The 144,003-nt window shown below is 35.6% G+C and overlaps 5 protein-coding genes, 1 long non-coding RNA gene and 1 pseudogene across 6 annotated transcripts; 5 read left to right on the forward strand and 2 right to left on the reverse strand.

Moving 5' to 3' along the window:
- Nucleotides 1-739: 739 nt before the first annotated feature.
- Nucleotides 740-3,392, forward strand: LOC100367476 (uncharacterized). The gene is made up of 3 exons (XM_085500487.1): nt 740-1,114; nt 1,395-1,551; nt 1,980-3,392. The coding sequence occupies exons 1-3, from the start codon at nt 839-841 to the stop codon at nt 3,104-3,106; spliced, it is 1,560 nt and encodes a 519-aa protein (XP_085356613.1). The 5' UTR covers nt 740-838; the 3' UTR covers nt 3,107-3,392.
- Nucleotides 3,393-30,864: 27,472 nt separating this feature from the next.
- LOC144359970 (coadhesin-like) lies at nt 30,865-63,479 on the forward strand (annotated as a pseudogene).
- Nucleotides 63,480-67,156: 3,677 nt separating this feature from the next.
- Nucleotides 67,157-88,394, forward strand: LOC100378834 (lysosomal phospholipase A and acyltransferase-like). Its single transcript, XM_002738978.4, has 8 exons — nt 67,157-67,289; nt 68,489-68,645; nt 76,041-76,159; nt 80,426-80,524; nt 83,284-83,511; nt 83,636-83,881; nt 85,306-85,459; nt 86,233-88,394. The coding sequence occupies exons 1-8, from the start codon at nt 67,172-67,174 to the stop codon at nt 86,363-86,365; spliced, it is 1,254 nt and encodes a 417-aa protein (XP_002739024.1). The 5' UTR covers nt 67,157-67,171; the 3' UTR covers nt 86,366-88,394.
- A 2,788-nt stretch (nt 88,395-91,182) lies between these two features.
- On the reverse strand, nt 91,183-111,609 carry LOC102802636 (F-box only protein 15-like). Its single transcript, XM_085500488.1, has 15 exons — nt 111,256-111,609; nt 109,931-110,083; nt 105,520-105,624; nt 104,696-104,830; nt 103,333-103,425; nt 102,278-102,487; nt 99,789-99,915; nt 99,567-99,649; nt 99,189-99,244; nt 98,547-98,645; nt 98,037-98,152; nt 97,754-97,815; nt 96,804-96,841; nt 93,881-93,960; nt 91,183-93,472 (listed from the first exon to the last, which is right to left on the reverse strand). The coding sequence occupies exons 1-15, from the start codon at nt 111,387-111,389 to the stop codon at nt 93,383-93,385; spliced, it is 1,581 nt and encodes a 526-aa protein (XP_085356614.1). The 5' UTR covers nt 111,390-111,609; the 3' UTR covers nt 91,183-93,382.
- Nucleotides 111,596-115,239, forward strand: LOC102801797 (uncharacterized). The gene is made up of 3 exons (XM_006821784.3): nt 111,596-111,795; nt 113,327-113,393; nt 114,525-115,239. Exons 1-3 carry the CDS (start codon nt 111,724-111,726, stop codon nt 114,614-114,616), a joined length of 231 nt encoding a protein of 76 aa, XP_006821847.1. The 5' UTR covers nt 111,596-111,723; the 3' UTR covers nt 114,617-115,239.
- A 1,932-nt stretch (nt 115,240-117,171) lies between these two features.
- LOC100378684 (uncharacterized) lies at nt 117,172-122,117 on the forward strand. The gene is made up of 5 exons (XM_002738977.4): nt 117,172-117,368; nt 119,265-119,452; nt 121,198-121,287; nt 121,420-121,522; nt 122,090-122,117. The coding sequence occupies exons 1-4, from the start codon at nt 117,186-117,188 to the stop codon at nt 121,514-121,516; spliced, it is 558 nt and encodes a 185-aa protein (XP_002739023.2). The 5' UTR covers nt 117,172-117,185; the 3' UTR covers nt 121,517-121,522; nt 122,090-122,117.
- Nucleotides 122,118-129,423: 7,306 nt separating this feature from the next.
- Nucleotides 129,424-131,967, reverse strand: LOC144359972 (uncharacterized). The gene is made up of 4 exons (XR_013422112.2): nt 131,878-131,967; nt 131,524-131,588; nt 129,977-130,114; nt 129,424-129,538 (listed from the first exon to the last, which is right to left on the reverse strand). It is a non-coding gene; the product is annotated as an uncharacterized LOC144359972 (long non-coding RNA).
- Between the last annotated feature and the right edge of the window lie 12,036 nt (nt 131,968-144,003).

Below are 144,003 nucleotides of genomic sequence, written 5' to 3' on the forward strand. Positions count from 1 at the left end.
ATTTGTTTGAAAGGAACGATATTTGCCCCATGACTCTGCCCACGTGACTGTTTTTTGTCAATCCTTTACTTGAAAGTACAAAAATGGCGGTCCCTGTGAAATTGTCTTGACCTTGTTACTGTGAGTAAACACAAGATAACTATGATCGCGTAAATGTTGTCACAATAATCGGTCGATTGCATTGTGGCGGACACACATCGTTATTGTGTTCCCTATGCGCAGGGCAAACTTATAGAATAGAATAGAATAGAATAGAATAGAAAAGAATCTTTCGTGCCACATGTTTGAGATGTTGATGAAAACCATTACTTCATGTTACAACCCGATGGCACATGCGTTCGTTCGGTATTTTTCGGGTTTGGCGTGAAACTGTGACAAATCTGCGAATAATATTCTTGGATGTACTCAGACTGGCTGGTTTCTAGGCTAGGATTTGACTAAACAACGTGTAAATTGTACATGGCTTGTGCTTGCAGACGGAGATCGATTTTTTGTACATGGCAGGGCTTGATAAAATTAATTAAACTAGTGGGGTGCCAATTTTAGGAGTTGGTAGTCACATCAAGTTTAGTAGGGACTTAAAGCCATGCAAAAAAGTGTGAACACAAATAAATTAATGTCACATTGCTCAATTTGTGTTGGACACTAATAGCACACACTGATTACAATAGCGTTGGTTGCAATTGCGTCAATTTGCTAAAAATAACTAATGACGTAATTGGCTACCACGCACGCGCGGCAAATTGAAACACATTCGGACAAACAAACCAAAGCTGTGCGCCTGTTACTGTGGATATTTTTAATCGCTTTTCTTCCACAATATCAATATAATTTTACTATGGTGGCTACTCGACATTGTTGTTATGGATTGTGCCGTTCTGATTCACGGTATGGATATAGAGAATCGATGAAAGGAGTGTATTTTATCCCGTTTCCAAAACCACACCTTGGAATGGAAAAGTCCCTAAGATGGGTAAGGGCATGTCGTCGCGAAAATTTTACGGTCAGCAACATAACCAAGGACACGTATATTTGTTCGCTGCATTTTATTGGTGGAAAGGGGCCTACAGCTGAACATCCAGATCCCATTCCAGCCACAGCCACTTCGACGCAGGTAAATACACATATGTTTCCCCACCGCTAGTTTCGTCCGCCATCTTGTTTTCGCTAGCAGCGTTTCAGGTTCCGTACGCCAGATCGACTGGTATATTTGCAGACCAATAAAATATAAATATACTGACCGACCTGAAAAAGACGCACGGATCCTTAAACGCACCGCGAAACCACGATTATGTTTTGCAGATATTGCGTGTATGAAAAATCCTCTAAAATGTTATTTAATATCCGTTACGGTTTTTCGTTGTGCTTATACATTTTTCCATATATTGGCATAGGTCCAACAAATGAAGAAGAGAAAGGCACCCACGGATCGTCAGGCTGCACCACCACGGAAAAGAAAGACTGTTGTTGAAGATGGAATTGACAACGAGATGGCTGATACACTTCTTGATCTTGCTCAAAATGAGATTGTGTTTTCGGATACTTCAGCATGTAGGTATTTTTATGTCATCACTTAAAAGTTTACTTGGCAAACAATATTTTGTTTGTTGTACAAAGAAAAATTGATGGGGTCAGAATACTGAAAATTAAGATGTGGAAATTAAAATCTGAGATTTTTTGAATGAAATATGTTTTTCATATTTAATTAAATAAATGATCAGACATATTTTAACACAGTATTGAGTTAATGGCATGTTTAGTTAATCTCCCAGCTATCTCCCCATTACCCTTACACAAATTAATTATGCCCCTAGAATGTCTGATATTTTGTTTCCCATAATTAGTGATAATAGTTGATGTTTTTTCGAGCAAGAGTTTCAATAATATGTTCCTGATTTGTAAATTATTTTTCTATTATAATACATTTTAAACAGAAAATTTTCATAAAATAATTCATTTCATTTATGTATTTATTATAGCTTGTGACGTGCGATGGCAGCATTCTGTTCCAACTAACTCAATAGGCATTCAATCAATACCAGAAATGAACGATGCATCAACACAGACAGATCGCAGTCAAGATGCTGATATTGTTGCTCTCAAAATTGAGAATCTGTGCTTAAAAAATGAACTTATGGACTTGAAAAGTAAGAAAAACAATTCCAGTAAAAAGAAACATTTCTCTGTAGAAGATGTCAGTGATGATGATGTGAAATGTAAATTTTATACTGGGCTTACTTGGTTGCAGTTACTTTGTTTGTGGGATTTTTTGGGTCGAGCAACAAACAAATTGTCTTTATGGAGCAGACCAATGAAACATGATGAGGAATCACCGTCAAAACGACCTGGTCCAAAACGGAAATTAGAACCAATGAACGAGTTGTTTTTAACCTTAGTTAGACTTCGTTTAGGATTGCTACATTCAGATTTGGCTTATCGTTTTGGAATTAGTAAAGGCAAAGTCTCTAGTACTGTGATAACTTGGGTACAGTGCATGTTTCTTCAATTCAGCACACTGAAAGATTCTATGTTCCCTTCACGAGATATTTTGAAGAAGTCTTTGCCAAAGTGTTTCAAAAAGTATAAAAATGTCAGGTCAATCATAGATTGTACAGAGATTTTTGTCCAAACAGCAACCAACTTTCAGCAACAAGGCAATTTGTATAGTACTTATAAATCTCACCCAACGTTTAAAGCTTTAGTTGGGATAGCTCCAAATGGGGCAGTCACTTACCTGTCAGATTTATTTGAAGGTGCTGCGTCAGATAGAAACATAGTAATTGAGTCAGGGTTTTTAGACAAATTAGAACCAGGTGATCTTATTCTAGCTGACCGTGGCTTTACAATTAGGGATGTACTGTTTGATAAGAAGGCTGACTTGAATATACCTCCTTTTCTTCATGGGCGTGACAGGTTTACTGTGCAGGAGGAGGCAGAAACAAAACAGATTGCCAAAGTCAGAATTCATGTCGAGAGGGCAATTGAGAGATTGAAGAAATACAGATTATTTCAGAGGACAATTCCATTGTCGCTTGCTCCAGTAGTTTCTCAAATGTTTTTTGTTGTTGGCTGTCTTGTGAATTTTCAAGAGCCACTGGTTAGCTAATTTACCTTCCATGGAAACGAGTGTGGCTACCCCCCAATTTTTTTTTAGATTTGAAATTCACTTTGTATGATCTGTAAACTACCAAGAAATAAACAAAAACTAGGAATGGATATGATTTTGTGATCAAGATTATTTGTGTGTAAACTTGCATCTGTCGTGTGTTTATGAAAACACTACAAAGGTCAAGGGAAATGCATTTTATTTATCAGTACCTTTATTTTCAGTGAATAAATAAGTTTTCTTTGTCATGACAGAATTAGTAAATAAAAAATGACACAATATTGAATTGAAGTATTTGTTGTTTTTACTGTTGGTGCAATGTAAATGTAATGTTGCATATTTACAACAAAATAATTTAGCAGTAATAGCTGAGCAATATTGCAAAACTGTCCTTGCCATAATAAATACTCCCAACTCATTCAAATTTAATTGACCCATCCCTTAATTATCAAATACTGTAAATAATTTTTTTTTTAAATATTTATAATAAAACTGTAAATAAAAAATGGTGAAAACATTGAATCTTGTAAATATTTATAAAAATTAGTCCAGACCTTTCAGAAACAACAAATTTCATTGCCGCAACGAACAATCAATCCAGAATCTACAGATTCAGTCCATACATAAAGTTTACTCTAAATGTACTGGTTCCAGGTCTCGTGGAATTCTCATTTCAAAATATTCTGGACAGATGAAACTGTGATGAAATTGTAGTAACCTGGGCTTTAGTTTCCCCCATAGCTCATGATCAAAAGTCACTCGCTGATAGAAAATGCCCCTCTTAGACCATACAACAAAGTAAGCGAAAGACAATCCGGTCACACCCATCTGCATCTGTATTTGAAAGTAGTACTGGTGCGAGGTTTTCAGGGATAGCACCCCATCATCATGTTCTCTTAAGCATAATGAAGACCACTTTTCTTTAGAGAGCTTTGACTTTGCTTTATTGGGGTCAATATCTTCCAGCACCTTTGGACATTTTATTTCCAGTACACCATATTTATTGCTAGGTTGAGATGGCTGATATATTAATCCATCTGGATCACATCCAAGTTCTGGAAAAAGTGGATTTACCCACATACCAGTCGGTATGACTTTCATATTTGATTCAGTATCTTCCATCAGCTTGATGAAGTCTGTTCTGGCCTGATCTTCATTTCCAATTCCATACTGCATGGCAAATGTTGTTGGGGATTTTTCCCATAGCTTTCTTCTGAGGACATCCATTATTCTTTTATCAGAATTGGCCATGTAAATCTCTCTGCAATTTGACGCAGTAATATGAAACAATCTCTGGGAGAACCATTCATCAGTACCTTGCTGCTTTACCAACATGTATGGCTGATGAGATGGTACTGACAAGTTTTCCAGTATCTGTGTCCTCTTTTTCCTTAATATGTCCATACGTGTATCATCAAGTTCATAGTTCTCATATGTAATAAATAATAGAGTCTGCCACATGGAAACTGACTGTGTCTTTTGGTTTGCAGATTGCAGTAATGTTACAAATTTGTTAATGTCCTGAGAGTTTAGTCTAGAATTCTGCATTGATGGTGGGCGAGGGTCAAAATTTGAAACATCACTAACATTTCTCTTTGCTTTGGATGGGTAGTTAGCTTCAGTTACACGTTTTGGATTTCTTTTTTTCTGTCTGCCTTTGTTCCAGTTGCAAGTCTGGCTTGTGCTGGATGGAGGAGCATAGCCATGGTTGTTGGTATAATCAAGCAAAGCATACAACAGGGCTGATACATGGCTACAGCGACCCATAGCTGATGCTTTGCAATTACAGCTGGCATCCTGCACAAAACCAGATTCGCTAGAAATAGTGATGGTGACGGCATACATGACAGATGTCATTGACGCTAGGACTTTTGCCTTTATATGGTAATTACCATCTCTCTTACAGTCCTTCATATCCTGGACATTACCACTTCTGAAAAACTGTTGACCTCGTCGCATTGGCTTGGATGTCTGGCAGTCATATTCAATAGCTGATGTCATACCATTCTCCACAAATTGTGCTGACTCCACTAAGTGATAATAGATGTGTCCTTTGTTAAAACATCCTGGGATGTGCTGACTAGGAAATGGCTTCCATCCATTGATGGGCAAAAGTGGTGGCCCTTTGTCCCTTGCTGGTATCGATTGCATTGTCTCCCTGCATTTGATTTCATACCATTTCCCGTTATCCACTGTTATACTAATTTCACTGCCTTTTTTTGCTTCGATACATTTGTTTATTCTGTTAAAAGTACATAAATTCAGAAATAAATTAGAATACATGTATATTTACTGTGCTCAAGACTGGTAAAAATAATATGCAAATTATTGTGTGTAATAATCATTTTCTGTAACATTCATCGTACAAATTATTAAATGTTGACAATTCAAATTATTTTTTTGAGTTAATAGTTGCTTAAATTCAGGGAATTTTGACTGGAATATAGAGCAATCAGAATTAAAAATAAAATATACAATTTTACACACACCCTCTCCCAAACAAACAAATCACAGCACAGCATCCCCGAATACTTAAGCTTATTTTTAAAATTGAGACTTTCCAGAACTTCATAATAATCTTTTAATAAGGGACAGACACTATAAACACCATAAAGACACGAAACAATGACGCATTTAATAGGACATTTCACACTTGTCAGCCGTCGTAAAAGGCCACATTAGCACCCTGACAGGAAGTTCGAAATCTGCAACGATCTAACCATGGTCACTTCGCCTCTGCAAGTAAAACTGGGGGAAACACAAACTTTGACGAATATGTGAATCATAGAGGCCTCAATATTAATTTCCGATCAGTCATTCGTGCAATATTATCATGCAAGTCAGTGAAAGTGTTCCGACCGTCGTGATCGTACGATATTTTTTTTCGCAACTCGCGGTAGCAGTTTCATTTCGCTCACATACAATTTTTCAATATAAACGAAGCATCATTCGACAGACGACTAAACGACAAATGATTCTAATTAAAAACTTTCAAATATGAATTACGTCGATCGCTGACAGTGCGACACCACTTCATGCACGTCAAAGTAATATTTACGTTATGAGGCACGGTTGCCAGTGGTAACGTCAGACGCTCACGAAAATTTTTACTTACCGATTAACCAGATCCTGTTTTTTGCCGGAAATCTTCAATCCACGACATTCCAACCATCGTCTCAACCTGTACACGGAATTTTCAAGTATGTCGGAATGCAAAAGTTTTGCTCCTGGTACATCGTCTTCAGTTAAGGCAATACGTATAAACGCTTGCGAAGCCGCCATATTTTTGGTTTGTTTGTCCGAGTGACATCCGGGTAAATAGCCTCATGAATATTATGCAATGACATCATTGATTGTGACGTCATTTGTAACTTACGCTATTGGTAATTTTTTAGTTGTCCTAGGACAAAAAATTGGTAGGTTGTGCATCTTGGGCTACTGTTAATTTCGAGCCCTGCATGGCTGCATCATGCAGTTAAAAACAACCCAGAGTTGTTCATTGACAACAAGTTTGATAGCTCCCATACCTAGTAATAAATATGTGAGTATTTTGAATGGAATCACATACCAGTCACCATCATTGTGACCAAAACCAAAATCCAAAACTTTAAAAATTTGCCACTAAAGACTCAATTCATAGCCTTGCTAAACAACAGTGGCCTAACACTCCCCGTAGCAAGGTACACTGTAACCTCAGTATAATGAACACTGTTATAATGAACTTCCTGATATAATGAACACATAGCGTGTCTCCTGCTCACAACAAACCCAATGTATTATGTACTTCATTATAGTGAACATTTCACTATAACAAACTAATTCTATGTCCCCCCAATGAGTTCGTTATAGTGAGGCTACAGTGTACCTAAAGAAGTGTTTTGAAATAAGACAGCAACCCCAGTGACAACCTTCTCTCACTATTTGAGTTTTGCATTTTGTTTTCTATCTATCGTAGTATCATAATTTTATACTAGCTATTATCTGTAATGTATTAGCTTAGATTGTTTTTTTTGTTTTTTTTTATTATCTATTTTCTGTTTTGTAACCTTTTATTCCTTTTTAAACTTTTGTAACCATTGCCAATCCCTCCGGGGAATGTGTAAGTGTTAATAAAATTATTATTATTGTGTCGTCTGACCTACAATGCACTACTACTAGCTGATTTCTGGCTAAAATATCACTACACTGCCTGTTTACGCCAGTATTTTTACATAGAATTTTATATTTTCTTCTTACAAATAAGTTACTTTTCAATCCCACACAGTTTGGGGTTTGCTTATACCGTAATTCTCCGAGTATAAGCCCCTCCCTGAGTATAAGCCCCTCCCCGAGTATAAGCCCCTCCCCGAGTATAAGCCCCTCCCCGAGTATAAGCCCCTCCCTGAGTATAAGCCCCTCTCCGAGTATAAGCCCCTCCCCGAGTATAAGCCCACCCTCTGTTTTTAGACATTTAACAAGTTAAGGGCATCCCCGCATACCCCCAGGGTGTTTTTACCGGGCGTTGACGACATTTATTAAAATATGCATGTAAAAAGTGTATTTCATTGCATAAAAATCATGATTGGTACGGTAGTTTGGTTCAAACTTTCACAAGAAAACTTGCATAAGCCATTAATTTCAGAGTGCATGGCGGGTGAACGCACATAGCATAGTTCACACCTTTTCTATTCTATTATTTACTTGGGATGAACCCCGATGTTGCAATACTGAAATAATTTATATTTCTTTTGAGTAGTATTTTTTCTAAACGGCAAAAATGTGATTGTCAAATCGTGAAACCTGGTCATTGAACATCGTTTTACTTTTCCGAATAATTGTGTTCATTGAGTCTATCATGAATGGGATGTGAACGAGCAAACTATTCTTCGACATGACTTATTGGCAGCCGTGAAAGGTTTAGATACTTCCCCGACCCTCAGTTTACCTTTTGAAAATTGTAAATCAACAGCTTTTAGGGAAAAAAATAACTGTTTTTTGTCGAAATCAGTGTTAACAGATCACATTTCGTAGTAATTCACTACCGCATTGTGTTGAAAAAATTACTTCGTCAATAATTCGAAAACTTCGTCTGTACGACACAGCATTTTCATTGGGTAACGAAAGACATGAGATGTCAAAGGAAGTTGTTCAGGTCAAATCATGATGAAATACACCATGGCGGAAATAGCTTTGTATCGAAAGTTTGCATACGATCAAAAACATTTCACAACAAAGATAATGATAAAGATCTTGCCTTCGACCATTTCCCACAAATCCTACCCATTTTTGCACCATAAATTCAGACAGTATGTAAACCGTATTGTAATAAAATGTGTGTATTTTTATGAAGACCGAGAAGAAATCAACCAAGAGAACCAAGAGAATTTCCTGCATCCAGAGAATATAGTCACTCCAATCATACTCACCAACAAAAAAGTGATCCTCTAGACACCACAAATGAGTACAGTGATACAAGAAGACAAAGAAGATATGTACTGCCCTTAGAAAGAAATACTCCCAGAGGATATGATCGATACAACAAAGGGCATAGCATTGAAACACAATTTGAAATAACCTGTTAATGACAGTACAACAAAAAAGAAATAAAAAGTACAATGATACTATGACACCAAATTACATTACAATTGGTCATTGGAACACTGCTGGTCTAAGATATAACTACAAACCAAGAGAAGGAACTATAGACATTAAAACAGAAGGTTCACTAGATATAGAACCACACATTAAAGATTATCACATATATGGAATGACAGAAACATGGCTGAATACTGAAAGTAAAGAACTAATACCACAACCTAAGGGATATTATACTTATCACAACATTAGGACAAAAAATAAAAAAGCATGGAGGTCATCAGGAGGAATCAGTATTTTCATCAGAAATAGTATCAAAAGTGGAGTCAAGATCATGTCAAAGTCTAGCAACTTCTCTATTTGGTGTCAAATGTCGAAAGACTTCTTCAACCTTGAAATGGACATCTACATAGGTACTATATATATTCCACCAAAAAATTCCACTTTCTACAATGACAATGACTGCAATCCATATGACAAAATCAACAAAGAAATCCAACAGTATAGCCTCATTGGACATGTCATTATACAAGGAGACTTTAATGCTAGAACAAAAGACCTTGAAGATACAATTCAAGATGAACAGGACAACCTTCACATAAACATGCCATTACCAGATACATATACATATGATAAAATAGTCAAAAAAAGGAGAAACACGGATACATGGAAGAATGAATTTGGAGAGGAACTAACACAACTATGTAAAGAAAATCGTCTACGGATATTAAATGGGCGGACTTCAGGAGATTGGTCAGGTCAACTGACATGCTACGGTTATCATGGTGCCAGCACAGTGGACTATGCAATCACAAGTGAAACACTACTACAGAATATCCTTCATTTTAAAGTTGAACAACTACAACAGGCAAGTGACCACTGTCCTATCAAAACTATCTTGAAAATACCAAAATACAAGCAATTCACTGATATGAATGAAGTCCTTAAACCAGTACATCAATGCTATCAATGGAATGCAATGAATAAAGGCATGTACAAGCTATATATGAAGACAAAGGAGAGTGAAGATATTGTGTCCACATTCATAGTAAACAATAATAACAACACAAGTCATGATATGGCAATACAATTCCAAGAGATGATACACAAAATAGCAAACAAATGCTCCATAAAATTAAAAACAAAGAAGAAGACCATGCGTAGGAAAGTTAAGTACACAGACAGGCAATGTAACATGAAGAAAAAAGAACTACAAACTCTTGCAAATATATTACAAAAAAACCCTTCAGATGGGACTCTCAGAATGCTTTACTACACTAAGAAAAAAGACTTCAGGAAGTATGTAAAAAGCATGCAAAAAGACAAGAAACAAAAAATATTATCTCTCATTGAATCAGCAAATGAAAATGAACATGCACAAGAATTCTGGAAGAAAATAAACTCAATCACGAAAACCAAAGTAAATTACGAACTGAAAGAAATCCCACACTCAGTGTGGACTGAACACTTTCAACGAATTGGAAACAATAACTCTGCCACATTAGATAGAATAAAACAAATGAAAACACAACTAGAACAGTTAGAGAATAAAACAGAAGACAACCATATGCTGAATAAACCAATATCATTAACAGAAGTTGTGCAGGCAACAGGAGCATTAAAAAATAACAAAGCAAGTGGACCAGACGGTATTCCAGGAGAGATGTTAAAATACAGCAACATACAAATTAAACAAGCATTGAAACATATGTACAATCGTGTGCTAGAAACAGGAATTTACCCAGAAATATGGAGCACTAGTGTTATTACTCCAATACACAAGAAAGGAGACAAGATGGACACAAACAACTATCGCGGCATATCAGTTGGTAATGTCATAGCTAAAGTATTTAGTATAATCATAAACAACAGAATCACAAATCATACAGAAAATAATAAGATTATTCATCCGAACCAAGCAGGATTCCGACGAAAAAAACGAACAGTTGATCACATTCTGACTCTCCACACAATTATAAAGAAACAACAAGAAAAAAAGAAAAAAATGTACTGTTGTTTTGTGGACCTCAAAAAGTGTTTTGACACAATTTGGAGGAAAGCATTGTACTATAAACTACTACGTAACAACATCAACGGAAAAGTATACAACATAATTAAGAACATGTACACTAATATGGATTTAGTAGTCAAATTAGGTGATGTAATAACAGAACAATTTAAAACTAAAAATGGAGTTAAGCAAGGTTGCCCTCTGAGTCCAACCCTGTTCAACATCTTTATAAATGACTTTATCACAGGACTCACAGAAATTGAAACAAATGCACCAGAACTGGATAATAAAACTATCAATAGCCTATTGTATGCTGATGACATTGCACTACTATCAAAATCATATGAAGGATTACAAACTGCAATAGACTTTCTCCATAAATACACTTCAGACTGGGGGCTACAAGTAAACACAAACAAAACGCAAGTGATTATATTCAGGAATTCGGGATGCAAACCAGATACAAGGCGATTTACATGTGGCAATGAAGAAATAAAAACTACAGGATTATACACATATCTTGGAGTAACATTTAAGGCCAATGGATCAATAACCTCTACTGCAGACAGACTGGCAGACAAGACCTACAAAGCTGCAAGGATCCAGTCACACATATATCCAACAAACATGAACAGTATAAGGATAAAGGAAAAACTCCTGAATGTGACACAACTACCCATATTAACATATGCAGGTGAGATATGGGGCATTTTCCAAAATCAGACTAATTGGGACAAAACAGCAACAGAAAAATATCATCTACGCTTTTGTCGTCAAATTCTTAACATTGGCAACAGAGCGAGCAAAATTGGATGCAGAATGGAACTGGGAAGAGAGCCACTGATAAGCAGAATATACTGCTCAGCAATTAACTATTACAAACACCTCAAAGCGATAGACAATGACAATTTAGCTTTTTATGCTATAAAAGACATGGAAAACAATACTTACACAGGAGCATGGTTGACTACCTTAGAACGAAACTTGAAACTTTACAACAAAAACAATGTCACAGATTTCACAAAACAAAAACTAAATAATTCAATTAGACAATATTACATTAACAAATGGAATATAGACAACAAAAGGGAAAGTGCCAAATTACGCACATACAGGACATTCAAAGACTCCTTGGAACAAGAAGAATACATAAAAGTGATGAACAACCCACAACATGTCAAAACAATAGCTCAATTTAGATTAAGTTGCCATAAACTTGCCATCGAAAAAGGTCGTTATACAAAACCAAAAACACCAGTGGAAGACAGGTTATGCTCCCATTGTAACAAAGTTGAAAATGAGGAACATCATTTAATACATTGTAAATTGTACACAAAACAAAGAGACGCAATGTTTCACACTATCAACAGTGTAAATGCAAATTTCCTGAATTTGGATAAAGAAAAACAATTTAAACATATTTTACAATCAAAAGATAAAAATACTATTATAGCCCTCTATGTGTACTTGAGTAACAGTAAATGAACAAACAAAAGAATACACTCAGTCACACTTATTTAACTTTTTATTTACTCAACTTTCACCTACTTACTTTTTTAGTTATTCATTATTAACTTTATTACATTTTAAACACCAAATTAGAAATGTAAAATTTTCTACACGGTTGTAATAAAGCTGTTATCTATCTATCTATCTATTTGTTTCTTCATTGTGAAAAGTGTCGTTGAAATCAATAATGACTTGTTTCGCATTTTTTTTCCTCAAAAACACGTAATATTTCTCCGAGACCGAGCGCTGTGAACGAAAAATGTAATTTTGATATTTTTTCGAGGTTGGGAAGATGGTTAAAATTTTTTCTTAGGTGGTCCTCGAGTATAAGCCCACCCCTTAATTTTCCCGATTTTACATATTCAGGCCCCTGGGCTTATACTCTTGGGAAGTATGTTAATACTGATCATCCGCTTCCATTTATGTCTTTATGTGACATTTATTTCCCATAATTTGCATTATTCTTTTCGTCAAATATTTCACATGATAGTCCCATAACCTCAAATACAAAATGCTCCCAGAATGCAATGTTGACAGTTAAGAATGCAAGAATTTTAAAATTGTTTATAAAATATGATGCTACAATATTTGCTCTATTTGTTTTTATCAAAACAGAGTGTAGTGTTACATATTACCTTAGTTGCTACGTAAACTGGAAATGGTCGCGAGTAAGAAGTTGCTGTATTTAGTTTCTTTGATCATATTCATCCAACATGAAGGAGGTAAGTAATAAAATGTGTGACGTTCTGATGATATATTTCAAACAAATTTTGAGATATTCAAACGTTTGCAATCATGAATTGCATGGACTGTATAAAGAATTTTGGCTGGTATCTAGTGTAAGAATATTAGTTGCTCTTTCAAATTTCGCCAAAGCCTATATTTTACCTATATCTGCAGAATAAATCAAGAAAACAAATTGACTTCATTTACGAATAATTAACAGTTTGCTCGAACGCACTGCACAGTTGGAGGCGTGGCCTGTTCAGCATTTGCGAAGAACCAATCACGAATTCAACTCGTATTTCAGTATTTCAGAATCTTTCCAATCTGTTCATTCTTTTTTTGTGCTTAGTTTTTGAACATATGCACATGCAGTGGTTTAGTAATTAAATCCAAGATTGCTGACTGGCAGCCATTTTGTTTTGTTTTTAAATCTTTGACATGTTTGACTCCGTGTGCGAAGCACAAAAAGGGAGTCTTTGCAGTTAGTGTGTCTGTATGTGTGTGTGTGTGTGTATGTCTGTATGTATGTATGTATGTATGTATGTATGTATGTGTGTATGTGTGTCCGACTGTTCCACTGCTATCTCAAGAACCATACATCGGTTTTTGATGAAACTTGGTGCATAGATACTCTGGGCCAATGCGCAGATTTGATTAGGTTTTGGTAAAAATCCATGCATATTAATTACCTAATTTGCATGATAATTAGCTGATTTTTAGCTGTTCCATGACTGTTCCACTGATATCTAAAGAACCACTCATTGGATTTTGATGAAACTTGGCACACAGATGCTCCAAACTAATGCACAGATTTGATTAGTTTCGGGTAAAAATCTGTGCAATATTAATTACCTAATTTGCATAATGATTAATCAATTTTCGGCTTTTCCACTGATATCTCAAGTACTAATCATCACATTTCAATAAAACTTGGTACATAGATGTCATAGGACACTGCACAAACCTGATAGTTTTTAGGGTAATATGAGTACATATTAATTACCTAATTTGCATAATTAATTAATTTTCAGCTTTTGATATTTCAAGTAGTAATCATCACATTTCAATGAAATTTGATACATAGATGTCATAGGACACTGCACAAATCTGATAGTTTTTAGGGTAATATGAGTACATATTAATTACCTAATTTGCATAATTAATTAATTTTCAGCTTTTGATATTTCAAGTAGTAATCATCACATTTCAATGAAATTTGATACATAGATGTCATAGGACACTGCACAAATCTGATAGTTTTTAGGGTAATATCAGTAGATATTAATTACCTAATTTGCATAATTAATTCATTTTCAGCTTTTGATATTTCAAATAGTAATTGTCACATTTCAATGAAATTTGGTACATAAATGTCATAGGACACTGCACAGATCTGATAGTTTTTTGGGTAATATGAGTACAAATTAATTACCTAATTTGCATAATTAATTAATTTTCAGCTTTTGATATTTCAAGTAGTAATCATCACATTTCAATGAAATTTGGTACATAGATGTCATAGGACACTGCACAGACCTGATAGTTTTTAGGGTAATATGAGTACATATTAATTACCTAATTAGCATAATTAATTTTTTTCAGCTTTTGATATTTCAAGTAGTAATTGTCACATTTCAATGAAATTTGGTACATAGATGTCATAGGACACTGCACAGACCTGATAGTTTTTAGGGTAATATGAGTACATATTAATTACCTAATTAGCATAATTAATTATTTTTTAGCTTTTGATATTTCAAGTAGTAATCATCACATTTCAATGAAATTTGGTACATAGACATCATAGGACACTGCACAGACCTGATAGTTTTTAGGCTAATATCAGTATATATTAATTAGCTAATTTGCATAATTAATTAATTTCAGCTTTTGATATTTCAAGTAGTAATCATCACATTTCAATGACACTTCGTACATAGATGGCATAGGACACTGCACATACCTGATAGTTTTTAGGGTAATATCAGTATATATTAATTTAGCTAATTTGCATAATTAATTAATTTTCAGCTTTTGATATTTCAAGTAGTAATCATCACATTTCAATGACACTTGGTACATAGATGTCATAGGACACTGCACATAACTGATAGTTTTTAGGGTAATATGAGTACATATTAATTATCTAATTTGCATAATTAATTAATTTTCAGCTTTTGATATATCAAGTAGTAATCATATTTCACTGAGGCTTGCTACATAGATCTTCTAGGATTATGCAGAGACCTGATTAGTTTTAATTGGATATTAATTACCTAATTTGCATAATGTTCCACTGATATATAAAGAACCACAAATTGGATTTTAATGAAACTTTTAAAGAGAACTGTGCAGAAACCCAATTAGTTTTTGGTAAATATTTATGCTTATTAATCACCTAATTAACATAATTAATTAACACTGATATCTCAATTACTGATCATCACATTTGAATAAATTTTGGTACATAAATGCTCTAGGACAATAGACAGGCCTGATTAATTTTGGGTTAAAATTTGTTCATATTAATTCTCTAATCAGCATAATAATTCATAATTTTTTTGTTCTGTTCTGTTCATATTAGTTACCTGATTTACATAATTAGTTTTCAGCTTTTTCATCAATATCTTATGTACAAGTAATTTTGAATTAATTTTTAATGTGTCTTCAATACTCTCAGCACACGGGAGTTCTTTCTAAGCTTTCTTTGATTTGTTATTTGTATTCAAATTTAGTGCATGCATTATATATGTTAGGATACATGCCCATGTCATTTTGTTTCATAATCAGATCAAAGACGGCCAACTGGCCTTTTTTGGTCATACTACTATATCTCTTTCGCTGGCACACACTTACAATACTGGAGACAGTGGGTATCGCCATAACAAATAAGCTGGCACATGCGTGAGATTCGAGACATGTACTTTACTTAAAGACCGACATGGTAGTAAATAATTATTGTTCAAATGAAGTCGCCCTCACCCACATTAACAACGGTGATTAAAAGCTCCACAAAAACACAAGAAACAGTGATTCATTGCATTATATCTTCTATTTTTTCAAACGTGAGTGGCGTCATGAATGTTCAGGGAAGCCATAAATAAAAATAGTAAAGAATTTGGCAGCTAGAACATTTACCGTACTTTTGCCGAAAAAATGGGTTTCAAAAGCATTGAGTTTCGAATTTGCCGGCACTGTAAGCTCCACCCACATCGTTTGTCAAAATGCCTACTATGCATATGAGGTGAAATAAACGCCACAAGTGCATTGTTTATGTACAATGGAATGAAATACAGGAACGCAAACATAGACGAGCTTCTTTGCAACTTGGGGCATTATGTTGTCAAAACCAGACAGAATATAAGGTGTCTGTCTGAAAACACAGATGGTGGTTGAAATCAACTTATCAATGATAAACGGCATTCATAAGCCGTTATGATATATATACTCGATGTACCTTTTTATATATTCAACAACCTGCGCTCACCAGGAAAAGTACACACGCTGGTGTGTGGTTGATCGCCAATCTCGTTCCAATCACAGTTACTCGTAACCATGTTCAATGTAGAATTGTTTGGAATGAAATGCGATGCGCATGTCATGAAAACATTCAGAGAATTGGTATCGAGGGCGTGGACGTAGTATTCTAAATAACATAATTCGGAATAAATGAGCAAAAGACATTCGCTGCCGCCATGCTGGTTGGTAATATGACAGTCCCTATGACTGTGGTAATATGTTTTATTTCTGGCTCGTAGCGAGGATGATTATTTTTATAGTGATCCAAGATTTAATTTGGCACGAGGCACCACAACTTGACGTTCACGTACAATATCGTATGCAAAATAAGTACGGACAGAGTACATTTTGTCGTGATATTGCTAGACCAAGTTTTGCCGTGACTGTGTTACGGCCAAATTGATATATATCCGATAATAATTCACATTTACGCATTCTTGTGTTTGACTAGACCAGCATAGTTTGGAATTCTTTTTAGTTGGTCAAGAAAAATAGACGGTAACCTGTGGCAGCGAAAGAAATCTTGAGCAGTTTCACAATTCTTATTTTCTCTGCCCGATGTCTGTGAACGACCTCAATCCAAATTCAAAATTGCTTGGGAACCTAGTTGATACTTTGTAGCAAGTTCCACAATAAATGTCAACAATGTCCCCACTGATGTTCTTTCGTCTTTGCGCAGCCTAGCCAAAATAAGAAGAAAAAAAGCATGATCACTGGCAATGGCACGAACACGTGACGTGAAACTAACCATTTCCCGTATGATAAAAAAAATATTACGACCCGGTAATCGACCCAAGCCGCTCTTGCCTGTGAGGTTATGGAAGACAATACAAGTAGGTCAAATCCGTGAACGAATGCGTTTTGTTTCACCTGGGTCTGAGATGATACAAGGACAATCAACATAAATATTATTTGAATATACAGTTCTCTTAGTTGTCTGAGATAAAAAGTGATCGCTCAGAGAACAGAGATTTACTCTACGCAACGTAATTTATGTCTGTGAATATATTTATTTGCACATTGCAGCATAGACCGTGTCACTTTAGAATGAACTGTGCATACTAGTATACCCGACTTGAATTCGAATTCCAACAAGCTGCCTCGTCACCAGAAATGAATTGTTTATTTCACTTTACACATCTCAAATCAGTAACTATACACATAAACAAAAGATTAGGACTATACAACAATTTGCAACAGACTAGGAGCCATCTTGCTTTTTTGCCATTTATCTTAGGTATGAATAACATTTCTCCTAATTGCAACAAAGTTTGAATTGTTTCCTCCATTTAGATGGTTTCTGGATTGTAGTCAAATATTGTCGGGATAAAGTGGCACCAGAGTGGGAAGGAAGATACCTGGTTAGCCGTGTTGACTCTGAGTGGCACCAGAGTGGGAAGGAAGATACCTGGTTAGCCGTGCTGACTCTGAGTGGCACCAGAGTGGGAAGGAAGATACCTGGTTAGCCGTGTTGACTCTGAGTGGCACCAGAGTGGGAAGGAAGATACCTGGTTAGCCGTGCTGACTCTGAGTGGCACCAGAGTGGGAAGGAAGATACCTGGTTAGCCGTGCTGACTCTGAGTGGCACCAGAGTGGGAAGGAAGATACCTGGTTAGCCGTGTTGACTCTGAGTGGCACCAGAGTGGGAAGGAAGATACCTGGTTAGCCGTGCTGACTCTGAGTGGCACCAGAGTGGGAAGGAAGATACCTGGTTAGCCGTGTTGACTCTGAGTGGCACCAGAGTGGGAAGGAAGATACCTGGTTAGCCGTGTTGACTCTGAGTGGCACCAGAGTGGGAAGGAAGATACCTGGTTAGCCGTGCTGACTCTGAGTGGCACCAGAGTGGGAAGGAAGATACCTGGTTAGCCGTGTTGACTCTGAGTGGCACCAGAGTGGGAAGGAAGATACCTGGTTAGCCGTGCTGACTCTGAGTTGTACCAGAGTGGGAAGGAAGATACCTGGTTAGCCGTGCTGACTCTGAGTGGCACCAGAGTGGGAAGGAAGATACCTGGTTAGCCGTGCTGACTCTGAGTGGCACCAGAGTGGGAAGGAAGATACCTGGTTAGCCGTGCTGACTCTGATGACCCAAATGAGTCAACGTTAGTCTTCAGCTACTGTATTGGATATCACTTCGAAGATGAATATGATAGCGGCTGGTCTCTGCAAGATCAAGGTCTCCATATGTGTGAGCATACGGTCACATGCAAAAATCATTTCTGGAACTATCAACAAATTAACAAACCATGTGTAAAAGGAAGGCAAGTCAAAACAAACACAGTTGTCATGGCGTATTGTGTTTGATATGGGTCCCATGTGACATAACGCCACAGTTGTCATGCCTTAAATGTAACATCTACATCTAATCCTAATTCTAAATTGTCTCCAACCTTCTATTGCCCCCTCAAATTAATTGCATATGCCCCTCTTGAGGACACCTATAGTTATTGAGAGGGGCATATACAACTGAATTGAGGCTGGAGGATTAGGTTTAATCTTTCCGTACATGCACTACTCAATTAAAACATTAAAATCAATTCAAATAACTAAAATCAATATTAACAGTTTCTATGGCAGATGATTCACTGCAATGAATAACAATTTGTTTTTTATATTTTGCTGAAGCTGCAAATATATTTAGTCCCGTTGGATGAAGTCTGAAACAGGGACTTATGTTTTGGATTCAGTCCATCCATTCGTTTGTCCACCCGCGTGATTCTGATTTTCTTCAAAGCTAGTACAAAGACAAGTCATAATGGGAGACATAGATTTATTTTTGATTTGTTTGACCTTTGACTGACTGGCAGCCATTTTTGTCCTTAAAAACACCAAAAAAATTAAATATTTGAACAGGCTTAGTCTTTTCCACGAAACGAAATGAAACAAAATAAAACGAAACGAAACGAAACGAAACCCTAACCCTAACCTTAGATTTTGAACGACCTCAAACATCGTCAAGTCCGTATTTCACAGTGTGAAATTTTCTCAGATATTATTGGGCCAATGAAAACAAAAAATGCGATTTAGGGTTAGCGTTTTGTTTCGTGGAAAAGACTAAGCCATTTGAACATGTTATCATCTGTTTTTCAGACATGCCTTGACCGATATCATTCAAACTTGGCATTGACATTAGTCATTGTAGGGTACTGATGCACGACATGGTGGACATTTTGTTTTTTACGAGTGTTCTGCTCATTTTACAGAGATGATTGTACAGATTTGGGTTAAATTTTGTACAAGATATAATAGGTTAAAAGTTTTTTTCAGTTATTACATAATCTGACTGTTTTTCAAACGAGTACAAACTACCACCCTTTAATATTAAAATGAGTGCATATGTTTAGGAACAAAGAAATTAATCAAGTCTGTTAGTATTATTGACTTGCGCTTTCCGGCAATTATCATTTCAGCTAATCCCTCAGACGGTATGTACCTCTACACATATAATAACAGCAGACATTTCACTGTGAATGAAGGGGAAGTTTTCATCTTGGATTTCTTTGCGGTAAGTATACAAACTATACATTACTGTGTCCTTCATTGTTATCATAAAATGAGTGAACTTTGTAAATTTTATTTCAGTTTCAGTAAGTTAATTTCGTATTGTATGCATCACGATAGCCTTTAAAATTTATGAAATGTTGTTGAAAACAGCAAGTCTGATTGCTTTGATACTATACATATTGTTCATTTTCTAATGATATCTTCTGTTCTTTAATTGCAATGTGCATTGCTAACAGCGTAGCTATCTCAACCGACAGGCTGCTTGTTTATTTGTATATTAATTGAAAATGCATAACTATTATATCTGCAATACTTTTACAGTTAGAGACATTCAACCAGTTTTTATTGAATACATTTCTATACAAATGACTGATTTGTTACATGTAATAGAAGTAAAACAACCTGAAAAATTGGTTAATTATCGTATTTTTATTGACTTGTAAACCATTATAATTTACAAATGATTTATTTATTTACATGTTTAATACAAACTAATTACCAAATTATAAATCGCCATTATCAGAATTAGAGATTTTTATGATGTCATAACTGTACATGATCACTCGATAATGTAAACCTCTATTCACAAGTAAATTTATTTCAAGAAAATTTAAATTTAACTAGATTTATTTAATTCCGATGATAGTGATTTATAACAATAATAAACTCCTTAGATCATGTCTAGGTGCATTAATTATCTTATTATCTCCTTATCCTATATGGCACGGGTGGATGGGTGTGTGGGTGGCGGGGTTGGGTTATTGTTATTGCTTAAATACTATGTATTATATTGACACAACAACCCATTCATTTTTATAAATATTTTAATGGCAGTTGATTCCTAACAGCAAATTAGCAAACGCAGAGCATAATATCTACATTCATTTGAAAAAGTTCAATCGTCCAACAGAAGTTTTGATTATCAAATTTATAAATATTTATAAAAATGAAAAGAATGGGTTTGTTATATTACCGTACTTCTCTGATCATAAGCCCAGGGGCCTGAACATGTAAAATCAGGAAAATTAGGGGGCTTATACTCGAGGACCACCTCAGAAAAGATAATTGGGGGGGGGGGGGGTAGTTAAAATTGTAATCATCTTCCCACCCACGAAAAATTATCCAAATTACATTATTAAATTTTTATCCACAGCGCCGGTCTCAGAGAAATATGTCTTTTTGAGGGAAAAAATGCGAAACGAGCCATCATTGATTTCCACAACACTTTTTACAATGAAAAAACAAAAATGTTCATAAAAATACACACATTTTATTACAATATGGTTTACATACCGTTTGAATTTACGGTGAAAAATTTGGGTAGGGTCTGTGGGAAAACAGTCGAAGACATGATCTTTATTATTATCTTCATTGTGGAATGTTTTTGATCGTAGGTAAACTCCAGATACAAAGTTTTTCATTATGATTTGACCTGAACAACTTCGTTTGACTTAACAGGTCATGTCTTTCGTCAACCAATCAAAATGCTGTGTTGTATAGACGAAGTTTTTTAGTGACGAAGTAATTTTTTCAATGCAATACGGAAGTGAAGTACCGTGATATAAGAATGTGATCTGTTAACATAGATTGCGACAACAAAACAGTGATTTTTCCCGTAAAAGCTGTTGATTCGCACTTTCGAATAGTTAGCTCGTTCACACCCCATTCATGATAGTCTCAATGGACAGCACAATTATTCGGTAAAACTATGTTCAATGACCATGTCTCACGACTTGACGATCACATTTTTGGCATTTCAAAAACTACTACATGTACTTAAAAGAATTATGGATTACTTCAGTAATCGGGGTTCATCCTGAGTTAATGCTTCAATAAATGACACAAGACACAAGGTTTTGGCAAAAGTGGAAGGGGGAGCGAATTGCAGACGCAGGCGTCGCAGCGAACAGCTCCATGATGCGACTCGCCTGTGAATTGCATCATGACGCCGAGCACGTGGTACCTGGTTGCAACCTTCCACCAGCAGAGACTGTACAGGCGGGCGTCATGGCTGGCGTCCCCCTGGCGGGAGCCTGCAGATAGACTCACAACCCCAGGGGGATGGACAGCGTGGGTACCCGTGTAAAGTCTGCTTGGTCTGTGGTGGAAACCCCCTTTCCTGTTTATTGCTAAGGTTGTTCATGAGCAGATAAACATGAGTTACACTTGAAGTTGAGTGAGATCGGTAATGGTATAGAAATTGGTATATAGAGACCTTTGCATGAATGGGTTTATTTATTTATTTATTTATTAACACACAACATCCCCCGGAGGGGATGAAAAGGGTTACAAATCAGATATTAGTAAAAGAAAAATAACCACATAAAGAGTAAGGGAACAAAAAGGCATAAAAAAAAAAAAAAAGATAATAAGTTGAATACAAGGAATGTATTACTGGCTTAGTTTATGTAGGTGCTGCTGTCTTGTATTAAAACAGTTTTTTAAATATTGCGCTAAAGGAATTGACATTTTCTCGTCACTTAGTAATGATATGAATTTATTTTCATTACTAAATTTGTCAAAATTTGGTATACGTTTATTAGCTACAATGTAAAGTTTTGATCTTATTTCATTGTAATGAGGACAATTTGTGACAAAATGTTGTTCATCTTCAACATGGTCATTGTCGCACATATTGCAGACTCTGTCTTTAAAATCCAATCCTGTATGCCGGCCTGTTTCAATTTTCAGACAGTGGTTGCCAAGTCTAAATTTTGTTAAGGATTTGCGAAGTTCACTGTTTTTCATAATTGTTAAGTAGTTTTCTTGTTCTATTTTGGTTTTAAAAAGTTTGTAGGTTCTTAGTTTATTTTTAGAATTTGATTTTTTCCTATTGTCATTATTTATTTCATTTTTCCACTCAGTTGTAAACTCTTCTTTTAATTTCTCATCAATTGTTTTTAATTTTGATAATGAGATAATATTTGTTTCATTTAAAAGATAAGAATGGTTAATATTATTTAATATCAGATCAAGTTTTTTAAACCATTTACTTTTAATAATTTTATTGACATAGTATGCTTCTTGAAGTAGAGTATTTGTGGAATTTGCAATACGATTGGCATATTTTATCATTTGTTTCTTAATAAAAGAGTCAAGAGGTAATTTTCCCAATTCACTATATATTGCCATGATTGGTGTATTTTTTGAGATACCAAGAATGTACCGATAGTAATGGGTGGGTGGGAGGTCTGCTGAGACGATGTGTATCGTACGGTGCGGCAAAATGAACTGATGCTTGAAGAGGATGCGAGCACGGATAAGCGAATGAACAGTCTGGTGTTAATTAATGTAAATCCGACTGAAGGACGAAATGTGAGCAAATATTGCATGAAGTACAATGTGGCATGGGAGGTGTCAAAATATGAAAGGGGGATGTCAGCTTGGTCAATGCATGTCATAATTGAGCTATAACACAGATTATAAATTATATTCATAATCATACTATTAATGCTTCAATAAATGACACAAGACACCAGGTTTTGGCAAAAGTGGAAGGGGGAGCGAATTGCAGACGCAGGCGTCGCAGCGAACAGCTCCATGATGCGACTCGCCTGTGAATTGCATCATGACGCCGAGCGCGTGGTACCTGGTTGCAACCTTCCACCAGCAGAGACTGTACAGGCGGGCGTCATGGCTGACGTCCCCCTGGCGGGAGCCTGCAGATAGACTCACAACCCCAGGGGGATGGACAGCGTGGGTACCCGTGTAAAGTCTGCTTGGTCTGTGGTGGAAACCCCCAAATTTAAAGGCAGGATGATGTGTTACAAAGTCTATCGCGATAGGATAAAACAAAGCATGGTTAGACCGATAAAACATTAAACTAAATACACTGCAAATACATGTAACGAAAACGAAATGAAATCTCAAGACAAATGTCGAAATTACAGTTAAGGAAGAGCAAGTGACAAGTGACCCGGAACTGAGCGGATGATGCTGGGGGGTGTGCGAATGTACGTCTGGTAGGCGTCGCTGCGCCACCTGCCCAGTGCCTTGATCAACCAGTCCGGAAGATTTGCGTCGGCAGCTGTCGTGGCTGCACCACTGCGGAAACTGTGAGTAGTGTAACGGTTAACATCTGGTACAGATGCGCGAGTGAGAAGGTCTCGAATGTGGTTGCTAACAGCTTGCCGCGTGAGGAAATTACTGTTGGCGAATTGGAATGCGGGTAGGTGAGCGACGGAACTATGTAGTGCTTTGTACGCCTGGTATGCCTGCACAGCGCAGACCGATGACTGTGAGGGTGCGATGATGATGTTACATCCCCGGCGGAATGGGTCTGTCTTAGACGCCTTGAGCGCAATGACGAGGTCTGTGTTGCACGTGATGTCTGCCGTCAGTAAAGTGCGTTGTGGATCGAAGGTCATTGACGTGGGTGCGACAAATTCGCTGACTCTCAAGAAGCCGAAGAACGCCAGTGTAAAGGCAGACCACAACATAGCTTTGTCATGGTCGCAAATAGTGGGATGGTTTGCGACGGTGTTCTTAAGCATTCGCATTAGTGCAATGGTGATTGGGAGTTTTACACGATTTGGCACGCCGTGATGTCTTTTAATGCCTTGCATAGTGAAGTGAAGCAGGAGGTCGTCGCGTATTAATGAGGTGAAGCCAGCTTCGATGTGTGCACGGATGATAGCTGCGAGGTAAACTTTTAGCGTGCCATAGGTAAGTGACGATGTTGCGAGATGTGTCATAAACAGAATCGTTGAGCGTTGCGTTAGTGGATAAGGATTCATTCCTCACATGCGACAGAAGAGAAGATAGCGAGTTTGTCCCGCATGATATGTCCGTCGTGTACCTGGTGCAATGCTCAGGTTGATGTAGTGGCAGGCTTGTTGTGTGAGGTTGACGGGACTACGTCGCACATCGGAGCCGTTAAGAGGGTGCACAGGTCCGGAGTTTTGGTTGGGACCCTGTCTGCCTGAGGTGCCAGTCGTTGAAACCGCAATATCTGTTGGCGAGAGAGAGAGTCAGCGATATCGTTATTAAACCCTGAGATATGTGAGATCATGACGTGAAAGTTATTAGATGCTGCAGTGAAGAACAGCAGTCGGACAAGTTGCATGATCCGTGGACATGATGAGGAGCCTTTTTTCCATATTTGGACAACTGATATGTTATCGCAGTGAAACCGTATTCGAAGACCATACCACAAGTGGCCCCAAATTAAGGAAGATAGTAGAATTGGTAGAAGTTCCTTCCAGGCAATAGAGTATGTTGCGTATGTTCGCCTGACATGCACTCTGAACCAAACTACCGTACCAATCACGATTATTATGCAATGAAATACACTTTTTACATGCATATTTTAATAAATGTCATCGACGCCTTTAAATTTAACTAGATTTATTTAATTCCGATGATAGTGATTTATAACAATAATAAACTCCTTAGATCATGTCTAGGTGCATTAATTATCTTATTATCTCCTTATCCTATATGGCACGGGTGGATGGGTGTGTGGGTGGCGGGGTTGGGTTATTGTTATTGCTTAAATACTATGTATTATATTGACACAACAACCCATTCATTTTTATAAATATTTTAATGGCAGTTGATTCCTAACAGCAAATTAGCAAACGCAGAGCATAATATCTACATTCATTTGAAAAAGTTCAATCGTCCAACAGAAGTTTTGATTATCAAATTTATAAATATTTATAAAAATGAAAAGAATGGGTTTGTTATATTACCGTACTTCTCTGATCATAAGCCCAGGGGCCTGAACATGTAAAATCAGGAAAATTAGGGGGCTTATACTCGAGGACCACCTCAGAAAAGATAATTGGGGGGGAGGGGGGGGGGTTAGTTAAAATTGTAATCATCTTCCCACCCACGAAAAATTATCCAAATTACATTATTAAATTTTTATCCACAGCGCCGGTCTCAGAGAAATATGTCTTTTTGAGGGAAAAAATGTGAAACGAGCCATCATTGATTTCCACAACACTTTTTACAATGAAAAAACAAAAATGTTCATAAAAATACACACATTTTATTACAATATGGTTTACATACCGTTTGAATTTACGGTGAAAAATTTGGGTAGGGTCTGTGGGAAAACAGTCGAAGACAAGATCTTTATTATTATCTTCATTGTGGAATGTTTTTGATCGTAGGTAAACTCCAGATACAAAGTTTTTCATTATGATTTGACCTGAACAACTTCGTTTGACTTAACAGGTCATGTCTTTCGTCAACCAATCAAAATGCTGTGTTGTATAGACGAAGTTTTTTAGTGACGAAGTAATTTTTTCAATGCAATACGGAAGTGAAGTACCGTGATATAAGAATGTGATCTGTTAACATAGATTGCGACAAAAAAACAGTGATTTTTCCCGTAAAAGCTGTTGATTCGCACTTTCGAATAGTTAGCTCGTTCACACCCCATTCATGATAGTCTCAATGGACAGCACAATTATTCGGTAAAACTATGTTCAATGACCATGTCTCACGACTTGACGATCACATTTTTGGCATTTCAAAAACTACTACATGTACTTAAAAGAATTATGGATTACTTCAGTAATCGGGGTTCATCCTGAGTAATAACAAAATAGAAAAAAGTGCGCAAACCATGTTGCGTATGTTCGCCTGACATGCACTCTGAACCAAACTACCGTACCAATCACGATTATTATGCAATGAAATACACTTTTTACATGCATATTTTAATAAATGTCATCGACGCCCGGTAAAACACCCTGGGCCTATACTCGGGGATGCCCTCAGTATTATGGTTCGTTTACACAGTATAACTGTTTTTTTCTCACATACAGACCAGTAATGTGATTACACCCAATCTAGTGGTGCCAACTCCAGTTTCTGGACAGATTATGGGAAAGGCATATTTTGAAACCCAGTTTCCTGGATGGAAACGTATTAATTACTTAACTTATAAAGATGGACATTATAACACGTAAGTACTCTCTTGTATCTAGAAGACAATTAAATAAGTCAATCACTTTTTGTCAGTTAAAAATGCATTTACTGAACAAATTCTGACATGGCTGAGTTTGCTATTGGTATTAAGTAAGAATGAATGTAGCTTAAGGTAGAGATGCAGTTTATTTGTGAATTTCAATCAAAAATAGTTTTTTCGTTTTTTATATAGATTTTTATCTAAAGAACATTCTGTGAAAATTTGACCAATGAATTCTTATTGGAACACCGTTAAAATTGCTGTTTATTTTCTGGTTAAAAATAAAAAACACTCACACGTGGCAATGTTTATGTCCAATTGCCTAATTTGCATGAGTAACCAAATAACAGGACCTTTGATTGACAATATGCAAATCGAGATTGTACGGGTCATAGTTCATTCAATTCACGCGCATGTGCAATTATTCTCAAATCAGTTCTCGCTCGCTAGCAAACCAAACATTATATTTCCTCAGTGTTTTTTCCTAATTTTTATCATTACATTATGCATGGTGAGAAAAGAAAGAGAGGTAGAAAGAAGATTCAGATGATTTCTATGTCGGAAGAGGCAAAAGCTACACTGAAGGCATCAATCAGCTCACCGAACGAAAAACAAAATTGATGTGAGCGTCCAAACATGACTTTCCCTGAAGGCATGAATCCGAGTTTCTGATTGACTGAGAGATTTTATTTTAAATAATTGTTCTCAAAAAATAAACTGAGCATGTGAAGAATAATTTAACATTGTTTACAGTGATAACTGCTCATTGTCGAAACGAAGCTTACCCATTCACGCTAGTCACAATAAACATCATACTCTTGAATCGGCGTCAATGACTACGGTAAAACTTAGACTATTTTAGGCATCAGGAATGATTGAAATATCCGAAAATGACGCCAAAATACACCTTAAAAGTCCCATTTTATTTTATTTTCTAAATCCCATCCCGAATTTACGGCAGAATCTGGTCCCTCAAATAAGGGACACGTGAGCTTTGATTCTAACCGGATATATTGCACTGGGTCGGGGAGATACAAACTTTTGTGTACGTTTTGGCCAATGGATACCTCTACTACGATCATTCGCAAGTTTTGACAATGCTAAAATAAATTGCAGAGGTACGCTGAAATTAATTGAAAACAACCAAATAATTTCAATGAAAAAAAAATCACAGAGAGAGGTAATTTGATACATTACGGTAACAACTCTTTTGACGCGCTGACCGCTTCTCCGCGTCTGATGTTTTGTTTTCCTTGTCATATTACTTACTGATTGATGATTTTATTTTGATTTTTGAGTTTTTTAGCCTGCAACTCGGCCACGACCTTTGCTTTTTCCGTGAAAAATGGGGAAGTTTACGTCAATTTGACGAACATTCCATTTTTTTAAACTATCGAAGCACACTGTTTAGCACTCCTATTTTTTTCATTTGCCGATTTCTATTCAGAAAAATTCGACCGCTCGAAAACTTGAATGCACCTTAATTTTGCACTCTTAAAACATGTCAGATTTCCAATACAAATTATTTAAAACCGGTCGAAATTTTAAAACTTTTACGTTAGGAGCTGGAGCTCTCTTCTTGCAGGCGACCGTCGCCGGTAGTACAACAGCATGTTTTGTACGTACATCCGTGCACTGATTGTCTGCGACTGTCTTAGAAAATCCCTGAATAAGGCGTTGCCAAAATCGGAAAAATAAAAAAATGCCTCCTTAAAAAACGAACATAATTCAAATATTTCTTTTAACAAATATGTTGCAGTGGGAAAAATGGGATTGGAAACGATGAAAAAAAAACTTCTGTGCCTCGCGTTTCGATTCTAGGATTACGCGATTATTCATTATTGTGCGTTCGCTTCCTGGAGTTGGTTCTCAATACTACATAAAATCATCAAGGATAAATAATTTAATATCCCACTTTGTACTCTTCACGGTAAACCATAGGCTCTGAAATACTCGTAGATTTTTTATTGAAAATACATCGAAGAGAAGCCATGATGTTTTGATCGTGATAAAAGGTCACCTTCCTAGGACCTCCCCCTGTTTAATAATTCATGTGATGACGTCATATTTACTGGGCATTGCCACGTGTTTTTACCGACCCCATCAAAACACTGGTATGAATGACGTGTTTCTGATTTATATATTCAAGAGCAGTTGTTCTGGTCCAACGATTTTACATAAAATGTCTATGTCTATACGTCAACTTTCAATTTCAGTAGTCTAGAAAGTATGACAAAGTATGACAAGGCAGTTATTCCCGGTTTAACGCGCAAATATGCAAATTAGCCTTTTTCTCGTCTTCTATTTTTGGTGAATTCTTGGGTTTTAAATTAAAATAGCTGATAGACGCTTTGGCCATTTGCCTCGAAATTTTCACATATTATTGACAAGGTGTTCCCCCTTCAAAATGCGTCCGGACAGTTTATTACGGCAAGTGGAACAAAAATAACAAGTCCGCAATTAACATGGATATATAAATTATGCAAAAATAGAAAAGAGTGAACTTTGAGGTCATGCTGTGCGACTTTGAAAGTCGTTAGAGAGATGAGTGGACGCATTTGAATTAGTAGTATACCAAGGTATCCAGTGATGTAATTTTACCCACAAACGGACTTGAAGTTTTTAAGCTAATTTTTTTTAAACCACTTTTGTCCAAAAAAGCATATTTTTGACCCAAAATCAAAAACGCATTCTGGATATTTAAAATAAAGACAAATTTTACAAACTTTGTATAATAAGCTTTCAGAAAATATATAACATGTTGGATATATAATACCATCTTCATTGTCTAATTACTCAATTAAAAAGCAAGCCAAATAAACTGCATCTCTACCTTAAGACAGAGGCTGTAATTACTGGCATTGTGTTAATATATGAATATATGGTAGAAACAGCAGAGCTGTAGTCTACAAAACAATAGTGTTGGTGAAAATGAGTGAATAAATCTTGAGGGCTGGGGCGAGTTTTGTAGCTTGTTGCTACAAAGTAAACTTAATTACATGAATGTTCACGTATCAGAATAAAGAGGGGAGACACACAGACAAGTTATCAGGTTGTAGGTTAGCGGTGAAGTGTCACTTTTTATTGCGTAACGTTAATTGTGGTCTGTTATCACTCACACGTTGGAGTGGTAATCCATATCTGACAAATAGAGATCGCAGTACATTGATTGTTGCAGTTCAAGTGGTACTACTCATGGGAAATGATTCTAGCCATTTGGAATTACTGTCTACCACCAGTAGAAATAATTGACCATTTATTTCAGCAAAATCAATATGAATTCTTTGCCAAGGTTTCGTAGCCGAAGGCCACAATATAAGGGGAACCTTTTTAGGAATATTATGATTTTCAATACATTTATTACAACATTTTCTTACAACATTTTCAATATCCTGGTCGATACCAGGCCAGCACACGAACGACCGTGCCAGCGCTTTCATACAAGACATACCTGGAAGTTCACCTACCCCGGTAACATGTGTGTGCGCTGTGCATCTTCGAGAGTGAGTTCATGTCGCCTCATGAATTATGATTTGATGGCCTCGTTATCTGTATGGTTCGGCCATCTAGACAATGTATAATCTAATACTTTTGACAATATGGTATCTTTCCGCGTTTGTTCAGCGATTTGTTTGGCAGTGACAGGTAACTCATCTACTGTCACTTGATGTACACTCTTCTCATCTAGGTCTGCAGTAACTGTAGACAACGGTAATCTACTAAGTAAATCAGCATTAGCATTTTATTCTAATGATCTATTGACTATTTTGTATTGATAACTTAACAAAAGCAAATTCCACCTCTGCATTCCCGCAACAGCGAGAGGGGGTATTCCAGCTTTCTGTCCAAAAATATGTGTCAACGGTTGATGGTCGGTAATGAGTGTGAATTCTCTACCATAAAGAAACGGTACGATGAAATTTCTTTACTCCAAACTCCAAACCTTCTTTGTCAATTTGAGCATAGTTTTTTTATCAGCCGCTGCCAATGTTCGCGATGCATAGCAATAGGTTTATTTATGACTCAGAACGGCACCCAACCCATGTGAGTTGGCATCTACACTTAATATTAGCAGTTTTGAAGGGTTGTAATGCACTAATACATGGCCACTAACCAGCATGTTTTTGGCATATGTGAATGCTTCTTCACATTTTACATTCCAATCTCATTCCATGGAGTGGTGTAACAGTGAATAGAGCGGATGTAATTTTGAGCTAAGATTTTGTACAAATTTTCCATAGTAGTTCATTAATCCTAAGAATGATTTCAACTCAGACACATTGGTTTGATACAATCTGCGGTGAGTATATGTTTCAAATATTTGATTGATGGCTTCAAAAATTTCTCACGATTGAGTCGTACATTAAACTTGTCTAAACGTTTAAAAACCTCAATAAGCTTACGCGTATGCTGCTCATGCATGTCCGTCGCTATCAAAATATCATCAATGTAACAAAACACTTTTTGTATACTGGATAAAATCTTGTCCATAGTTGCTTGACATATTACTGGAGCAGTTTTCACCCCAAAACACAATCATTGAGGTGCAAGTAGACTTTTATTTGTGTTCATAACCAGAAGCGCAGCTGATTTGTCGTCCAAAAACAGCTGATTGAATGCCCCCGATAAATCAAGAACAGAATACACTTTAGGTCCAATGCCATTCTGTGCAAGTTTAGCAAATAAATCTTGAGAATTCGGTAACTTGTAGTCATCATCCTCAATTAAATTATTGATGCGTTTATAGTCGCTGCACACACAAATTTTCCCTTGCACTATTGGCACATGGACAGTAGGAACACTGGAACACTGACTGGAACTTTGTTAACCCCCCAAAATGGGAACCTCCTCTCCACTATAACTACGAAGTACAACATTGCTTTTCAACAAAGGATACATACTCAATTTGGCTCGACAAACTACGTCACTAACCGTAGACCTAGAAGCCCCAGTATCGATTTCCGTATCAATACTTGTATTCCCCACATTTACTTGAACTAAATATAGTGAAAAAGTACGCTTGCACTCATTCTGTACCTGAATGTTATACATTGTATTAGACACTGTCTCAAAATCATCATTATTAGAGCTCACGCAGTTCTGATTTAATTTCACTGATGATCGGCAAACAGATTTGATATGTCCTTTCTTCCAGTTGTAACATTTAGTGTCTACATTTCTGAGCAGAATGTTCGTCTCCACAGCATTTACACTTAATGAACAAATATAATGGAGATATATAATAACAACATATTGCTTTTGGGGGCTGCACACAGCCATACTCTAGTATTTTCCTTCTTCGCCATCATTACATGTGATGTAAACATCCCGTATTTGTTCTATTTGACGTGCATGTCCAATTGGCTGTTAACTCTCACCTATTTTATCTTAGAAATATGTGAGCACATGTGCTACTATTAAAGCAAATATTGTACTCCCCAAAACCTGTGCATGATTCTACTGAGAGCTCACATATTTGAACTCTGTCAATACAAGGATCTCATTTGACGCTCATTGAAAATATTTATCCAACAGCTGCTGTTCAAAATGAAGAGAATGTCAAATTGCCGTAGAGGGCGCACTTTAAATAATAATAATACTTTATTGACATCATTCTGTTTGAAGAGAACATACAGTCAAGTGCTAAACTAATAATTAAAATTAAAAAAAAAAAATTTAAAAACAAAGGAAGAAATAAATATGTAGTTTAAATAAATACATATTTAAAATTATGAAATATTGATATATATATTTAAAATGCACCACATTCTCTAATATAGTTCGCAAGTTCCTTATCTACATTGCTCATAATGTATATCAACTTGTCATCTGGTTTCATCAAGTTAAAATATGGATGTATATATAAGCAATTTTTCCAAACAGCTTACATCTTGCATTTTTATGACAATCAATCAGGAAATGGAATTCATCTTCCACTGCATCCGTATCACACTTTTTGCATACCCTTTCTTCAAACTTTATTTTTGGTCTAACATGCCTACCCTTCTCTATCATTAGACCATGGTCACTTATCCTGAATTTACAGATACTTTTTCTATAGTGGGGGGTCTTTAATTTGTGTTAACTGCTGTTCTATTTTGAATTCATTTTTGAACGAATGTTGTTGCTGAACAAATTCAGGATTAGCACAAGTTTTCCAAGCAGGAACAAATTTTGTTGCAATCCAAACGCAGTCCAAAAACTAGGACTTATGGATTGACCTCATTGCGCGTGTCCGTGCATCTATGTGTGTGTGCATCTGTCAGAACCTATATCTTAAGTTTGATAACTAACGGGGACTGTGCCATTCATGGCCTGTTTTTTTATGAATAAAAGCCTGCTTCCAATCATACTCCTGATAATGATTAATGTCAATAATCTGACATATATTACACAGCATACATTTGTCATCATTACTGAACAGTCTGGGAAACATTCTGTTTTTCTGTTGATAAGTACTATGTTTCTTGCTGCTGACTATACAGTTGATATCACTATAATGCATTACAAAATGTGAAAACAAAAATTGAAGTCGTGTGGAGATCCGTGTTCCTTTGATGGACGGTGGTCGGAATGGACGCAGCGGACAGAGTGGTGACCAGTCTAGGAGTCGTACATGTGAGTGTAACAATCCGGCACCACAGCTCGGTGGAGAAGATTGCATAGGTGGTAGCAGTGATCTGGTTTCCTGTGGTCTGGATCCCTGTTCGGTAGATGGTAACTGGTCCCCTTGGGCTGAATGGAGTGAATGCACCATGGAGTGTGGAGGTGGTAGCTGGACACGTATGAGAACCTGTACCAATCCAGCTCCAGCATTTGGTGGTGCCGACTGTCCAGATATATCAGACCAAACTGGTAGTTGTAATTCTTTACCTTGTTCAAGTAAGTAAATGATCATTAATATTAGATGAATAAGTGTTTTTTTTGAAAAGATGCTTTGTATGGAAAGTTTTGTTGGCTCTCATTGAAGCAGCTGTACTTTTTTTTCAGTAAATGGTGGCTGGGCTGAATGGAGTGTTCCAGAACATGTGGTGGTGGAACCCGAACCAGAAATCGAATGTGTTTTAATCCGTCCCCAGCATTTGGAGGTCTTGATTGTCCTGGTAACAGTACAGATGTTGACACAACGTGTGGGAATACATGGTGTCGGAGTAAGTACTGCCCGCCAATTGTCAGTAAATTGCTAAATTTACCCAAATTATTGAAGTACAATATTATTAGTCACCATACTTTCATTTTAACCTGTTGATTGCGATTCCCGGTATCGCTTTCATGACTGTGATGAAAAATGTATGTATATGTATTATACAAATAGTCACTATTATGATTTATACCACTCTAGGTTACATGTACCATTGTTCTCAGCGTTCATTTATTACTGTAACACCTATTGTTCTTATGCAGATTAGTAAACCTTCACGGTTACATTGATATTCAAATTAGTAAAACTTACAGTTTTATGAATAGATTTAATTAACATGAATAAAACTGTAAGGTTTACTAATTTGAATATCAATGTAACCGTGAAGGTTTACTAATTTACATATGATACGTAACACCACGTCACTCAATGAAATATTTGGCCTCGTGAAGTTTACAACATTCTACCCACAACAGTGAAGTTTAGAATTGTAAACCTACTCGAACCCGTACAATTATCTATACATATCTTTAATTTTAATCTCGTACCACAACTGCTATTAAACTGCATGATGGTGAAAAAACACTTGTTTATTTTTATTCCCCATTTGGAAACGTCTGAAAACAAAATTAATTTATGTCATTTCTGTCCAATCGTCTGTCAGTCTGTCATATCTCGGACACTCATTAACCATGTCATTCAAAAGATACAGCAGCACTTATGTTTCTTTTGCATTTCAATTCAATTCGCTTGACTGATGGTCAGAAGTGATTTAAAAATGCTAAATCACCATTATTCAACTCCGTCAACGTGGTAGAACTCTTCGTTCAAGTAATACATCTACACTTACAGTGCCCAGAACCAGATTCAAGACATATGGCGATCGCTCATTCTCACATGCTTCTCCGTCATTATGGAATCAGTTACCAACAGACATTCGTTCTGCACCATTTCCACCATTACCATTTTTCAGACATTACTTGATGGACATAATTTTGTGTCAGCCAAACACAAATGGAGACTATGTAATTGACAATGACTTGTTCTTTATGACATATCTATAGCTTACTGATCTATTAACTATTAATGCTGTAACAAATTTTGCAGTTGACTCCCCTCCTGTGTAACAAAACATGAAATATTGATATGTTTGAAGTATGAAACTAATAGCAGTGAAAAAATTACCTACGTTTGATTGTTTTTACATCCATACTTCATAACAACCAATTTGCATATTATATTCATTTTGTTTGAAATAAACAAAAAAGTTATTAATTTGTAAGTGTTTTAATTGTTATATCATGTCTTTTTACAGTTGATGGACAATGGGCTGAGTGGACACAATGGACTGATTGCTCTGTAACTTGTGAGTTTGGCACACAGAGACGCAACCGTGATTGTAGCAATCCAGCTCCTGAATATGGTGGAAATAATTGTCCAGGATTCCACATTCCAGAAAACCTAAATCAAGCAGAAACATGCATGGGTGAACTTGAACACTGCCCAGGTTGGTAACATTAAACAATGTCAAGGTTGGTAACATTGAACACTGTCAAGGTTGATATCATTGAACACTGTCTAGGTTGATAACATTGAACACTCTCAAGGTTGATAACATTGAACACTGTCAAGGTTGATAACATTGAACACTGTCAAGGTTGATAACATTGAACACTGTCCAGGTTGATAACATTGAACACTGTCAAGGTTGGTAACATTGAACACTGTTCAGGTTGGTAGCATTGAACACTGTCAAGGTTGGTAACATTGAACACTTCCAGGTTGGTAACATTGAACACTGTCAAGGTTGGTAACGTTGAACACTATCAAAGTTGATATCATTGAACACTGTTCAGGTTGGTAACATTGAACACTGTCAAGGTTGATAACGTTGAACACTATCAAAGTTGATATCATTGAACACTGTTCAGGTTGGTAACATTGAACACTGTCAAGGTTGATAACATTGAACACTGTCAAGGTTGATAACATTGAACACTTCAGGTTGGTAACATTGAACACTTCAGGTTGGTAACATTGAACACTGTTCAGGTTAATAACATTGAACACTGTCAAGGTTGATAACATTGAACACTGTCAAGGTTGATAACATTGGACACTGTGCAGGTTGGTAACATTGAACACTGTTCAGGTTGGTAACATTAAACACTGTTCAGGTTGGTAACATTGAACACTGTTCAGGTTGATAACATTGAACACTGTTCAGGTTGATAACATTGAACACTGTCCAGGTTGCTAACATTAAACACTGTCCAGGTTGGTAACATTGGACACTGTCCAGGTTGCTAACATTAAACACTGTCCAGGTTGGTAACATTGGACACTGTCCAGGTTGGTAACATTTGACACTGTCAAGGTTGGTAACATTGGACACTGTCAAGGTTGGTATCATTGAACACTTCCAGGTTGGTAACATTGGACACTGTCAAGGTTGGTATCATTGGACACTGTCAAGGTTGATATCATTGAACACTGTCAAGGTTGATAACATTAGACACTGTTCAGGTTGGTAACATTGGACACTGTCAAGGTTGGTATCATTGAACACTTCCAGGTTGGTAACATTGGACACTTCCAGGTTGGTAACATTGGACACTGTCAAGGTTGGTAACATTGAACACTGCCAAGGTTGATAACATTGAACACTGTTCAGGTTGATAACATTGAACACTGTCAAGGTTGATAACATTGAACACTTCAGGTTGGTAACATTGAACACTTCAGGTTGGTAACATTGAACACTGTTCAGGTTGATAACATTGAACACTCTCAAGGTTGATAACATTGAACACTCAAGGTTGATAACATTGGACACTGTTCAGGTTGGTAAAATTGAACACTGTTCAGGTTGGTAACATTAAACACTGTTCAGGTTAGTAACATTGAACACTGTTCAGGTTGATAACATTGAACACTGTTCAGGATGGTAACATTGAACACTGTTCAGGTTGCTAACATTAAACACTGTCCAGGTTGGTATCATTGGACACTGTCAAGGTTGATATCATTGAACACTGTCCAGGTTGTTAACATTGAACACTTCAGGTTGGTAACATTGAACACTTCAGGTTGGTAACATTGAACACTGTTCAGGTTGATAACATTGAACACTCTCAAGGTTGATAACATTGAACACTCAAGGTTGGTAACATTGGACACTGTCAAGGTTGGTAACATTGGACACTGTCAAGGCTGGTAACATTGGACACTGTCAAGGTTGATATCATTGGACACTGTCAAGGTTGATATCATTGAACACTGTTCAGGTTGATAACATTGAACATTGTCAAGGTTGATAACATTGACCACTGTTCAGGTTGATAACATTAAACACTGTCAAGGTTGATAACATTGAACACTGTTCAGGTTGGTAACATTGAACTCTGTCAAGGTTGATATCATTGAACACTGTTCAGGTTGGTAACATTGAACACTGTTCAGGTTGGTAACATTGAACACTGTCAAGGTTAGTATCATTGAACACTGTCAAGGTTGATAACATTGAACACTGCCAAGGTTGATAACATTGAACACTGCCAAGGTTGATAACATTGAACACTGTCAAGGTTGATAACATTGAACACTGTCAAGGTTGATAACATTGAACACTGTCAAGGTTGATAACATTGAACACTGACAAGGTTGGTAACATTGAACACTGTTCAGGTTGGTAATATTGAACACTTCCAGGTTGATAACATTGAACACTGTCAAGGTTGGTAACATTGAACACTGTTCAGGTTGGTAACATTGAACACTGTTCAGGTTGCTAACATTAAACACTGTCCAGGTTGGTATCATTGGACACTGTCAAGGTTGATATCATTGAACACTGTCCAGGTTGTTAACATTGAACACTGTCAAGGTTGGTAACATTGGACACTGTCAAGGTTGGTAACATTGGACACTGTCAAGGTTGGTAACATTGGACACTGTCAAGGCTGGTAACATTGGACACTGTCAAGGTTGATATCATTGGACACTGTCAAGGTTGATATCATTGAACACTGTCCAGGTTGATAACATTGAACACTGTCAAGGTTGATATCATTGAACACTGTCCGGGTTGATAACATTTAACACTGTCAAGGTTGATATCATTGAGCACTGTCAAGGTTGATATCATTGAACACTGTCAAGGTTGATATCATTGAACACTGTCAAGGTTGGTAACATTGAACACTGTTCAGGTTGATAACATTGAACACTGTCAAGGTTGATATCATTGAACACTGTCAAGGTTGATATCATTGAACACTGTCAAGGTTGATATCATTGAACACTGTCAAGGTTGATATCATTGAACACTGTCAAGGTTGATAACAGTGAACACTGTCAAGGTTGATAACATTGAACACTGTTCAGGTTGATAACATTGAACACTGTCAAGGTTGATATCATTGAACACTGTTCAGGTTGATAACATTGAACACTGTTCAGGTTGATAACATTGAACACTGTCAAGGTTGATAACATTGAACACTGTTCAGGTTGGTAACATTGAACACTGTCAAGGTTGATATCATTGAACACTGTTCAGGTTGGTAACATTGAACACTGTTCAGGTTGGTAACATTGAACACTGTCAAGGTTGGTATCATTGAACACTGTTTTTTTTTTCAATAACTTTTTTCGAGATGCAGAGCCAATGGGAAATTATGTCCAAAACTATTCAAACATAACTTGACTGTAGTTGTGTTTGACCCAATTTGGAGGTGCTCTGACAATATCCACATTTCATTTGTTAATTTGCAAGTTTTTTGTGATTTTGTTAAATTTGTTTGTGTTAGGTGTCATTTCATTCAGATTTAGTCACTTAGTTCCAATGTCTACTATTTTTTGGTGATTATTTTTACTTGAAGTAATCACTTGTTCAAAAAACATGAACCCGATTACATTTAAATTTATAGTTAATAATTATAGAGGGTAACTCTTAGAGCTTTTCATCCTGTTATGTTTTTTGTGTGTGATATTGTGAACCTGATCCAGATGACTTTGTTGTTCATGCGTTTATTTATTTAATTTATATTTTTAGTTGATGGTAATTGGACTGCTTTTACTTATTGGACTGAATGTGCTGTCCTGTGTGGAGGAGACTTTATAAATCGTACACGTAGCTGCACGAACCCAGCGCCATTGCACGGTGGCAAAGATTGTGTCGGCAATGCAAATGAAATCTTACCATGTAACACAATGCCGTGTGGAGGTGAATAAATATTTTGTGACATCAGAGTTGACTGCAATCTACATTTGTCATTATTTACAAATATAGTATGCATGTCACTTATATTATCTAGCTGGTACATTTCTATTTTGTCCATTCTTATACTACATTGTTTTAATTATTCTTTTGAATGCCAAAATAAATTTTTGCTGTTATTCATAACTTATAACTCACATATTTCTTTACGTAATTTAAGACCTGTAGCTATTAAAAATTATGTTCATATTGTTCAAAATTTTTTGGAAAAATATAGAAAAATAGGCACAATATGACAGCAAAAATCATGCTGCTCAGAGTTAATATACATATTTCTGTACATACATGTTTAATAATTAACTATCCTTTCTCAACTCATTTTGTATTTTACATTGTTGATTGCTACATCAGTACGCTGATCACTGGTTGAGTCGATAATTAAGTCATGTCTGGCACAGCTTGATATAGGCTTTTATAGTTTCATACTTAATAAGTCATTCTATTTTCTTATGAGTGTGTCTCCAGTAACCAGGCATGTGCATTGCAACCAGGCAAGTTCATAGCAACCACACAGAAAATAGCATTTCCACAGAATGTGGTTGATGGTTAATCGTGTTTATAAAGATCTTTTTGGGTGCCTTGTAAACATGACCGTATCCATAGCAACACACCATATATTTTCATCTGCATATCAAATTTGTCAGAGATAAATTAGCTTTGACTCTTCATGATGTTTGAACTGATGATCTACAGCAGGAATTATTTAATAATGTATCACAGTTATTGTATCATGTGACTTTGATTCTAAAATGCAGCCACACAAGCTATGCAGTGATCATTGTTACCGGAAACACTTGTTTCACTTCTCTTTTTTTTTGCAGTTAATGGCGGTTGGAGTGATTGGTTTGAGTTCTTACCATGTACCAAGACTTGTGGCGGAGGAACCAAGACTTGTGGCGGAGGAACCAAGACTTGTGGCGGAGGAACCAAGACTTGTGGCGGAGGAACCAAGACTTGTGGCGGAGGAACCAAGACTTGTGGCGGAGGAACCAAAACTCGGTACAGATCTTGTACTGATCCGGAGCCCACATACGGTGGCAAACCGTGTCCTGGTAGAAATGTACAAATAAAGAAATGAAACACACAAGCTTGTTCAGGTGAGGTTTTTCTGAATTAGCATGCCATGTTGAGTAGCTCATAATTCAGCCACAGTCAGCCAGTTTAAAAGTGATAAAATAAATGCGATGGTATACTTTTCCTTTTCTGTACAATGTCATGTATTTATCTTCTAAGAAATAAATAAGTATTTGTAATAATAATCATAAAAAAAAAAAATAAGTGCGATTAATTTATCGGTGTTTATTGTATAGGCATTGCCATCTTGCATATGGCTAACATTTTTAGAAATAGATTTTTTGGAATGCCGTTTAACTATAAGACTGTTGATTGGCTCCTGAATTTGATGATGATTTTAAAATGTGGTTTTTGTTTAATGAGGCGTTGGTATGCAAGGGATTTTTCTATGAATAAATGTTAGCGATTAATGGCTTCATGATACCCAAACATATTATACCGTACTTCCCTGAGTATAAACCCATGGGCCTGAACATCAAAAATCGAAAAAAATAAGGGTGGGCTTATACTCGAGGACCCCCTCAGAAAAATAATTGTTTGGTGCGTTTAAAACTGTAGCCATCTTTCCAGTCTAAAACATTATCCAAATTACATTTTTTGTTCACAGCGCCGGTCTCGGGGGGAATGTTACGTCTTTTTGAGAAAACAAAAATGCGAAATGAGCCATCATTAATTTTAACAACGCTTTTTACAATGAAGAAACAAATATGAACAATAAACAAACATTTTATTACAATACAGTTCACATACCGTCTGAATTTACGGTGCAAAAATGGGTTGGGTCTGTGGGAAACGGTCGAAGGCAAGATCGTACGCAAACTCTCGATACAAAGCTATTCATAATTTGACCTGAACAACTTCCTTTGATCTAACAGGTCACGTCTTTTGTTAACCAATGAAAATGCTCTGTCATACAGTCGTAGTTTTCCGATTATTGAATATTTTTTATCAACGCAATGCGGAAGTGTATTACCACGATGTCAAAATGCGATCTGTTAACACTGATTTTGACAAAAAACGGTGACTTTTTTCCCTACAAGCTGCTGATTCGCAATTTTCGAAAGGTGAGTATTTAAACCTTTCACGGCCGCCAACAAGTCTTGTCGAAAAATATTTTGCTCGTTCACACCCCATTCCCGATAATTTCAATGGACAAGATTATTCGGAAAAGTAAAACAATGATAGTGGCCAAGTTTCACAACTTGACGATCACATTTTTGCCGTTTGGAAAACTACTACTCAAAAAAAATGTGGATTATTTCAGTATTGCAACATCGGAGTTGATCCCGAGTAAATAACAGAATAGAAAACGTGCAAACTATGTATGTTCGCCTGCCGTGCACTTTGAAATTAATGCGAGTTTTCTCGTAAAAGCTGGAGCCAAACTATCGTACCAATCATGATTTTTATGCAATGAAATACACTTTTTACATGCATGTTTTAATAAATGTCGTCGACGCCCGATAAAAACACCCTGGGCCTATACTCGGGGAGGGGCTTATACTCGGGGAAGTACGGTATGTGAAAGTTTGGTATTTTGGCTCAATGTTGACCTTGTACGAGTAATGCTACAGACACAATGTTAAGCCCAAAGCCACTATACCCTGTACGAGTATTCCACAGACTCAATATTAAGGCTAGGCCACTGTACCCTGTACGAGTAATCACACAAACTCAGTATTAAAGCAAAATCCTTTTTTTCAGCTTATATTTATGGATGTTTTGTAACAAAATAAAAATGCTGCCTGTTCAATCAAATTTTGTATCTGTGGAATGCCTGTCTAAAATGTGGAATGCTTGTCTAAAATTTGGAATGTTTGTCTAAAATGTAGAATGCTTGTGTAAAATGTAGAATGCCTGTCTAAAATGTAGAATGCTTGTGTAAAATGTGGAATGTTTGCCTAAAATGTGGAATGTTTGTCTAAAATGTGGAATGTTTGTCTAAAATATGGAATGTTTGTCTAAAATGTGGAATGCCTATCTAAAATGCAGAATGCTTGTGTAAAATGTGGAATGTTTGCCTAAAATGTGGAATGCCTGTCTAAAATGTGGAATGCCTGTCTAAAATGTGGAATGCTTGTCTAAAATGTGGAATGATTGTCTAAAATGTGAAATGTCTGTCTAAAATGTAGAATGCTTATGTAAAATGTGGAATGTTTGTCTAAAATGTGGAATGTTTGTCTAAAATGTGGAATGCCTATCTAAAATGTGGAATGCTTGTCTAAAATGTGGAATGCTTGTCTAAAATGTGGAATGTTTGTCTAAAATGTGGAATGTCTGTCTAAAATGTAGAATGCTTGTGTAAAATGTGGAATGCTTGTCTAAAATGTGGAATGCTTGTCTAAAATGTGGAATGCTTGTCTAAAATGTGGAATGCTTGTCTAAAATGTGGAATGTTTGTCTAAAATGTGGAATGTTTGTCTAAAATGTGGAATGTTTGCCTAAAATTTGGAATGTTTGTCTACAATGTAGAATGCTTGTGTAAAATGTGGAATGCTTTTCTAAAATGTGGATTGTTTGCCTAAAATGTGGAATGTTTGTCTAAAATGTGGAATGTTTGCCTAAAATTTGGAATGTTTGTCCAAAGTGTAGAATGTTTGTCTAAAATGTGGAATGCCTGTCTAAAATGTGGAATGCCTGTCTAAAATGTGGAATGTTTGTCTAAAATGTGGAATGTTTGTCTAAAATTTGGAATGTTTGTCTAAAGTGTAGAATGTGGAATGTCTGTCTAAAATGTAGAATGCTTGTGTTAAATGTGGAATGCTTTTCTAAAATGTGGATTGTTTGCCTAAAATGTGGAATGTTTGTCTAAAATGTGGAATGTTTGTCTAAAATTTGGAATGTTTGTCTAAAGTGTAGAATGTTTGTCTAAAATGTGGAATGTTTGCCTAAAATGTGGAATGCTTGTCTAAAATGTGGAATGCTTGTCTAAAATGTGGAATGCTTGTCTAAAATGTGGAATGTTTGTCTAAAATGTGGAATGTCTGTCTAAATTGTAGAATGCTTGTCTAAAATGTGGAATACTTGTCTAAAATGTGGAATGTCTGTCTAAAATGTGGAATGTTTGTATAAAATGTGGAATGTTTGTCTAAAATGTGGAATGCCTGTCTAAAATGTGGAATGTTTGTCTAAAATGTGGATTGTTTGTCTAAAATTTGGAATGTTTGTCTAAAGTGTAGAATGTTTGTCTAAAATGTGGAATGTTTGCCTAAAATGTGGAATGCCTGTCTAAAATGTGGAATGTTTGTCTAAAATGTGGAATGCTTGTAAAATGTGGAATGCTTGTCTAAAATGTGGAATGTTTGTCTAAAATGTGGAATGTCTGTCTAAAATGTAGAATGCTTGTGTAAAATGTGGAATGCTTGTCTAAAATGTGGAATGTTTGTCTAAAATGTGGAATGTTTGTCTAAAGTGTAGAATGTTTGTCTAAAATGTGGAATGTTTGTCTAAAATGTGGAATGTTTGCCTAAAATTAGCAATGTTTGTCTAAAGTGTAGAATGTTTGTCTAAAATGTGGAATGTTTGCCTAAAATGTGGAATGTTTGTCTAAAATGTGGAATGTTTGTCTAAAATTTGGAATGTTTGTCTAAAGTGTAGAATGTTTGTCTAAAATGTGGAATGTTTGCCTAAAATGCGGAATGCCTGTCTAAAATGTGGAATGTTTGTTTAAAATGTGGAATGTTTGTCTAAAATGTGGAATGCCTGTCTAAAATGTGGAATGTTTGTCTAAAATTTGGAATGTTTGTCTAAAGTGTAGAATGTTTGTCTAACATGTGGATTGTTTGCCTAAAATGTGGAATGTTTGTCTAAAATTTGGAATGTTTGCCTAAAATGTGGAATGTTTGTCTAAAATGTGGAATGCTTGTCTAAAATGTGGAATGCTTGTCTAAAATGTGGAATGTTTGTCTAAAATGTGGAATGTCTGTCTAAATTGTAGAATGCTTGTCTAAAATGTGGAATGCTTGTCTAAAATGTGGAAGGCTTGTCTAAAATGTGGAAGGCTTGTCTAAAATGTGGAATGCTTGTCTAAAATGTGGAATGCTTGTCTAAAATGTGGAATGATTGTCTAAAATGTGGAATGTTTGTCTAAAATGTGGACTGTCTGTCTAATATGTAGAATGCTTGTCTAAAATGTGGAATGCTTGTCTAAAATGTGGAATGTTTGTCTAAAATGTGGAATGTCTGTCTAAAATGTGGAATGTTTGTCTAAAATGTGGAATGTTTGTCTAAAATGTGGAATGCCTGTCTAAAATGTGGAATGTTTGTCTAAAATGTGGAATGTTTGTCTAAAATTTGGAATGTTTGTCTAAAATGTGGAATGCCTGTTTAAAATGTGGAATGCCTGTCTAAAATGTGGAATGTTTGTCTAAAATGTGGAATGTTTGTCTAAAATTTGGAATGTTTGTCTAAAATGTGGAATGCCTGTTTAAAATGTGGAATGCCTGTCTAAAATGTGGAATGCTTGTCTAAAATGTGGAATGTTTGTCTAAAATTTGGAATGTTTGTCTAAAGTGTAGAATGTGGAATGTCTGTCTAAAATGTAGAATGCTTGTGTAAAATGTGGAATGCTTGTCTAAAATGTGGAATGCCTGTCTAAAATGTGGAATGTTTGTCTAAAATGTGGAATGTTTGTCTAAAATGTGGAATGTTTGTCTAAAGTGTAGAATGTGGAATGTCTGTCTAAAATGTAGAATGCTTGTGTAAAATGTGGAATGCTTGTCTAAAATGTGGAATGCTTGTCTAAAATGTGGAATGCTTGTCTAAAATGTGGAATGTTTGTCTAAAATGTGGAATGTTTGTCTAAAATGTGGAATGCTTGTCTAAAATGTGGAATGTTTGTCTAAAATGTGGAATGCTTGTCTAAAATGTGGAATGCTTGTCTAAAATGTGGAATGTCTGTCTAAAATGTGGAATGTTTGTCTAAAATGTGGAATGCTTGTCTAAAATGTGGAATGCTTGTCTAAAATGTGGAATGCTTGTCTAAAATGTGGAATGCTTGTCTAAAATGTGGAATGTCTGTCTAAAATGTGGAATGCTTGTCTAAAATGTGGAATGCTTGTCTAAAATGTGGAATGCTTGTCTAAAATGTGGAAGGCTTGTCTAAAATGTGGAAGGCTTGTCTAAAATGTGGAATGCTTGTCTAAAATGTGGAATGCTTGTCTAAAATGTGGAATGTCTGTCTAAAATGTGGAATGTTTGTCTAAAATGTGGAATGTTTGTCTAAAATGTGGAATGCCTGTCTAAAATGTGGAATGTTTGTCTAAAATTTGGATTGTTTGTCTAAAATTTGGAATGTTTGTCTAAAGTGTAGAATGTTTGTCTAAAATGTGGAATGTTTGCCTAAAATGTGGAATGCCTGTCTAAAATGTGGAATGTTTGTCTAAAATGTGGAATGCCTGTTTAAAATGTGGAATGCCTGTCTAAAATGTGGAATGTTTGTCTAAAATGTGGAATGCCTGTTTAAAATGTGGAATGCCTGTCTAAAATGTGGAATGCCTGTCTAAAATGTGGAATGTTTGTCTAAAATTTGGAATGTTTGTCTAAAATGTGGAATGCCTGTTTAAAATGTGGAATGCCTGTCTAAAATGTGGAATGTTTGTCTAAAATGTGGAATGTTTGTCTAAAATTTGGAATGTTTGTCTAAAGTGTAGAATGTGGAATGTCTGTCTAAAATGTAGAATGCTTGTGTAAAATGTGGAATGCTTGTCTAAAATGTGGAATGCCTGTCTAAAATGTGGAATGTTTGTCTAAAATGTGGAATGTTTGTCTAAAATGTGGAATGTTTGTCTAAAGTGTAGAATGTGGAATGTCTGTCTAAAATGTAGAATGCTTGTGTAAAATGTGGAATGCTTGTCTAAAATGTGGAATGCTTGTCTAAAATGTGGAATGTTTGTCTAAAATGTGGAATGTTTGTCTAAAATGTGGAATGCTTGTCTAAAATGTGGAATGTTTGTCTAAAATGTGGAATGTCTGTCTAAATTGTAGAATGTTTGTCTAAAATGTGGAATGCTTGTCTAAAATGTGGAATGCTTGTCTAAAATGTGGAATGCTTGTCTAAAATGTGGAATGCTTGTCTAAAATGTGGAATGTCTGTCTAAAATGTGGAATGTCTGTCTAAAATGTGGAATGCTTGTCTAAAATGTGGAATGCTTGTCTAAAATGTGGAATGCTTGTCTAAAATGTGGAATGTCTGTCTAAAATGTGGAATGCTTGTCTAAAATGTGGAATGCTTGTCTAAAATGTGGAAGGCTTGTCTAAAATGTGGAATGCTTGTCTAAAATGTGGAATGCTTGTCTAAAATGTGGAATGTCTGTCTAAAATGTGGAATGTTTGTCTAAAATGTGGAATGTTTGTCTAAAATGTGGAATGCCTGTCTAAAATGTGGAATGTTTGTCTAAAATGTGGATTGTTTGTCTAAAATTTGGAATGTTTGTCTAAAGTGTAGAATGTTTGTCTAAAATGTGGAATGTTTGCCTAAAATGTGGAATGCCTGTCTAAAATGTGGAATGTTTGTCTAAAATGTGGAATGCTTGTAAAATGTGGAATGCTTGTCTAAAATTTGAAATGTTTGTCTAAAATGTGGAATGTCTGTCTAAAATGTAGAATGCTTGTGTAAAATGTGGAATGCTTGTCTAAAATGTGGAATGTTTGTCTAAAATGTGGAATGCTTGTAAAATGTGGAATGTTTGTCTAAATTGGTAGGTATAGACAAGTGGCTGATTACAGCATGCTATATAGTAGATTTGTTCATCAAAATTTTCTCACAAATTCCCAAATTTAACACACAAATAAAATATCAAAATATCTGATAGAGAAAAAATACTTTTCCTGACTGGGAAGAGTTTAAATATAATATAAAGTAAACTCTCAATAAATATCTATTTCTGTTTACAATCAGTTTTAATATTTTAGATGGTGTGGTCAGCATGGTCTCTATGTACTGCTACTTGTCACCCAGGAGGGGTGCATGCCAGGGCCAGATCTTGCACCAATCCACCACCCAGTGCGTCTGGTATGGATTGCCCTGCTCAAGATGCCTATACTGAATGGAGGCACTGCAATAGACACCCATGTCCAGGTAAGTGATATTCTATGACAAAATGCCATGGCATTGCCCTGACGTTTGTGGGGTATGGGAGTTATTTTCATAAGTGTGCATGGCCATATTTACTGGTGTGCTGTTATTAGTACATATGTTCTCATACTTTACAAAAAAGCCAGGAAAGTCGTAACCACTTTATCCAAGACTTCAGTATGAGTGTGCGCAAGGACGGTTATGGTTTTAAATGGTTATAAATTGTGGTGTTTCATTCTATTCATAAGCAAATGTTGTTGCACGGTTAACAACAAAAATGACAACCAACAAATGAAGCTAACAACAAAAATCAGGTTTAAAAAAAAAAAAATGTATTACAACCTTTAGTAGTTTATTGTGACATAGGAGGTCTTCATGTCTATATTAAAATCAATATAAAAGAATTAACAACCAAGAACGGAATCCAAACACTATGTGTCATTACCAGGATAATTTTACTCTCCAATCTACAGGCAAGAATAGTCCAACAACCTCTGGCAAAAGTATCCGACTACACGCATGTGTGAAGTTTAAATACGTTAATTAATTCCATAGCCCCAGGTGGCTTCAACCATCAATGCGCTAGTGGCAACACGCCATCTGGTTTGCATTGCCCAATCACGTATAATGTACCACTATGTTATGTGTACCCAATCACGAATGTAAATTAAATACCAAAAGTGTGACACATACAAACTAATCAGCTTAGCTGGCAATATGTTACAGTATTTTGGTGTTCAGAACAATATGGTAGTGACATTAAAACTTGAATGTTGACTAATATTTAACTGATTTAATTTAACAAGATTTATTAGTGGAAGCACCTAAAATTAGCAGTTTTTGAAAAAGAAGTCTGCTGTCAAAAGACATTGACTTTTTAATCCTTCTTAGAACATATATATAATCTAACTTTTATTTTTTTACTCATTTGTTCAAAATGTTTGTTCAATGACACATAATAATCTCCATGGAAACCAAGCAATTTGAAGACAACTTGAAGCCAGGGATTTTCATATTTAACATCAAGCTCTCTCTTCCGTGTGGGTTTTTGTTTTTATTACAATCATGCAACTGATTTCAAGTCATTTCAGCTTTATGTATCAGGTTAAAATTGAATTAAATTCTAAAGCTAAAATTATTTTTCATTACAGTGAATGGTCATTGGGGACAGTGGTTATCATGGTCAGATTGTCCTGTTAGCTGTGGTGGCGGATACCTAACAATGAGTCGTAACTGTTCTCATCCTCCGGCTCAGTACGGTGGTAGAAAATGCAGAGGGAGTGATAGCCGCTATAAAAGTGTAATACACAGTACTGTCAATCTAAGTATCACATAATTCACACTACTAAGTAATATGTGATAAATAATACTGTCATGTCATGTAACACGTAACATTCTTTTATTTACGCTATCAGAAGTTTGTCAGGAACTTGTCATGCTTATTTTGTCAGGTGATACCACAATGGACATTTGTAAAATTTAGAAATGACCAAGCCTAATTATTGCCGATTAACAAAGTTGAAAAACATGCATTACCGGTACCTGTTGTGTGAATAATCAATAGCAAAAGAAAAACACCCTGAAAGGAACACTAAATTTACTTCTGTGTCAGACACACTCATTTGTATTAATTTTGAAATGTTTTTTTTTTGCAATCATTGAATTTTTAATTATTATCCTTTTTTTATAAAGTCTTGGTTAAAATGAAAGTAAAACCATGTAACAAGTTGATGTTCAGCTAAAGAATTACTTTGATATTTTTTCAGTATTTGCAGCCCCAGAAAATGTAGAGTCAACATCAGTAACTGCTACAACCATATCGCTACATTGGGATCAGCCAATAGAGTTTGAGCGTCCAATAGAATTATATACAGCACATTACAGACAATGGTATGGTCTTCGCAGTTACCCTGTCTGTATGTGTGTGTGTCTGTCCGTTCGTTCCACTGATATCTCAAGAACCTTATGTTGGTTTTTAATGAAACTTTATGTATAGATGCTCTGGGCTAATGCACAGATTTGATCAGGTTTGGGTTGAAATCCATGCATATTAATTACCCGATTTGCATGATAATTAGCTAATTTTCAGCTGTTCCTTGACTCTAAAGAACCATTCATTAGATTTTGATGAAACTTGGTACATAAATGCTCTGGACTAATGCACAGATGAGATTAGTTTTGGGTAAAAATCCATGCATATAATTAACCTAATTTGCATAATGATTAGTCAATTTTTGGCTTTTTTACTGATATCACAAGTACTAATTATCCCATTTCTGTGAATCTTGGTACATAGATGTTCTAGGACAAGCACAGACCTGATTAGTTTGGGTTAAAATCAGCGCATATTAATTACCTAATTTGCATAATTAGCAATTTTCAGCTTTTACACTGATATCACATGTACTAATTATTCCATTTCAATGAAACTTGGTATATTGATGCTCCAGAACAATGCATAGACCTGCTCAGTTTTGAATTAAAATCAGATCATATTAATCACCTAATAATTGCATAATAAATCATTACTTTTGGTTCTAATCACATTCCAATGAAACTTTGTACATAGATGGTCTGTGACAGTTCTTATCAAAGACAATACCAAAGGATGATCATACACCATCGAAAATTCCATTACGAATTTCAAAAACACCAAAGTTGAATAGCGCAACATTAGATAACACAGAATTGGCTGCCACATTGATGCAAATGTTCAAGTCAATTGAACATATAGACAAGAATTATTGCAACATAATGAGAATAGGAAATATGAGTCAAGAACTAGCAGACCAACTAAAAGCAGTACAAGACAGCCTTACACGCCAAAATAAAGAAATTCAAAAAATTTGTAAACTTATGGCAACAAAGGTGGAAGTTGTTAAATCAGCTAAACAACAAACAGCTATGTACACCAATAAGGAAGACATGGATAAGTTGACAAATAAATTAGACAAAATGGAAAGATATATCATATCCATAGACAAAACAGTGCAACTTAACAAAACATCATTGGTTTCAGTTGCAGTAGCTCAAGAAGTTGTATCGTCAAAGATTCAGAAATACAAGGATATGTGTGACAACATATCACAGAATACTAATCTGATGAAAGATGAACTTGTTAAGAAAGAACAAGAAATAGAGCGAATTCAACTGGAAAATGAGGAACTACAAAATAGAATTGGCGAAATAGAGAAATCAAAACTGCTAGACTTCCACTCCCCAAACCTATTCAACAACCTACCATTGATAAACAACAATAACAAGACGTTATCTCAAACAGCGCTAGAAATTCAGGATAAATATAAATTGGTTGATTATAGAAAGAAGAACAGAGAAATACAAACTCTTATTGTGGGTGACTCAATGCTGAAAAATATTGATATAAAACGTATATACAAGAATACACAAATTAAAACACTACCAGGTCGCAAGATAAAAGACATAGATGAATATATTCAAAGGACAACTAATGAGAATATCCAGAACATTGTGATCCATGTAGGAATCAATAACATTTCCGATGGATGTACAATAGAATCGTGTATGGAGGAATATAGAAAACTGATTAACAACATGAAGCAAAAATATCCAACAGCCAAAATATGCGTATCATCAATAATACACAGAAGATATGATGTTAACATAAATGAGAATATAGATGTTCTTAATAAGAAGTTAAAAGTAATGAGTAACAATGGTGATAACTATATCTACATAGACAATGATAACATCAGTTACATAACCCACCTATATGATACTGTGCACCTGAATAAACGTGGGACAGCTGTCTTTGTGAAAAATATGAAAGATGTGATTGGACCACTAATCGGTGTCACAAGACAAATAAACAAGCCAGGATACAGTAGCCAATGGAAAGAAAAGAAGAATAACAGAAGGTATACTCCTTGTTATGAGACGGATGGTCACAGACCACAAACAACTTACTAATGGATCAACAAAAATACAGGAATATAAACAGTGCTCAAAAGAGAGCATTATCTATATCATATTGGAACATACAAGGAGTTAGTAACAAGCTAGAAGACAATGACTTTATAAAGAAAATTACAAATCATGACATTATTGGACTGGGTGAAACATGGTTAACCACAGATTCACAACACTTGCTTAACATTCCAGAATATTATACTTATTCAGTATTAAGAAAAAACAAATCTAGAGGAGGTATCTCTCTATTAATAAAACAACAACTGAGAAAAGGCATCAGAATTGAGCAGACGGAATCAGAAGATATGATATGGTGCAAACTGGAAAAAAACTTTTTTCAATTAGAAAAAGACATGTATATCTGTTTTGTATACCACCCACCATTCAACTCTAAACATTGTAAACCAGACTTTTTTGAACGGTTAGACAACCACATTACAAACTTTTCGTCCAATGGTACTATTGCCATTCTTGGGGACTTTAATAGCAGAGTAGGTTCGTTAGCTGACTATGAGGACAATGATGACATGGATAATTTCATTCCAGGGTCAAATTTATATACATGTAAAGAAGACATCAATCCCCGTAATAGTAAAGATGAAACTGTCAATACACAGGGTAGAACTCTTATAGAATTGTGTAAAAATAATGATATACATTTACTTAATGGTAGATTACCTGGAGATACAAGTGGAAAACTAACTTGTTACCATTACAATGGTGTCAGTACAGTTGACTATGCTATTGCATCAACTGAATTAATAGAAAATATAAAATATTTCAGAGTGCATGACTTCACATGCAACTCAGATCACTGTCAAATCTCATTCTTAATTAAACTGAACAAAAACATCAGGTTAGACTATAATAATATCAATAATATAAAACACCTAAATAATCTCCCCACGGGTTGGGTCTGGGACAGTTTATCTGTATTCAATTACCAAGACAAATTAGCATCTAAAGAAATTCAAAATAATATTAATGAATTTCAAAACAATAACTATTCTAATGACAGTACAGGAATTAATAATGCAGTTAAGGATTTTAATAATATGATAGATAATGCGGCAGGCAATATTTTTAACAGGAGAACTAATAAGTGTGCAAAAATTAAACATAAACATAATAAGAGATGGTTTGACAAAGAATGTAAGTTATTGAAAAAAGATCTTTGTATTACATCAAGAATGATTAACAAATACCCATTTGACATTAAACTTAGAGAACTATTTTACGCTAAAAAGAAAAAATATAAAAATATAGTAAAAACAAAAAGAAAACAAGAACAAAACCTTATTGTAAATAAGCTAACACAGTTAAACAAAACTAACCCTAAACAATTTTGGCAAATTATAAGCAAGTTAAAGAATTCAGACAGAAATCAAGAAAACCCAATTTCACCTGATAAATGGATTGAATACTATAAACAATTGAATACTAAAGATGATTTAACAGACTTTCAGAAAAACATTGTGACTAAAACAGGAATAGTTGAAAATATGCAACAATCAAATAATTGCTTGAATGCTGAAATAACTGAAAAAGAAATTAAAATAGCAATTAACAAACTTAAATCAAAAAAATCAGCTGGATATGATGGGTTCTGTGCAGAACTTATAAAAAACAGTAAAAACCATCTAATTAAACCACTCCATAAATTGTATAATTTAATATTCAATACAGGCATTTATCCTAACATCTGGAATACAAGTATAATTACTCATATTTTAAAAAAAGGGGATAAGGATGAACCAGGAAATTATAGGGGGGTAGCAGTTTCCAGTTGTATAGGCAAAGTGTTCTGTAATTTAGTCAATAATAGGTTATGTGATTTTTCAGAGAAGCATAATATTATAAATAACAATCAGGCTGGGTTTAGAAAAGGTTATCAGACCACTGATCACATTTTTACTCTAAAAACAATAGTTAATAAATACCTGAACCAAAATGTTAAACTATATACATGCTTTGTAGATTTCCGCAAGGCTTTCGATACGGTTTGGAGGGATGGTTTATTTTATAAATTATTAAAGAACGGAATTGATGGGAAACTTTATCATTTGATTAAAAACATGTATAACAATACTAAAACATGTATTCGCTTTGGCAAAAAAATATCTCCAATATTTAATACAAATAAGGGTGTGAGACAGGGATGTACTATAAGTCCAATGCTTTTTAATCTTTATGTTAATGACTTGAATGACACATTAAAAGATTCAGTAAACCAGGTAACATTAAATAATTATAAAATTAACTCTCTATTTTATGCAGATGACCTAGTATTGATTTCAACAACACAATTAGGTTTGCAAAATGCATTAAATAAACTATCTGAATACTGCCACAAATGGAAACTCCAGGTAAATCTTAATAAAACCAAAGTTATGATTTTCAAAAAGGGAACAATGAGAAAGAGAGAGTTATTTCAATTCCAAGAACAAAATATAAGTTGTGTCAATTCTTATATTTATTTAGGTATAACTTTACAATCAAATGGAAAGTTCCAAGAAACAAGACAATGTTTAACAAACAAAGCTACTAGAGCAATGTATGCACTGTTGAAAGCAATGCCAAGAGAGACTGACTGTAGAACATTTATGCACCTTTTTCAGATATGTATTAAACCAATTTTGTTATATGGATCAACAACTTGGGGACATGACATACTAGACAATAATAGATGGGACAAAACACCAATTGAACAGTTACATTTGAAATTCTGCAAACAAATACTAGGTGTGAGTAAATTCTCCTCAAATGCAGCATGCAGAGCTGAACTTGGTAAATTCCCATTACTTATAGATATTCAGGAAAATCTTATTAAATACTGGTATCGTATTAGTGCCTTACCAGACAGTAATATTACAAAACAAGCCTTTGAAGAACAAAAACAACAAAATTTAAATTGGTTTACATCAGTAAAAAACATGGTCTCCGAAAATATTACAAACTTGTCCTCGTCTGTCATACCTCAAAAATTACCACACAGTAAAATAAAAAACATACGAAACAACATCCAACAAAGGTATGTAGAGTTCTGGAAGTTGAGTGTAACAAATGATAATAGAAAACTGAGAACGTATATAAAGTTTAAAGACTCATACACTTTTGAACCATATTTGCTTTTATGTAATCTGAAACATAAAATCTTATTGACTCGTTTCAGAATAAGCAGTCATGTATTAGAAATTGAGAAGGGTAGACATACCCAACCCAAAATACCTTTAGAAGACAGAATCTGTAAGCAATGTTCCCAGATCAAAATTGAAAATGAAGAACATTTCTTCATGGAATGTCTTAGGTACCAAACGGAAAGACAAAAGCTATTTAATAATATCAGTATTCCAGAAGAATTGAAAAGTGATAACCAGATATTTAAATATATTATGAGTTCAAGAGAAGACGTACTAATAAGACAAGTTGGTGAATACTTATACAAAATATTTGAAATCAGAAATATCAATAACTGACATTTTACTTTTACTTTAATTTTATATGTATTGTACTTTATTACTAACATTTTATTGCTGTTCAACCAATGGAAATTATTTCTAAGGATGCAATAAATTCATTATTATCATTATTATTATTATATCTTAATTCAGTGAATCTTGGTACATATGTACTCTAACACAATGTGATGATCAAATTAGTTTTAGGTTCATATACATCTATATTAATTACCTAATTTGCATAATAATTTACTTTTCAGCTTTCTACTAATTTAGTTTGGATTAATCATCACATTATAATGAAACCAAGTACATGTGCACCCTGAAACAATATACAGACCTAAATCTATGCATATAATTGCTTAATTTGTTAATAATTCATTTGGTTCATTGAAGTAAGCCACAGACGTGATTATAAACTAATCATGTCTGTGGATTACCTCAATGTTTGATAAACATGCATATTGATTATCTATTATTACATGTACATGTAGCCCATTTCTGATATCTAAAAAAATCAGATTTAAATTAAATTCATCGCAGAGGTGCTCTGGAATAAATTAGACTAAAAACCATGGATGAAAAATCAAATGTATTTTCTGTATGTATTATAAATTTTGATAATGTGAATCACATTTTCTTCAAATTAGTTGCAAAGCTTCTCGTTTGAAAAGCAAATCTTAAATTTTGAAAATTTGAAGTGTCTCCAATACTCTCAGCACACGGGAGTACTTTCTAAGCTTTCTTTGATTGATTATTGTATTGTATCAGGGGAAAGTCAACTGTGATGACATCAAAAACAGCAACAAACATTGAAATGTAATTCATGCAATATTTATAGTACAGTACACAGTGGTAGACTTCATATTGTTTATTATGTTTCCTACTTAAAGGGCGGCAGTCGTGCCGCGTGCTATTCAATATTCATAGCGACTTATACAACGTGTTTAAAATACATTGTTTATTTACATGAAATTCTAACACACGCTGCGCGGCGACCACCGCATTTTAATCACGATCCATTTACAGCAAAACAAACATAATTTTGTATTGTACAACAACATGTAATTTGACAGTGCCGAATATTTGAAAATTGTGATTTTCGTCTAATTAAACAGACGTAATACAGATACATAGAGAATTCATGCATTACAGATACATAGAGAATTCATGCATTACAGGTACATGGAGAATTCATGCATTGCAGATACATGGAGAATTCATGCATTACAGGTACATGGAGAATTCATGCATTACAGATACATGGAGAATTCATGCATTACAGGTACATGGAGAATTCATGCATTACAGGTACATGGAGAATTCATGCATTACAGATACATGGAGAATTCATGCATTACAGGTACATGGAGAATTCATGCATTACAGGTACATGGAGAATTCATGCATTACAGATACATGGAGAATTCATGCATTACAGATACATGGAGAATTCATGCATTACAGATACATGGAGAATTCATGCATTACAGATACATGGAGAATTCGTTGAGTGGAAACCCCGGAAAACACTAAACCAGTTGAAAAACACTAAACCTATTGAAAAAGACTAAACCTGTTGAAAAAGACTAAACCTGTTGAAAAAGACTAAACCTGTTGAAAAAACACTAAACCCTTCGTAAAGGGCGAATTATGGATATACCATGATCGTTCAGTTGAGTATTTATGAAAAGAAAGCTAAAGAAAAATCCCTTTATGATCGAGGCCAGGGCCGCAGCTGATTTGGCAGCAGGACGCCCTCTATGTTAGATACTAGTATATCGCGCCCCAGACCAAACATTTTATTTTATTTATTTATATATTTACAAATTATGAACACAGCAATTGGCATATTTTTAGATTATTTAACCCAGATTTAATACATATAATAAACTTAATAGTTTAGATTACATTGAGGGCGCCCTTGTGAAATCAGCTGCCGTCGTGGGTTCTGTTTCATGTTTTCGCTTTCTTTTAATCAAATATTCACTGGACGATTATGGTACACCCATAATACACCCTTTACCTCGGGTTTAGTGTTTTTATTGTCAGGTTTAGTGTTTTTCGACAGGTTTAGTGTTTTTCGACAGGTTTAGTGTTTTCCGGGGTTTCCACTCAACATGGATAATTCATGCATTACAGATACATGGAGAATTCATGCATTACAGATACATGGAGAATTCATGCATTACAGATACATGGAGAATTCATGCATTACAGGTACATGGAGAATTCATGCATTACAGATACATGGAGAATTCATGCATTACAGATACATGGAGAATTCATGCATTACAGATACATGGAGAATTCATGCATTACAGGTACATGGAGAATTCATGCATTACAGATACATGGAGAATTCATGCATTACAGATACATGGAGAATTCATGCATTACAGATACATGGAGAATTCATGCATTACAGGTACATGGAGAATTCATGCATTACAGATACATGGAGAATTCATGCATTACAGATACATGGAGAATTCATGCATTACAGATACATGGAGAATTCATGCATTACAGATACATGGAGAATTCATTCATTACAGATACATGGAGAATTCATGCATTACAGATACATGGAGAATTCATGCATTACAGGTACATGGAGAATTCATGCATTACAGATACATGGAGAATTCATGCATTACAGATACATGGAGAATTCATGCATTACAGATACATGGAGAATTCATGCATTGCAGATACATGGAGAATTCATGCATTATAGGTACATGGAGAATTCATGCATTACAGATACATGGAGAATTCATGCATTACAGGTACATGTACATGGAGAATTCATGCATTACAGGTACCGGTACATGGAGAATTCATGCATTACAGATACATGGAGAATTCATGCATTACAGATACATGGAGAATTCATGCATTACAGATACATGGAGAATTCATGCATTACAGATACATGGAGAATTCATGCATTACAGGTACATGGAGAATTCATGCATTACAGATACATGGAGAATTCATGCATTACAGGTACATGGAGAATTCATGCATTACAGGTACATGGAGAATTCATGCATTACAGGTACATGGAGAATTCATGCATTACAGGTACATGGAGAATTCATGCATTACAGGTACATGGAGAATTCATGCATTACAGGTACATGGAGAATTCATGCATTACAGGTACATGGAGAATTCATGCATTACTGATACATGGAGAATTCATGCATTTACAGATACATGGAGAATTCATGCATTACAGGTACATGGAGAATTCATGCATTTATACAGATACATGGAGAATTCATGCATTACAGGTACATGGAGAATTCATGCATTACAGGTACATGGAGAATTCATGCATTACAGATACATGGAGAATTCATGCATTACAGGTACATGGAGAATTCATGCATTACAGATACATGGAGAATTCATGCATTACAGGTACATGGAGAATTCATGCATTACAGATACATGGAGAATTCATGCATTACAGGTACATGGAGAATTCATGCATTACAGGTACATGGAGAATTCATGCATTACAGATACATGGAGAATTCATGCATTACAGGTACATGGAGAATTCATGCATTACAGGTACATGGAAAATTCATGCATTACAGGTACATGGAGAATTCATGCATTACAGGTACATGGAGAATTCATGCATTACAGGTACATGGAGAATTCATGCATTACAGGTACATGGAGAATTCATGCATTACAGGTACATGGAGAATTCATGCATTACAGGTACATGGAGAATTCATGCATTACAGATACATGGAGAATTCATGCATTACAGGTACATGGAGAATTCATGCATTACAGGTACATGGAGAATTCATGCATTACAGATACATGGAGAATTCATGCATTACAGATACATGGAGAATTCATGCATTACAGGTACATGGAGAATTCATGCATTACAGGTACATGGAGAATTCATGCATTACAGATACATGGAGAATTCATGCATTACAGATACATGGAGAATTCATGCATTACAGATACATGGAGAATTCATGCATTACAGATACATGGAGAATTCATGCATTACAGATACATGGAGAATTCATGCATTACAGGTACATGGAGAATTCATGCATTACAGATACATGGAGAATTCATGCATTACAGGTACATGGAGAATTCATGCATTACAGGTACATGGAGAATTCATGCATTACAGATACATGGAGAATTCATGCATTACAGATACATGGAGAATTCATGCATTACAGGTACATGGAGAATTCATGCATTACAGGTACATGGAGAATTCATGCATTACAGATACATGGAAAATTCATGCATTACAGGTACATGGAGAATTCATGCATTATAGGTACATGGAGAATTCATGCATTACAGATACATGGAGAATTCATGCATTACAGATACATGGAGAATTCATGCATTACAGGTACATGGAGAATTCATGCATTACAGATACATGGAGAATTCATGCATTACAGATACATGGAGAATTCATGCATTACAGATACATGGAGAATTCATGCATTACAGGTACATGGAGAATTCATGCATTACAGGTACATGGAGAATTCATGCATTACAGATACATGGAGAATTCATGCATTACAGATACATGGAGAATTCATGCATTACAGGTACATGGAGAATTCATGCATTACAGATACATGGAGAATTCATGCATTACAGATACATGGAGAATTCATGCATTACAGATACATGGAGAATTCATGCATTACAGGTACATGGAGGTAACACAAACATTGTATTTTACATACATGGTATACAGTGCATGAAGTCCATTCCACACATGACTTGTGTCCGTAACTTTGACACACTCAATGTGATATTTTTTGCAGGCAACCCAAGGTCAATGACACCAGTCTTATTATTGACCAAAACCTCAACAAGGACTATCCTTATGACATCTATGATGTAAGTTTGTTCCAGCAATTTCCAACCATGGACAATGATACATTTACTCTTGATATCTGGAATTTACTGCCATATACAGAATACAGTATTTTCATGACAGCACAGCATGGATATTGGCAAGTTGGTAATCATTCAAAACAGTTGGTGGTGAGAACTGTTGGACTGTGTGAGTATGTAATTATATATTGTTCATGAACTCTTCTATCCAGGGAACTGCTACATAGATGCAATGCAAAGAGCTGATTAGTTTCTGATTAATATCTTGCATGTTAATTACCAGTAACTAATTTGCATATGATAATTAGTCAGTTTTTATCTTTGTCATTAAGCAATCATTGCATTTGAATGAAAATTAGTACATAGGCGCTTAATATCACAATAATTACTCATCAAATTTCAATAACACTTGTTATTAGGATGCTCCAGGGTAATCCATAGATGTGATTAGTTTAGGGTTAAAAACCATGCATACCCATTAGTTGATTCAATAAATTGGTCAATTTCCAGTGTCCCAAAAAATCAGATTTAAATTAAACTTGTTGCACAGGTTCTCTGGGATGTACAATCTAATATATTCTTTTTTGTTTTAACAAACAAATCTATATTATTCAGTTTTCTATTAATTTTAAATATTCTCGATTTTCACTTCATATGCCTCAAATACTCTCTTCACATTTTTAGTAACAATCGTTCCCACCTAACTTTTAGGCAGCATTTTCTGCATAAAATGTTTTTAAATATTTTTGCATTGTTTTAATATTTTTATATTGACTTTAGATATTGCATCATTAGTTTGTATCCTGGATGGATATTTGTTATTTTATTATAATCTTGATTCTCAATGGGCAAGGTTTTAATAGTTACACTATGTTTTGCATTGCTGTCTATTTCTCAAGTAAATATTCTCTAATGATGTGATGCATGATGTGTCTGTCACATATATTTTTAGGTCCGCTGTCGTTGTAATGACAGACTGAGACTATGCATATAGGTGTTTGTCCATCGTCGACCATAACTGATTGCATTTTCGCCTTCTTGAAAATTACTAGCTCAATTGCTTTGATACTTGGTATTTTAAGGTATCTTGGGTGTTCATTTTGTAATGACATCTTCAGGATTTTTGTATTTTTTTGGTGAAATGATATTTGACGTCTTCTTGAAAACTACCTGCTTTGATACTTGTATGTAGGTACCCTGGGTGAACCTCTGTCAGATTTGTTCATTTCATAACAATATCTTCAATTCTCTATTTTTGGCAAATATTTTTGTAATTTTTGGTGAAAAAGGCTTTTTTCATTTTTTTTTGAGAAGTACCAGCCTGATTGCTTTGATATGTTATATTTAAGTACCTTTGGTGGACCTCTATCAGTTTTGTTCATTTCATGTTGAAATGTAATTTTTGGTAAAAAAAATGTTATCTTTGAATTTTCCTTGAACACTACAACACGATTGAAAGATTTCGGCATTCCCATGATGTATCCCTAGGAGGGAAAGATGTATAATAATAAGGATATAACAAGGATACTGGAAAGTATGCACTCAGACAGTACGTGGTCGCATCAAGCTCTGCTGTACGTCAGTCGAATACTTCTGTCGTACTGTACTGTCTAAGTGCATACTTTCCAGTTTATTTGAAATAACCTCATATTATTATATTTCCAAAGTAAGGTATTTGATCTCATATAAAAGCTTTTTGTTTGACGCTTACCCGGTAATATCAAGGTCATGACATCCTTGAAAGAATCAACTAAAATACAAGTAATAATAGCATGTGTTTATAAATGCAGTGTTAGTCTTGCTGAGAGTTCACTTCTTTCAAGATCTTAATCACATATCACTATATGGTGTTAGGAAATTTGTATGCCGTTAACTTTAATTCCTTGACTATATATACCTGATATCGCATGAATATAATGTACGGTAATAGGCTAAAATAATCTTGAAAATGTGTCTAGTTATGACTAGTATTGATAATAAAATATATGATGTTATCTAAGTCTACCTAATTGTAAAACCTTTATACATCATTAATGTAACATTTGCTAAAAATGTCTGAATTCTCAAAATTTAGGTTGAATACAATATTTATTCATTTTGGTGGCAATACATCTATCTAGAGTTGTTCTAGAACAGTGGACCAGATTCTTTATGTCAGCCAGTGTAATGGATTGCATTGTGTTTTAACATTCTATCTTTCTGTGTCTGTAGCATACCCAGCAGCACCTTTACCTGTGAATATTGAATTAGCAAACTACGCTGTTGAGAAGCAGTACAAAGCGGTGATAACATGGACTAGAAGTACATCACTACAGTACGGCAAAGCTACTAAGTATCACCTTATGGTTAAAGATGTGACAACAAATATCAAAGAACCTTGGATCTCTGTTGCTAATATGACTGAAGAAATCACTGGGTATGAACTACGCTAACAAATTGTAATTTGAATTTGTGAATTTTAGCACAAGGGAGTTTTTGACTTCGCTATGTTGTCTGCACTGTATCTGTGGGAAAAGTTTGTTGCCTCAATAATAATAATTTATCTCTATAATCTTGCCTATCTAATAAACCTTTGCACACAGTACATTGCAGTATATATTTCCTGCCATACTAAAAGTAGATTTTGTTAAAAATCAAAGCATATTCAATGTATAATTTAGTCGGACATCTTAATTAAGTTGACCCTTTGACCTAGATTTTCATTTGCATTGTGAAATATGGGAATATTTTTATTTTGTTGACACCTTGACATGTACGTTTACTAGATTTTTGTTACTGTGCCATCCATCTTTGGTATGTTGCATTTGGTTTTTAGTCCCTTTTGGTATGTTCCTGTCACTGTTGTCATCTGGCAAGTTTCAAATACTTATTTATGGAATTGCGGTATTTTCGCCTCAGCAAAAAAATTCCAGAATTGATAATATAGAGAATCACACACACACACACATACCATAGATCTCAGTTTTTTAAAGTCTATGCACACACACAAAATACAATTTTAAACACAATTCTTGAGGAGTGGATTGCCAAAATAGCGACAGATTGTCACTGTTGTGACATTGAAAATCACAGCAAAGTAATGTTGCTATTGTCTGCTAATGTTCTCTTTCACACGCTGTAATGCGGTCTATGATTACTGTAGTTATTTATTTATTTTTCAGTTCTAGTCATGAAAAACGCTAATAATGTGTGGCTGTGATTAATTGCTGCAGAATCATTTAATTTGAAATTTAATGTGTTTTATTCTCAGGTATTTGTTACGAAATAGTAAACGAATTGACCTGGAGCATAAGGTGTACATGGTGAAGGTGGTTGCAAGTAATGAATAAGGAGATAGTAAAGCTGCAGTGTGTTTATATTATATCGATTACAATACATGTGAGTTACGTGAAACTCTTTAAATACAAAGTCACCATTCACAATTTCAAAGCTGCATCTTTTTATTTTTTATGCAAATCTGTAGCCACATTGGTCCAAATTTAAAGAAATTGTCGGAAAATACATTAAACTGCCAAAATGGGCATCCATATTTTGGGCCATTGTAATCTCACTGCAACGTGAACTTATTTTTCTTTTTTTTTCTATTTTTCAGATGGTGCTGTTGTCCTCTTTGTCTCATCCACAGCCACTACCTGTGTGTCTATATTGTGTTACTTGCATATCTTTCCATTAGTGATGTTATACATGTACCTTCAATTTTACCTGGACTGAATTCTGCCTATAGAGGGCAGTATTTATCCTGATCTGTTTTTGTTTTTCATACAAAATAGAAGTGTAATACAGTGCACATGAGTGTATTTTTAATAATAGTAATGATGTTTTTTCTTTTTAACTTCTATATACTATACATTGTATAGTATAATTATTGTGGACTAATTGCAAAACTATTTTTTTTAAACAGATCACATGTTCAGGTTATTTTATATATCCTAAAATTTACATTTATAAAACTTAATATTTCTGAAAGCTGGATTTCCCAAAACAAACTGAACAATGCCTGCCCAGCCATTATTCAACCGCCATTTTTTATATTATTCTGTTATATATGGCAGGTAAATGAAAACAATTAACCTAGATATACTTAATTTCCGAATTTCATTGATTTTTCACTTCATTGTTAAGTAATGAGAGTTTGTTAAATTGTTCGTTTCTGTGTGAAAGTTTTGTTTAATGTTCACAGATGTTCATTTGTTTGTTACTATGGTAACAGCACAAATAAAAGAGTATAGTTGCTCACTTTTAATCTTTTAATATACTCATGGTACAATATATAATTATCTTGTAAACAATCGTTCTTATTTTATGGATAACAGGCTTGTTTCTATCAAATGACAATCATAGGTCCTCTGTCAAGTTCAATAAAAGATTGTATGTGAATGAAGCTTAGCCAGTTGCCAAGGGTTGATCTTGAGTGTTTGGTATTCTCTCTCAGGGTAGGAGACAATCTTCTATCCTCATGCAGGGAAGAAGGCAATCTACTGCTCTCAACCCAGCCTAGGAAGTTGTGAGTACCTACTCGCAAATGCACCTAAAAAATACGTCTATGCGAGTAAAAACCATTTAAATATACGCATTTAGCTTGCAGTTTTCATAAAATACTTTGCACGATCTTTGAATAATTTACGATGTACTCGGAAAGTCTAGTTTCAGGCGCATGGCAAGTGTCACGAGAGAAGACAGATTATGCCTCAGAACGTGGTAAACTGGTCGAAAAAAAAGAAAGTCTGACTGAACATAGCGCCTCATCAAGACACATTCACGCACATGATAAATTCTTTGCCGGACCTGTTGAAGCAAGTTCACTCGCCAAAGCATTCCGAAAATCAGCTGACCACAGTGTTGATAAAACTGTAGCTGAATTAAAAATCAAGTTCAACATAGCATATATAATTGCTAAACATGAAATACCGTATTCGATGTTTCCAAAGTTACTGCTACTTCACCGTAAAAATTGGGTTGACATAGACCCAACATGCGATAATACACACAAATGCGCTGAAATTATAGCGAATATCACAGATGGAATGAAAAGGGAGTTATCGAGCAGCATTAAAAATGCCAACTACATTTCCATTCTTATCGATGGTGACACCGATAACGCTGCAAAGGAATGCAAAATCGTGTACGTACGACGTGTCGACAAAAATGGGAAGGCGACAGTGAATCTGATCAGGCAAAAAGAGGTTGAACACACACATGCAAAAATGACCACACTCGTATTCAGGAAACCATGCCAAATTTTGCAAAACGATGCCCAAATTATAACATGATGTTCAGTTAACAGAACTTTGAGTTACGCGCATATACATTTTTGTTTTTGTTGAACGTCCACATTTAGTAATTTTATTTTGATTTATTTAAACTTTATTTAAAGAAGTGGGCCATAGTACAATAAAGTAATTTTTATTGGATTCTGTGTAGAGGCAAGCAAATTCAACGACATACATAATGTTCCCATGAACCATTGACAACCAATTTCTTAACAAGATATAAAGATTTCTAACGAGGCTGAATTTCTAATATGACTTGGCAAGTTATTCCATAGCTTTGCCCCTCTGTATTGAAATGTCCTCTGACCTTGTGTGTTAATAAATAAATAAATATAGATGTTTTCCATATAAAAAGCATAAATTATTATTAAGAGAGAAACCTTTACTATACCTATGAATTTGGGGATAGGTCTGAACATCTCATTTAAATATAAAAGCGCCAAGTTGTCGGTTGCCATGTACATAAAGATACCTAGAAAATCTGAAATTCTGTAGTCAGTAAGCAAGATACCATGTCCTTGAACAGCATTGGCTAAAGTTATATTAAATCACCCAAACTGCCCCTTTTTAATTATTTCACCATTATAGTTAACTAGAAAATCTTCACCAACATTATTTAGCTATTGACAGGATCCAATGAGCATAGATTTTGATTTAGATGTGTTGATTGACATGTAATTGCAATTAACCCAACGCAAAATTGGCCAAACATCATCATGCATTTTGTGATAACATTGATACTTGGTTCAGAAGATAACTGTGTTTTATCATCGGCATATATATGGAACCGTTCCCAAGAAATAATGGAAGGTCATTTATAAATAGAACAATAATGGTCGCAAAATTAAACCCTGTGGTACATCATATCGAATATTACCAGCATCGAAAAGTTTACTCATCAAATACACAACTTGCTTTATTGCAGATAAATAAGAACTAAACCATTTTAGGGAAACTTACAAAATGCCATGAACTTAAGAGCTTCTTCAATAACACTCGTTTGTCCATCATATCAAACACCTGGCTTAATCTTATTAGCTGTGAAGGTCCCCCCCCCCCGATTTGTAGGAAACTGAAAAACGTGTTTCGCAACTTGTCTCTTTCTTTAGTTTCAAGTCATATTCAAGAACTCGTTTGAACACCATATCAAACGCTGAAATAAATTGTTTTCTTTTCAATTAAAAATATTTGAGAGCTGGGGGCTAAAATAAACAGTGCAGAGAAATAAATCATCTAACTGAAAAAAAAATCCTGTTGAAAGTGTAATACCCTTGTACAGGTTTTTGTAGTAAAGGACAATGCTGGAGATGAAACGCAAAGACAATCTGCTGACCTACTTTGAGGTAAAGATTGTAATAATCATCTTTATTGTTATCGTATCCTCTATGGGACTTTGATTATAAAATACAATAAAGGTATAACAATGAAAAAAAAATTAAATGAGATTAAAAGAGTATAGAACAAAGTTATTAATAAAATATAATAAAGTAAATGTTTTTAGTCATTTTGAGGCAGCTGGTAGTACTTTTTTCAAGTTGTTCTCTCGGATTTTAAAACAATCATGTACGTACTTAGCAATTCGAGGAGTTAATATTTTACTATCATTGTTTATTATCACAACTATTTTTTCTTTGTCAGGAAGTTTTGGAGGTAGCATCGAATTTTTGAGAAGCTCATTTCTTTCTTTTTTATAGAGACCGCATTCAAGAAGGAAGTGCTCTTCATTTTCTATTTCGTTTAATTAACAAAACTGACATTTTCTTTTTGAAATGTCAATGTTTTTATGTCTTCCAGTTTCTATTCCTAACACATGAGCACTAATTCTTAGTTTGGTCATGGATGACCTGTGGATGGAATTTTGCACTGTTTCTATGGCAGTATGGAACCCATATCTCGCGCATGCGTAGCGCGACGACAACTGCCTTTATAATCTCTGTTTACAATAGTAATTTATGCGAAATAGAAGAACAATAAAGATGGTCATCAACCTCAGACTTGTCTGAGCATCATCTCAACAGTCTACTAAGTATATTCTGGTATATTCTATTTTGCAAGTATTCGCTGAACTGGGTCAACGAACTATTATTGACTGCACGTGCGCAGTACGCCAATAGTAAGTTTGGATTCAAAAACATGGCGGCGGTGTCGGCGTTTTATTTCGTCTTTTTATTTTTCTGTTTATCGTCGCTGATGACGGTATTTGTGTGCGTTGGACTGCCTTTTAAAGCCAAGGGATCGCCAGTGATTCTCAGTAAGTTCCATTTCGACATTTATTTTCAATTATGTAGTTAAAATTCGTGAATGTACACCTGGTTGGTGACCTTTTCCGATTATGCGTGCCAGTGTCTCTATTGGTCTGGAATGGTTAATTGTGGGGAGGCCAGTAGTGTATTTTGCACCAATGAAGCTGCGATTTTACGTAGTCACCTTTCGTTGATAATGAGACCAAATAAATAGTAAACACGATAAATACTCAGTCCATCACAGGGACAATGGCCCCAGTACCAGTAAATGACAATAACAAGGTTAATTGGGTACCGAGGGCCTGTGCATTGGAATACCAGATGTTTTCATCTGCATGTGAATCGGGAGGAGGGGTTATGATTTATGATCGTAATTACTGAAAGGTCATGACATTACGGAAATCACCTGACTGATCATACCATCACACTCTCCAATAACACGTTCCCTGGCTGCTGACTTCTTTTTGTGGACCTTTCAGCAGACAATTTTTAATATGAAGTGAACACCTCTCCTCCAATCCTTCATCATAAATTATTTCTGTTATTTCATACAAGTGAATACTTGTCTACTCGTCTCGTATCAGAGTGTATAACAGCTGTTACATGTTTAGTTCCATCACAGCTGTAATGTAAACAGCTGCTGAAGTATGATTAGTTTCCAATTGTTTTCTTTCTTTCAATTAAAATCAGACGGTATGGAAAACATTCCCAGGAGAACATGTATTGTTTCAAATTATTTAAATAATGAATAGAGACTCTAACACAGTATTTTATTTATTTATTAACATATGAATATTCTTTTTTTTTTGAGGGGGCCCTAAGGAACTCTTACCTTGTTAATCAAATATGGACAGATTTGTAGAAATTTAGGCTGTCAAATAAAAATTTGTATCTGCTGAAATATGGAGTGTCTGCGTAAAATGTCAGGTAGACAGATGGCTTGTTACATTGAAATTCCCAAGTAGTGGAATTAAATTTAAGCGAAAATTATTGCTTTCATACTAAATCTCCCAAACAAATATTAAATATTCTGACAATTCAAGTTAAAACGATTTGTTTATGGTCTACGAAGTGGAAAGATTAGTAATTTTGACCCATGGTGCAAGATACCTGCTTGGTATTACATCTGATGATTACATACAATGTTTGTACACACGTATATTTCAATTCAATTTGTATGTAACCTGTTGATTTGTTTCACCTACAGTCCCTGGGGATGGAGGCACTCACATGCTTGGTAAACTTGACCGACCAAAAGTAAAGCACTACTATTGCCGTCAACGTACCAGTGACTATTTCAATATATGGCTGAATTTAGAAGAATTGGTTCCTTACATAATTGATTGCTGGTCTGATAATATCAAGTAAGGCATCCTAACCTTGAATGTCAAAGTCAATGTAATAAGCCCATTTACATGTATTATACCTAATGTTTAATACTCACATTGATCAGTCAGAACATGCTCCTGTAGTTGTCAATAAAACTTGTTATGCGAATACGTTTTTGTGTAGACAGAGCTGTTTGCCACAGACTCCAACATACAATTTATGTTAATTCATTTGGTATAATAAAACATTGTTACCTCAGTAACGATCAATATTAAGTTTTTTTCAGTATCTGCCAATATTGTTCCTTCATCAATAATTTCATGAAAACTGAACATTGATCAAAGCTGTGGTAACTATTTGTTTAATGTGTAACCAATTATGTCCAGAATTAACAAAAAAATTCAAGAAAATTAGCTAAAATGTACAAAATGTCATTACTTCTAATTTCTCTAGTCAAACAATTGTTGTTGTTTTTTAATTTTTTTAATTGATGTTCATTTTACTCTGAATCTCAGTTTAAAATTACAGCAATTCCAGGCACTGATTTTACGCTGAAGTAGTGCTAGATGTTGATAACTTACTACAATAGGTTACACACTTTGTTTTCAAATTTACAGAAGTTGTTACAAATAATGCAGACAGCATGTCTGCAATTTGAAGCACACCAGAAGAAAGCTCCGCCCATAAAAGTGGCGGTACATTAGTTTTGAATTTCTACTCCAATAAACGATTGAGGCTCTCAACTTAGTTTCATACCGGGTACTTCATATTTGCGTCACATGTTATTTCAGTGAGAGGGGCGCATAAAGTGGTGGCACTGTAAAGAACGTTATTTTACAGAACCAGCTGACCGACTGATCATGACAGAATTATTGATCAAAGTGCATTATTCCTACTATAGAAATATCCGTATCACGCTGATGTATATAACTGAAAGCTGCCTGCAACAAACGTCCTATGAAGACTTCATCCAGTATATCAATAATGAAATTGAATACATAAGTAGAATGGGTCGATTATTAGTTCTCTGCGATGAGAACCAAAAGGTTGATGTGCCACCAAATAATCACTGGCTGCGAACACACGTCCGGAGAGTGTTGCCGCCGTACACAAGTAGTTTTTGTTGAACTTCCCGTTCGTAAATGCGCGGTCGCAATTATAATATTTGACATAGTCTATAACGTTGTCAGTTTCCTGGCCGGATACTCTCGGTGGTAACAAACCGTTTGACGATATTATAAGCTGCCTGCTTTGAAACACCATTTCGATCTTCAATCTCAGCAAATGACAGTCCACGAAAATACGAATTGACAACTCTTGTTCTCATTTCAACTGGTTATTTGACTATTTGCTTCTCCATCGTGATGCTTAAACAACTTGGACATATGCCGATTTGTAGACACGCAATCGACACGATGACCGACCAAAAGTGAATGAAAGACAGACGCGCCTCAAAGTCCAGGTGTACCTGACTTTTTAGCAAAAATAGAAAACATTGTGGGCAATATCTGTCAATCATTCCTCTGATTTGCAGCCGATGTTTATATTTCTAGTTACAACTTATGTAAATGTGAAAACAAAGTGTGTAACCTATTGTAGTAAGTTATCAACATCTAGCACTACTTCAGCGTCAAATCAGTGCCTGGAATTGCTGTAACAAACAAAATGTGACATAGAACAATGTACACAACTTTGTTTCCATACTTCATTGTATACCAACTCTACAGTACAGTTCTCGCAGAAGCTTTGGCTTTTGTGGCATCATTGTCGCAAACGCATGGCTTCATTGTCGCCTCTGCATCGCATCATTGTGGCATCAGCTTTGCGTCATTGAAAATTGAAGCTGTGTTCGCCTCTCTTATTTTGTGGCATCATCGTGGCCTCAGCTTCGCAGTCTCATGGCATCAACATGGCATCAGCTTCAAAGTATTGTGACATGAGTATGACCTCATTATTTTCACATGGAAAAGCAGTAGAGAAAAAACACATGTACAGAAGTTCGATATGTAATCGATTTGAAATTCAAAGCGGTAAGGGGAATAAAATAATATGACCAAGAGTAAAATGACATTTTAAAAAGATATCTTGTTTAATTATTTAATGTTGCGAGTATTGGGTACCAAAAACTATGTGAAGTACATTGCAATCTGCAAGGTGACGAGTGTCATATTGACTGCAAGGAAAAACGTGATAAATTTAAATCACTCGATGCAATCGTCATTCGGAAACAACACAATTTGCTATACAAAATGAAACTGTTCGTGTTATAAAATTACCTTATTTTCGTTCATTTTATTTGCTGGTAAGAGAACAGATTCAGATTCCTCATTTTGGTGGTATTTTTCTGTGTTTCGTTTAGTTTTAGCCGAGTCCGATCCCATGCCCGGACTACTAATACATGCAAAACACGCGAACGCCGCCTGCCGTTGTCGCCGGCCATCTTGATACAAAGTTCCAAAACAAGTGCGTACATTTCCAACTATGATTGGATGGTTGTGGTGGCGTCGGTCTGGTAAAATTTTACATCCAATTTTCAAAATTAAATCACGTCAGTGGCCTGAGCTCAATCTATACGTACTTTAAAATATTCTCAAAAAAAAATATTTTCGAATAAAAACGAGCCACAGGCCTGGTAAAAAATCGAATATTGGGCTTCAGAAAAAAAAGTGTTCATTTAGTTGTAGCCGTTAATATTTGGTGACCAGTCGATGAACAATTTGAAACTCATTATACACACGGAAGTCCTTCGATACTGAATATCATCGACCCCAATCTGGTTTACCTTATTTCCCAACTTGCAAAACTGATTTGTATCTCAGCCCAGTTTTCCTTTTTTTCTTTTTGACTCCCATGTGCGAAGCACAAAATGGGAGTCTTTGCAGTTAGTGTGTATGTGTGTGTGTATGTGTGTATGTGTGTCTGACTGTTCCACTGCTATCTCAAGAACCATACATCGGTTTTTGATGAAACTTGGTGCATAGATGCTCTGGGCCAATGCGCAGATTTGATTAGGTTTTGGTAAAAATCCATGCCCGTTAATTACCTAATTTGCATGATAATTAGCTAATTTTTAGCTGTTCTATGACTGTTCCACTGATATCTAAAGAACCACTCATTGGATTTTGATGAAACTTGGTACATAGATGCTCTGAACATATGCGCAGATTTGATTAATTTTTGGTAAAAATCCGTGCATATTAATTACCTAATTTGCATGATAATTAGCTATTTTTTAGTGGTTCCATGACTGTTCCACTGATATCTAAACAACCACTCATTGGATTTTGATGAAACTTGGTACATAGATGCTCTGAACTAATGCTAGGTTTTGATTAGTTTTTGGTAATAATCCGTGGATACTAATTACCTAATTTGCATAATGATTAGTCAATTTTCGGTTTTTCCACTGATATCTCAAGTACTAATCATCACGTTTCAATGAAACTTGGTACATAGATGTCATACGGCACTGCACAGACCTGATAGTTTTTATGGTAATATCAGTACATATTAATTACCTAATTTGCATAATTAATTAATTTTCAGCATTTGATATAAGTAGTTAGCATTACATTTCAATGAAACTTGGTACTTACATACTCAAGGACTATGCAGAGATTGATTGTTTTCGATAAATATTTGTGCATATTAATCACCTAATTTGCATAATTAGTTAATTTTCAGCTTTTCCACGGGTATCTCAAGTACTAATCATCGCATTTCAATGAAACTTGGTACATAGATCCTTTAGGACTATGCAGAGACCTGATTAGTTTTAGGGTAAATAATTGTGCATATTAATTACCTAATTTGCATAATTAATTTTCAGCTTTTCTACTGATATCTAAAGTACTAATCATCACATTTCAATGAATCTAGAATTATGCAGACCCAATTAGTTTCCGGTAAATATTTGTGCATATTAATCACCTAATTTGCATAATTAACCAACTTTCACACTGATATCTCAGGTACTATACATCACATATCAATGAATGTACATGGATGCTGTAGGACAATAGACAGACCTGAATAATTGTGGGTTAAAATCTGTACATATTAATTACCTAATTTGCATAATTAACCAATTTTAAGCTTTCACACTGATATCTAAAGTACCGTAAAAACTCCAAAATTTCGACCAGTTTTAAATAATTGGTGTTAGAAATGTGACGTGTTTTTAGAGTCAAAATTAAGGTGCATTTTCGGACGGTCAAATTTTTCAGAATAGAAATCAGCAAAAAAAAATGGGGATGATAGACAGTGTGCTTCATTAGTTTTTAAAAAATGCAATGTCCGTCAATTGACGTAAACTTCCTCATGTTTCACGGTAAAAGCAAAGGTCGTGGCCGAGTTGTAACTCAAAATCTAAACAAAGTCATCAATCAGTGAGTATTATGACAAGCAAAACAAAACATCAAGATGCGGAGAAGAGGTCAGCACAAAACTAATAGGTCAAAAGACAAAGCTGTCTCGCACTACCTAGGAAAACTTGCGAATGTTCGAAGTACAGGTACCCATTGGACAAAAGATACATGGAAGTTTAGCAAACGATCTCCCCGACCCAGTGCAATGTATCCGGTTAGAATCAAAGCTCACGTGTCCCTTATTTGAGGGACCAAATTCTGCCGTAAATTCGCCCTTGGATTAAAAAATAAAATGGGATTTAAGAAAATAAAATGGGACTTTTAAGGTGTATTTTGGCGTCATTTTTCGGACATTTCAATCAATCCTGCCGGCTAAAATAGAGTAAGTTTTACCGTAGTCATTGACGTCTGTCTATTCAAGAGTACACGTGTATGATTTTTATCGTGACTAGCGTGAGCGGGTAAGCTTCCTTTCGAGAATGAGCTGTTATCACTGTGAACAATGTTAAATTATTCTTCAGATGACCAGTTTATTTTTTAAAAACAACTAATTTTTTTATTTAAAAAAAATCATGCCGTTTTCGCATCAAAATCCAAGCCAAAATATCGTACTACAACATCAATCTCTTCCGCATTGCGTTCAATAACATTAACATATTTAAATAAGCTATGGTAATTTGAACACGTTGGCATCATCCAGCTTTTTGATTGGTTAATTAGCGATTTGACCTATTTGACCTAAGAGAACATGGCGGATATCCTACAGCATCAAACGTTTATACGAGACCGGAATCATTCGCTTACGATGAAACTAAGTTGACTTTTATTTGTATTTCATAACCATTCAACAAATTTATTTTGTGTACATTATTATAATCACTACTGAGTACAGTAATAATCAACAATTCAGAAACGCAGCATGCCGAGATTTTTGTGTTCATTTTTATTTGAAACTTCGTTTATTTAGAATATATTTTCGTTACCAATAAAATAAAAATCTCTCAGTCAATCAGAAACCCGGATTCATGCCTTTGAGGAAGGTCCCGTTTGAACGCTCACATCATTTTTTTTTTCGTTTGGGGGAAAACTAAAACTGGTCGCAATTTTCGAATAAGAATGAGTCGGCAATTTTTAGTGGAGTCGAAAATTTGGAGGTAAATAAAACACCGAAACCCGGCAAATAAATAGGCGGACGAATTTTTAGAGGGGTCGAAATTTTTTCACGGTACTAATTATTCCATTTCAATGAAACTTAGTACAAAGATGCTCTAGGACAATGTACAAACCTAATTAGTTTGGGGTAAAAATCTGTTCATATTAATTCCCTAATAAGCATAATAATTCATAATTTTTTGGTTCTAATCACATTTCAATTAAACTTGGAGACATAGATTTTCTGTTACATTGCGCAGACCTCATTAGTTTTACACTCAAATCTGGTCATATTAATTTTCTGATTTGCATAATTAGTTTTCAGCTAAGTAATTTCGAATTATATTTAATGTGTCTCCAATACTCTCAGCACATGGGAGTTCTTTCTAAGCTTTCTTTGTTTTGAACTGAGGTCAAATCCCAGCCGTTTGTCAAAATATACCGATGTTTTTCAGTGAATGATTGTGAAGCCTGTCACAGCACAGTGAATCGACGCCGGAGATTGGACAGTACGACGACCTTCAATTAGCGTCAAATATGCTTTGTTACAACATCATTGATTTGCTAAAAGTCACCTGATCGGAGCACGACCTGGGTCACAGAACCATATTTGTCCGTATTATCAACGGGACTTTGCGAGAGAACCACACCCACATTTTCAACCATTTTTAGCGCGGAAGTTGCCAACAAATGTCGAAAAACTTGTGAATGTTATGGATTTGAATAAAATAAAGCTAGCGGTTGGTAAGACTGGTTAATAATATATCCCCCGATGCTCTTCGAATTTTTTTAATTTTATTTCAAGGCGAGAAATAGATAATTGAAGTTCCATCGATTTCAAGGCGACTGTTTCACCGCGACAACTCTACGCTGTGTTGTAGTTTCACGAGGTAAAAAAATATATATAATAAATAGTACGTGTTTAATTATTTGGTTTTACAGCCCGCAAATTACGGGACATGATCTCCATGAATTACGATAAATAAATGCTGAGTGTGTTAAATAATGGACGTCGGGGCCGTTTGGAGAAACCAACGGGGATCGATATTCCAAACAAATTATTGGGACACGGTCGGTAGACATTTCAAACAAATGATATTATTAACGAAAGACGAGATTTTTCCAGATATTTACGAACATTCTGTCACAACAAATATATGCAAAATTGACAAATACACAAAGAGATATTAGGTTTTATTTTAGCCTTAGAAATATTTTCTTCACTCAGTCCATGCGTGGTACTTCTATTTAGCTGCATGGTCCTTCGGCTTGTGTTCTCCTTCGGGGAAATAACAATAATTATACAAATCGTAAACTCAACGCAGTCAGGAAAAGAAACCCGGACAACCATGTCGTACTTCTGTTGAAATACGTTTTGTAGCAGTGCGTCACGTCAGAATATTGTTTAAAATAAAATAAAATAGTCAATCCCAGCCAAATCTAGGTCAATAGGTCAGATTGCGTGCATATAATTATAGATAGTTAAAACAAAAAGTATTTGAACTTTTGACGGTTGTTTAACATCTATGCACGGTTACTAAACTAGTAACCGTGATCTATGAAAACCATAAAATTGTTAGTAGTCCGAATTTTTGCACAGTCGAAAATAAAGCGAAAATTCAACAAGCGGTCACAAAAGCGAGCGATTGAAAAGCGGAAGCGGGCGAGAGGTTGGGCGAAATGAGTTCTGTACCTCTTTGTTTGATGAAGCGATGCTGATGCCAAATTGTCGCCATAATGAGGCCACAATGAAGTGAAGCGATAACCGCCTAACTTTTTAATTGTCGCAACATTGAAGCGATGCTGAAGCCATAACAGTGCCATAATGATGCGATGCTGAAGCGAAGGTGAAGCTGAAGTGAAGCCAAAGCTTCTGCGAGAACTGTACTGTACATGTACTTTGTTTGCCAGGTTAACATATAACAACAAAACAAGAAGGACCACAAATCAAATCGGAGTGGATGTCAAGATACCACATTTTGGTAATACTAGTTCAGTGGAATGGCTGGACCCTAGCAAAGTATCATATGGTACGCAACACAATGTTCCTTTTATAGGTTTATTTGGAATGAGAAAACATTTACTGCATGCTACTAGCAGTTGTTTAATGTGCATCTCAGGGTCATAGTGACCTTGCTGGCAAATCTTATGAGATTTAATGATTCACAGTACATGTACCATACCGACTCAGCACCCATGCTCAACTAAGTGCTCACCCTCACTTTTGAAGCATTTCTATTTTCAGGTCCATATTTGGCTAAGCCAAATTTGACTGTTTACTGAGAATTGTTTGACCTATTCAAATACCACTTATCAAATTTATATAATACAGCGTAGATAATAGACTGCCTGAATATTGTTGGAATACATAGGCCACAGTAACCGTGTGTAAACTATGTTTCGACAATGACCTGTTAACAACCTTGAAAGGCGGTAAATACTACATTCCATATTCAGTTTACCTCTCGAAAATCTGTAATTACCATTTTCATACATGCTACTTTTGCCAAAATCAATTCTAACAAATTGTACTTCAAAATCGATAATTCACTTCTGTTTGATTTTCCAGAATTTACATTTTAGATTACCGTATTACCCCGGGCACGCGCCCAGGGGCTTGAACATACAAAATCGGGAAAAAAATTGGGGGTGGGCGCTTACCCGAGGACCACCCCAAAAAAGCTTTAAAAAAGTTGTTTTTGTGATTGTATGATGAGGTCAAATAAAGGAATGCTTTCGTACACTTTGTACACATACTTATTTCTTGATTTATGCGAGGTTTCAATAAACGTGAGCACTCGGTCAAGAACTGTGGGAAAACTAAGACACGGGGTCGAATTTCATAAATAAAAATTGTTTTATGTCAGCGAATGGAGTTGTATTACTCACTGAATTTGGCTACAAAGTATGGCAAGTATTGTAATCAATGCACGGTTACTTTTTTAGTAATCCAAGATGGCGATGACCTCATTAGCATAATTTCGTTCATGCACGTATTGATACATCGCATCGTAATTACTGAAGAATAGCAGACAGGGTTATGAAACAAATAAACCTTTTATTACTGATGTGAAATGTTTACAAACTATTGTGAATACATAAACATATCCAAGTGGCGATACATAAAAAACAGACTGAAAATAAACTCTGGTTGACCTCATTAACATGATTTATTCACACCCCCACACACATGACAAAATTATGATGCATCGTCGGCATGCCTCATTATGGTTATCGTAATGGACTTGAGGTCGGCAAAATGTTTTTTCTTCAACGACAGAAAAATAATCCACATGACCGTAATGCCATAGCTGTGATGAAGGGATGGAAAGAAAGTAGCAAGTTTACGACGTGATGTCTCAAAAGTGCTAGCTCCCGTTATGGATTCACAGTCAGCGAAGTGCTACGTTTTGAAACCAAAGCTAAGTGCTTCAAACCACTCACCAAGGTATGAATTATTGCAATATTGGATTCATCGTGAATGAAGAGAAAGCAGAACGTGTGCGCCACATGCTTCGTGGTTCATCTTACGTCGTTAAGTTCCAATGAGTTTTTACGTAAAAACACAAACAAAACGGCCCTGTTCAGGGCCACTACACACTCCAAAAAGAGAACTACCGTAACAAACACACTATTTAAATAAATCAAACACGTTCGTTTTTGACAAATAAAACTTTATTGTTGACCCCGTTCTTGGCTAAAAATCACCCTGGGCGTTTAACCGAGGATGTCCCCAACATGTAACTTTTGTGAAAACAGGGAGGTGGGCGCTTGCCCAGGGAGGGGCGCGTGCCCGGGGTAATACGGTACATGTCCATGACGATTTGTTTCACAATCGGATTATTGGCGGCTATCTTGCTTTTTGACTATACTACTATATTTCCAAGGCTAAGGGACCATTTTCATTCATTTTTAGCACATGCATCATACATATTGGAATACATGTCCATGCCAGTTTGTTTCATAATCAGATCAAAAATGACTGACTGGCGGCCATCTTGCTTTTTGGAAAATCTTGGACAGGATTTGTCGGTTTTTGGTTTAAATTTGATACAAACATTATACAAGTTGAGTTGCATGTCCATGATGATTTGTTTCATATTCAAATCCAAAATGACAAGTTTTTTTTCTCTTCAAATTTACCAGGTATACATGTCCATATCAATTAGTTTCACAGTCTAACCAAAGATGTTTGACTGCCTGCAATGTTACTTTTTGACCATACTACTATATTTCCGTGCATAGTCTGAAGAAACAAAATTCAGTTTGAATACAAAAAAATGCATGAATAGCGTATCCTGCTAAATTTCTAACCATATATTTCAAGCCAATTATTCACTCTCAATTACTAACTATGCTTTTGGTCAATATTACTTTATTTTTAGGATAAATAACATTTCCCCTAATTCCAACAGGGACTATGTCATTAACAATGACTTGCGATTAAAAAACAAATGATATGTTATGCTAATTATATACAAATTATGTCATTTACTCACACAATCATCACCTCTCAGTATAGTCAATAGAAAAGTCTTATCCCATGGCATGTAGTGTTGGGGGTATACATGTGTCATTGTCATGTGTCATACAGTCATAACTTAAAAACTTTAAGGTTGATTCTTTTGAAACTTGTTAGTCCCCGTTCGGACGGAGTCCGAAAACGGGGACTTATGTTTTGCCCTGTGTGCGTCCGTCCGTCCGTGCGTCCGTGATCACCTGTATCTCGAACATGCATGGACCGATTATGTTCAAACTTCACTCATACATCACACATTATATGGGACATATGCACATGCATTTTTTTCATGATCCGATTAACGATAGCCGAATAGCGGCCATTTTAAGGCCGAAAATGCATCAAAATGGCACATTTTCACCATTCCGGACCCGGATCTCAGTTATGCATGGACGGATTTCGTTCAAATTTGGTACATACATTAAACATAATAGGACCTTGATGCACGTCATTTTTTTTTTTCGGATCAAGTTCGAAATGGCCGACTGGCGGCCATTTTGTTTTAAAGAATTCAGTTCTGGATCCGTATCCGAGACATGTCTGGATTGATCAAGTTCAAACTTCACACACACAAGGTACATCATGTCACAAATATGTATGTGCATTTGTTTCATGATCCCATTAACGATAGCCAAATGGCGGCCGCTTTAAGGCCGAAAATGCATTGAAATCGCACATTTTCACCATTCCGGACCCAGATCTCAGTTATGCATGGACGGATTTCATTCAAATTTGGTACATACATTAAACATAATAGGACCTTGATGCACGTCATTTTTTTTTTCCAGATCAAGTTCGAAATGGCCGACTGGCGGCCATTTTGTTTTAAAGAATTCAGTTCTGGATCCGTATCCGAGACATGTCTGGATTGATCAAGTTCAAACTTCACACACACAAGGTACATCATGTCACAAATATGTATGTGCATTTGTTTCATGATCCCTTTAACGATAGCCAAATGGCGGCCGCTTTAAGGCCGAAAATGCATTGAAATCGCACATTTTCACCATTCCGAACCCGGATCTCAGTTATGCATGGACGGATTTTGTTCAAATTCGGTACTTACATTAAACATAATAGGACCTTGATGCACGTCATTTTTTTTTTCGGATCAAGTTCGAAATGGCCGACTGGCGGCCATTTTCTTAAAGAATTCAGTTCTGGATCCGTATCCAAGACATGTCTGGATTGATCAAGTTCAAACTTCACACACACATGGTGCATCATGTCACAAATAGATATGTGCATTTGTTTCATGATCCGCTTAACAATAGCTGAATGATGGCCATTTTAAGACCGAAAATGCATTAAAATCACGTATTTTCACAATTCCGGAACCAGATCTCAGTCATGCATGGATGGATTTTGTTCAGATTTAGTACAATGTGTTGTACATATGCAGGTGCATTTCGGTCATGATCTGCTTTGAATGTCACTCAAATATGAACGGAACGGGGACGTGTCATTGACAATGACTTGTTTTCATACATGCTCCTATAGTTTCAATGCAAACAACCAGCTTACAAACACCATCTATCCATCCGTTCAACTGTCTGTCTCTGTCTGTCTACATGTTTGCATAGAGTCTTAACTTGAAAACTTTTTCTTGAAGCTGAAGTTAGTCATGGTCTTACAATAATGCTGGACTATATGCCAACTACCAGTGACTGTCATAATCCACACTTCCAACCATTTTAACTGAGTTGATCAGTGAGGTTTTTGGGTACGAGCACTTAGTACAAGCACCTGTAACTTATATCTTTATATTTTCTTACAGGTTCCTATTTTGCACCGCTTGTTGATAAGCTGATTACTTTGGGATATGAAAGAGGCATTACAGTGAGAGGAGCCCCATATGACTTCAGGAAAGCACCAAGTATGTATCACTCTCAAATAACAGATGGATGCCCTCAATTGATTACTTTGGCAGCCATTTTGAATTGGAAAAATAATATACAACTACATAATTCAAAAAACGAAAATTTTCTTTGAGATTCTTTGCCATTCACTGAGAATAATTTAGCAAAGTTTTAGTTCCTGTGGTCTTAAAGCAAGTCTCAAAAGTATTGGGGCAGCCAATTTGCAAACTCGCTAGCAAATTAGCTAACTGCTTGGGTTTTGACTAAACAGTTGGTTTTCGAATCTCGTAGGCGCCGTCTTGTTGTCACGCCCACTCTGGGTGAATCGAAATAACAGCAGGGGACGGTCGTCATACTTTAGGAGCTAATCAGCCACAGTTGGATGAAGATTTCGCTTTCAAATATACCAGGGAAAGTGTTCTATGTGTAATGAGGTTGATTTTTTTAGCGTTTGGCTAATATTACCCCGACGGATAATTTAGATGTGAAAGTTTGTCATTTTCTTCCTGATTTGTAGGAAACTGTTTATCAACATGTCCCTTTATTGCTGGGAAAGGATTGACCAGCGATGTTATTAGTCCAAGAAAATTGTTCAGCTTGGAATGTGTCTGAATCCCTCATTAGTATGCAAGAATGTAGGAATGTACCAAGAAAATTGTTTTTCTGGAGTAAATTGTAGTGTATTTTACTTATGAAAGGTCAAAAAGTGCATGGAGATTTTATGAAAATGTGTGGATGTTAACAGAATGATGTCGTGTGGTCACAGTTGCGCAATAAATGATAGACTATTTTGGGCGTAGCTATAAAATGTGTCACCGAAGTGCTCACACGTGTGCATGATTCCAATAGTTTGTGCTGTGAAGAAACTCCACTAGAAAATAAGTATTGTGTAATTTGTAGTGAGAATGTATTCAAATAGATTTATGTTTATGAATTTTGTTTCTTTTCAAAGTGTATTTATATAATAAAAATTGTTTATAAAAATGTTTTTTATACTTTTTTGATAGATTGAATTTACAAATGATAAGTAATTTTGTTATTCCATCACTCGAATTATGTGTTACGAATTTCTGATAGTTTAGGCTTTGTGTGCTTGCGAACGGGAAGACATTAAACAGTACAGTACAGTGGACGTCGATAAAAGAGAACGTATTTCGAAAGTTGTGAAATCATGGTACTGTTTTGGCATTATACGACTTGCAGTTCCCTTTTGATGGATTTTATGTGATTGGCCGTGTTATCAAACAGTATTATTATGTAAATCTGCTCGGGAATATCTGCAAGCAAAGTTTAAATTGCCATTTTCATGCTGCGTATAGCGTGGAGTCGTAATCTAAGTATGCACAATTGTTCGTCTCGTGTTCCCGGGTGCATTTAAAAATCCCTTTTGAATTTGGGGGACTTTGTGTGACTGACCGTGGTGTTTGAAAACTTTAGTCGAACTGTAGTAGTGTGTATTAAATTACGTTTGTGTCTCAACCTTGTTCTTGACCGCAGTACGCTTGGTCGTGAACTTCCACATACCCACGCTTATGGGAATAGTGCATCGTGGGTATTACTGCATTGATCAAGGTGAAACAAACTTGGCTGTTGTAATGCCTGTTGTTCGAATACATCGCTCGTGTTTCTCTTCCTGTCTTAGAGTTCTCTGTTTTCTTTGATTCTTTTATTTCAATTAAACAGCGATTTGGCTGTGACCATGCATTTAGGTCATTGGTTGATTGTCATAGTAACATACGCTAAGTACAATTAAACGTCCGGAGTTGAACAGTAGTCATTTCTAATTTAGTTTAATTCCTTCAGTTAAAAATTGAGTTTCCGAAATAAATAAATAATAATAATACGTACCCTCATGTATACTTCAAGTTTTTGAAATTTCTTTTCTGCCTGTTCGCCAATCCGTTGCTCTAAAAAACACACCTTTAAATACTCTTTTAATTTTCCCAGCATCGAGATGGCTCTTCCAACTCTTGTTTAGTTTCAAGCAGTGTTCAAGATAGCTACCCCCATATAGTAAATATCGGCGGATTAATCGCATTTATCATATTATCGCTTGACGCCAGCTGACTGGCCATTCTCAGGTTTACCAGGGAAACTACTTTTACATTATCACGCCTCGTAACAAAGTAAATCATTCAGGGGAATCTAGACATGCACCTACAAAGCTATGTATGTCCCCTAATGCAACTTAGACTCGCCCTGAGTGGACGCGGCCATGGGTCGGCACCAGCTAGATTCGAAAGCCAATTTTTTAGTCAAAACCCAAGCAGTTAGCCAATTCACTAATGAGTTTGCAAATTGGCTGCCCCAATACTTCTGAGACTTGCTGTAATAAGTGTGTTAGCCATGACCATCTTTACAAATAGTAGTGAGTGTCCTTTATTTAACACTCATTAAATTATAGTGTTTCATATTAGGAAATGAAAATACTAAACATAGTATAAGTGCCATTGTGTTTTGAATTTTGTTGTTGTATGTAAGGATTTTGTGTTTTAAGTGATTGCGACAGACAATGTCATCTCGTATGTTCAGTATTTTTATAAGTAGCCCTTCATACAGATCTTGATTGCACGCCATCTCCATAGCAAGACCAAGAATGTAAGCTCAAAAAATGTTACCTTTTTCAATGCTACCTGTTACTTATTAATAAGTGTGCAGTTCCCACTTGGATAATCATTTCTATGATTTGTAGTGGACTATATAAATTATTTTTTTTTAGTTCAATAGATCATTATTTGTGCAGTGTTGTATTATTTTACTCTTTTAATATTTTCAGATGAAGGCGAAGTGTTCTTTAAAAATCTCACCAATCTGATTGAAGAAACTTACAAGAAGAATGACAATAAGAGAGTGGTGCTAGTGACACACAGCATGGGAGGACCCTATGCATTGTATTTATTGAACCACAAGTCACAGGAATGGAAAGATAAATACATCAAATCCCTGACATCTCTTGGTGGTCCATGGACAGGTGCTGTTAAAATTGTCAGGGTATTTACATCAGGTATGTTTGGTTTGGTATTTGCTGTCTCTATGTGATGGGTTACAGCTAATTATAATGTTTGATGTTTTAATTTTTAAAGCTGTCTATATAGCAGTGTGTAAAATGTGATGTTTGTTTTCAATAGGGGACAATCTTGGAACCTTTGTTGTAAATGCCTTGGAATTGAGACCAGCACAAAGAACGTACCCAAGTTCAGCATGGCTGTATCCAAATGATAAGTTCTGGGATTCCAAACAAGTTGTCGTAGAGACGCCGACTAGGAACTACACTCTGGGTGATCATAAACAGTTATTCAAAGACTTGGGAATACCATACGCATATGATATGTGGTTAGACACAAAGGATTTGATTGGTTCTCTCACTGCACCAGGTCAGTATTGTACTCACTATAAATATGTATTGTATTCATCTAAATACATGAAGTATGAAGTAAAATTGGTATGGATGGCAACTCTAGCACCTCCACATTTTACAATAAATTGTGATAATTCTGTTATCTATAAAACAAACTGGACTGACATGTTATCTAAATACAATTTGGTATAATGAGTAGGCCTTAATTAGGAACTGCCTTCCATATTTAAGTTTCAGACGTTTCAACATTAAAAAATAATTTCATTTTTAGTAAAATTTCAACAATTTGTAACAAGAATAACAATAATAACAAGAAACCAAAAACATTGTTTTTAGCCTCAATGTTCTGCTGAGGATTTTGTTAAAAAATGGTGGATAATTAACATAATTTGCATAAGCTATTCGTAATTTTTTGTTTTGTTTTACTTTTCACAAACTGCTTATGCACTGTATTTACTCAGATTTATAATTTGGAATGAAAATGCAAGTCATGGTTTAAATCAGTCAACAAGAAAATAAATAAATAAATTATTATAAGTACTCATTTGCTATTTGTTGTGCAAAAATAGTGGCAAAATATATAATGGAGGATTCTATAATATCTATAAAATATCTTTGGTTGTAGTGAAAACTGAATGTTGCAATTACTGTAAACAGTCATGGCAGTCTTATGTGTTACCTCTGTCAATACGAATTCTGGGTACAGAATACAGTACAGTTGTTACGAGGAAGCGTTATGGTTGGAGCACCCTCAACAGCAGACTGCAGTCTGTGATTAGGTAGACCAAAAGATTACCAGCCATGATGGAAAGCAAGTTGAACATTTTGACATCAAGTTTTCTTGTTTCCACGTAGGATTTTCAAGAATTTCATCAATGTTTCAAACATTAGCACTTACAGCAAAGTGTTATTCAGCATTTCTTTAAAAGATTTTTGTTTTTAAATTTTCTATTCATAGAGGTGATTGTCCGTCCTTATCTGTCAAAAATGTTCAACTTCTTCTTGAAAACTACCAGCTAAATTGCTTTGATACTTGGTATCAAATTGAGCTGGCAGTTTTCAAAAAGTCTCATGAGTATGGGTTGCTTCATTTGGCTACCACAATGTTCTTGTAAGACAGCAGAGCTATTTCCACTTTAAGGTTGCATGTTTCGATTTATTTTTGACATTGCACACATTGTGTTTTTGCAGTTAATATGCGTGTGTGTCTGCCTGTTCCTCTGACATCTCAAGAACCATATGTTGGTTTTTGATGAAACTTGATGCATAGATGCTCTGGACCAATGCGCAGATTTGATTATGTTTTGGTTTAAATTCATGCATATTGATTACCTAATGATTTTGAGTGTGGCGGTGTCAGATAAGCATGGCAATGGCATCACCTCACTGTTTGCATCCTGGGGAGAAAACTGGTTACAAAAATAGTACATTTACTTGCAGGAGTTCCTGTTTTCTGTTTGCATGGCTCTGAAGTACCAACAGGAGAGAAATTCATCTATGATGATAGTCACATATTCCCTGATGATCAGCCAATTATCTTGACTGGGGACGGTGATGGCACTGTTAACATGAAGAGTCTGAAAGCATGCTTGTTGTAAGTGTAAATATGCCTATCACATGACCCTATCACATGACTACATCAAAATACCAGGTTTCACCACTGTACAATTGACACATGTAAAAAATGTAAATAATTCTCAGTATCTTGTATACAGTGCTTTTGTTCAGTTCTATAGTTCAAAACACCCATAATGCATAGTGTTTTGCACTGAATGGCTAAAGAAAATTCAATGAATCACCAGTTCGGCCATCATAGAAGTAGAGTCATTTTTGCCATTCAGTGTGTTGTGTATTTTCAACAAATAAAGTGATAAAAATGCAGTTTTAAATGTAGTTTCAATGTTCAATTTGACATCTCTATTCATCTCTGCTGTTGTCTATTTTTACACGTCACTGGAACATCAACTCATCAAAATTTATGGAATATTGGTTGGTCAATATATTAAACCTCGAAACATACCAGTAATGGTCGGAATATAATTCTTATTACCCTTTGTTCAACCAAAATGGAAACTATTTCCTCATATATACTGTTATATGATATACAACAAAATGGCTATAAGATATTGAATTGCTATACCACGGCATATCTTGAATAGAATATGTTGAAGTATAGAGGTCAGGCAATGTCCAAATAAACAGCTTGACTGGCTTAAACTTTGTATGGTGTAAATGCATGTGATTGTTGACTGGATATACGAAACATAAGTTGTAGGGTAATGTTTATTAATGACTGTCTTCAGCTGAAATGTTTAATACAAAAATATATGATACTATTTTGAACATTTTGTCTTTTTTTTTTTTTAGGTGGAAGGACCAACAAAAGCATCCGGTGCTGGAGAAGGGATTTCCGGGAAATGAACACGTCCATATGCTACAGAATAATACTGTAATTGATTACATAATTAAAAATGTACTGATGACCCCAGATAACCTCTGATATCCGACATTCACCGTTATGTGTATTCTACTTAGCTGTTCTGATTGTTTTTAAAGAATGTTTTTTTTTTTTTTAATTTTGCGATTAATGCGGTGATATATTGTCATGTATATTGTTGCTGTGTGTGCCAAGATTTGTTCTCGATGGCAGTGTCATCTTGCAAGAGAAACAGGTACCGTATGGTGCTTTGTAATTTCTGTGCTATGTAATACATTGTACATGTAGATATGGCTAGACAGAAAACAACTTGTACGTAAAAGTGATTGTAGATTTCAGTTCATGAATTGACTTTCAGTTTGCTGATAACTGAAAAATGATGGTCAATCCTCTGCACTTTCCACTTTAAGCTCAAATTCAGGAACTTGAACAAATCTATGATGGCGGAGTAATTCGTGAAGTCGTAAAATTAACATAGAATATCCTGAATGGACCACAGGCAAAAAAGGGCTTACGAGTCACATGACTTGTTTCCATCATGTTCTGTTCTCTCCCGTCATTGCATCCTCATTTGCCAAATACCATGATTACATAGATGATTTGAACAGTGAATGCTATCCACAGAGAAAATGAAACACTATTTGAGAGATAAAAAGAAGTTGCATGTTATCAAGATCTCACGGACAATTTGCATCGTGTGTTTATTATACAGTAAACAATTGAATGTATTAATTTACCTAGACTTTTGATATTCAGTGAATTTAAGAGACAAAAACAAAGCATACAATTCTCATGCTTTAACTTTCAAAATTCAATGACTTTAAATTAATCAATGATTTTCTGATAGTCGTAATTATATTCTCTGTGGTCACATGGGTCCTGCCTGTGCTTATGTCATTCTTTTGGTAAAATAAAAGCTGTATTTTCATAATTTTATATTATTGTAATATACAGGTGTTGGATTTCCATTTAATGTACATATCTTGGCACCTTTTCTATTGGGTATGTAGTGTGGTGACCACAGTGTTAACTTTCTGATGCATGTGACAGTGGTGGGTGTAAAAAACGTTTTCATAATCCATTGTCGCTATTGATCATGGACATGTCTCACTTGACAATTAAACTCCTATAAACAACAAGAACCACCAGTCCCGTCTTAGTTGTCCTTTTTTAGTAAACGTCATTATCACAGTTGAAGTTGAATCAAGCATACTGGTAAATGCATTATTGGAAAGGTTGACTTTCTTTAAAATGTACAAGTCCTCTATTCAAAACTGATTGGTTTTAGACAAAATTCCACTGACAAATTAAATATTTGCTTTCTTGGTGTTGTAATCAAATAAAACAGTTAATCAAACTAAAAAAGTTGTTTTCAAAATAGAGATTACACCTATAAGAAGATGGGACTTGATGCAAATTATCCAGTCAATTTTAGTGGCTAAAAAGAATTTTGCCATGCATCTTCTGAGCCAGAAAAACATGAGGCTGAAAAAGTGGATATTTTCCGTATTTTACAGGTGAATAAAAGAGTTTATGTAAAATGAAATTTGGACTGATACGATTATTGTTACTGTTATTTGAATAATTTATTAAATTTTGTGTTTTTATTGATTTCTCAGGTATGATTATGAAATTGTTATTTGATTGAAATGTGGTTTGAAACGTGATGAAAAATTAAAGTCCAATTCTGCACAATCTTTTAAAAATAATTTTACTGTATTTTCCATACAATATCGGGTTCATTGATGTTTTATCATTGTTTTTTACAGAAACTGTTATGGATTTTCTAAATGTGGCTTCTGAGTTTTGTATAGTGCCACAGTGATGAATATACCAATATACAATAGACTTGTTCCCCTATAGTGGTTTTGCCACATTCTTGTGACCCTGCAGATAGCATTATGAGGTACAGATGTAGATATGGGCAAAGTTATATATAATCATTTTCAACTAAAATTTTAAATAAGTCAAAAAATTTATCAGTTTTCGTAATTTTGCATGAAGTCTGCCCTGTGCTGTACAATGGTTAATCCAAATCAACTGTTAATGTACGTGTTCAAAAACATTTAATAAATGTTAAACATTGAAAATATATCATGCTGTGGTATTAAAAAAATAAATAAAAACAGTGTTTTTTTTTGCCAATTCCCTCTTGGACAAGAAGCAAAATCTTTGTTTTGGTTTAATATTCTTGTAACAGTTGCCGCATTTTAAATAACTTCTACTTTTGCTGTTTTGTAAATATTACTTCATGACAGTAAACGAGAGGTTTCTCAATAAATATACTTGGTTGATCTAGCATGATATAACTCCTGGATAAATACAAACTATTGATTTGAATCACTTGTCCTGTTACATCACAAGTACCTGCATCCTATCCCAATTAAAGATCTAGAGTTGGTGTAAATGCACATAACAATGCTATCTTTGTCTTTCAGTGATTGTTTACCTGTGATGATGTGAATCCAATTGCTTTTTAATTTGCTAATAAGTGAAACGGTATTAAAATGGAATTAAAAAAAGTACACAATAAATGAAGGTTGAATAAATATGTAGACTTTTTCACTTATTCTGTACTGCCATTATTATTAATGTAACATGAAAAGGAAAGTAGTTTGTAAGTGTATTATATATCCAGGTCATGAGTGTTTTTAATGCCAATTGGCCAGTATATTTGTAAATTTATTAGTGATGTTAATTTTGGGGTCTCAAAACCATGGAATCTTTTAATGTGATGATTTAAATTACAGACTCTAATCATTGCATCAAATTGTGTTCAATGTCAGTCTCATAATACATGGTACATTTGTAAAATAAATTGAATGAAAGTACACTCCATGATTGGCATTTTTGCTGAATCACATGAGTCCGTTCTATATATACATGTAATAGAGCAGTTTTGAATTGTAAATCAACACTACAAAGAAGAGTGATTGCAAGAACAAAATTGTAATGTTGTTAGTACACTAGTGATTTATACAAACTGTTTTGAAATTGAAGTGATTTCCGGCTTATAGAAGACATGTCTTCCAAACAGTGTTAATTTAGTATTATTTTTTAGTGAACAAATTAGAATCTCAAACTTCATATATTTGAATTTATTTTTAAAACATTTTAGATTTTTCATTAATAGTACATGCAACATTTAGTTCTTCAGTATCCCAATTACAGCAATGTACTTGTACTGTACAGCTGTGTTTATACTGTCACAAGCTTTCTTCACACAAGGTAACTTAATATAATAGTGACATTTTTGTAAATTTAACTCAAGGCAAGAATTAGGATCTTGCTTTGCCTTAGTGTCATTGTAAAGAAACTTTAGAGAACTAGCTACATTGTGACTGTTAGCTCAAATACCATGCTTTGTCTCTAAAGATTGTATTTATATTGTCAGTATTGCTTATCAGTCTTAAATTATATTTAAATCTGTTGCTGTTTTAAATAAATTTTCAATGATTTCAACTGTTTTTGATGGTATTGCTTTTTTAACGGCTAAAGTGGCAATACAGATGAGTACTTTAACAGTTAAATCAAGAAACAAATTCTGATTCCAAGCTGCTAGTGTCCCATTGAACCACAATTTTGTATTCCTTGTTAAGTCTCAAATTTGTCATGTGATGGTCAAGTATCCAGAACATTGCCATTTATGATTTATATTTCCCAGAACGTGCAGACAAAGTTATTGGATTATTTTAAATTTGTCAAAATACAATCACTCGTGATAAATCATTTTATTTCGACTTTGTTGAGCATAATAAAAAAAACTTGTAAAATCATCACATTTACCATTAAAATGAAACTTAGATGCTCTGTGACACTGAGAAGGCCTAATTAGTTTTACAGTGAAATGTGTATATTAATTTTCTAATTTGCATAATTAGTTATATCTCATGTACGTACTACCCTGGTAGACTGGGGACAATGGTTTTGGGTTGAAAACCATGGAGATTAATTACATTGAAACATAGATGCTCTGGGGTAATACAGTTTAATGTTGAAAACCATGTATATTATTTTTGTTACTTCATTTTTAAATTGTAGTAGGTTCTTTGGAAAAATTACAGGGCTTTATCTAGAAAAATACTGAAAGAGAGAGCACAGCAATGGGAGAGATACAAATGTACATGTGTAGGGTTCTCCCTACCAGGGTATGGAGTTTGATATTTCTAAGTTAAAATGGAGCATTCTATGGCTTCACAGGTCACAGTTAAAGACTGGCCACATGTGATCCCTGGTCAATCAGAATTTTATGGTTGCCAGAGGATCTGCTCCACAGGGTAAGGGGACGCAAGGCCATGACATGAAGGCGCTGCTGCGCCCCTGTTCTCTTGTTTAAAAAAATCTCTGAATTAAACTGCAAACCACATATGTAAAATTGTCTGAGTATCGGTAATACAAATTTCTAAATATTGTGTATTACATTGTATGTGCATCTCAAATATAATCACATAAATATGACTAAATCTTACTAAAATATTGCCTTTGACACAATTGCATGGGCAATGTAATGCGACCCCACAAAGACGAAAGTCCTGTGAAATGCGAGGTAAAAAATAAGGGTTGAATAGTCGCCATTTCATTGAAATTGTGTTGCACAAAATGCACTATTACGACAAATGACACACTTAATACTCTCAGCACACAGTAGTTTTTTTCTAAGCTTTCTTTTGATTTTATAATTGCATTCCAATACTTAACATAGTACTCTAAAGTTAGTAATTTTTTTTGTTTTGTAGTCTAAACCAAAACTGTCTATATACACATTACTATGACATTAATGCTTATTTTTACTGAAATCAAAAAATAAACAAAACAAGCTGTCAGGTTTTTCTAGCAGGCAGCACATGCAATATAAATAACAAGCAGAAATAACGCCAGTGTGCGGTTCAGAACGCTTTATTAAGCTAGTAGTGAGTTCTATACACAATGGGATGACACTAAGGGAAATATTACTAGTTATATTAATACATGTCACAATCCATAAAACAGCATACAATTATCAGACAAACTAGACTACACGCTCATCAAAATTACAATAATGCATAAAGCATACACGTTATAAATACAAGCAGTAAATTAAGAACTAGCATTACAAGTTGGTAATACAACCGGTTAGACCATGAACACGTCACAACCAGTTCAGACTGTCCTAATGCCCGGTAAGTTCAAACGTTCACTTGCTCGACACTTGCTTCACTCCACACAATCCAGAATTCCACTTCACAGCCTTCCACTCAGACTGCGCTCCATGCTCCATGCGTCACGACGGCTCACCACTCACAGGTCATCTGGAAAAGGGACAAGTACATTCCATAATACCTGCCGTTTTAAACACAACTAAAGAAACGTAATATGGATGTATTTAATCGGGCTACCGTACCCGGCACAGTTGAATGAACTACTAGGAAATGATTAAACTGAAATCTCAACTTACAGTTTCTATGTGCTGGCGTCTTGTCCATCTCCCTCACCAAAGGTTAGAAACTCAAAGTCTCGGGAATATCCCCAAGCTGCAAAACCAATTTGGCAGACCTCTACTCTATATACTTGGCTGACCTAATACAGCGAAGTCACCACCGACTTCCACCAACTCAAAGCCTGAACGCCTTGCCAGTTGATAGTAAAATTACGAGTCACCACGAGTAGAATTGCAGGAGATGCTCACTCCTGGACAACTAACCACATCATACTGCAGAATTACCAAGCACACTGACCTACTTTGCATCACAAAAGCAGTTCTATTCATCAATTCAGCCTACTCTAGTAAACGTTCATACACCCACCTGTAAGTGCATACCACTAACTTTCAATACACACTCGCATACCAGCACACTGCAAATCAAACTATGACCTGATTCATGTACACCTGTACACTAGTTACTAAGCAACAGACTTAGCACTATTAAGTTTATTATATGATGAGTTTATTCAATAAAGTTACTTTACAATACTATCACCTACAAACACAAATAACTAGACAATAACAAATAACATCCAAAATAGTGACAATTTTGTCACACAAGCCATGCATGGCACAGTCCCCGTTAGTTATCAAATTTAAGATATAAAGTTTTGTTTATAGTAATATAGCTGGAATATAAACATGTCAGGAATATGATGATTGTTTATCATTTAAATGATTGACATTTGTATCTGATCGTCAAATGAGTATTGAGAGATATTGCTCTGGAACAGCATTAATTAAAACAAAATCAGCCATTATGAATATATGTATAATGAATATATAAAATTTGAACATAGTCAGTCAAAGCATGTCAGAGATATGGCTCTAGAAGCCCATTCATTAAAACAAAATGGCCACTAGTCAGCCATTCAGAATCCGATCTAAAAAATAAAACAAGTTTTTTAGCACAAAAATAGCGACAATTAGGCCACTTTGAAAAGGATGGTCAAACCAATATATCCATATATCTGTGACATGATGTATAATGAATATTAAAAATTTGAACATAATCAGTCAAAACAAGTCAGACATATGGGTCTGGAAACCCATTCATTAAAACAAAATGGCCACCGGACAGCCATTTTGAGTCTGATCTGAAAAATAAAATGACGTGCATCAGGAACATGTAATGTCTAATGTATGTACCAAGTTTGAACGAAATCCCTCCATAAATGCCAGAAATGCTTGATATTTGATGATTTTTTTAGCACAAAAATGACAACCATTCGGCCATTTTGAATAGGATCGTCAAACAAATTGACGTGCATATGTATGATATCATGTATGATGTATGTGTGAAGTTTGATTGTGATTGGTCCACGCATTTCTAAGATACAGGTCCGGACGCACGCACAGACGCACACACGCACACGCACGCACGGACACACGGAGGTCAAAACATAAGTCCCCGTTTTTGGACTGCGTCCGAACGGGGACTAAAAATTAATCAAATTTTCTTTATTACTACAAATGAATTTTAAAAATTACAGAGCATTTGATTTCAATATAATGTATTAAATCTTTTAATATAGGTAAAATTTATATAACACTTGAAGTATTGAACTGGACGGAATGATACCACATTATTATTTAGTAAATCGATATATCACAAAATATCAGTACTTGGTTCCAAACCAGTTATTGATTGCCGCAAGAGACACATCTAAAACCACGCTAACAATGGCGTATTGTTCTCGGTCCTCAACCTACGGGACATGAATATTGCCATATTTAGAATCAACATGCCACAAACATAATGAAGATACTCAAAATATGGTAAATAGGTTGTTAATGTTAATGTAAATAATATATATTATTTGAGTAAAACGAGAAAAATTAGATGTACTGTGGAAAAGTGCTACATAGATTCTTCTCATTTAAATTGGCATGAAACAGGCAACAAAAAATGGGGGTCGTCGCCCCAGATTTCTTTGTATTTTATTCAAAATGCCACATTTGGGATTTCTATGGGGATAGTAAAATTATTCAGTATGTACTGGTAAATGAAGTTATAAGAATACTGATGTAAACAAAGTATTTGAACATTTTTACAAACTTTTACAGTTCTATTGTTTTTTACAGTTCTATTCAAATGCTAAATATTTCTAACTCACCCATATCATCTGCACATGTACTTGTCCTATATCATCATGATAATCAATGAAATAGTTGTCTCCTTCATAATGATAATTCACTGAAATAAAATAAAGTTTCAGTTTACTGATGATACTGTGTTGTAGTCCAAAACTAGGATTTATGTTTTGGGTTAGGTCCATCTATCGTCATATCTTGGATATGCCTTCAGTGATTTTGAAAAGCTAGTACAAAGACAAGTCATAATGGGCTACATATGCACATTGACAGTTTTTTTTATTCACTTGTAATTTGATTGACTGGTGGCCATTTTTGTCCCAAAAAACACCAAAAATGTGTCATCAACCAATTTTATTCAAACAGTCAGGGTACTGCCAACTACATGTAACGATCTGGTTAGACCAGATGCATTCAATGCACTGTCAAATCACTACCTGGTTGGACCAGGCCTTCCTGAATCAGGTTGTGAAACAAATTGATGTGCATATGTATAATATAATGTATGTGCGAAGTTTGAATGTAATTGGTCCAAGCATGTCTAAGATATAGCGACGGATGTACACATGCATGCTTGCACATAGGTCACTCCACTCAGACTGCATCCAAAAATGGACTAACTAACCATCTTGTTGGACCAGATACATTCAAGGCCCTGTCAACTAACTACCTTTAGTCGATACAGAGCTACAGTAATCGTATTCAGTCTAAAATATTAGTATAAGAAATCAATGTCAGTTAATACTCAGAATTTGTAGTAATCTACAAATAAATCAAGTTTTGCAACATCTATATACATATTTGTACTGTATTTGCTCTATTAAAAGAACCTGTGGTTATTTAAAATACAGACTTACCGGGTAGGTGAACCTATGATAGACATGTTTAAATTATTTAGCATACAGTGAATGCAATTTTCAGTGTTGGGTTACTGTAATTTGTGAAATTCTGAAATAAGAATATATGGTCACCGAACCATAGTTTTTTCACAAAACAACATTGAAAATTGATAAAAATTGCATGTTTTGAGTAGTTTACAATTGGTTCTTATGGCAGAAACATTTCATCATACATGTACATGTATCTCAAAATTGTTAACTACAAAAGTGACATGTAGTATTATGAGGGCTACATATGACTAATATTTGTATATAATGTATGTAAGTTATCCATTGAATAATGTGTTTACATGAATTTTATGGAAAATGTTCCAAAATGGATGATTTTTGGATTTTTTTGCATATGCTTTCTTGATAACGCATCTCTTTCTTTTCATAAAAAACTTTAAATATAAATGACATGCATGTATGTGAATCATCTCACAACAACTTTTGAATGATTTACTTGATTTGATCAATATTTTTCATGTTTTAATGGTAGTGAATTACCTTAAGTGCACTTGTATTGGAGATGCGCTTTTAACAGAGCAAATACAGTGTACATATCATTGGAAATGGAATTGAATTCAAAGTCAGTTTACAGGGGGTTTTAAAAATAGTGTTTCGATTAAGTACTAGGCAGTATACAGAATGAAGTATAAGGCTACATTACACCATAACTGCCTTATTTATTGCAACATATTACAGCACTCATACATACTGCTACATTGTGACAGTACCTTTGTACAATCAACACTTTCCGCCAAATTCACTCATATTCCTAGCACTGAACAGCACACAGCAAATATTACCCACACAACTACACAGCCTAATACACATCGACTGATTCGTGATGTTCAGGTAAAATACAGAGGCAGGGCCAGGCAACTCTACATAGACAAACCAGTAGATTAAAATAATTTTATAAAGCAGGTGAAGTTAAACATTGCATCTTTGAAAGACTGTATTTTCTGTACAATATCTTAACGAGGAAGGCATGCTTATAACGTTATCCGATGACATCCAAGATATGACTGATATGTTCCGATGTGCACTGGAAGTCGTTGGTACCGACTACTATCGATTGAAAATAATAACCAAAGGATATTCTCCTGCACAACCTGCCATGAATCATGTTGTTAATAGTGAAGTACAACAAGAAACAAGTACAGGTAGCAACGCACAGGAGCAACGATCGTCATCAGTGTCAAAGAGGTTGAAGTTTGAATACAAATCGCCACAAGATTTGGACATGGAAATGAGGAATGAAGAAATCAATGAACTCCAACTTGAAGTTCAACATGCAGAGTCCTCATTCAACGAGTTAAATAAACAATACAGTGTGTCGATAACAACCCCCGCGACCAAACCAAAAAACGATGTGGATCTTGTCATCTTGTCGGTGATCACAATCGCAAAAACTGTATGAACGAGTGTTGTGTCTCAGCCAAGATTTGTGGCGATATCAACCACCCTCAACACGCAGATAAACGCGCAGCATTAAATAAATCTGCAAAGGTTCATGACGATTTGAAAAAAAAAAGAAAAGCAAAAGTAGATGAACCGACCGCGGTTGCTGAAAACTTACGCCCTACTGCAGGGAACACTGCTCTCGGCACCTCGCCGGTATTCATATTACCACCACTCTCCACGATTTCCTTTATGATTATTTGAGATAAATCATCGCTGAGTGACGTTCCCTTCTGGTAGGGTCTGTTGTGACAATTATAGTTTGCCATAACCAATATTACATCGGAATCTGAAACACTGACACGGACGGCGGGCACGATAAGGCTTTCTTGTCCACGTAGTTTGTAGTAAAGACGCCAAGTAAACGAAGTGTTACAATGTGTTCACATTTTGGTTAAAATTATAAAGAGTGCAACCTGATTTGTCTCAATGTTTGGCTGTCGAATAATGCTACATTCATGCATCTAACTACCAAATCGAAACACTTTTTAAAAACCCTGTAGCTCCATCTATTGCTGTCAATGTTATTCCCGAGGCAAACAAATGCTGCACTGCACCCATTGATGGTATAGATTAAATGTTCAAGTAGTAACCTTACCTTGGGCTTCTGTAGAACGCTTTAATTTAACTGGATTGCTGAAAGAAATTTAATCGAATCAATACAATCATCAAGACAATGCTGTTTTTAAATTGGTACCTTGAATTGGCCGATTTTTGAACTATTATTCACTGGGTGTTATTTTCACTTATTTTGATGATAGCTAAATTAATCCCAGTAAATATTTAATTTAACCACAAAATGTGAAAACAATTGCAACATGAGTTTTGCTAACATTATGCTAGCATCATTAGATTGTATTAAGAAAATTACTGATTGACACATGAAAAATGCAATTTTGAGACTGACCAAGATTTTTTTAACAATCAAGTTCGCTATACCAGAACCATACTGTAAAATGGGTTTAAATTTCACTGATCTACAATTTCAGGCATATTCAGTGGGTTTTAAATTAGCACATTTTCCAGCCAGCGAAATAAGCAAAATTAAAACTATTAACCTATTTACAGTATTATCATATTGTAATGATTTGAGGCTATGACGTTTAGTTTAGTTATTTGCATAATGATATTGATACATTGTATGGAACATCTTGTAAGTATTTAGACTCAGTTCCAGGCCTAGCAGTTGAGCAATGAACACTTTGGCCACAAGTGCTCCTCTCCAATGCGTTATTCTCCTCCGGATTTGGTGACCAATACTCACTTGGTTCACTCTACCTTGAGAAGTCTGTTCTCAGTTTACACATATGCACTTACGTAAATTACAGCAGTGTGACTACGCCAAAACTTAGTCATATTTAGATGATCCTGTATACAACAATGACATTTTTTATTTTATTTATGTTTATTCAATTACAGATGTGCATCTAATAGTGCACTAGCATCACACATGTATAAACAGTACAGTCCGAATGTAGCTTAACTGCCAGTAGTAAAATCAATGAAGGAGCTATTCTGACAAACTTTGTGGTCACTGTGTTGACTCACCTGATACTCCACATTGGATTTTTGTGTTCATCCAGTAATATAACATCTAATATACACATATCCTATGGAGACATAATTTCAAAATCTGAGTTAATTTTTACACTACTGGCTATTATTGGAGTAAATATTCTAAACTTTGAAGACCATAGATTGTAAAAACTGAACCCTGTGTAAAACCAATCTAATGAACTCTTTGTGAATTATTGTTCAGTATTCAGCTTAGACAGGTTTTATGATAATAGCAAAATATCTCATGTCCTAGTAATTATGTTACATTACTAACCTGCACAATCCCTTTGAATACATCAGTCTTCCATGGTAAATGAATTTTCTTGTTGGTATATGAATGATTGTAAGTGACGTCAGATCGGATTGGAATTAGTCTTGCATACCTACCAACTGGCAATAAACAAAAGGTGTCTTATATATAATTGACATTGCAACTGATCACAAGTATTAGCAACATAGTAGCTACCATGACTAGTGGATCTTGAATACAAATGGGGTTGACCACTCTTACCCCGAGTATAGAATCATTCACTAGCAGATGCCACTTTAGAACTGGACACACATGAAATTCATTTTATTTGGCAATTTGCATTGTATTAACCATTAGCACATGCATTTTAATATCGATAGATGGTATATGTTATGGTGGTAAAAGTTTCTCAATTGACCAATATCTAGGTGAGTAATGCTAACAAATCATGCAAATATGAGCTTTCAGAAGATATATATTTCATTGGTAAGATAGTACTTGCTTCCCTACTCACAGTCTCCAGTCTATACTAACCTAAGTCTTGCTTGTGACAGTGAAGTTGTTGAAATTGCTGTCCCCAGTAGACTGCTCGTTGATTGCGCAATTCAATTGTACAACTATAACTGTGTAAACCTGTCGTAAAGTACAAGACAATTAATACACAATGTTATTGTTCAAACTTGTACTGTGAGATTCGTTTCCATTAATTAAATAGTTCATATCTGTTTGTTCTCATCAAAACTTTGATCATAATCTGATGTTACTTTCTAATAGAAAATTCATAACAACGACCAGCGTTAGAGGTCTTAAATGCAACGCCGTTTTTTTTTTGGCACCAGCTGTAAGGATTTACTGGTATCATTGGGCATAAACACAACATGAGTCAGTAACAGTTAGCAAATTTGCCACCATCAAACAATAGTTTCATTGCTTAAATTTCCAAAACGATCCACCATATTTGTTCTGTTAGAAGAGCATATGCTTATGAGAGCTAAGTTTGTGAGTTTGTCAAATAAGAAACATTTCAATCTAGCATAAAATATATGCAATTCTTGGCTAATGTGCACTTCTATTGGAGATGCACTTTTAATAAAGCAAATATGGTAATCAATATAAAGTATTTTATCCTAGACCTGCAACTATTCTATGTTCCTTTGTTATCAGAAATGGTCTTACCACATTGTGAGTCAACATCGTCAACAGGTGGTTTTCGTAGGCTGGGAATGTACACACTGAAACAAAAACAGCAAATAAAATTGTATGTTTGTCTGTCTATATTATATGACACACTGAGAATAGAGCAACCTGATAGTCATTATCTTACCACCACTCACATGCACCCTTTTTGACTAGGCACATATGCAAATTAAAAAAATAACACCCCTCCAAAGGCGAGCATACCATGAGATTGCGACTAGTTTCACAACATATATATGTTTCTTGTTAGAACTTGAAGTAATGTTGATATATTTTAAACCGTCCAAAAAAACATAAATTCCGGAAATGGCTGATGCCCCTTTAAGTCTTGTTGATAAGTATTGTTTAATACCCTACCTATCCGAAGTTGCCATGGAACATCTCTGTACAAGCTGATGGTTACCAATGGACAGCGAAACAAACGCCAATTCACCACCATCCTATTGACAAATAAAATTCACATTATAGCATTTTGACTCGTTGATTTCGTAAGCAGAATTAAGGAAACATACACTGACTGGTCACTCTGCTGACATATGTACTAGAGCAAGGGGTTCAAATTAAGACATGTCTACTTACCTGCCATGTAGCAAGCATCAGACCATAAGTTAAAATGTAAATGTTCACAGTTCCATCTTGACCATCAGGTGCATTCTGGGAGGAACTGTTAATTGGTTGATGTAATAAAAGAGATCTTTGGCAAGGACTAGAGAAAAGAAAACAAAAAGACAAAATGAACACAACATGTACCTATATGCATTACTTGAGATGAAGTGTCACTCAAACTTATTGGGGAAAGTTGTTTTTTGTTTACATTATGAAAATAATATTTACATTATGACATTTTTTATAAACTGAATTCAACAAAAGACGGTTTATACTTATGAAATACTTATAAAAATGTATAAACTAAACTGTTTTCATTTTAAATTAGTCTCATTTGCATCTAAACGATGTATGAAATCAGTTTATATAAACATCCATTCATTATAGTGCTCATGCATTTGTTAAAAAGTGTTAAAACAGCTGACGTCACTGCTAGAGCTTATAAATGATTCACAATGTACATAGCTAACTTTAGTATAACTTACTGAACATGTAATTACAGTAATGTATATATTAATGTATATATTTCTGTGTAACTTACTGAACGTGTAATTACAGTAATGTATATATTTCTGTGTAACTTACCGAACGTGTAATTACAGTAATGTATATATTTCTGTGTAACTTACCGAACGTGTAATTACAGTAATGTATATATTTCTGTGTAACTTACCGAACGTGTAATTACAGTAATGTATATATTTCTGTGTAACTTACCGAACGTGTAATTACAGTAATGTATATATTTCTGTGTAACTTACCGAACGTGTAATTACAGTAATGTATATATTTCTGTGTAACTTACCGAACGTGTAATTACAGTAATGTATATATTTCTGTGTAACTTACCGAACGTGTAATTACAGTAATGTATATATTTCTGTGTAACTTACCGAACGTGTAATTACAGTAATGTATATATTTCTGTGTAACTTACCGAACGTGTAATTACAGTAATGTATATATTTCTGTGTAACTTACCGAACGTGTAATTACAGTAATGTATATATTTCTGTGTAACTTACCGAACGTGTAATTACAGTAATGTATATATTTCTGTGTAACTTACCGAACGTGTAATTACAGTAATGTATATATTTCTGTGTAACTTACCGAACGTGTAATTACAGTAATGTATATATTTCTGTGTAACTTACCGAACGTGTAATTACAGTAATGTATATATTTCTGTGTAACTTACCGAACGTGTAATTACAGTAATGTATATATTTCTGTGTAACTTACCGAACGTGTAATTACAGTAATGTATATATTTCTGTGTAACTTACCGAACGTGTAATTACAGTAATGTATATATTTCTGTGTAACTTACCGAACGTGTAATTACAGTAATGTATATATTTCTGTGTAACTTACCGAACGTGTAATTACAGTAATGTATATATTTCTGTGTAACTTACCGAACGTGTAATTACAGTAATGTATATATTTCTGTGTAACTTACCGAACGTGTAATTACAGTAATGTATATATTTCTGTGTAACTTACCGAACGTGTAATTACAGTAATGTATATATTTCTGTGTCACTTACCGAACGTGTAATTACAGTAATGTATATATTTCTGTGTCACTTACCGAACGTGTAATTACAGTAATGTATATATTTCTGTGTCACTTACCGAACGTGTAATTACAGTAATGTATATATTTCTGTGTAACTTACCGAACGTGTAATTACAGTAATGTATATATTTCTGTGTAACTTACTGAACGTGTAATTACAGTAATGTATATATTTCTGTGTAACTTACTGAACGTGTAATTACAGTAATGTATATATTTCTGTGTAACTTACTGAACGTGTAATTACAGTAATGTATATATTTCTGTGTAACTTACCGAACGTGTAATTACAGTAATGTATATATTTCTGTGTAACTTACCGAACGTGTAATTACAGTAATGTATATATTTCTGTGTAACTTACTGAACGTGTAATTACAGTAATGTATATATTTCTGTGTAACTTACTGAACGTGTAATTACAGTAATGTATCTATTTCTGTGTAGCTTACTGAACGTGTAATTACAGTAATGTATATTATTCTGTGTAACTTACTGAACGTGTAATTACAGTAATGTATATATTTCTGTGTAACTTACTGAACGTGTAATTACAGTAATGTATATATTTCTGTGTAACTTACTGAACGTGTAATTACAGTAATGTATATATTTCTGTGTAACTTACTGAACATGTAATTACAGTAATGTATATATTTCTGTGTAACTTACTGAACGTGTAATTACAGTAATGTATATATTTCTGTGTAACTTACTGAACGTGTAATTACAGTAATGTATATATTTCTGTGTAACTTACTGAACGTGTAATTACAGTAATGTATATAACTGAACTGAGCAGTTTCCTGTTCAATCATTAATAACTAACATGCATATTACATTATGGGTATGCACTATGTTATTAACTTCAAATTACCTGTTTGTTAAAGCATTTCCATTGTTACCATAAAACACGGGAGCTAGTCCATAAATAGACAGTCTTTTAATTCTCTTGAGCGGCAGCGATTCAAGACTGTACCATCTTACAGTGGTAGAGAGTGGAAAACAAAACCTGTCATTGTGTGCTATAACATGTTCACTACCACTTGTATCTGTCACCACTAGCTGCCATTTAATACCAAGCTTTCTGTAAAACAAATTAATGTACAGTATTTGAAGGCATATTAGAATGTTTGAAGACTTGAGACTCCAGAGTGATTGAAAGCTTCAATTTCAAAATCGAAATCAAAATAAAACAAGGCCGCACATGTCATTTTAAAAAACAAATTTACAAAAAACATTTTGTTAAGTCTAAACAGAAAGTAACAATGACTTTGAAGTTGTCAATGTCTCCAGCTGATCACATCACAAACATTTACAGTGGCAAAAGCTACTGTAAAATTTGTAACAATCATATCAGTGCAATCATATTATCTGGAGAGTTCATTCGTTGTCTACAGTCAACATTTGATTTAGACACTGTATGCCTGTAATGATTTGAGGCTATGAAACTTAGTTTAGTTATTTGCATAATAATATTGATACATTGTCATGGAACATCTCGAGTACTGTAGAATACTTTATTTTCGCTTGGAATTTATTTTCACTATTTTCGCTGAAGGGATGATTCCGTGAAAATAAAATCCAGTGAATATACTTTTTTTCCTATATTTCACATTAAACTCATGAAAAATCAGTGAAAATAAATTCCAAGCAAAACACCCAAAAAGCCTTTTCAGCGAAAATTAATTCCAGCGAAAATAAAGTATTCCACAGTATTTAGACTCAGTTCCAGGCCTAGCAGTTGAGCAATAAACATCTTGGATACAAGTGCTTCTCTCCAGTGCGTTATTCTCCTCCCGGATTTGGTGACCAATACTCACTTGGTTCACTCTACCTTGAGAAGTCTGTTCTCAGTTTACAATGCCATCTTCAGACAAAAGACTGATAAAATATAAATATTTACCTACAATCAACTGTAATATTACTTACTCTAATGCTTGTTGTGTATTTACTGGTAGACCAGTATAGGGACTCAGTTTCTTCAACAATGCCTGGATTCTACCATTACGAATGTTGACACATCTGAGAAAACAACAATACAGAGCTATAATGACTCTTTCATAAGTAACCTTCATTAAATTGTCCTACATATTAAATGTTTTCCATATTTATTCAAACAGTTTGATCAAGACCTGTAAATAATAGAAAATTATGTCTGTTTTGTCCAAAATTAAATAAAAGAAATGACCACATAATCATAATACAACTAAAACTTTGACCTTGTAATTGTATGTATAATTTTGAACTATGACATTGTAATCATATATGTTAACTAAAATGTATGTGTACATACTGCACATACTCAAAATGTAATTAATTGTAAGTCCACATTTTATTATTCCACTTCCAAGAATGACAAATATGCATCTATATAATTCTGCACTTATTTAATCAATCTTATTTCTGTATCAAGTTTTTAGCATAGTGATTAAAGAAAAGCTATATAATTTTACTAACATTTTTAGAAATTTCACAGATGAGCAGCTATGAAGAATTACTAATTTAATTAATTTGTAAAATATGATAAAATGCAACTATATTATTTGATATGGAGCGCTATATTTGGGATATCAGTACTTGGGATAATGTTTATCACAGTTATTAGTTTTAGTGTCTGTCCATTAGTAAAAACAAGTTATTTTGAGAATAGGATCTTGAAAACTCACTCAGATTAGTTTTGCTGATATATATTAATCAAAGTTTAAGTGCCAGTTTTTATGACTGCACTGTCTTGTTTTGACATACATGGTAATAATGCCAAAGTCAACCTGTCACCTTTACACAATGTGAAACACATTTTACAGAAAATTTTGCATTATTATTTTGGCAAAAAAAATTTTGTTATTCAAGCCATAATCACATGCTATATTATTAACCCTGTTCAAAGAATACTGGTAAGGCTGAATTAAATTTATATTAATTGCTGGTGACTGATCTATGCTAAGACAAGATATGTCAGGTTGTTCAGAAAATTAAGTTGAAGTTATATTACTTGATGGAAAAAAAACACAAAATGTCAGAAGGTTATGGTACTGTATTCTACATTAATTTTGTATTTAACCCTCGACCCACATTTAATAAAACTTTCGACCTACATATTTGTAATTAAACATACAATCTTTTCATTCTAGTATTTCACTGCACAGAAAGTAATATAACCTTTGACCTACATATTAAATTAAACAACTTTCCCATTCTAGTATTTCACTACCACAGAAAGCTATACCCCAGACTAAATCTGATTACAACTCCAGCTTGTAAACACTACAATCATTCATTATAAAAATCTCACTTTCTAATACAATCTCTTTTCCACTGTATGATATGATGATCACCACCACCGCTAGCTTTTGTAACACTCTGTGTTTCTGTTTTCTTCTTTTTGCCAGTGACAATGTAAGCTTCATATAACTTTCTCCATAGTGAGCTGAAATGCATCATAAAACATATTGATTAATCTAAGAATTCTTTCAAAATGCAAGTAGACCCTGCTCCCCAACAGTAAACAAACTATAGATACAGTATTTGTTCTATTAAAAGCATAAATTAATAGAAGCACATATAAACCAAAAGGTTTGGTTCATTAAAATGAACCTCAGTAATTAACATGAGTGTATGTACTACTAATAGAGTGAATACACTTCATATATGTGAGTATAAGTAAACATTTGTTCATTGCCAAAGGCATCAATATTATTTATATCAAATGTTTTATAACGTCTTTAAACTGAATCGTTTTTTCCTTTAATTTTTGATGAGACAAGTTGTAGCGCATTTTGTGATTCTGGGTAAGGGAACCACAAAATTGTTTAGCATTGCACATTTCATTTTGGATCCTAAATCAGCAATCAAGTCAGTGTCAGAGACTATCAAGAAAATTTATATCAGCAAAAATTAAACAGTATACAATACTTGGCACATATACATATTTGTCCGCACACAGAATAGCCAAATTTTCGAGTAAAAACTGAAAATTGACTCAAATTTTGTCTGTTGACTACAAAATTAGGGTTCATTTCCAGAAATATTGGATAAAATAAGAAAAAAAGAGCAGAAAAATTTTGGTGAGAAAGCCTTGGTGAAAAGGTTGATGGATAATATTTAAATTGTACTTACTTATCATTGGCTAATTTCAACCACTGCTTACAAACACTGGCACATATCAATAAATCATTTGGTCCAAGGTAAGTAAAGATCTTCAAAATAATCTCACTTGGTAGACTGCAAATGATAAAATAATAGCAAGTGATGATGTGCTTGTAAAATACTTAAAATCATAATTTTGTAATAATGTGATGGCATACCATTTACGCATTATCCATTATTATGGAACATAGGATTCATAGTTGTGATGGTTGGTGTGAAATATCATATGCTAATATGGTATTATCATAACGTTAAACGTCATCATTGTATACGTGTTCAAACTGTACATGGAAAGACAAATAGCAGCAAAACAACAACTTCAGACTGAATAACAGGTATTCAATTGGTACAATGACACTAACTTATAATTATAATATCAACTGAATGTTTATTTCAAAAAGATAAGGATAGTAAGTGATATTTCTGCTGATTATGGATAATCATCACTAATATTAACTGCAAATGTACATCTACTGATGTGCTTGGACAACATCACAATTTGCATGCATGGTTTAAAAAAATTATGATTACGATATCTTTTTGGCGCTTATAGTTGGTCATGTGATAAAATATCATTGAACTGAGAACCAACATAATTCTTATTTTTCTTTTTGTCTACATCACTTGTGATCAGTGCTATGGTATACCATCGTCCGCTTGCACGGTGTTGCTCCGTTTGAACATTCCTCCCTCCACAACACCGTGCGGTAATTCTATTCATAATCGTGTATGTCACGTGGTTGCGCGATAGAAAGTTTACCGACCAATAGAAAGCTTTGTTACAATCACTACCAAAAAGCGCTTGGGGCTTTGCATTTCTGATGTCTTCATCTTCGGCTTCATTTCTGTCAATACATGTTGCAGTGACACCATGAGCTTTGAGGTACAACACCTACTCTTCTATAATACTCAACAGTGGCTCAACACTATTACAACGCTCGATGGTCGCAAGGCTGGTGAAACATAATAACATAATGATTTACCATTTCCAGTGCGACTAAACACGAACACATCAGACTCGGAAGTAAGTACCCTGAACGGCTTTTGTCCGAATATTGTATTGCCTCGACATCCAAGCCAACACAGCTTCCACTGAGCGAGCATTTTCACCGCTTGGCAACCATCATGGTGAAAACAAAGGCCAAAAACTCTCAGAAAACGGTACTTTGGGATGGTTGTTGACACCCCCTGAACCGTGTAACAATATTATCCCTGCATATGCAATATATTTAAATTTGGTTGTTTAGGATTTCTTTAAAGTTAAGTGTGTGCTGTTTTTTCGATTTTAGCTATTTTCAATGGCTTTTCGACCGGCGTTCCACAGCAGCTCGCGCAGAGCCCATAGAAATACATGGTAGAGTGCTGCGCGTCTTTCATAACGTCTTGTGACTTAGCTCCGCCCGACAATGTTGATAGCTTGGCCAATCGCGTTGATGAAAGAAGCAATATGATTGGCTGTTGGTAAACTGATTCTAAACTGTGAGGGCATTGTCACATACACATATTCCTAATGAAATACTTCAAGGTGATAGTGGAGTGCTTCGCAGGAACATTCACCTTGAAAATTCAAGATGTGGTATACTTAATACTACACTTTATAAGAAGTGATGCAGTAGATGATGTTGTATCCATAGAGATGCAAATTCACCAACCACAATGCAGAGACAGTGAGCGTTAAAGGGGAACCGATACTATAAATAAGGGTCAAGATGGCCATCGTATTAGTATGCTAATCCGAACCAAGCTGCTAACATCGTGGCGGGAGCTCCGTGAAATGTGCCATTTACTATGTTTGGAGATCAAGCTATGGTTCCAAATACATATCCACAGGGGCATGAATATGTACGCTAGCGATTACACTCATCTGGTTGGGTTTTTGATGTATAAATGTTGTTATTTTCGGTCGAAACGTGCCGCGACCAGTGAAAATCACGAGTTTAAAATGGTGGCTAATGTATGCAAAATGCCTGTCAATCACAGTTTGAGTAAACAAAAATGTAAATCCCCTAGATGTTTATTCAATCTACAAAGCTTGTTGGTTTACAAACAGCCCCGGCAAACAGCATTATTGTTACGTAGTTTTCTATGTCTAACCATCGGTAACACTGGGACATGACAATGTAAGACAGTAAATAATGTCATTAACATTAGGTTACGGGCTTTCAATTAAAATTTCCTGTTGGAATGTAAAACACAATACCCAAGTCAAAACAACACTCACTCCTGACCCACAATCTTACGAATTTTACCGTAGTCATTGACGCCTATTCAAGAGTACGATGTTTATTGTGGTTAGCGTGAACAGGTAAAGCTTCGCTTCGACAATGAGCTGTTATCACCGTAAAAATGTTAAATTAGTCTTCAAATGGTCAGTTTATCATCGAAAACAACTAATTTTTTGATTTAAAAAAAGTGCCGTCTTTCCATCAAAACCAGAGGTAAAAGATCGTGCTGGAACATCAGCAATTTTTCTCCATGTTGGTATTTGAACACATTGGCATCACCGAGTATTGAAATTGAAATTTACCTGCATTTCAGAACAATTCAACGAATTTACTTTTTTTACTTTATTAATAATCACTACCAAGTAATAATAATAATTGTGAAACGCAGCATGATCGGATTGAGTTACCGTGATTATTTGCTACTAAGCAATGCAGTGTTCGTTTTTTTTTAAATTTATTTTTAGGAACGCCAGAACGATGTTGGTTACTACTATATGGACATTTTTCGTTTGATCGTACGGCAAAGACTTGTGTTTTCTAATGGATGACTTTTTGTACAACTTTCTAGACAGTCTGGAAAAAGGAAGGGGTACAGTGAATAAGAGTCAGACTGCAATGAGCTGCAAATGGTAGTTGTGTAATACTGGTAGGCGTACAGGAAATAACCGTTCTGTTAGAGGTTCCAAGTTTCGGATATCAACAAGACATTGGGCTGACTGCTTCGTATGGTGTTACCCTTTGTTTTATTTTTCCCGAATACTTCAACAGCTCAAAACCGCGAAATCAGATGTTTCCACAGCACACATTACAGAGTACAAGAAGTAAATACGCCATGCTTGAAATGCATGAACAGCCAGGTCTTGGCATAAAAAAATAAATCAGTTTTTGTTTCTGTACTTGACTGTAGGACGAAACAGCGCCCAGACAACACGTCACAGGCAGTTCCAATTCATAATTTTTACAATAGATCGTTTTCGTTTATGCCTTCAACTTGCATCAGGTTTTGTTTACGCTGGAGGTATCACCCATCTTTCCATGCATTGCGTCTATCACACATTGTCCAGTGTTTTTTATACAATCCACATCTGACAGCGTTGTTGTTGCACAGACTTTGACCGTCACCCAGCCAGCTTTGCCTGTTGGTTGTAACGCAGGGTTGTAACAACGTCGATTTTATAATAAATACAACGCTGCAGATTGGTCGTTAAAATTGAGTCCACGGTAAAATTGTTTTGACAGAACGCTCTTCTCCCCCTCACCGCTCATTTGATTTTGATTGTAAAGTCAACCCGACGTTCACCCACCAGATCACAAGAACTCAAATCTCACACGAGATACAAGCCGGTACCACCCGTGTACATACGGGTTAGGCTTCACGGAAGACAAGGCTGTACATTTTGATTTTCCACACGAGTGTCGTAAACAGGTTACAAGATAAGCCTGTGATGTCGCGGTGACTTTTCTTTACTAATGATTTTGATATTTCCGTGTAATAACTTGTACTTATAATATACAGTACACTTTTTTATTGTCGCCTTTACCAATTAGTCAATATTATATGGAAATTTGAGGGTAATAGTAAATTTGTTACGGAAATATGAAAACCAAAGTCTTTGACTTTGTGTTTTCACACTTGTTATATTAGCAGTCTGGAGGAGTAGTATTTATACAGAATGTGCATAGGAAGTTTCGTTCTCAGGTTTACTGTATACGAGATCAGTACCGTCAATAGACCGACACAACGAGAACAGACAAATAAACTTGAGTCGGCGGATTTTCTTTGAGATCATTTAGCAACAATCTGGTTGTGTGTATCCGGTGGACTGCTGCCTTTTCTTGTTGGCCATTATCAACTTGAATTAGTTCCGCGTCATATTTTTCCGACGATGTATAAATTACGGAGCATGCGATGTTTCAATTCATAACACATGAAGACTGCTCTGTATTTGTTTGAAATTCAATTGCTATGTTATATTTAAACAAGTAAATTGTAATCCGTTCTTAGTATGTTTATATCAGTTGTTGTTTTGTGGGATTAGCGGTACAGGGGGAAAGATAAGCATTCATTTACTCAGTGGACAGAGGCGGAGTTAATTAATTACCCATGAGCACTTGGAGCAATCCAAAGGATTGAGTGGTAATAAATGTATACTTGCCTTTCTATATTTACTTTGCGTCTGAAATGACTTGCTGTCACTGGCAATTTTCGTATAACACGTACAGGCGATGATGCGTTGTATGTTTTGGGTTTCGTAGACAACCCAGCACCACCACTTGGTTTAGTAGATGGGGACTTTTCTACTAATGACCTAGAAGTGAACACACAATTTACTATTAAACAAGCAAACAAGAATGATATCTCCCTATGATATTGTAAGCATCAATTGTAACAAAGTGTCTGGTGTGGACAAAATAAATGTCACACTGCTTTAGTTCTTTAAGTGCATATACACTAAACAAACATAATTTATTTATGTATTTTTTTAAATATTTTTCGTGCCAGGCGACAGTTCTGGACATTGAGTGTCACTGTTGTCTCTCCTGACATTTTTTTTGTATGTGCAGATTGCAAGTGCTAATGCTGACACATAGTGTATTTTGCCACAAAAGTCATATTCATGTTTGGGACTACATGACAGGGCTGTGTGGCCATCTCTCTGTCAAATGGCATTTTTTTTAATGCGCTATCCTGGCGTCAACCAGGCTCGGTCGATCACAAGCACCTGCGAACCTTAACAAAGGTTCCCCCAAAGTCGCATTCGTTAGTGAATGAATCTTGACCAGTGGAATTGGCCTTCCCATTGAGTCTGTGGCACACTCACCCAGGGTAGGGGTCGACCCTTTGATGTTCAGCCTAAGGTAGGATTTGAACTTAGGTCTACCGATCTTGAGTCTAATGCGACAACCACAAACATAATTTATTATATAGGCACTAAACTTCAAACAGATCAGTCTAGTTAATATTTTTTTACAGCAATTGCTAAATGATTTACAACAAAGTGTGCAAAATTTCTGTGGCAGAACATGTTGGTCCTTTTGGAGAATACTGCGAGTTCAAACAATCTGTAGGAATCACATGGTTTAATAAGGTGTTCTTTATTGCATTGGTCAGTATACACAGCAATATATCAGTCCTGTAGAACTCATAGAAAATTTTTGAACTACTACTACTATTGGTAATTATCATGTTTTACTTGCACTAAATTTGAAGTTGATACAAGTGAATTGGCAATTTATGATGACAACATTTGTAAGTTATCAACTCTTGAAAAATGTAAGTGCTTTCTAGCACTAGAGATAGCATTATTGTCAATTGCTTGAGACAATATATTTATTTTATTTTTCGAGCTTCAAGTTTTGGCTGTATTTAGAATCTGAATAGTATTCTTGATCATTGGTTTCTGGTAAGTTTTCCTTCATTAATCATACAAAATGTTGTGTCAAATAAAATAACTATCTATAAAAAAATAAGCTATCTCACCTATTCACTCCTTTTGATGGAGACGTTGAAAGCTTTTTGTCATTATAACTGATATTTTTTGATGCACTTTTATGTGACTGTAAATAGGATTTCAGGTGCTGTGTATGTCTTGAACTTGAACTCGGAGATGCCATATTAGCAAAAAACCAATACAAGTGTCGAAGGTCCCATACACAGTCCGTTTGACGGACGACTTCAGACTATCTCTCACGCTGTATTACTGAATCTCATAGTTCTGCTAATTTTTCATAAAACATTTGTTACCTATTACACGCAAAAATTCACGTCGGCTATTTTGTTTTGGTATTCTGCGCATGCGCATTACATTAAAGGTCACAGTGCATGCGCATAACCACGGCGTCGGTTCGCAAATTTTTGTTAGTAGGGGAACACTCGGAGCAACGTCTACAGCCAGTACGGTCGCAATATAATCTCTCTCATCTCTGAACATTAACATCAAATTTGACAATGACTGACGTTAGAACCGATCTTATGACCAGCAGTGCTGATCCCAAAAATGTACAAGACCTGACTCAGTTCGTAAGTAATTAGTTTTTTGTAGATTTCCGTGTGTTTTGGTCAGCACATAGTCAGTTACTAGTGTTGAATCTCTGCCGGGGGTCTCTGGCTGACTCACCGGGCTGTGGTCCAAACACGGCAAAACAGCTGTTCTATCGATCCGGACTAATTCAGTATCTCTGACTCATACTGGGTCTCTACTATTTTGCAGAAGTATCGATTGCGGGTACGGCATTTTGAAACAAGATTAATGAAAACAGTTTGAGACGCTCGGGGTTTCTCGGCAACCATAAAAAACAAGTTTAGACTTATTTTGCTAATTTCCACAGTGATCTTTGGACCCTTATGTCTTAGCAAACCTATTCTAATACGTCATATCTGTCTATAAGAGGAAATTCACATTTGCTAACTTTGTGTATCTACACAAATTCGACAGCTTCAATATTTAAACTAATTTAAAAAAAATCTTCGGGTCAAATCATAAATTCTAGTTCCCGGACTCTAATCCCTAGAGGTCTATAATGGCATGCCCTGTTATTCTTACTGTGTGAAATAGAGGTTCCCGCAGTATTCAATTAGATATAATACAATGCCATGAAAATCAAAGTACCAGTAATCTCGACGTACATTGATGGGCATTGTTGTCTTTTTAAGTTTATTGCTTGACGTGTAAAGTATTGTCTATATTTCAATGGTCACTGACTATGACCGGGGTAGATCAATCGCCATGACGAGAAATGCAGTAACTGTTGCTACGGAAATGACAACAAAGCTGCCATTTATTAACTTGATCCTAATGTCAGTTATAAAACTTCTCTGTTTGGTTTAATTTCTATGTCAAGAGACCTCGGTAACTTTTATGTTTTCAGTAATTTTGTTTTTAATTAGCATGCTTTTATAACGGTTAATCAAGTTATCTGGCATTAAAGTTTTTACCCGAATTATGGAGCCTTGAGATTAATTAAAAGGCATTGGTTCTTCAATAGCAATCATTTTATATTTATTAAATGAAATTAATAATTGCTTCATGCACCTCAACTTGGAAGATAATATGTTTCATAATTGTTACTGGTGAAAGGCCAAGAGACCAGCTATTGCTGGGATAAAAGATTGAAGAAAACATTAACAGTATTGAGTGGATGTGAATCTGTTGTGCAGGTTGTTAAGTGTGTGTTGGATAATGATGAAGAATCATAAGATTACTCCCTGTGAAATTTTTGTCAATGTAGTTTCTATAGTATGGTCTGGGCCTGAACAAAACTGACTGCTAGTCATTTTGGCAGATAGCCAGGTTTCTTTATAAGAACCAATAGAGCATTGTTTGTTCTCAGGTTCTTGGTGATATTAAAGATCATGACCATAAAATTAATGACACAATGCAAGTCAAATTCTTCCTGTATTCTATTCAAATGGCTGGCAACAAATTGTATACTGAATGAATATATTTCATCTGAATGATCGAGATCAACCATATTCTTTACAGTCTGTTGCATTGCCAGAATGACCCAAACAAAAAAATCTTTTTCCAATATATATATTTTTATCTCCTCAGGTACAGCAGCTTTTACAACAAATGCAAGACAGATTCCAGCAGATGTCTGACCAAATTATTACAAGAAATATCCTTTTATATTTTTTCATATTGGTGTATATCAGTATTTGTATAGATTGTGCTCTTACCAATAAATACCGAGAAGATTTATATATTTGTGACAATGCATGTTTGCAATATACCGTAGTAAATGTTGTGCATTGCTCAAGCATAGGAAGAGGGACATTATTCTTCACATTTTACCCCTGTATTTTGTAGTGACAAGTATTATCTGTTGTCATTTGAAGAGGGGGGGAGGCAAGGGGGGATAGTTGGTACAGGTTACAAGAAATAAAAAAAACATTTTACGGTCTTACAGGAAATAAATTGAAAGTTCCATTTACAGTAAAAAATTGTTTTTTTCACTTTAAAAATAAAGCAAATTCCTAATAACATTTTACAGTTTTATAATATATTTGATAATTTGTGTTTAAGAATCAAAATTGCATACGAATTGCAACATTTAATCTGGAAAATGCTTTATACGCTCACGAAAAATTAGTTCTTTGTACAAATTACGAATGAATAAAATAGCTGATTACATTTTTCACCTTGCCCATGTCTACAAATTTATGTTTTTGACTCCCGTGTGCGAAGCACAAAAGGGAGTCTTTGCAGTTACCCTGTCTGTATGTCTGTATGTATGTATGTATGTATGTATGTATGTATGTATGTATGTATGTCACTTTTTTTGTTCCACCGTTATCTCAAGAACCACTAATCAAATTTTCGTGAAACTTGGTACATGACCCTTACATCCATGGGCTTTATGCTGGTACAAATGTTGCTGTAAATTAATAGTACCCAAAACCAATATCTTAGACTCATCAATTGAAAATTTCATATTTAATATTGCTGGTGGTATTTGTTTTGAGTTGAATATTTTCAGTGCTCTTGGACACAAGTGGTATGACTGCCACATATTGGTTGATTTATTCTTCAACATTCCATAGCAATCAAGTAACCTGTATTTTGTATCGGTTTTCAACAAGACGTTGTTTCACTTCGTTTAAATGTTTCCATAATCGCTTTACCATCAATTTTCTAGGAATCACAATATCATGTGCTGTTAGATTGTTCTCATGTCTACGAGTCATTTTGTGTTATTACACATTTAGTTTAACTTGTAGTGGCAATGTTTTCTTTAACTCTCTATAACTTGATGATATGGGAGGACGAATTGATGACCTGGAAAAGAACATTGCTGACTTGATGACCCAGGCTGGTGTAGATGAAGGTGTAGGACCTTGAACTCACAGTATTTAGCTTCCAGTTTGCCCAATACTAGATTGCTGTTAATGAAGAATGTGTATACAAAACTACTTATTATAAAATATAATGATTTTTAAATGGCTTTAAAAAATGTTGTGCAAACAAATAATTTAAATAAAATTAAATCATATCATGCTTAATATTAATCGATTGGCACTGTTCAAATTTGTGGTCTTTTTTGTGTGTGTTATGTTTGTCAAACCATAATCTTCGCCCATGCTGGACTTGTATATTTTTTACCCCTATTTTTCCATGTATGAAAACAATCTGAAAAAGATAATCTTGAAGAATTTTATAAGAATATTACCTCCAAATGAAGATGCAACTTTTTGTTAATATTATGTCACTTTTAAAGTTCAGTTTGTGACACATGTAAGTTAATATCATCAGTTATTGTTATTTTGTGACTGACAATATTCTTGTTGGTGCTTATTTTTTTAAAGAAAACAAGTTAATCCTAAACAATATTGTTTTTTCCCCATCTGAAATCAGCTTTATCGTCCAAAACTTTGCTTGTGTGTGAATTTTTCTTTCCTTTGTTTACTGTGATCATTTATTTGTTTACTTCTGGTGGTTGGGAAATAAAAAAAAAACTTTCTGTACATTTATTAAGTTGTGATTGTTTTTAGTCCCCGTTCGGATGCAGTCCGAAAACGGGGACTTATGTTTTGACCTCCGTGCGTGCGTGTGTCTGTGCGTGTGTCCGGACCTGTATCTTAGAAATGCCTGGACCAATCACAATCAAACTTCACACATACATCATACATGATATTACACATATGCACGTCAATTTGTTTCATGATCTGATTTAAGATGGCCGAATGGCGGCCATTTTTGTGCTAAAAATCATCAAAATTAAGCATTTCTCGGCTGTTTACAGATGGATTTTGTTCAAACTCGGTATATACGTTAGACATTATAGGACCTTGATGCACATCATTTTGTTTTACGATCTGATTCAAGATGGCCGAATGGCGGCCATTTTTGTGCTAAAATATCCTAAAAATCAACCATTTCTCGGCTGTTTACAGATGGATTTTGTTCAAACTTGGTATATACATTAGACATTATGGGACCTTGATGCAAATAATTTTGTTTTTCAGATAAGATTCAAAATGGCCGACTGGCGGCCATTTTGTATTAATGAATGTGGTTCTCGTGCCATATCTCTGACTTACTTTCACTGATTATGTTCAAATTTTAAATATTCATTATACATCATGTCATAGATAGACAGATATACTGGTTTGACGATCCTATTCAAAATGGCCAAATGGTGGCCTTTTTTGTGCTAAACAATCATCAAATATCAAGCATTTCTGGCATTTATGGATGGATTTCGTTCAAACTTGGTACATATAGTAGACATTACAGGTTCCTGATGCACATCATTTATTTTTCAGATCGGATTTAAAATGGCTGTCTGGCAGCCATTTTGTTTTAATGAATGGGCTTCTAGACCCATATCTCCGACTTGTTTTGACTGATAATATTTTCAAATTTTAAATATTCATTATACATCATGTCATAGATAAATAGATATATTGATTTGACTATCCTATTCAAAATGGCCGAATGGTGGTCATTTTTGTGCTAAAAAATCATCAAATATCAAGCATTTATGGGTGGATTTCATTCAAACTTGGTATATACATTAGACATTACGGGTTCCTGATGCTCGTCATTTTATTTTTCAGATTGGATTCAAAATGCCTGACTGGCGGCCATTTTGTTTTAATGATTGGGCTTCTAGAGCCATATCTCTTAAATGCTTTGACTTATTATATTTAAATTTTATATATTCATTATACGTTATATATATACATGTAATCAAAATGGCTGATTTTGAATGCTGTTCCAGAGCAATATCTCTCAATATGGACATGTACTTGTTTGACGATCAGATACAGCTGTCAATCATTTTAATGTTAAAAAATCATATTCCTGTCATGGTTATATTCCAGCTATATTACTATAAACAAAACTATATATCTTAAATTTGATAACTAACTGGGACTGTGCCATGCATGGCTTGTTTATCTTGTACCAAGTCCTATTTCTTCCAAAAAGTCTATATAAACTACCTATTTGTTCAATTAGAAAGCACATATATGCCAAATATTGCAGATATTGTTTGTGGAGTCATTATAATATGACCTGTTTGGACTATACACTTGCATCTGTCATTTACATAAATGTGAGCACTACTAATACAGCAAATACTGCGCTCCCGAAATTCCTCGCTTGAAATAGATGTTCTAAAAATGATTTGTCTTCAGTCTGCATGTGTCAGTTAACTTAAAAGGGGCCTTTTTTCTGGTTTCTGCCAAAACATACAAAAATAAATCGCTTTACTCCATCATTGTTTTAACCTTGAAACATAAAAAATCTTAAACAATAATTTTCTGTCAATATACTGCCCTCAACGCCAACGTTTGTTTTGCTGGGTAAACTTTTGGTGAGATAGGTGGTTCTTCAGTGAAAGTGTATATTTTAAAAAACACTTAGGGGGCTCTAAGATGTTATTTTCTCCATGGATATTCACGGAATGATGGCTGCCGAACAAGGCGAAGTACGACGACGTAGTGTTCCGTCAGAATATGTTCCGTTAGTCAATGAAGATGATAGCGATAATGATGACGACGAATACGATGCGAAGCTACCGTATGGCGGCAAAGTGTATCTTGCAAGAAAGAAGAAGCCAGATACATTGTTAGTGAAAATCCTGGAGGTGAGTATAGTCTCTGGCATCCCTTGCAGATATTTATATTTAGAAAGTCATGCGACGCCAGTTTCTCATCTTCGTATCGCAAAAATGCACCTGTTTCACTGAAAGAACAAGTTTCTTGATCAATCGTTTCATAACAATAAATTTATTTTCTGGCGTTTTTATTTCATTTTATTACCCCTGTCACAGAAGATTAATAAGTCACGGTCGACTCAATTTCCCCGAAACTTCCGGAACACGACTTGCACTATGATTGGCTGCGCCTGAAAATAGAATTGTTCTTGCGTAGATTGTGTCCGTTGCTATGGAAATAAAATTCAGGGAGCATGCGCACTTTTCATTCATCTGGCATATTCATGAATAATATAGTCATAGGTCAATTTGTGTCGTATTATGTTAATTAATTCCTGTTATATTATTGTAGCATGGACACATAATTTGACTTCAGTGCACATTAAACACATGTGTGATGCATCAGTGGTTTCGTATGTAGTTTTTGAATCGCTCTGTTCCTCTGAAAAATTCTGTCTGAAAATACTAAACCTTTGTTTACGTACCGATATATACTGTTATATTTTTTGACCTGTTGATAGAAATTGTTGATCAATAATCTTTCATATTACAATCATTGTCAGCCTTTTGGATAAAACTAAACTATTACATATAATCCAAACATTTTATATGTTGGATTCTGACTTATTAAAATATGACCATACAAACCTGTTTTTAATTTAATTACTAATAGAGCAAATACAGTAGGAATATATTTGGACAATCAATTTTGAAATAGTAATTCTATGATTTAAAAAATAACACCTTTCATCACAAAAATAAATTTTGCAGGACACACAGCAGTATTCATTAGATGAAATTGATTGGGAATTTCATTGAACAACTACTTAGATGTATGCTACAAGAACAGTGTTTTCAGCTCATAATAAATCATAGTCCAATGTATCACTATACAGTTTTAACAACAATACTAAAAATCACATTTCCATATAACAAAAAACAAAATTATAGAAACTTACATAAAAATGTGTAAAATTTTGGCATCAATTAATTTTTTTCTTATTTAACCAGGAAAATCGTTTTATTCAACTGCATTGTGGAAATTCATTGTAGAAATTCTGCGATGATTGGCTTAGTGTTTATAAGTGAGGTATGGCATTCAAAAATACAATGACAATAATTTCTATAGATATGCACTTCATTTGTGTGTTAAAATGTAAGAAAGTTCTAACTCCATACACATGCAAATAATTTGAATACAATTAAATTTAACCAATGGAGTTATTATTTGGAATTAACAAAATATTTTAAATGATATGATAATTATAGTCAAATTTATTTACTGAATAAATAATTACTTTTACTGTTCCACTTGACATCACAGTATTACCAATACATCTATAATTTAATTTTCCAAGATATTGATATAATTTGCAATGACAATTTAAACAAAAATAGAGTAGAATCTTAACATATCTGTACTTCTTGACTCGTATATAGGAAATTTCGTAGTATTTTGTTTACATTGTACAAGTTATTTGTTTTGCTCCAGTGTTGCAATGGGGACCTGTATGTTCTGGTAATATCATTATTGTTTTGATAGTTTTATTTTGTAAATGTAATATTTCTGTAAGCCAATAAAGAAAAGATAACAATTGTAATTGCCATTGTGATATGGCAGGAAGATTGTGGGAACACTTATAACCATGACAAATGATTAATATCTCATTATCAACTTTTGAGAAAAATACTATACGAAAAGAGTAATTATTTTGACCGTAAGGCTGCTTGTTTTGCCTTATAAAGAGTACATGCACCATGGAGTACAAATTATAATACTTTCACTCTCTGATGTTTCTAATATTTCATGTGTGGTTTTGGTTACAGGCTTGTCTGATTGTGTTTGTGGTATTTTTTGCCTACTATGCATACTTCTATTTTGACAACCTCCATTTTCATGTCACTCATGGCTACGCCCATCTTGGTCATGCACAGGCCATGCACTTAGTAGGACAGAAGTACATGCATGGTAAAGGAGTTGACAAAGACCACAGTCAAGCAATGAAATGGTTTAGGTAAGCATCCAATTATAAACTGTACACAGTAAATTGTATGTGCCTTTGTTGCTCCCTCCCATTTTGTTAATATTTTTTATTAAATGCTTTAGCTGAATTGACATACCGGTATATGTAGCCAATTGATTAATGTGCTAATTGCCAATCAAATACCTAGACAAATGGAATAAACACAGGTGTAAAATATTGGGATATACGAGCTATGCACATTTGACCTTAAAACATTATCATGTGTTTCAATGTTGCATGAATTTAAATGTACAATGTAGTTCATATATGTAGGATTTATGATGAACCCTAAACAATGCAGATAGTTTTTATGGATTGATCTCTGTGTGTCCATGTATGGACCAATTACATTCAAACTTCACACATACATAATACATAATATTATACATATGCACATCAATTTGTTTCACGATTTGATTGAGATGACCGAATCATCAAAATCAATCATTTATGGATGGATTTTGTTCAAACTTGGTACATACATTAGACATGGAACCTTGATGCACTTCATTTTGTTTTTCAGATCAGATTTATAATGGCCAACTGGCAGCCATTTTATTTTAATGAATGCAGTTCTAGTTCCATATCTCTGCCATCCTTCGACTGATTATTTTGAAAATTTATATATTCGTTATACATCATGTCATAGATATACAGATATATCGGTTTGACTATCTGATTCAAAATGGCCAAATGGTGCTAAAAAATCTTTGAAAATCAAGCATTTATGGCATTCCAGAACTAGATCTTGATCATGTATGGATTGATTTTGTTCAAACTTGGTGCATACATGAGACATAATAGGTCATTTTATTTTTAAAATCGGACTTTGCCATGCATGCTTTTAGTCAAGTTCCTTTACATTATAGTTCCTTAGCTCAAAATTGAACGTCTCTGATTATGAATTTGATGCCAGAATTATGAGAATAACTTGCATATGTGTGTTGTTTTATTCATGAAAGAAGATTGTCTTGTAAGCAGGTTGCCTGAAATAGGCCTTTAATTAGATGTTGTAGGAAGTCTGCCAGTATGTCCAAAGTGATAGTCCATGTATCACTACATGTATCAAGTGTCTCTTAATAACATCTGGCACTTAAAAATCCATAATTGTTTTCAATAAAAATAATGAGTAGAGAAATCTAGTTTATTATGTGTTGTTGCTAGGATACCAGACATGTGTGTTCTAAATACATCATTAATTGAGGGAGTAGTATATACGGTATATTCACAGGTTGTATTTCAAAGTTATATATAAAAATACAATACCTTAAAATAGACAAAGAAATATACAGCACAATTCAAGCACAAAATTATATAAGAGCTAGCCTTGGATAAGCATTGGGCTAGTCTGGCTGATATCTCTTTTGTTTTACAGCTGGTACCAAAAAAAATTGATAAGAAAATCTCATTAGCTGTTTACCTGCAATTGCAATATTCCCAACAAGCCAATGCACCTAAACACAACTATTAGTATTTTCACACAGTATGAGTTTAGGGGAAAGAATTGCATGAAATATTAAAATGATGAATCGAAAAAACATACACCTGTTAGCATTAGACTTAGCAATCCCTGCCTAGCCGGTATGGGCGATGTGTGTGATAATTATTAGTAATCTATCAATGCATAATATATTATAAAGTTTGTCCAATATGACTAACTGATGAGAAATTGATGAATTCCATTGCATTCCGGTCTGTGGTGTCTGATTTTTATTATTATTTCTTGATTCAAACAGAGCTGCAACTGATCAGGGTCACCCCCATGCCTCTCACAACCTAGCTGTAGGATACCTGCAGGGATATGAAACAGATGTCAATGGAAGAAGGTAAGATGGTTATGTCCAATATGGAATAATAATTGATTACATGGCATCAATATCTTTATGAACTTGTATCAAACAGTAATATATTTGAGAGTGTAATTATTGCTGACTAAATAATGCATAATTATGTTACAGTGAAGCCAAAGAACTATTGAAGTATGCTGCATCGAAGGGTGTGAAGGAATCCAATGATGCGTTGAGAAAACTCTGTCCTAAGGGGGAATGTTTGTGAAAAAAGGTAAGTTACTCTATGTCCTAAAGTTGCATGATGACCTCAGTGTGAATATGTGAGAAAGTGATAAAGTTGCACTCTGAGAACATTCAGAGTTAATTTTGGGTCTTTGAACTGTTATATGATATATTTAATTGTCTGATTTTGCACAAATTGTAGGAAATATGGCACTGGAGATTTTTCCTTGGTTACTTTTATTGAAATATTTCAATGCATGTTGGTTCACAAAGATTTGATTTGGTTATAATATTCAGTGTTCTTCCCAGACTTAATGTCAAGCACCATGGTAATTTAAATAACAATTCATTTAGTTTGCATAATAAATTTCCCAAGTTAATATAAATATATTATATATTAAGTTAATATATATATTGTTATTGTGAATAAAATTAATAGTAAATCTGAAATTAATTAAAGAGGAGAAAGTCTGATATATTTTATATCATTTAATCCATTGTATTTTATTCACTTTATTCGAGTGAAGTTAGATCAGCAAAAAATACTGCAGCCGTAAGTTGCATATGTTAATTCTATAAACAACCTTGTTAATGTGTTTATTTTGATTTCTTGCAGGTTCAGAATGAACACAGAAAGAAAACAATGTGTGATAATGAAGTAGAACATCTCATCTTTTGATGATTAGATTCTAATAACTACAAGTCAGATGATTGAGGGCACTGCTCCATCACAATTCATCACAAAAAGATCACAGTCTGGCATGTAACAGTGTAATTAAGAAACAAAACATAATTTTAACATTCCTTTAATTCAAGTTTGATTTCCACTAGTGTAAACCTTGATTGTAAGATGTTGTCGAAGCCACTAAGACCACAAACTGTTTTCCCATATCATGAATCCACAACATTAATTGAGCCAGGTTCCTGTTAGTTATGTGTAGCTAAGTCACAATTCAATACATTTACATGTGATCAGTAGCAATGAAGTATTCCACACCATCAGCTTAATGAATGAAACAGTGAAAGTCACAGCACCATAGTCTGATCACATGCCTGTCAGATCACTGAAGTTAACAACTTTTAAACATGTTATTTTATTCTTTGAAACACATCTTCAAAAATCATAATAATGAACTCATATACTAAGGAAAATGGAATATTCAGTTTGATTACATGTTGAGTGATCTTGTTTCTAATGATGTCTTACAGCAATATTATTGTTCCGTCCTTTCATTAAAAGTGTTTACTTACAAATGCATTCAATTTTATATTTTTCTCTTTCTATATTTACTACAATTATCTGCCTATTTGGTATGTTTACCATAACTTTGTTTTATGTATCAAGTTATTTATGTAAGTTTCGTGTTTTAAATAAACATATTTTAGTAAGTACATTTTAGATCTATAAATTAAACCAAATATTGACAGCAAACATGTTGTGATTGAGCTTAACACTGTGATTGAAAATCTAATAGTATGTACTTTTTGTTGTTGAAGTAAAAGTGGGAAATTTGATAAATTGACAAAAATAAATTACAGAGTTGTATGATAAATTGTGTCAAAAACAGCTCAAAGAAAATAAGGTAATCACTCCAGTAGCACACAAATTATCAGGGGTAGCGATGTTATATACTTTTATCTAAAAAAGTATATAAAAGTACCCATTGTGTTCCATCATGACATTATTGTTAATTCTAATTAATTTTAATTAGATAGCTTAACAATCAGCAAGTGCTTTATTTTGAATAAATGAGCGAGCCCAATTGCTATATCACATGAGGGCAAGAATGTGCATTATTAGTTCAGACTGTATTGAGCTTTTGAGCCAATCACTATTGAATGTTTGAATTTCAATGAAAGGCGTTGATCAGTCTTTAAAAATTGTTATAAACATGTTTATAATCTAAAGTACAGCTTTCTGCTTTTCACTGTAAAAATATGAAGAACTGAGCTAAAGTTATATTTTTTGAAAGGTACGGTAAATACTTTTCCAAAAATAGAAACGTAAAATTTGGTTTCCATCCGTCCATCTATGTGTTCAATTGTAAAAATGCATATACCTAATGAATGGTATATCCATCCCCTTTACATGGAAGTTTGACAGTATTGTGACTAGATGTCTACCTCCATAACATGAAGACCCCTTTTCTGCATTCATGCAACTCTACACGTATGATAATTTCAATCTATGGTATTAGTATTGCAGTTATTGACGATATCAGATACCTGCTCACTGGGAACTGCAAGTTTCTGTATTGCAGGGACTGCTCTGCAAGTAGAAGAATGCTTCTATTTTTATTTACAGAAAGTTAGTGTTATAATTAAAGCAATCTTCATCAATAAACCTGTATTATTTGTGTTGTATTTTTGTACAAATTGTGATATTAATACTTGTGTTTGTGTCATCACTTCCAGTCACTACCACTATTTGTTAGTAATTAATTCATTGATTAATAATCAAATAATGGGTTATATAATTTGATGCTAACCTTTGATCTGGGGTGAACCTTGCGACTCGATGCATGGCAGGATCCCACAGATTTAATAAGCTCTCGGACATACAGGTTGTGAATTTGAAAGCTGCATAAGTAAACTTTATCATGCATGTTAGTGTCACCTGAATGTTTGCTTTACTGAACTGTGGCAGTATATGCTCCAGCGCTGTGTGAATCATACAAGCAAGTATACTCTCTCTCGATATCAAATATGATCAGCATCAAGTCATTGTTTAGTCTACTATAATGTGTCACAGACTATGCATCGATTAGTATTTCTCCTTTTGTCAAAGAGACCTTGTCTAGGAGTATGTAGGCCCTATATTCTTGGAAGGCAGTAACCAGTGTTTAATGGCACAGAATGATATGCTCTAAATCATCACCAGTTGGCGTCCCTGCTGTGTCTACGTCTGCACCTAGCTATGTAAACTTGGCCAAGTCAGCCTTCTATGATCACTTTATATCGCTACTGGAACCAGCTGTTAAAAGTCAACTTCCAGGAAGCTGCAGCAGAGTGACAGTGACAGCATTGTTGCTTTATGCTAGTGTTTGGTGATTTCCAAGCTACCAGACCCCCTTGATGAAAATATTTCACAATGTAATTCATTGTTCAACCCAAAGAGACAGGAAATCAACTGAAATATCATTTCTTACTTCAAAGCAATTACCATGGTCAGTGCATTTCATTGATACTGTGAATGCAAAGCAGCAAGTATTGAAGGGTGGTGTGTGAGGTACCATGAAATACATGCATTACATCTGGAACTGATAATTCTGAGAAATCGCACCTGTTTATTCATCAGTTGGTTGGGAAAAGAAACTGAAATGTTATGTGTCCACCACCAGGCACTGACCACTTGAATGTTCAAGTGCCCCCCTTCAGTGGTTCAGTATATGGTTTATCAGTACATCCATTCTGTAATATGGATTTCATGGATGACTATGTACAAGTCATGACTACTGATCTGAATTCATACAATTCAAAGAAACTACTACTGAATTATATAACTATTTTGCGAAAGAGAGAGTTTTAGTATCAAAACTGTTTTTTTTTCAAGGGTGGTTAGACATTGCAAGTGAACCATGTTGCAGTTTATTATCTGAAAAGAAGCTACTGAAATTTATGAGTCTACATTTCGTCGGCTAGTATCAAGTGATGTCGCATCAACGGATCTGTATCAGCCTGAATATGGTAGCTGAGCATCACTCACCCTGCACACTTGGTGGACTATACCATACATATTTTTACCATACTAAACCCTCTGATGGTTTTGGTTGTTTAATAAAGTTATTAGTCCTCGTTCGACAAAGTCCGAAAACGGGGACTATTAATTTGGGTTCTGTCCGTCCATGTGTCCATGTGTTCGTCTGGGAGCCATTTCTCGGACACCCTTTGACCAATCTAAAATTTGGCATACAGACAATGTATGATGACCTACATATGCATGCCAATTTTCGTTATGATTCCATTAAATATGGTTGACTGGTAGCCATTTTGTCCTCAAATTTACTAAATTCTGATATTTAAACGTGTCCGGAACTGTTTCTCGAAGCTGAACAGGGTGCTTTCAATCAAACTTTGTATGGTGATCATGCATATTGGGTTATAGGTGGACTACATTTATTTTTTCTAGATTTGATCCAAGATGGCCGACTGGTGGCCATTTTGTTTTTTTGTCGTTTTCATGCTGATTCCTCCATAAGATATGGTCTGATTCAGTTCAATGTTTGTACATATACTTCAAGATAACACAACAGCATGTTTTGTTTTGAGATTTGATCAAATTTGTTGAAATGGCCGCCATTTTGTTTAAAATCTTAAAATCACAGTCTGTAACGTGTCCGGAACTGTTTCTCAGGGCTAAATAGGGCGATTTCAATCAAACTTTGTATGATGATCATGTATATTGGGTTACACGAGCACATCATATTTTTTCAAAATTTCGACCAAAATGGCCGACTGGCAGCCATTTAGTTTTTTTCCATTTTTGTGCCGATTCCTCTGAAAGATGTGGTCTGATTCACTTGAAAGTTTGTACATATAGGTAGTATACTGCAAGGTAACACAACAACATGTTTTGTCTTGAGATTTGATCAAATTTTGTCGAATGTCTAGTATATATAAGGGGGATTACTGAAACAATTTCTCCCTGAGGCCTGTCATATTCCTCTTGCCTTTCCCAACATCATCCAAGCACAGCAGGGGAAACTGAAACACTTCGCCTTCTTTTTTAACTAAATTAAATACCTATTTATCAGACTCCTTCCAAAATAAATATAAAATCACCTCCAGATGGCAATAATCTTGTCTTGACATACCCCAGAAAGCATTATTTTTTCAGCCTTGTCAAAAATTTAGACAATTAACCATTGCTGTGAGTATGCCTGGGGGTACATTATGCAAAGAACATAATGAAGGGTCACAACCATTGCGCCTAGCAGAAAGGTGGTTAAGCATAATTCTATGTAAAAAAGCGGCTGTGGTATTTACTGTAAGGCCCACCTGTTAGGGATTCATACAGGCAGTTAAATTCCTGTACCATGCAAGTGGCAGGGTAGTTGGACCTATGTCGAGCCTGTGGCCAAGAAAAAGTCCTGCAGAGACATATCGCCCTAGAGAGTTTTGGCAGCATTTCTTGCAGTTTGAACTCACATTTAGGAATGAGGATTGCAGCAGTAGGTACTTACCTGCATGGGAGGCAGATAGATGTATCTCAAGATCATCCCCTTGGTGCCCAAGAGATTCTTGAAAGATTTGTGCCCCTCCATTTCACCAGGAACCCACAGAAAATATCCTTGCTCCTGTTGGAGTTAAGTATCAACTTGCTCATAAAATTCAAAGAGGACTGAGGAGTATACAGATACAGTTCTCTGTCACAAGTAGGAGGCAGTCCTACAAGCTGATGGGACCAATGAGGCACTAGATAGGGCTTCCCCTATTAAGGAGATACTCAGAAAGACTATGGGTGGGTAATTAGAAGAGTTATGACCCTTTTGCCATTATTGGTCACTGAGGGTCGGCCTGTACATCCAACTACCAGTGGCAGTGATAAGAAACATCAAGGTGAAAAACTAAAATGACAGCTTCATCCGATGTAATTTGCCCTCTTCGCAACAGAAATACATCCCACGGACCAACGTCATATCCCACAGTAGGTGGCCTGGATTTCACAGTGGTTGATGCCCCGACACCTATCTGCTAGATTCAGAAGGTCGAGAAGCAGGACAACCAGGCCATCAACGTTTTTGGCTGGGACAGGGGTTTCATTATACATCAGCTCAGTGAAAAGCTTGTGGATAACCCCAGGATTAACCTCCTACTAGATGAGAAGACAGGTAAGCTCTAATACACCTGGGTGTAGTATCATGGGGAAATTCTTTTCTGGCCTCGGGGTTCTCCAACACGTGTCAGGGGGGAATATCGTCTGTCTCTATACACGTCTCTTGAGGTACCGGACCGGGAAAGTCACTTAAGCTTTACAGTCAAATAGACGCATACAACGAAATACATTTCAATAGCTAGTCATTAGCCACATCAAGAATGCCTCATGGCAAACTGCCTCGTCAAAGCCTCTCTGCCCAGCACTGACCAAGACTCTCTCGCTTTGTGGAGTTCTCTCTCTCTTTCCGTGACCAATGACTTAGTCTGTTTATTACGTATCAAAAACTTAACCAATTACAAAGCAGTTTAAAGACTCTAAGGCGTGGCCTTCACACATTCAACTTGCACATAGCCAATCAAACTGAGTACTGGACACTTCATATATTTTGATTAATCGTTCACTATATTACTAACTGCGAATACCAACTGTCAGAAATAGTAGTCCAGATAGCGACGGTTATATCGTTATTAGTTCCACATAACTGAGTCAAGTTCCGTCCAGGACCTCGCATGAGCCTAAATGATGACAGATAAAACACAGCCAGTCACTAGTAATCAGCTAAATAAATCAGTCAACAGATACGCGAAAACTAATTCATGACAGTAGGATCTCAATCGACTTTTGTTTGACCCATGAGCACAAACACCTGACATAGGCCCACAAGCCAGAATGTCATGGTATATGTCAAACTGCTGTGACGGTGGAGATGCCAGAAGAGGGTGCAAACAAGTTTTCCTTCCAGAATTGTCATAAACAGCTACTAGCCCATTCATCAACTTTGATGACTTTGATGGCCTCATATCCAAAATGAAGGGGCCCGTGTATAAACCACCAACAATCAACACTGCAATGTTGTTGTATGTTGTGATTGCTACAAAAAGGCTTCTGTTAAATACCGAGACCAAATACAGCAAAGATTTTTCTCGTACTCCAGTATAAAGAAAAGGAGACCAAGACTTATCAACCCAAAAGCCATGAGATCGATGCAAAAGGATTGGGTCCCACAAGACAACCACTGTCTGTCTTGTGTGCACTTAATGGAGACTCAGTTCGAGACCATTTGTTACCATATTCTGTTAATATTGGAACAGTACAAGTCGTCTATGGATATGAACTCATTACTACTGATTTTTATTATGGTCTTCTTCACGATGGCTCGCCCTAGGTTTTGCATCACAGTGTGATTTTCATCGGTGAACACCAGACTGTTTGTGAAAGCCAAGCGGTCAGTCCCTAGAACAATTACATTGAAAGAGTTCTGGCCAACCACAACCACAATCACACTTATTATGGCAACTTTGCAACACATCAATTCTGGACAACCACATGCACACATATTCTGGTAACATTGAAACAGTTCAATTTTGACCAACCACATGTACATTTATTCTGATAATATTGAAACAGTACAATCAAGAAAACGATGTTCGTTCTGGAAAAAATCGTATTAAGCAGTTAATATAAATGCTCAATGAGAAAAATAAGTAATACATGACCTTTAAAGCGCGGTAGTCGTCGCGCTGCGCATGTGCGAGATATATGGGTCTCATATAAACGAAGATGGCGACTTTGACTGTTGCGCAGATCAACGAGTACGAACTGAGACGTTTCCAAGCTTTAATTAGGCAATTTTCATGTGATTGGAAGGTATCGAAGGAGTCACCGTCGATAATCAGTGCAAGTCGCGCCCAGGTCAAACCTCATACTTGTGATTTCCATTTGAAGAACGCATTGGATTGTGGGGAAATCAATATTTATCAACACAACTGTCGCACATGCGCAGCGCGACGACTACCGCGCTTTAAAATATAAATATGGAAATTATATAATATAGAGAAGACCATGTTCTACAAATAAAGGTTATAAGCTTGAGGTACGATTTATCGTAAAATAAAAGCTTTGTTTTGGCAGAAAATATATCAGTATTCGTTTATTTAAATGTTTAAATATTTAAAATGTTCCTATACATACAGATAAAACTCGTGTTTTCATTATTTCATCCAACGAATAATACAATGTCAAATCATGTATTGCATCTTACGATAAACTTTGAGTGAAACTTTTTTTTTAAATTTTTGAGTGAAACTTTCATGAAAAGTCATGGTCTTCTCCATCCGTAAGATTAATGACAGCCGTCCACTTCAGGACATTTCTTGAAGAGTCTTGACAAAGATCGAGAAGAACGACCTGAAACAAAACATCCACAATGAAAAAGCTTATGGATCTACCTTCAATGTGGTATTAAGGTAATTCTTCAATGGTTTCCGATATTGAGTGTGCAACTGCATATATGTGCAATGCATTATGGGAGAGAACTTCCCATTGTATATAGCTAACTAATTATCATACTCGAAATTCACTACTAGCGTAATTAAATGGCAATTTTGTTGAATGTTTTAAAGATATTAGGAATTATGATAATATGAATTTTTCATCCGAGCAAAATTTCATCAAATATGAAGAAATCATTTTAGAAACCGAACATTTCCCATAACATTTCGGACTCGTGTTTCTCGAAAAATTGTCCGGTGACCCTATTTTTTTTTTAATTTTCGGAACATTGTTTGTGTTTCTACTAACGTGGAGCTAACTAAGACTGGTGCATGTATTGAATAACGTACTTACTTGTAGCGACTGTGCATCTACCTATTGTGTCCTGACTGTAGCCGGGCTCACAATAACACCGAGCTGTCCCTCTAGTGACGGCGCACTGGCCGTGTTCACAGGCACCATATCTTTTAGCGAACACAATACACTCAAAATCTGCGAATATTAAAAAATAAAGATAATGTCGTCGGAACTGCTCATGTGCGAATTCTACTGTAATGAGCAGTGTTTACGATCAGTTTGCTTTTTGTGACTATGAAGTACTAGTTACGACCATGATTTATGTTCGTTCGCGTGACTAATTTCGGGTACGATGTTGTACTGCTCTGATTGGACAATCAACTATGCTAAAACATGGTCATGATTATATTTTTTGCGGGTGTCGTCACCTGCGCATGCGTCAGATGGCCATAGCGTATCATTGTTTATAAACAAGCGTCTACCCTTTGGGTTTTTAGCGTGTGTTGTTATCGTCTTTTGGGACTCAATTACCGCGCGTGCGCAGGTGACGACCCTCCCGCTTTAAAATCAAGTTTATCACCCCAGTGGATAGCGATGTCCCAACAAAAAAAGAAATATTTAGTTCAAAAAGTACGTTGGGATATATTCAATCTAAAATATAGGGGCACAATTAATCGCAATTTGTTGTTTCGAAAGTGTTTATCAGTTATCAACTTTTTTCGCCCAGTATGAATAATTGTTTTTGGAAATAAACTATCTAAATAGGCCAAAATGAACACTTTTTTGGAACAATTTCCATGGAAATCCATGTTAAAGCAATATTTCATAAAAGTAAATATCGTATTCATCATAATGTCTTAATAGTTCGTGACAACCGTAAGTACACATCTTATATCTACATATGTAACAGAACAACATTTTGAAACAATGATGATAATTTTTTACCTTAGAATTCAAAAAGTCACAATTTTCAAGGACGTGTTTTACCATATATTTTATCAACAGCATAAAATAAAACTGAAAACGTGAAATGACGCCCTCTATCGACACGACGTCTGTATCTAGACACAATGTGGTTTTGTTAAGCCGTGTAGTGTTTCTTATCAATTATTCTTTTTTTTTTAATCAAAGCTACCTTTAATATTTCACTATTGCCGACATGTCGGACTTAATGCCTAACAACGAAGGTTTGAGAAGCTGAACTGACAGCAGCCCGTGACTGCCGGGATTTCATCAAAGTATCTATCATTTGTGACGTCACATGTGTTAATTCTTTAATGTCAAAATTCGAAATTAATTTAAAATTAAAAAGTTTTAAACAGTTGCATGTCGCATTCATTGGAGGTTGGTCATATTTCATTCCCACTATCGTATCAATATATTGACCGCCACTGTCCGTTGCTGAACCTACAGACAGAGGGCTTGATGAGAAGACGATGAAATATAATGTTAATACTCACTAAAGAGTTCTTTTGAATAATTATCCCGTGGGTTTTGTTTGCCATACAAAATAAATAAATGATATAAATAGAAAAAACACCTATATACATACGTATTGAGATGAAATTAGTGCATATACAGACACGTTAATATCGCAGTCTCACCTTCTCCTGCCTTTACAATTGTCAGTAGCGATACGGCGACGATTAGTTGTTTTAATGCAACCATGCTGTATGTGGTGAAAATATATAAAAGAACTAGTAAGTGACAAGAAACGTGTCGGTTTGTGTGCGTGTGTCTCACCGCGGAGCTAAAGAGAGAGTATATTTTCAGCTCCATGGTCCCACACAATCCTATATGATGAACGCTAACACATGACACAGAATTCGAATAATAACAGTTATACACTACCGTTGTATACTAGTATATCGTGAGTATACGGCAAGAAAAATCCTTATATTTATGAGTAAAACTACCTCGCCTTGTATACAATACACATCGATACAATGTTGGCCTACCTTATACCTTACGGTTAGACCCAGCAGTCACGTTCTAGTACTTGTTCAGTAAAAATCTCTGATCTGTTTCGAGAACCAGGAGTAACGACGTAATTATGATAACGAGAACAAGACACCGGTGTTTTAAATTGACCATTATTGCTAACATTTATAATAACGATCGTATGCAGATTACACCTAGAATAAAACGGAAATAATTGGGTGAAATCGCGGAAAAGATAAAGGGAATATTTTGAACAGATTGACACAACGATCACCTGCTCTCTAAAATGAAGTCGTGAAATTTACCTTCAAATATGTGACATTTTTTTTAATTGAAAGTAGAATTGAGATATTTGAAAGATGTGATTTAAAATATTGAGTCAGCATGTTATGTCAGTTTTAGGGTATTTTAGAACACTTGTTTTCCATGGCAAGGATGTGTCCGAGTGTTCAAAATGTGACGTGTGTGATATCACAGGTTATGCAATATAACGTGTAGTTATGTTAGATGGCGAAACGTGCTGACACGTGTTGTAAGACAATTCCTCAACTTTCGAGATTGTTGAGCATCAGAAGTAGAAACTATGGCAACACCATGGCAACAGAAACTCGTGTCACTGAGTCAATGGTCCCCTATAACTGTTGACATATTTAATCTTATAATTTAACAATTACTTTCTAAAGACTCTGGCACGTGCACGACGTTCACTTATACACAGGGGCGTCGATCCATTCTGAAAAGTGAGGGGGGCACTTTTGTGTCCGCGTAAACGGCCAATGTCCGCGCTTGCGCGAACAAGGGGTGTCTGAGAAGGGGGGACTGCCCTACGTTCCGACATCTCTATGTTCCGACACCCCTATGTTCCGACACACAGTATACTTGTGTCAAACTTAATCTGACTAGCCGTGCGTGACCTTTTACTACCTTGATATGACCAGGATGTCCTGTGGGTTAATACAGGAAATCCAACTGTAGTGTAGTCCGGCCATGATGCTCGAAAGTCCGTGAAGGCGGGATCTGGCATAATGTTATCGGATAATTATCAGAGAATTATCAAACAATGTTGCCCATTGTATCATTCTATTAGTTCGACAATTATTTGACAATATCCGTGTCAGTTGGATGTGGTTCCAACCTTAAATCCTCCGATTGCTTAACTATCGAAGTTTTAGATCGATAATTACCGGAGAATTATTTTACCTTTTTTATGAAAGTTGTACTTCGATATTCATCAGTCGCGGAATTGCAATGTTGCCGTTTACATCCGGTAGCACCTTTCCAAGTTTATCAACATATTAATTAAAATCATTTATATATTTATTTATTATGCGAGAGATGAATAGGCACTGCATTTAGCATTCCGTAGTGTTTGCATAAGTTTTTGAGATTGCCAAAAAATACAAAGGTTTCACACTATCTCTTTCCATTCCATTATTGTGTGTTTTCGGCCAACATTCCTTGTTTACCTCCACACGTTATACGTTTTCCTATCAATCTAAGACATTGATAGGTCTCAGAGAATTCCATGTTTAAAAAAATTAAACCACCACCCAGCTTGACCCTGTCTAATATCAATCTAAAACATCGAAAATTATCAGATATTTATCCGATAATTCAAATGTACAATAGGCCGGCTTCCTCTAATGCGAGGATATTGCACAAGTTTATACGACCTGCAAATTTGATGCATAATTCATCGTTTAAGGTTAAGTTCCATATTAGACAGATTTCCTTAAGGAAGTCAGAAAGCACTATTATATTCCATTCTTCGTTGTTCCATTGCATTGTTCTGATATTCCTCTTTATTCTGAAAATATTCCCATATGTTACATTCATAAATTATAGTTGGTATAATACACAATTTAAATACTTATCCTTATATCTGCCAAAACATGTATATCCCGTATTTATACTTTACATTATTTCTTCAATATCCTTCGTGTTCTGCAGATGTATTTGAAACTGCCTATTCGCTCAATTGTGCAGTCGTCGTTTTTGTATTTTACGTTTGTGTAAATTACCCAAACTTCTTTGCTACATATGTTTAATTTACTTATGTAAATCTTAGGTCAGGCAACGTCTCGCCATCTATTTGAATTCCATTTTTATCTATATGTAATTTCTTGGCAGTGTAATAGCGTTCTCTTAAATAAATAAATATATAAATAAGTAAATAAAATATTGAGAAAGCATAAAAAGACTTATTTTCAAATACATGAATATGTCATGACTAATTCAGTTTATCATAGACAGGATTTGCCCAGAAAATGCCATTTGATGATTTTGAATAACGTATAATAAAGTTAATGAATTCATAATGTCAATAAGTAATGGATTATACGATGTAATATCCAACGTAATACTTGTACGCTACACCAATATAGCTTTAATTTGATATATAACATGATGGTGTTTGTCTGAGGTATTCCTATTTAATATATGACAGGCTATTACGTGATTATATCTTTGTATATGTATAAGGTTGACTCCATAAAATTCCCTTTTTATTTGACGCTGTGTATAATTTTTTAAAGCTAACATATTTACCCTGATTTTCGGGGGCAAAACGGCTCAGATTCTACAGCCAAAATTGACCAAATTAATTCCCATGTTTCTGTCTATTTTATGGCATGTAAATTTGACAGCCTTGTCTTAATTTTAATTGTACAGTCAGTATTCTGTAACTAGACTGATCACGCTGAACAGAGAAAAAACATGTTGCTTTGTTCTACCATGTGAAGGGGTATTTATCCAATTTTGGCTTCCGACCACTAGTGTACATATTTACATTGAAAATATGGCACATTCTGGCCGGCTTAGAATTTATTGGATGATCGTCGAACATAAAAGTACTAAACAGTGTACTAGGTCTCCCCGAGTACAAGTTGTCAGGGGCCACATGAAGACTGTCAGGTACATAGTTTATTGTTGATCTGAACGTTTGGCAATAATTAAAAAAATAAATATTTTGCGTATGAAGCTTGATAGGATACATCGCGTCTGAGAATATTGCCGACGATGATCACAAAAACACCTCCATGAAAGCCCATGGCCAGAAGAGTGGCAAGTATTATAATCCGGCATAGTTATTTTTTAATGTAAAGAAATGTAACATTGTGTTACAAAAGGTGAGCGTAGAATAATATTTGAAGAAGAATAATGATATTTTTTCTTATAGTAAAGAGATAAAAACGCAGTGAAATGTCAAAAACGTTTCTAAAATTTCGTAGGTGTCAGAACCTATTAGCATCTCAACATAGGGTTGTCGGAATATAGGGTTGTCGGAATATAGGAATGTCGGAACATAAGGGTGTCGGAATATAGGTGAGTAACCCCGAGGAGGGATGTGCCCCCCTCAGAAGGTAGAAATCTTTTAAAAATGCAACCAAAATGAAGTCATTTGGTGCATGCATACTTGGGGATTTTCATTCTTGATCATTAAGAATACAGTACATGTGGCACAGAACCAAAGGCCTTACACAAACGCAGGCTTTGACATAAGCCTATTATTGATATTTGGGTAAGTCTGGAAAGTGGATGGAACAGTTGATATTGTGTCCCCCACCCTTCAGAAAGTGGGGGGACGTGTCCCCCCTGTCCCCCCATGATCGACGCCCCTGCTTATACACACTACCGCGACGTGGCATTTCGAGAATGAAACGTCGCCTTGCCTATCACAGAGTGCTTGGAGTTTTGAATAGGACAACAAATGCCTACCATCAATGAATTGTGTTTTTTACCATTCGAAATAATTGTTTAATTTCACAATCGCAAAATTAATTTGTAATACAGCTCATGCTAGTATAAAGATCACACCGGGACAAAACAAAGAAAATAAATTGTGTTGTAAATGTATAATGAAAGTTAAATGCACACAAAGATAAAATGATAAAGAAACAGGAAAAGTTCAGAAGCCAGCATGCCATTCCCATAAACCATGTTGTCATTCAAGAATATCAATATGCGATCGATTGTAATAGCGAAGAAACACGATTTTTAATCCACAAAACAGCCTCACGCTTGGTCATGTTCATGGTCGGGTATGTTACTGATTATTTGTGTTCCCTATAACTGCACAACTAAGCTGATAGAACGGGTGCAAGTAAATAAAGAAGGCTTACATATGAACGAATCGTGACTTCGTCGAGTTGGTATGTTCCCATCGTTTCTCGCACCCGAACGGCTTACGACGCCCTCAACCACCTGCTAGCTCCCACGTGCCATGTGTGAGGATTATCATGCCTATATACGCGAATTCACACACATTATTTGGTAAATTCAAGTCTGATAGATATGATAATTTTTTCTCTTAAGGTGCCTAGTCATAATTTTTGACAGAAATAGTCATAAATCGCATGACAATGTTCATTAGTTTATTATGTACAATCATGAAGCTAATGTCTCATGGTACAATGAAATAGCATTATTCTGTGTTTTACAGTTATGCTTTTTGAGAAACGTGTCCTAATATTTCTTGAAAATCGTTATTTTTAGAACAATTCCATAGTACACAATGTTAATGAAAAATTGCATTTTTAAAACAATTTTAAAACCCAGATTTCTTAAATAATTCAGAACAATAAAACATACTCCATCATTAACAATATATGATTTTTTCAGCCTATGTCACCAGGCTAAATGTTGAGATATTGCATAATATCTCTGCCATAGGAACCTGTGATAATAGTGTCAAAATGGCGATTTTCCACTAAAATACAACCATCAATTTCTCGAAAAAAAGGCTGGTAAATATCCTTATATTGCCTTGGAGAACAGTTTATTGCAAAATGAATAAATTCTGGGTATTTTATTTTATGAGTAGGTTTCTACCTTAACAGAGATCACAAAATCGAAAGTTCTATTGGCGGCAATTCATAATATCCAATTAGCGTTTGTGAAAAATAGACAAATAGACGGTGTGAGTTAAAGTAGAACATATTTTTGTTATATTACCCGAACGTCTGACAATATGCCACCGTTTTCATTGAGGGTGAGAATTATAGGCTGTACACCACAATTTGTATCAACTTGATGAGAGGGTGACGTTGATGAAATCTGCTCATAGCATGGTATGCTTATACTTCACAATGTGTTATTTTAATATTATACCTCAAACCAAACCTTTGATTTGTGAGTGGAATTTTAGCTACAGCCAGCTGGAATTGAAATTACTGATACTGATACTCAATTGTGTGTTCCAAGTATTGTTTAAAGAAACCACTACTGGGTTCTTTTCTCAGGACCAAACGCCAGGCATTAGATCAACGTCAAATTTAAATGATGACTGAAATCAGTCTTAAACTTGCAGTTTATTATCTGCAATCTGCTTCTGTGTACTATGACGCGTTCATTGCTACAGAACACATTATATCGACGTTTCATCACAGATTTTCAAGTTCATTGCAAGGGAATATAAGTTGAGAAAATGAGGAAAAAATCGGAGTTTTTTTAAATTCCGAAGACAAACGAATAGCCTTGACAAATTGAAGGAAAGTTTCTGAGGAACCCTCCGAAGTGGTCATGCAGCACCACAGTGGTCACGCAGTGCCACAGTCACCACGCAGTGCCACGGTCGCCATGCAGTGCCACAGTCGCCACACAGTGCCACAGTCGCAATGCAGTGCCACAGTCACCATGCAGTGCCACAGTCGTCATGCAGTGCCGCAGTCGTCACACAGTGCCACAGTCGCCACGCAATGCCACAGTTACCACGCAGTGTCACAGTCACCATGCAGTGCCATAGTCGCCATGCAATGTGTCGCATACGACTTATTTACCACTTCCGTGTCACTGAGAATGTTCTAGAACCGTACTGTGTCTGGGTGAAATATTCTAGATTGTTTTTAGAAACTGGTTGAATAGGTAATTAAACACTGTAGGAGGCAATAGAAGGTAATGGAACATTTTAGAAATTTATAGTAAATTCCAGACTCATTATGTATGCTGATGTAATGGTCTATTTATAGACAGTGTGGGTATATATAGGGGAGTTGTTCAGCACTGAGTTCAGATCGGAGATCTCGTTGAATTGTACGGGAGTTTAAGTATCTAGTTATTTGAGTAGTGGAGTTTTACCGCGTTATTGTACTTGATGTTTGCAGAGTATAATAATACCAGTACCAGTTGAAACCTCATCTGTTGGCTCCGTGTTCGTATTTTATCATCGCCGCCAGGGAAGTCTTTCTGTTACTGTTGCCATTTTGGTATTTAAACCATCACACCTGTACTATATCAATTACGGTATTATTACGTTGCGTGTGACATCTGGGGGCTCGTCCGGGAGAAGTGAAGACATATAGAAGACAACATGGCCAGCGAGATAAAAGATATGTCGAAACAAGAGTTTATGGAATGGGCGGATGAACTGGGAATGACTGGAGAAGAGAAAAGGAAATTTATTTTGGAGCAACTGAGTTCTCAGTGGGCTGACAGACAAGCAGCGAGGGAAGAGAGAAAGGCAAAAATGGAAGCAGAACAGCGAGAAAAGGAAAGGGAAGCAGAGGTGAGGAAAATGGAGATTGAGGAAAGAAAGGAAAAGTTACGGCTGGAAGCGGAAGCAGAACAGCGAGAAAGGGAAAGGGAAGCAGAGGTGAGGAAAATGGAGATTGAGGAAAGAAAGGAAAAGTTACGGCTGGAAGCAGAAGCAGGCGAAAGAGAATTTGAGTTGAAGAAATTAGAGCTGCAAGCAGCAATGCCGGGGTTCCAACAGGCTGATTTTGGCGGTTAACGAAATGTGGTCAGTGATGCACAGTCACCAAAGTTGCCTGCATTTGTTGATGGTAAGGACGAACTTGATAGTTATTTATTGCGGTTTGAGAGGTTTGCAACGAATGCGAGTTGGCATAGAGATGGATGGGCCACAAAATTGAGTGCGCTGTTGACTGGTAGAGCACTGGAAGTATATTTCAGGATGTCCAACACTGATGCAGTTGACTATGATCGCGTGAAGATGGCGCTGTTGACAAGATACGATTTCACAGAGGATGGGTACAGGAAGCGATTCCTTGAAATTAAACCTGAAAGTTCTGAGAGTCCTGACCAGTTAATTGTGCGGCTTAAGATTATTTTGCTAAATGGGTTGAGTTGTCAGGCACTGCAGCAACATATGATGGTGTTACCGACTTGATGGTGAAGGAGCAGTTTATTGGTGCCTGTACAAGAGATCTTGCAGTTTATCTTAAAGAAAGAGCAATCAAAGATTTAGATGAGTTGGCAGTAATAGCAAAGCAGTACCTAGTGGCACATGATCGACAGTTATCCACAAAGGACCAGGTGAGGCGTAACGACAATAAACTGCCATTAGAAATACTGATGTGGGACAGGGTAGTAGTATCCGGTGTTATGTATGTCAGGGTGTTGGTCATCGAGCAGCACAATGTCCATCCTGTGTTACTGATGTCAACCATGACAAAGGTGAACAGTGCCTTCAGTGTGGTGCCATAGGACATGTGGCTAAGTTCTGCCGTAGTGGACAACACAGGGGTCAAGAAAGAAATAGTGTCAAACCCAGCACCACTAATGGTGCAGCTGCAGTGGTTAAAGTGGGTCAAGGGAAGGTTGGTGACACAGCTGTGACCATGTTGAGAGACACTGGATGTAATGGCATTATAGTCAAGAAGAGCTTGGTACCAGATGACCAGTATACAAAAAAGATGGGTCATATATTGATGGTTGATCGTACTGTAAGAAGGGTTCCAGTCGCCATGGTGGAAATTGATACGCCATATTTGAGAGGGACGGTTGAAGCATTATGTGTGCAGGACCCAATCTATGATTTAATTGTTGGGTATGTGCCCGGAGCAAGACCACCAGATGACCCGGATCCAGTGTGGAATGTGAGTGGAGCAGTAACAACCAGAGCGCAAGCGAAGAAATCTGGTAAGGTGAAGCCGCTCAAAGTGTGTGATGTAAAGACTGGAGCACATGTAACAAAAGACAAATTAATCGAGATGCAGCAAGCAGACACACCGTTGAAGAAGTATTATAATAAGAGAGAACCAGAAGTGAGAGGGCACCATACAACCGAGTTCCAGGTATATGGAGGCTTGCTATATCGTGTGTATTGAGATCGTTCAGTTCCAGGAGGCAAGACGGTACGTCAAGTGGTTGTGCCGAAACTGTTGAGGACTCGTGTTATGGAGATTGCCCATGATTCAATATTTGGTGGACACATGGGGATAAAGAAGACAGAAGACCGGATTGTGACTAGCTTTTATTGGCCTGGGCTACATCAAGATGTTACCAGTTTTTGTAGGTCGTGTGATGTGTGCCAGAAGACTGTTTCAAAGGGATCAGTTGTGAAGGCCCCATTAGGTAAGATGCCTTTAATTGATATGCCATTCAAGCGTGTGGCTATAGATTTGGTTGGACCAATTACGCCAGCCAGTGATGGGGGTCATCGATACATATTAACTATGGTGGACTATGCTACACAGTATTCCGATGCGGTTCCACTTAAAAATATAGATACAGAGACTGTAGCCGAGGCGTTGATTAACTTTTATAGCCGATTGGGGGTTCCAGAAGAAGTACTAAGTGACATGGGGACTCAGTTTGTGTCAGAATGCATGCAAGAAGTATCAAGATTGCTCAGCATTAAGAGACTGACATCTACGCCCTATCACCCCATTTGTAATGGACTGGTGGAAAAGTTTAATGGTACTTTGAAGAAGATGTTAAAGCGGTTGTGTCATGAACAACCAAGGCAATGGCATCGGACGGGTATATTAGTGCTTTACTCTTCGCATATAAAAAGGTACCACAGGAGTCAACTGGTTTTTCCCCATTTGAGCTGTTATATGGTCGAATGGTTAGAGGCCCAATGAAGATCCTTAAAGAGTTATGGACCAAAGAAAGCGATACTCCTGAGATAGTTAATAGTTACCAGTATGTGTTTGAGTTGAGAGATCGTTTAGAACAGACTTTAAGATTGCTCGAGAGGAATTACAGAAGGCGCAGAACCGATACAAGTGTTACTATGATCGTAAAACGAAGAAGCGAGTGCTTAAGGAAGGAGATAAGGTGTTAATTTTGCTGCCAACTGACAACAACAAGCTGTTGATGCAGTGGATGGGTCCTTATGTGGTGGAGCAGATAATAGGCAAAAACGATTATCGAGTGAGGGTAGGTGACAAAGTGAAGACGTATCATGTAAATATGTTAAAGTTGTATGTTGACCGGGAAATGTCACCTCAACCAGATGTAAGTGAGACAAGTTACTCACCAAATACAGCAATAGACCTGATGAATGCTGTGCGCGCAGCTACGGCGGGGTGCAACGAGTCAGATGAAGAGAATGCTGTAGACGAAGATGGTCTTCTAGAGTTAGGAACTTGTAAACCCAAGGAGTCAGGTAAAGATGTTCAAATTGGTACAGACCTGACAGAACACCAGAGAAAAGAACTGGTGGGTTTAGTCAATACTTATGATAAGGTGTTTACTGATTTGCCAGGAAAGACCAAGATAATCAGTCATAAGATTGACCTGACAAATGATACACCAATACGATCGAAGCCATACTCACTACCATATGCAATAAGGGAGAACCTTAGGCAAAATATTGAAGATATGTTAAAAATGGGAGTAATCAAGAAGTCCACATCACCCTATGCGTCACCGGTGGTGATTGTAAAGAAGAAGGATGGATCGAATCGCATATGCGTAGACTATAGGTAATTAAATAAGGTCACTGTAACCGACCCTGAGCCAATGGTAACAACAGGGGACATATTTCAGAGGTTACATAATAGTAAGTTCCTGTCAAAAATTGATTTAAGTAAGGGTTATTGGCAGATACCAGTAGCTGAAGAAGATATACCAAAGACAGCATTTGTTACTCCCGATGGAACTTATGAATTTTTAAGGATGCCATTTGGAATGAAGAATTTGGGGGCTACTCTGGTGCGGGGAATCAGGAAATTATTTTCAGGTATGGAGGGGGTTGGAAGCTATATAGATGACCTGATAGTTTATTCAAGCTGCTGGGATGAGCATGTTCAAGTATTATCTGAGTTGTTATGAAGACTGAGGGCAGCGGACATAACAACTAGACCATCCAAGTGTGTTCTGGGTGCAACATCAGTAGAATTCCTGAGTCATGAAATTGGACACAATTGAGTGAGTCAGAGTCACGACAACATGGAAAAAATTCGAGAAGCGCAAAGACCAGCAACCAAGAAAGGTGTCCGATCATTCTTTGGGCTGGTCAATTACTACAGAGACCACATCCCCTTATTTGCAACTATTGCAGCACCCCTGAGTGTCCTACTAAGGAAAGGACAACCCAACACAGTTGTATGAAGAGAGGCCCAGGAGAAAGCATACAACACTTTGCGGGATTACATATTGGGCAAACCAATTTTGAAGTTGCCAGACCCACAGAAACCATTTGTGTTGTGGACGGACGCGTCTCAGGTAGGAATTGGAGCAGTACTTATGCAGAATCATGGTGAGAAGCTTCATCCAGTTGCTTATGCAAGTAAGAAGTTATCCGATGCAGAAAAGAAATATTCAACTGTAGAACCATCACACCTGTACTATATCAATTACGGCATTATTACGTTGCGTGTGACACAGTGCCACAGTCGCCATGCAGTGCCACAGTCGTCACACAGTGCCACAGTCACCATGCAGTGCCTCAGTCTTCATGCAGTGCCACAGTCGTCACGCAGTGGCACGGTCGTCACGCAGTGCTACAGTCGTCACGCAGTGCCACAATCGTCATGTAGTGCCATGGTCGTCATGCAGTGCCACAGTGGTCACACTGTGCCACGGTTGTCAAGCAGTGTCACGGTCGTCACACAGTGCCACAGTCGTCACGCTGTGCCGCGGTCGTCAAGCAGTGCCACTTTCGTCACGCTGTGCCACAGTGGTCACGCTGTGCCACAATCGTCAAGCAGTGCCACAGTCTTCACGCTGTGCCATGGTCGTCAAGCAGTGCCACAGTCGCCACGCAGTGCCATAGTCACCACACTGTGCCACGGTCATCAAGCAGTGCCATTGTCGTTACGCTGTGTCACAGTGGTCACGCTGTGCCACAGTAGTCACGCTGTGCTACAATCGTTACGCAGTGCCATAGTCGTCACGCTGTGCCACGGTGGTCACGCTGTGCCACGGTCGTCAAGCAGTGCCACTGTCGTCACGCAGTGCCACAGTGGTCACGCTGTGCCACAGTAGTCACGCTGTGCCACAGTCGTCATGCAGTGCCATAGTCGTCACACAGTGCCACAGTGGTCACGCTGTGCCACAGTAGTCACGCTGTGCCACAGTCGTCACACAGTGCCACAGTCGTCACGCTGTGCCACAGTGGTCACGCAGTGCCACAGTCATCACACAGTGCCACTGTCGTCACGCAGTGCCACAGTGGTCACGCTGTGCCACAGTAGTCACGCTGTGCCACAGTCGTCACACAGTGCCACAGTCGTCACGCTGTGCCACAGTCGTCACACAGTGCCACAGTCGTCACGCTGTGCCACAATGGTCACGCTGTGCCACAATGGTCACGCTGTGCCACGGTCGTCACGCAGTGCCACAATGGTCACGCTGTGCCATTGTGGCACAGTGCCACAGTCGTCACGCTGTGCCACAGTGGTCACGCTGTGCCACGGTCGTCACGCAACACCACAGTCATCTCGCAGCACCATAGTCTTCAGCCTATTAGTCCCAGTTAAAATGTTCCAGTTGAAACATCACCCTCAGAATAAATGCGGAAACTCCGCAATACGTATTATCTTTAGATTTCGTTTACCTACGAAATCGTCCGTAAAGTAATTCATCTGAAAAATATCAGTACGACATATGCACTGTTGTCGTCTACACTGAACTTTAAGATAAGGTATCGGTTGTTATAGTAATTACGCAAAGAGATTGTCCGAATTACAGATAAATTTTTCATCCGTTGCTACCTTAATATTTGTTTATTTTGACCCCAATTTCCGATTCCACACGGTTTCGATATAAATTTCATAAACAGCATTTATAACAGCTTTACATCGTGCGTAATAGCAGGTATAGTCTAATTTAGCTAAACGTCCGTTATCGCACATTAACAAAATTAAATTTCCGATTTCACAACTTGACGAAATTCTCTAAAATAGCATACTTTCTACACTTTTGATCTGTAAATTTGGTTTCCGTATTTTGGA

Source organism: Saccoglossus kowalevskii, chromosome 6 (assembly GCF_978046115.1).
Source record: "Saccoglossus kowalevskii chromosome 6, keSacKowa6.1, whole genome shotgun sequence".
Classification (NCBI taxonomy): domain Eukaryota; kingdom Metazoa; phylum Hemichordata; class Enteropneusta; family Harrimaniidae; genus Saccoglossus; species Saccoglossus kowalevskii.

Coding starts and splice junctions, on each gene's coding strand:
- LOC100367476 (XM_085500487.1), top strand. CDS start 839: ATGGTGGCTACTCGACATTGTTGTTATGGATTGTGCCGTTCTGATTCA. Junction 1,115..1,394: donor CCACAGCCACTTCGACGCAG/GTAAATACACAT, acceptor ATATTGGCATAG/GTCCAACAAATGAAGAAGAG. Junction 1,552..1,979: donor GTTTTCGGATACTTCAGCAT/GTAGGTATTTTT, acceptor TATTTATTATAG/CTTGTGACGTGCGATGGCAG.
- LOC100378834 (XM_002738978.4), top strand. CDS start 67,172: ATGGCGGCGGTGTCGGCGTTTTATTTCGTCTTTTTATTTTTCTGTTTA. Junction 68,646..76,040: donor TGCTGGTCTGATAATATCAA/GTAAGGCATCCT, acceptor TTTGTTTGCCAG/GTTAACATATAACAACAAAA. Junction 76,160..80,425: donor CCCTAGCAAAGTATCATATG/GTACGCAACACA, acceptor ATTTTCTTACAG/GTTCCTATTTTGCACCGCTT.
- LOC102802636 (XM_085500488.1), bottom strand. CDS start 111,389: ATGGCATCTCCGAGTTCAAGTTCAAGACATACACAGCACCTGAAATCC. Junction 110,084..111,255: donor CCATCAAAAGGAGTGAATAG/GTGAGATAGCTT, acceptor GTTCACTTCTAG/GTCATTAGTAGAAAAGTCCC. Junction 97,816..98,036: donor TATTCAAAGGGATTGTGCAG/GTTAGTAATGTA, acceptor ATGTCTCCATAG/GATATGTGTATATTAGATGT.
- LOC102801797 (XM_006821784.3), top strand. CDS start 111,724: ATGACTGACGTTAGAACCGATCTTATGACCAGCAGTGCTGATCCCAAA. Junction 111,796..113,326: donor TACAAGACCTGACTCAGTTC/GTAAGTAATTAG, acceptor TTATCTCCTCAG/GTACAGCAGCTTTTACAACA. Junction 113,394..114,524: donor TGACCAAATTATTACAAGAA/ATATCCTTTTAT, acceptor ACTCTCTATAAC/TTGATGATATGGGAGGACGA.
- LOC100378684 (XM_002738977.4), top strand. CDS start 117,186: ATGATGGCTGCCGAACAAGGCGAAGTACGACGACGTAGTGTTCCGTCA. Junction 117,369..119,264: donor TGTTAGTGAAAATCCTGGAG/GTGAGTATAGTC, acceptor TTTTGGTTACAG/GCTTGTCTGATTGTGTTTGT. Junction 119,453..121,197: donor CAAGCAATGAAATGGTTTAG/GTAAGCATCCAA, acceptor TGATTCAAACAG/AGCTGCAACTGATCAGGGTC.